At 32.4% G+C, this 114,994-nt stretch overlaps 2 protein-coding genes, 1 long non-coding RNA gene and 2 pseudogenes across 3 annotated transcripts; 3 read left to right on the plus strand and 2 right to left on the minus strand.

The window, feature by feature from the left end:
• Positions 1–22,065: 22,065 nt before the first annotated feature.
• LOC133180233 (uncharacterized) lies at positions 22,066–23,714 on the plus strand. Its single transcript, XR_009720290.1, has 4 exons — positions 22,066–22,310; positions 22,946–23,021; positions 23,348–23,417; positions 23,596–23,714. It is a non-coding gene; the product is annotated as an uncharacterized LOC133180233 (long non-coding RNA).
• Positions 23,715–28,282: 4,568 nt separating this feature from the next.
• Positions 28,283–31,609, minus strand: LOC133180138 (uncharacterized). The gene is made up of 4 exons (XM_061314712.1): positions 31,539–31,609; positions 29,769–30,178; positions 28,984–29,045; positions 28,283–28,372 (listed from the first exon to the last, which is right to left on the minus strand). Exons 1-4 carry the CDS (start codon positions 31,607–31,609, stop codon positions 28,283–28,285), a joined length of 633 nt encoding a protein of 210 aa, XP_061170696.1.
• Positions 31,610–53,363: 21,754 nt separating this feature from the next.
• LOC133180139 (uncharacterized) lies at positions 53,364–56,072 on the plus strand (annotated as a pseudogene).
• A 1,370-nt stretch (positions 56,073–57,442) lies between these two features.
• Positions 57,443–84,758, plus strand: LOC133180140 (receptor-type tyrosine-protein phosphatase alpha-like). The gene is made up of 25 exons (XM_061314713.1): positions 57,443–57,575; positions 61,051–61,185; positions 61,278–61,418; positions 61,572–61,712; positions 61,820–61,960; positions 62,076–62,207; positions 63,272–63,409; positions 63,664–63,784; positions 63,944–64,038; positions 64,668–64,837; positions 65,248–65,335; positions 65,438–65,509; positions 65,841–65,879; positions 66,008–66,105; positions 71,409–71,537; positions 73,895–74,040; positions 78,215–78,350; positions 81,649–81,807; positions 82,070–82,163; positions 82,497–82,567; positions 82,874–83,008; positions 83,552–83,671; positions 83,758–83,906; positions 84,164–84,299; positions 84,666–84,758. The coding sequence occupies exons 1-25, from the start codon at positions 57,443–57,445 to the stop codon at positions 84,735–84,737; spliced, it is 2,991 nt and encodes a 996-aa protein (XP_061170697.1). The 3' UTR covers positions 84,738–84,758.
• A 3,447-nt stretch (positions 84,759–88,205) lies between these two features.
• LOC133180141 (multiple epidermal growth factor-like domains protein 10) lies at positions 88,206–109,342 on the minus strand (annotated as a pseudogene).
• Between the last annotated feature and the right edge of the window lie 5,652 nt (positions 109,343–114,994).

Consider the following 114,994-nt stretch of genomic DNA (forward strand, 5'->3'; position numbering starts at 1 on the left):
GCCTTTAAATGAGTTTGTTGATATTCGTTTTTATCAACTTGTTTGTCCTTAGTTTGCCTCGTTTTAGAAATTGTTCATAGGAAAAGCATGTTCTTGCGTGTCTAATCAAATGGGAGACATAGACCCTATATACAGGAGATAAGGGTATATATCTACATAAAAAATATTTAAGGAAGTTGACGATAGAAAAATTAAAGTCAATCATAAAATTTGTAGCGAGGTTATCATTAACGTTACTTTCTAGTAAAATATCCAAATGGAAACAAATGTCAGATTCTGTGGTATCACTAGGATATATCGAGTCAACATACAGGCATGTAGCAACGGGGAGTAGGAATAGGGAGCAGGGGAGCTCGCACCCCACCTCCATTACTTTTTACGATTAGAAAAGTTTATTGAAAGGCCGGTTGGCCCCATACTTTTTTAGTGCAATATAGTCAAATGAGGGGTTCGGAGTAGTGTATGAATAAAATTACAGAAAGAAGATGGAACCCACCCCACCCCCAAATATGATTTTTGAGTTTCGGCCATTTTCTTTTCTTTACTTTTTTCCAGGCAAATTACCCCCCATCCCCTTTTTCAAAAACGATGCTACGTCCCTGATATATATGTATGCAAGTAACTATTGTTAATGGATAATGTGTCGTCGATATATATAATTGTCGAGTTGAAGGCCAAAGCAAGTGTTTTCTTCTTCTCTTCACATGTAGACGTTTTTGAATAAATTCTCCTTCTTATTAATAAAAAAAGGCCTGCTAATAACGGCTCCCAATTTGTTGCCATGGGAATTCCGACATATTGTTGAAAGACCTTATCTCCAGAAACTACATAGATATTGTCGATCAGAAAACCAAACATTTTATTAATTTTAAAGTACTTGAATGATTTTTAAACAAAGTAATTTTGAAAATGCCAAATGCCAAGTTAGTAATTTTACGAGTTCCATTCTTATTGAATAAAACGGGACTTTAATTTGTCGTTAGTAATGGTTGTCTGTGGTGTTAAAAGGTCTTACGTTTTGATGTTGTTAATTTTTGTTGGTAAAATTTCGTGATTTCAAATTTTCTAAGAGTTCTTTGGACTTTTAAGTATCAACATCAGTTTTACACCTCAATATATTGCTGTCCAGTAGTCCTAAAGTTTTTCCTTCGCTGTTGTTAATATTTTAGTAAATGTATCTTTGTTTGTAAGGATTTCTTATGAAGTTTAGGAATCCAATCACTACTGGCCTAAATAATTACTGATAGTGCCACTTTTTACTGATAATTTCTGATATTTACTGATATTATACTGTTGGTACTGAGAATTTCTGATATTTGCTGATATTTTTACTGTTGTTACTGATAATTGCTGATGGTTCTGATAATTACTGATATTTACTGTCGTTTTTACTGTGGGTTCTGATAATTACTGATATTTGCTGAGAGTTACTGTTGGTACTGAGAATTGCTGATAATTACTGAGATTATTTCTCTGAACCCAGAAGATGTTAAAACAAGCCTAACACTGACTGGAAAGGGAGAGGAATTGGTTGAAAGGAAGACTGAGGAAAGAAAATCTGTTTAAAATCGTTAAGAATCGTTCTTATTTTAAAAAATGATTTCAGAAAAAAAAAATAAATGGTAGATAAAGCTTTTTTTCAAAGACTTTAAACTCTAGCTCTTTCAATAATAGTACTGTAATTATTTAAAAATAATCCGTTAAAGCGTGTCCTCATTATTTTTCAATACAGTAGTTGTTGCACTTTTAAAAAAGTTTTGTTGAAAGCAGTTTCAGAATTTCTTGACTAGCCAAAAGAAATTTAAATAAATAAATGCATTACTAAGTAATAAAAAATAAAACCATTAAATACAAAAAAAGACAAAACACGAAAAAGAACAGGGCGTTTTAGAAGACATACGTATTACTGTAAATGATCGTTGATGGAAGAATTGCAGTAAAATTATTTGGACGTCGTTCCCTCTTTCTCGCTTCCCACGGGCGTGTTAAACAATTTTTTTTAATTCAAATTCAAACAAGGAAAGAGGATGTTATTTATATCTGAAAGAAATATGCTTTCAGAGGTAAATTGAGAGAAAAAGACAATATTCCGATTTATTTTTTTTATTCTTGAAGATATTCAAGACTACTTACATGTCTTGGAAAAGTAATAAATCAAATGATAGGTATTTATTTTCATTAATCACAACGGTGCCTGATGTAAATTGTTTTTAAAATAGAATTATAAATTTCCTTCCAATTAGTCCATTATATGCAACAGATGTGTGCTGGTCCCGGCACTATTCTTAAGCTACATGTTCGTCTATATTGAGTCTATACCTTGATATTAAGTAAATATCTTAATAATAAAATATTTCTTAGATGTAATGTTAAATTTTATTAATAAATATTTTAAAACAAAAAAAAATGTATTCCCGTCACCCCGTGATAATAAATATTCATTTTAAGAATCTGCTTATTATATTCCCCCTTTTCTGCCTTAAAATATGGAATGCACAATAACATGTACCCAACCTCGAGGAAAATAAAAGGATTAGAACCACAGAAATATGAAGCTTGACACTGCATTTTTTTAATACATCCCGGACCCTTGTCTAGATAAAAATAAATTATTTCACCTATACCCTGAAAAGACTTTTACAAGGATAAACATTTTTTTTTTTTCATTCATTTATCTATCTGTTTATATGTATTAAATTTATTTCTTCTGAAAAGAGGCATTCTTAATTATGAGTTTTACTCATCAAGCTTCGCCGGAAATATAAAAGTAGAAGTATTTTTTCCCTCTAGAATTTTAGTTTAAACGTTCCAGTTCACGGTTTATTCCCACTTGGCCAACATTTTCAAAAATCCTATTCCCACATAGCCAACATTTTGATTTTTTACACCTGAGTGATCAACAGGCTATAGTCTGTTTTCAGGTATATGTGCTTTACGTGAGAATTACTACCTTTGAAAAAAAATAGTGTAAAAATAAATTCAAATGAAAACTTCAGTCAAAACATAAAATTAAAATTAAAATTTTAAACAAAATGAAGTTCTAGAAAAAAAAAGAATTAATTTATATAGATGTAGTAAAAAATAAATATAAATCTGCATTTTTTTTTAAATTAAAAATTGAATAATGATAAAAGAAAATATTGAAAATTAATTAAGAAATAAAGTATTTTAAATGATACCAAAGAAATTGTTTATTACATTGCAGAAACAATTTTGAATATTCTAAAATATATTTATCAGTTGTGATTAAAAATATTTATCTGAGTATGTAATATTCGACTGTGATAATGATCACAGTAACAGAATCTTTTGATACAAACTGATTCATTATCTGATTTAAAAAATCAACTTAGAAAATTTCATGCTTGATATTCACAACCCTGTCTTTTTTTAACTATATATATTGTAATAGGGCCTATATATTATTTCATATCATAAAAATGAAAAAAATTTTAGGGGGGGGGGGGATTCCTGTCATTTTGTTTTATTTTTACTCTACCATGGAAAATGTTTAAAAAAAAAACTATATATTTACTGAAGAATTAATGTTTGTACATTTTTCTTTTAAAATTTCATATACAGTTTGAATATTTAATTCTGTGTTGCAGCATATTATGTGTTTTCCAGTTAAACTTTAAAATTTTAGACTTGATTCAAGTTGAGCTATAGTTTATTTAAAAAGAAGGAGGATATAATGATTAATATTTTAAATATATTCAATGATCAGTTTTTGAATATTTAATTTATAATAAATATATTTAAAAACGTTTCCCGCCAAAGATGTTACAATGTGACAAAGAAAATTAAAAAAAAAAATTGTGATACAACACAGCAATAAAGAAGAATAAAACAGTTACTGTTAATTATTAAAAATAATTAATTAAATCATACTGTAATTAATATATCAATTATTTTTTTATATTTTTAAGAAAAGATATTTTTGTACTTGCACTGAAACTCAATTCATAAAAAAAACTACATTCATCATGGTGTTCTTATATGTACATGCTACAAATTAAACAAATTATTTTATTCGGCTTATACATGTAGCTTAAAACAGACTATAGCCTACCTGTAATTTATTTCTTTTGTTCAGTCTGCACCCCATTCCCACTTAGCCAACACATATTTACCTGTGTTTTACCTGTATTTTTTTCAAAATGTTGGCTAAGTGGGAAGACACCCAGTTCACAAGCATCGTGTTGATAGCATCATATTTGGATACATTTAAATTCTTTATTTTTCATGGAATTGTTTTCCTTCTGCTCTTTTTACGCAAATGAACGAATTTTTGAATCCACCTGTCACTTCGTCGTTGCGTAACTGGCTGTTTGTGATATCCGGCGAGTCCCGGCCGCCGAGTGCCCCTCTCTCTCACTCGCCGTGTCTTACATGTATATATATATATATATATATATATATATATATATATATATATATATATATATATATATACAGCAGGGACACCTATTGTGTTTTTTTCTCGCTACCGTATAGTGTACATCGACAGCGCTATCATAACAAAAATTGCATTAAAATAAGAATGTAACATATTTTGATGTATTTGCACTATTCGGCTGAGAGAGATAACAGACACGAAGCTCTGAAGATAAAAAAAAAAATAAACATAGATGCTGGCCACTAGGGTTTGACCTTTTCACCTGGACGGTTCCAAGAAAATGATACATTATAGATTGGAATGCGCTTTGTTACTTGTTTATCAAAAGATGTATTTGGTAAGGAGAAAAGAGCAACCAATAGTATTGAGGTGACCAGAGGTCAGTTGTTAGTATAAATTAGCTACAACAAAGAATATTTAAAAATTATGCAAAAGATAGAAAATGATTTTTAAAGTGCATTAGGAAACTAAAGAGTGTTGGAGGACAGAATAATGGTAACTGAAATTCAAACTAAAATTTAAAGTAATTATGGCAAATTTCGAGGGAGTTACAAATATGGAGATGTAAAACTACAAGGGTACACCTGGTATAAAGTGAGTGGACGGCCAGACGCATTCAGTCAGAAACTGGATTGTGTCTGTCTCTGCTTGCATTTTATACAGGTGAGATCATTTTGTAGACTTGCGCGTTTTTATAAAACTTAAGTAAAATTTTCAGATGGCTAATTTTATTTACAGGTTTAAATATTTAGATTATAAGTGGTAATGTTTATTATAATGTTTAGTATCTTGTGTAAAAATATTTCTTGTAATCATTAATGGAAAAAATTGGATTGTTTAATTTAATAAAGTCAGAAACTGGATTGTGTCTGTCTCTGCTTGCATTTTATACAGGTTGGGTAACAGTGCCATACCTTAACACCTGTGAGCCGCTCTGGTGAGGGAAGGTCCTCAGATTTAGAGGGAAATTGGAAGCGTAATATACAAGGGTCATTTCGCAGAAATAAAAAGTTGACTTGGGTCACTTCGACCAAGCTCAAAGATTATAAGAGTTATTCCACTTGGTGCGTCCTCTCACTTGCATAGCCAAAGATCCCGGGTTATACAAACAAATGCATGATCGGCCCAATGTCATTCGGGACTCTGCCTCCTCAAACTTCAGTGGTTGAGGTACAGAAAATAAGAACCATTAGGCTTGAGTCCGGAATGAGGTTGACCCGGTTATGATAGCGCTTCCGTTTGTGTACAATACCCTTGAAAATCATAGGACCCCGTCACTGTGTTTAACAGTAATCAGACAAAATATACTTGTAACATTTGGGATGAATAAAATATTTTTTGTGGTAAATCGAACAGGATTTTGAACTTTTTCATGTAATTTTTAATATTCTGATGAATTTAATGAGCTAAGTGCAACAGGAAAATAAGTCACAGTAACTGTTAATGAGGGATAGTTTGTCAATTAAGTTAGAAATAGTCCATACTGATATCAAACATGCTGATTCTTTGTTAAATGACCTTGGCTTGTTTCAATTAACTCCAACAACACGCTAAACTTTGTATAAAAATATTTCAGATCTGTTGTTTTCCTGAAGTTTACAAATCAACTATACACAGTGTAACTTCCGTGTGCATTCTACTTGTACAGTATGTCCTCATTTACACATGTAAATGTCTACCCTTCTGCAAAAATCATAGAAATATTTTTCCACTGAAGAGACTCAGCCCTAGATAAGACACTTATTGATTATAGATCGCGCGTGCCCCCCCCCCTTTCAAAACTTATTTGCTACAAACTTCTGGTTAAGTTTCTTCGTGTAATTAGTCCGTTTTAAGATATCCAGCAGTTAAAACATATAAAATATTAGCATTAAAATTAATTTTATTTATTTTAAGGATAATATGTCACTGGACATGTTCAGTCAAAATTGTACATGAATTATGTTTATTTCTCTACGGATATGAAATAATTACGCGGAGTTTCTATGTGTATCGAACATTTATTTTTCCCACTGGTTGTTTTTACTAACTGTCCATGGAAAATCTCTAATTTCTAAAAATATTTTTGACGACACACATGGAATCATGATCAATGTATTCGAAAAAAAACATTATTATACTGTATGTGTCTTAACAAGTAAAGGTTTTGAACTACGTGTACGTTTCCGATGAAAATCTGTAATGCTGTAGAAAACGTTCAAACCATTACAATGTGTGTACGGACTGGTGGTTAATCGATCTTGACTTACTTTGATCCAATCTCTTATAATACTTGGGTACGGCGGATCAAGAATTTTCTGAAACAAATACAGACCCTGAAACGTGCTACTAGCCCACACGCACGCTGCACGAACGGTACACGCTCGCTACACGGTTTGCACGAAACGCTGCACGGTTTACACGAAACGCTACACGGTTTGCACGAAACGCTACACGGTTTACACAAAACGCTTTGCACGAAAGGCTGCACGGTTTACACGAAAGCCTGCACGAAACGCGCTGTACACGTTTCTCACACGCTTTGTACACGATTCTCACACGCTTTGTACACGATTCTCGCACGCTTTGGCCTCGATCTGGATTTTCTATTCGGAATCTCTCGGACTTTATCTAAATTATCACGGATTAATCAAAGATTAGTTAAGAACTGCAATCATTCAGATTAAGTTAAGAGTAAAACTCGATACACCAGTACTATATTCACAGATAAAATACTCAATGTTCAGTTGTAATTAATTAATAGTTGTCATTGAGTATGTGACCCGCCCGGTGAAATGCCTATCATCGTCTATGTACAAATCTTTTTCACTAGACTCTATATTACGCACTAAAAAAAAACAATTATATTTGTAATTCATAATCTTTTACAGCATTCAATGATTTTACAATTATAGTTTGATATTAAAAAGTCGTTTTATTACTGAATTAAATCAGTTATTGGTGGGGAAAAAAAATGATTAAATTGCGTATGATTTAAACGGAATGATTTTCTTTTCCTTTCTTTTTTTTAATTATTGATTGATTTAATCATTTTTTGTTGTTGATTTAGCTAAATAAATAATTTCATTTGATTAAATTAGGATCTGCTTATAATTTGCAAACTTTAAGGTTATATGTACACTGCATCAAACAAAAACATTATGCAGGAAAGGGGGGGGGTAGATTACCGAGATCTTACTTCTGTACATGGCTAAATATAGCGGGCACTTGTTTCATTAAGTATACCATTGGGGTAAAAAATATTATAGAAACAAATGTCCGTTCTTAGAAAAAAAAAAGAAATCCGTATCTCCAGCGGGACCAGATACATGTAATTCATTAAATGCACTTTATTCAGAATGGTAAATATATTGTTTCATTACAGAATTAAACTTAATATGGCAGAGAGGTCGGGGGAGGGGGGATAGGTATTGTAATTCCTTAGTTCTCCTCTGAGGCATTGTGTTTATCAAATAAAAACAATATACCCACGACCTCGTAAAATCCTTGATCTCAAACCCCGTCTATAGACAAAAAAAATGTAATCAATAGTCGCGGCTCTTACACATTTAACAATACATTCAATATATATGTATACATGAACAATGAAAGCTAAAAATTATGCTCAAGAACTGCGTGATTAATTAAAAAAACTACTATATAATTATTCAGGATTTATTTCTTTATAATTTTTTATTCACGAATAGACTGGAAAATTAATTCACTGTTTACAGATAATCGGATAAATTTAAGAAATAAAATCCACGGGTATTTATTTGTACCCATTAAATACTAATAAAACAATTTAATTTCACGATTTAAAAATCAATCGTTACAAATGTATTGTCGGTTGTCATCTTAGCCATGATTGACAGAGTTAACGCATGTAGCTGAACACGTTTTCAGTTCCCAGCACGCGGAGTCTGTGATCGCTGTTGTAAATGACCTTGATCACAGTAGTAAGAAGAGTGTTGGGAGTTTAAAGAAGATTCGAAAAATATTTTTTAAGGGTAAAGGGTGTATCGGGCGTACCCGGAAAAAAACAATAATTTTCTTTAAAAAGAAAATTATCTATAAAAAACTTGTTAACAACGAAAACTCAAAGTTTGTGTGTTTTCATTTAACCCCCCTACCCCCCGGAAATACTTAAACCTGTATATTTGCCGATGCATGTGAATTATAATTCATTTATGTGACAATTATTAATCAACCAACTTTATGCATAAAAAGACTATAAATGACTCATCGTTTCAAAATTATTTGTAAGAAAATTACACGTGTGTATCTTCGTTTATAACGAAAAAAAAATTAATTGTACTCCCCGGCCTAGAATTCCCATACTTCACATTTATAGCAACGCACTAAATTTTGTATTTTATTTTTCACGCCTGTCTTATCTATCTATTATTTTGTATTAATTATCCATATGTTCTTGTAATCTCTATATACAATAATTGTAAAATGGTGAAGAGATTCAAATTAATGAATGAAAAGAATTCCTGATGAATTTTCTTTAAAAAAAAATTCAGAATGCTCCCTATAAATATGTATTGAATCAAATACCTTAAAATTGATTTGCATATTATTAATTACTTTAAACGCATATTTTTTTCCATCTTTATTTAGATAAAAAAAGAAAGAAAATCAAACAAATATGTAATACATTAGCTGCAATAATGTAGCCCTCTCCGATTTTTTTTAATCTGATATTTTCTGGAGAGGGCTACAATTCCACAGCATCTCTGTAATGGTGCAAATATATTTTTTAAATACGGGCGACTGCAGGCAAAATAAATTGTTTTTACATTCAACTTACTTCTAAAAAGGTGAAATTTTTATTCACTGTCAACAACATAGCCCGTTAAACGCGAAAACCAGATAAAATAAATCTGCTTGTTTACCAGTCGCTCTCATCAAAAGCCATGACAGTTCTCGCGTGATGCACTGAGACTTGCGTTTGAAAATTATAAATTACTTTGTAAAGTAGATTTTCGGGGTTACTAAATGATTGTGCTGTATGGTATCACTAAATATTGATAAATAAAACTATTCCATGTGACATTTTTTCGTAAACAGCGATATTTATGCCTAAAATAAGGTAATTCCTACAGAGATCCGCTCCCTAGAGATCCCTAGTCTCATTGGCTGTCCCAAAATAAAATCGATCAAGGTCAGTAAACATGGCGGATAAATTCAAGTTGTGATGTTGACATACATGAAAAATAACCGATATAAGGATTGTTCTGTGTATGTTTGGATTGATTTATGTTTTGCATAACTACATTTTTGGAGTTCAGGTAAGAAATGTTAATTAAATAGCCATTTGCTGATAATTTAAGCCGAAATCCGTGCGGGAGTGAATCACTCCCGCACTTGCACCATTACGGAGATCCTAAGGAGTTGTAGCCCTCTCCCAAAAAAAAAAAAAAAAAAAAAAAAGGGGGAGAGGGCTACATTATTGCAGCTATAATACATTACCGTGTAATTTTATTTTGTTGTTTCCATATTTTTTTTTTAAATACCACCGGTATGATAGATCCGAATAATATTAGTTACAATTAACACAGAATGACATGTTGATCAATCAATAGCCACAATTAAAATAAAGTGACTTCCGAATGAATCCTACACGTTTCTCACACGATTCTTGCACGAAAGTCGCACGTTTCTCACACGGTTCTTACACGAAAGTCGCACGTTTCTCACACGCTTCTCGCACGCTCGCTACACAGTTTGCACGAAACGCTTTGGAGCTTACACGAAACGCTGCACGGTTTACACGAAACGCTACACGGTTTACACGAAACGCTTCACGGTTTACACGAAACGCTACACGGTTTGCACGAAACGAAAAGCGCACGAAAGTCACACGCTTTTTTGGGGTAGTAGTACGTTTCAGGCTCTGTAACTAAAGTACATTGTATCGCATTGAAAATGAACGTTTTTTTATTTATTTTTTTTTTTACATGTGTTCTTTAGATAACTTTTCACTCATATTGTGACGCCATTATTTGCATGTTAAAAGCTGCGAATTTCAACCTGTACGCTGCACTAACATGTACATTTATATGTCCATAAATCGGTGGCAGGATCTTCCGTGTTCAACTTTTGACATGTACTCGGCGGCATTTTTACCTACATAATGAGAAATCTGCACTTATAAGGGACAATGAGCAGAGAGAGATCTTTCTCGTGACTCTGCACTATTTGATCTCTGAGGAATCTTTTTTGTGTTAGCACCTACTGTGACAGAAAACCGCGGTTTATACATACCCATCCGAACCTTAGATGATCTCCATGTCCAACATCACCGCACTATATGTATATATTAAATATGAATCCAGTTTTTTTTTTTAATTGCTTTCATTGAAACTGATTTGTTACGTCCTTTTAAGGCCTACTTCATCAATTGAAATAATACAAGTAAGTCCTTAAGAACTAAGAAACAGGATGAAATGTGTGTGGGGGGGGGGGGGGAGAGAGAAATTAAATTCAAATATATGATTACTAAAAAATAATTTTCACGAGAAAAAAAATGAACACTTCCCCTGCTGTCACTCAAGTTACAAATTCTAAATACCCACAGCTTAAAATAAGTTATAAAAAATACATTATTAAATCAAATTAAATTGTTTGATTTATTTAATCCATCCACCCCAGTTTCTTTTTGCATCTCATGAACTTAGAAAATAATCTCAGTAATTATCAGCAATTCTCAGTACCAACAGTAACTCTCAGCAAATATCAGTAATTATCAGAACCCACAGTGAAAACGACAGTAAATATAAGTAATTATCAGAACCATCAGCAATTATCAGTAACAACAGTAAAAATATCAGCAAATATCAGAAATTCTCAGTACCAACAGTGTAATATCAGTAAATATCAGAAATTATCAGTAAAAAGTGGCACTATCAGTAATTATTTAGGCCAGTAGTGAATATACTTATGGTAATTTTGATTATTGGGATATATCAAAAATATTTTTAAATGACATGTGATTTTGAAGTATTTCCTCCTAAGAAAGTTAGCTATGGGTATAATTACCAATTGCAAAATTAAATCCAAATTCCTCTAAAATACAGTTAAAATAACGAAATAACGAGCTTTACAAAGACAATATAATTACCTTCCTTAAAAGTACTGATCGTTTAACATATATATATATATATATATATATATATATATATATATATATATATATATATATATATATATATATATATATATATATATATATATATATATATATATATATATAGGTATCCTTATAAAACTGAATTTCTTTGTGCTTTCTATATTAATAATTCTTCACTTAGGGCAGGTATATTAGTTGAAGCGTTGTTGTAAAATGTGCTTTATAATAAAAATTAATTTCATTACAACGTGTATTGGTAACGATCCTCTAATAAAACTAATGTCCAATCCAAATAACTATCTCACTTCCATTCTCAATGACCGTGTAGTATAGAGCAGCGCTGCAAGAATTCCATCGGCAAGTTTTTTGACTTTATTAGATATCCGGGCGGTCTAGCGCGCTATTCCTGTACTGCTAGGAGACAGATTCCGTAGGTCGAGAGTTCAACCCCGGGCTGGGGCGGAAGTGGGTATCCTTATAAAAGTGAATTTCTTTGTGCTTTCTATATATATATATATATATATATATATATATATATATATATATATATATATATATATATATATATATATATATATATATATATATATATATACCTCTGAATTATTGAAAACAGAAGGCTAGATGGTTTTCATATTTCCCCTAATTCGCTTAATGCGAAATTTTAACATCCATCTGATACTTTAAATCCATGCCGACAGGGTGTCAAAGTCTTCTTTTTCATACATGAACCATTGCCTGGCATGATCTTCCACAAAATTATATTTATGAAATTATGACGCCAGTTAAAAGATCGGGTTTGCTTAATATTTGCCCTTTGCAGCACTGCTAAGGCTACAAAAGGAGGCGGGACCTAATTTATACGGAAAATGCTTACTGTGAATCACACACACACAAATGAAATAATTTGCAATTTTAAACTGTGTGTGTCTAAAAATAATCAAAAACTTACCACTGTATTTATTTTTGTAGCTAGTTATATTTCACACAGCAAGGTATCTACAAGTTACTGATAGCAATGTACTTGAGAAAATTTGTGCAGTGAGAGGCGTATCAAGAATTTTTTTTACAATAAAAATATTATTAAATAGAACATTATTTTAAAATAATATATAGACTATGGCGTGTAAATGTTGTTCTATTCGATTAAATCTTGTAATGTATATTCAATATCTTGTGTTGTATATTCAATATATTGTGATGTATATTTAAAATCTTGTGATACATATTCAATATCTTGTGATGTATGTTCAATAATCTAGTGATGTATATTCTATAATCTTCTGATGTATATTCTATAATCTTCTGATGTATATTCTATAATCTATAATCTTGTATGTTCAATATCTTTCGATGTATATTCAAAATCTTGTGATTTATATTTAATATTCTTGTGATGCTTATTCAATATATTATGGTGTATGTTCTAAAATCTTGTGATTGAGTGTGCAATAATGGTATTTCGGGTAATATTCGACTTAATTTTTCTAAGCTGAATAAGGTCCTTTTTCATTGGTCTCCAAAGTGAAAGTTAGTTCCTTTTGTCAACAAAATTGAAGGTAACAGCGTAAAATGTTTATCTAGGAGAACTCTGTACATACCAGCATGAAAGTATTCTGTAGTGTGATTTTAAATTTATCCCCGCATCCTTTCATTGAATGCTACAACTAAATGTGGAGGTTGGATAAAGGAGAGTAGCCGGGGATCGTAACTTTGTTATACAGCCGGCAAGCCCAAACATGCGCAAATCTGTGTATGCAGGAATTTACTCTATTTATGACATTTTTATCTTCCTCAATATACCTGCATACATAACCCCATAAGCTCTTTTCTTTGTATCAAAACAAAAGAGTCCCCTGCGTGGCGCAGTGGTAACGTCTGTTTCTAGAGTGGCGGAGTAAAGACTTATCCTTGCGTCGCAGGTTCGAATCCCACTGTAAGATGTGGAGACCGGTCCTTCGGATGAAACCGTATAAAACTAGGTCCCGTGTCGCAGTAGGTGCTGGCGCGAAAAAGATCCCTCACTGCTCAATGTCCCCGAGTGCCGAGTATAGTAAAAAATTTGCAGCTTTCCACTGGCAAGTCGTGTCGTCTCCATATGAGTAAAAAATTCTCGAGAGGGGCGTTAAATAAAAAATAAAAAGAAAGAAATTGCAGTCTGAGGGTCCATACAAGTTTGCATCACCGGGTACTTTCGTTATATCCAGCCGATGAAGAATGTTCTTACTTTTGAGTCATATTATCCCTAATGCATGCAATTATTGCATATACATCACAAGATAACAGAATATACATCATAAGATATAGAATATGCATCACAAGATTATCAAATATACATCACATGATATTGAACATACATCACAAGATTATTAGATACTAAAAATACATCACAAGATTATCGGGGGAAAAGCAATGTTTTAATGTCATAATAGACCATTAAAACCAATGAAAAGCCTTTGTTTAAGGCGTGTCCCTAGTCAGCTTTTACGAAAAGTTCAGTCAGAACCTCTCACTGTAAACTTATTTATTACAATTCATTTTTTATTGCGTATTTGAATTAAACAATGCAAATTATACAACATTCAGTTTAAACACTTCTCACAAAATCATAAAGAAAGAAGATTCATGGGGGACTATTTCTTGTGATAGAAGGATATTTAGAAAAAAAAGTTCTTCAAATCTACACATGTGTTTAATCTAATATCCTGGAACTTAAGCTCTCATGTTTTTACTCAGAAGATTTTTCTCGTTATTATATGCTAGTAATATTAAATATAGATTTCAATTAATATTTTTAGAACAAATTTTGCATATTCACTCAATAGACTTAACTAGGAAATGCAGATATATTGAAGAAGTCAAGATAAAATTTACAAACTTTTTTGCCTAAAAATCGCATATTTTGACCAATATCTAAAAATTTACATCACTGACCCAATCTTTCTTTCACTCGTCTAAACAACAGGAGTCTTCCAACCGATCAGCGCTAAAGTCATAAAAAGCTTAATACAAGAAAATATTTTAGTGCCTATTTAGATTTTTAATACCTCAAATATAATAATTTTTTTAGTGCAAAAAGGTCAGACAATAGATTATGCGCATTACTTTGCATTATTTGTCCAAAGATAAATATTATTCAAACTATTTAATGTGAAATAAGACTATATTTATTACCACAATTACATTTGGTAAAATATAATTAAGATTAAAGTGATTAACCTAGGATATACAATTTTAAAGTGCAAAAAAGTCACGTTCCATGTACCGTTGCTTATTAAGATGCACACTAACCCCCAATTTTCTTTGCGATTTAGAGTATGCTATGAGTATTTACCTAAAATATACATGTCAAACAATCCTATAACTAATTTCACGAGTGAACATACCTTAAGAGTCATTCAATATATACAATGAGAATACATTAATGTTATGAATGAATTCTACTATGTTTTGTGAATAGTTTTTGCAGATTTAAATCGAGGTGCCTAAATTAATCGCCTGAAAGTTTTCGCAAGAGCATACAATTAATAGATCTTGACTATTTTTAGAATATATATAAAGGCAATATTCCTTAACTTGAGAAAAGAGCTGCTGCCCTCTTGAAATCAAGAGCATGAATAAATAAGTATATAAATTACGTGGTGAAGGTCAAAAATATTTCAAGTTGAGTCAAAGTACTTGAAATTTTACTAATGAAATGTGAATTCTAAAAAAAAGCAGCAGCACTTTCCAGAAACTAGAAGATATGCACTATTCAGAAAGAATTAATTACTTAAAGGATTACTCTCTTTAAGGTCATTTTTCGGCTACGTTTAAATCACTAAAATGGGATTTTATGAAACTTTAATCATTCTTTTTTACAATTTTAATGTTTGTTTTTCAACATCGATCACGTAAGTCACATGATTTAGAGATCACAAATGTCATTCAAATAAAGATAAAAGATGAGAGTATTTGACAGTACATATTGTCGTTTTGTATATATTGTCGTCGGCGACAATATGTACCTACCATCACTTCACATATTGTCGTCCATCGGTACATATTGTCGCCGGCTGAGAAGTTACACATGAACAAATTGTCGCTGGCGACATTATGTTACCTACCCTCACTGCTCATATTGTCGCCCGATAGATGTTGTTGGTTAAAGATTTTTTTTGTTGTTGGTAGTTCCGTGAATGCAATTGGTGTGTAAGTCACACTGAACCATCTCGTATGCTAATTCATGCAAAGTGCGATTGTGACGGCACATAGCGGACATATTGTCGTCCTATTCATGTTGTCGCCGGCGACGATGTGTATCTACCCTTACTGCACATACTGCCGTCCATCGGTACATGTCACATGACAATAGATGATAATGCTTCCATATAAATATTACTTATTATTGCTTTGCTTGAGAAGATTTTAAAGAATTTTCCTATACATTCCCATGTGAAACTTTGATCGCCCATTGTGGCCCCACCCTAGTTCCGGGGAACATGATTTGAAGAATCTTGAATCTACTCTACGCGATATGCGAGGATGCTTCCATATAGTCTTCACTAATCATTTGCTTGAGAAGACTTTTAAATAAATACTTTCTGAATACATTGCTATGTAAAACATTGATCGACCACTGTGGTCCCACCCTGCCCCTGGGGGTCATGATTTGAACCAACTTGAATTTACACTATGTAATGAAGCTTTCACTAAGTATCAACTCTTCTGGCCTAGTAGTTCTTGGGAAGATTTTTTCCCATATATTTCTATATAAAACTTTAATCGTCTATTGTAGCCCCACCCTTCCCCCGGGGTTCATGGTCTGAAAAATATTAAATCTACACTTTATAGTGAAACTTACACATAGGTTTTAACTTTTCTGCCACAGAAATGTGTTTAAAGATGCCACTAAGTTTTCAGTAATTCTTAATTATCTTTCCTTGAAGGAGAACGTGGCCCTTCATTTGAACAAACTTGAATATCCTTTATCCAATGATGCTTTGTAGCAAGTTTGGTTGAACTTGGCCAGTAGTTTGTGAGAGGAAGCTGAAAATGTGGGAGCAAAATAGCGAGCCCCCCCCCCATAAATTAAATAAACACAAAATGGAATAAAATAATTGAAAGAAGATAATTAGACACTGATGGCATTAAGTTTGAAAATTGTGAAGATTCCTTTATCACAAGTTTTATCTGTGGATGCAGATGTTTAAAAAAAAAATCACAAATTAGTATACATACGTAAATATTGTTTTGGTGTACAATAGATTGGGAATTATTTTTAAATTGCACTTCGGAGGCATTTATTTTAATTTATTTGAGAAATTTGGAGTAAAAAAAAAATCAATAAACCTTCACCACGTAGTGGAAGAAATGTAAAAATCATAGTTTGAATTTCCTCTAAATTCCTTACTCGTAAATGAACATCATGGGCACCAATGTCAGCCAGGGATATTAATGATTTCTAGATGGTTAATGTACTCAAGAGAATGGAACTTTTTTTCAATATTTACACGTACAATGTACCATGTTATTAATATTTTTAATGACAATTAAAATGTCATTGATACTGTATGATTGCTTTGTGGCTTACACTTACCATAATCATCACTCACCATAATGATCACCATAAAGACTTCCTGTATAATGCAATGTGTATATGAATTTTTTGGCATCTTGAGTATTAGGGCACTCCAGGTAAATAACATCTGTGCTAATAAGACCATTTCCTTTTCTCAGGTAGCCGTATGGAAAAAAAAAATTGGTCTTTAATCTAATATCATGATAACGTCAAAAATATGGATTTTGAATTTTTATCACATGTTCATGGACATGCGCTTTTTTTTCTTTTTTTGCCATACCACATTGCCAAGTATGTGCAACAATATTTATGTAGAGACCATAATTGATTTAATTTTTAAATTAAAAACAATACACGATAATTTAAGAGCGTAATCAATATAAACGTTTCGTATACACAAACTGCACAGCCAAGTCCGACGGTGCGCTAGATTTATAACAAGTCATGAATAGGGATATCATATTTTCATCAAATAATAGTTGTTTTCCACTTCTTGTAGTGTCTCCGAAATTGTACACACTATTGAAAACTCGTATAAACCAATTTCAAATCAATGAACATAATATATTCCAATAATTTCAAGTTGTTTGCAACAATACTTTCTCCCTTACGTGGTTTCAGATAAACCTCATTGTATATCATATAAAAATTTCAATTTACGATAGGACGCTGTTCCGTTCGAATGACGGACGTTGCTTTCTCGGTCAATTGGTTTTTGCTTAATATTTTCACTGTACAGTAACCGATACTAAAGATATCAGAAAATGTCAATAGCCGCTGTATTTGCGACACATTAAATCTATATTAAGCTTTGACTTGTTGTATAAAGAAAATAATCACTGAATTGTCGACGAATTTTTCCGTTATTACCCGATCATGACAAGGAACACACGGCAGGTGTGACCGGTCGGCAGGGGATGCTCATTCCTCCATGACGCCTGATCCCACCTCTGATGTTTTGGAGGTCTGTGTATGCTCTGCTCCTAATCTGTATTGTTTAATGGACTTTTGAGCTTGAATATTGTTCGTTATTTCCATATATTTCATTTAATCAGAACTCTTTATTTCAAAACTTATGGCATTCCAACCCTTGGCCTTGCGCACTATCTGCGACCCTTAAAGGCCGCGATTTTACAAATATATTTAGTTCAAAACAATAAAAACCAAACAAGTCTGACTTGAATTTTCATAGCAAATATATTGGTATACAATAAGTATATCTCGAACCATTCATTTTGATAAAAACGTCATTGTTCACGAACTTTATGGACAACCCTCGTGTATTATAATTGCGTATTGTTTTTATATATATACTACCTATTTTACTCATAAAATGCCCGTATAAGAAATGTGGGTTCGACGTTTGAACTATTAAACTATCCAAGTTGTGTATCAAATTTTGAAAACATTGAACGGATTATGTTTATGATTGAATGAATCTTAAATTGTTTTTTATTTAAGAAATTCTAAATTTACCAAAAAAAATAAAGGACCAACGTACTAGTTTATGAAGTAGAAATGTTGAAAAAAATCTATTAGAATGAGTGCAACAAAAGTTTAAGTGGTTACAGAGAATGACTAAATTGTCATTGCAATCGGTTTGGTACCAGCTTTCATATCCATATAAAATGTTCTTATATTAACAGTTACATTTTTTATATAATAGAATTAATCATTCGTTGATTCTATACATGTAACTCAACTTCGAATTTGAATCAATATTAGTTCCAGGATTTCTATAAGGTACGTCATTCAAATTCAGTATCAAGTTACATAAATTCTTCAGATAAGCTTACAATATTGATTTTGTTGCTCCATGTAAGATTCAGGCAGAGGGTGGCACATGTGCATGATGAAAAATATACTTGATGAATTATATGTAATGTATGTTCACAGACTTGAGCTTTAAACAAAACATTTTGTTTTCATTGGTCATTGTTGCTATGCTAACTAACTGAATATCATTGTTGCATGAAACAAGGAACAATTATGCATAAAAATTATACAATTTTTGTGTATTTTAATATAAAAATACATCACAAACAGCAATTTCTATCCAAAAAGTCTTGTTACTATCTGAAACTATAATATAAAGTCTACTAGTTCTAACAAATCAAGTTTTATTTTTTAAAAAATATTTTTCAGTAATACTGAATCTTGAAATCTATAAATAGCCCAGTTGAGAAATTCAATAAAAACCTAAATTTTGATTATTTCAAAGTTATATTTCATGAAAAAAACATAAATTTGCATAAATTCATTTATGAATTCAGAAACTGTATCCTCAAGAGATGTGAATTATAAAATAAAAATTCTGCTTTTTTTATATTTTAAATAAATCACACAATTTGAAAAAAGCAATTTTTACATATTTCAAAAATTCCTGAAATCAAACACTATGCATATGATGTACTATTCCATTAAAACAATTTTTTTATTGATGATTTCATTAAATGTAGAAAGAAATTATACAAGTTATTGAAAAATAAAATATTAAATCTTAAATAAGTGAAATTTCCGGTTACCATGATATCAATTGTTGAAGATTAAAACAAACATTAAGACAAACCAAAGTCCAGTGCATTTGTAACATTGTGATGTAAAATCCATATTAATTTTTAACATTTCAATTTTAGCCCCACCTAACTGCAGGATCTACAATTTGAATTAAAAAAAATGAATCAACAGGACTAAGGAATCTTTGCATATTTACATGATATAGAGATGACATGCCAAAAAAATATGATCAGAAAAGCATTGCTGAGCTTTCAAATCAGATGAGCTAATACAAGGGGATTTTTCTTAACTCAGGAGGAGTTAAGATTTCATATAACTAGATATGTGTTCATAGAGCATCCAGTAATCAATCAGTATATAAAATAAAAAGGAATCTACATTGCTCTTTGTTAAAGATTAGGAAAAAGGAAAAATGAGGACAGTGAGATCAAGGTCACAGGGAAGGTTAATATTAGAAAATTATGACACAGTTGATTTGTATTAGTGAATTAAATTGAATAAAATACCTTGGATGGTTTCTTTAAAACTGAGTTTTAAACAGTGTAAGTAAAGTAAAAGGTCATATGGAAGATCAACATAAAAAAAGATCGACACAGTTGATATAAGTTGTTACAAATATGCATCAATGCATGTGTTTAGATAAAAATACCTTCAACAGTTTTGTTAAAACTGATTTATATCCAAAATTTAAAAATATAAGATCGGGTTATATTTTTATAAAGTTTAATATTTCTCACCAATATGTATCTGTATATATGTCTTTTAAAAATACCTTGAATAGTTTCTCTGAAAATGAGATCAATGCAAAATAAAATGATGGCAATGTCAAGGTCATAGGAAGGTTAAGGTCAAACAATTTTAATGCAGTTAATAGGACTCACCAACATGTATCAGCAGATGAAGTTTGATAAAAATACTTTCAATAGTTTCCTAAAAAATGAGCTAAACAAAATGTGCATTTGATGGACAGAAAGACAGATAGGCAGAATACATGGAATATGGACAGGAGAAACACTTCATGCTTTAAAATTGGTAATAGTCATAGTAATGCATCAAAATATCACTGCAAAGCTCCAATAACAATAACACTGGAAACATAAAATTAAATACATTGAATTTCTAAGATTGCCAGAAGATCTTATCTACCTGTCTTAGTAAGTAGTATTCAAAATGCAGAAATACTGGAGTGGACAACCTGTAATCTGTTTATGTCAATCACTGATGCTTTGAGAAACTTCCTCATTTTGAAGTTCACCTAAAACAGCTAACTTGAAACTAACTCATATGTGTCCACACAAAGTACATTTGATTGGTTGGAATTTATTGCAAGTCGAGAAAAAAACGAAGAAATCTGACTTGGCTGTAACCATTCACAAGGAGAAAACTTCCTTCTTCCATCATAGTTTGCATTTCCAGAGCAACAGCTGTGGGATTCTCCTTTCTACCACTTTCTTCTCCTTTCTTGAATAACTCGGTCAAGAAATTCTTCACTTTTTGAGAGAATCTGCAGTATCTTTTTTCTTTCTTCAAAGCCCATCCTAGACCTGGCAAATGTACACTGTCTGAAGCCTCTGACTCATGTTCAACTCTAGGGCAGGTAGCTGCCAACACAGTGTCACATTTTTCTGCCCACAGTTTCTTTGCTTTGTCACCTGAAGATTCTGACGTTTTATACAATTGATTTCCAGTGAGAAGATGCTCATTCAGCTTCTCAAAAGTCTGATATGACTTTAAACATCCATATTCAGGACAAAAGACAGAAGGTTCATCATCAACATTATCATCATCATCATTTGATAAGGTAACAGATTGATCATCATGTGATCCTGGTTGATTCTCTTGTGTCTTAAGATGCATTTGGCCATGTTTTTCAGGGTGGTTGAAGTCACTTATGATCTTTAAACTGGTAGTAGATTGCGCTCGAGCTAATTTCTGAAGACTTTCCGTATCTTTGAAGCACCCCTCTCCGATTCGGTACGCTTTCCATGTTCTTAATCCTGCTGCTGTGATTTTATGTTTGATATGAAGCTTACTCCCTTCCAAGAATGCTTTGTGAGTGTTTGCTTAGTGACATCAACAACAGCAATGCATGTTCCCTTGACTCCTGCACCACTCTCAATTGCCCCCTTCATCTGGATAGCTGTACATATATTATGGCCCTCTGAAGAAAAGATCCTCATCTTTCATCTCATTTGAGTAATTTTTCCATCGCAGTACAGTTAAGGCTACACATGAAGATAATATGGTAATGAGGTCATAATGAGGTTTGACGTCATGACAGTTGCTCCGCCTTGATAGATCCATATAAGGAAATAGAGCTCAAAAAAGCTATTTAATGATGATTGCGAGAATTTGTAATGAATGTCTGTATTTTCAGGTTTAAATAAATAAACATTAGTGATTTTCTCTTATATAGTAACAACACGTCTTCGAAATAATTCTCTTTTTATTGTTTCGTTTGGCTGCATTCGGCTTCAGCCAAGCGCTTGCACTCGGTGACACGGAATGTTGTTTACATCTAAAAACGTGGCGACAGCAGCTGAGATATGCAGTGGATAAATGCAACAATCAGGCAATCTTTAAAGAGAATAGGGATAAAATAAGAGACCTGGGCCTTGTTTATCTTTTTGATGAGAAGATGATGACGTTATTTCGGGAAATCATGGAAAACTGAGACGATCCGCACTACCTCCCTAGGTCCCTTTCTGTTCATTAAGGTGTGTATGTGCATAGGTATTAACATGTAGACATAATATTCTTTATATCGATGTAAAATAACCTTGAACATGTACAATAAGATGTATTGTTACAGTCCGTCACAAACTGCAATGCAATGCCTTATGTGCCCCCCCCCCCCCCCCACACACACACATACACAAAAACACACACATTATGAAAGTTGCACACTTTTAAATATGCAATGATGTTGTCCTTTGGCATACATGTACAAACATGTAACATAATATAAGCACAGCATGTCATGATATCAAATAGTATAATTTTGATGCAGTCACACTTACAATGTATTTGTGAAGTCAAACTGCACAGTGTACAATGTATGTGCACTGTACATACAAGAGTATAAGACCCTATAAATTTTAATTTTTACCTCTGGCAATCAAAAATATGTGAATTTTAAGATTTCAGTTTTTACCAGTGCTTCATATTTTAAATTCATCATAGAACTTTTACTATCTATATCACTAGGCTGTAAATTTGTAGAATTTCTACATTAATGAAGATAAAATGTTTGAATTTTCATTTGTCTGACTACATGTACATTAAGTCAGTCTGATATGTATATACATGTATTTATGTACTGTTTATATGTATAATTCTTTTGTCATTGTAGCTATCACAGAACTGGTTAAAACTAGCATTTACATCAGCTAGAACTATCAAAATAGATGCATCAATTTCTCCACTGGGTATGGTCACACTAAAGCATTTCACATTAATTTTATAGTATGCCAGTGTTAAATATTTTTTTTCAAAATGTTGTATAGGTGAAAGAATTAAATGTTATCTCTAGTATATTGATTTTTTTTTACTTAAATTAAGTATAGCTACCAATTCTACTTTTGCAAGGTTTCAATTTCCCAGAAAAGTTTTGTATCAAAAGTTTGTTTCCATTTATTTTATGAATTTCAGAAAATATAGTATAGCATGGTTTGTTTTGTACAATGCAATGTCATTTCATTCTACAATAGTAATCATTATGTTTTTCACTCATTACATATATATTGTGTTGTAGCTACATGTACTCCCAAACAATTTGAACAATTCATTCAGGCAGCAAGTGTTTCCACCAATAAAATAAAAAGGTATGCTCCATATAAGTTCTAAACCATACATATTCCTAGCAAGATTATTGAAATGTTTTTATAATAAAAACAGTAGAGTCATGTATATGCTTTCCATGTTACTCAATGCATTGTTTTGAGTATCACTTTTTTAAAACACCAATGAACCTTCCATAATGGTATTTCATTTTGTTTTCAGAATTGCTTTCATCCAGAAGAACTGTTTGAACTGTGGACTGTTTGAAATATTTTGAACCTGCTCAGAAATCCCTTCACAGCTTGTCTTTGAATTTGAAAGGCTGTTTTTAATTAAATAAATTTTCTAGATAACTAATACTTTGAATTTTTAACAGTACAATGGTGTTAAAGTTTGAAGGCTGTTAAGATTTGAGTATCTTTACTTGCATGTATTCTGACAGGCGCGTAGCTGCTTATAGGCAAATACGCAGGTGCGTACACATCGTTTACAAATTTAAAAAAATGGGGGGTGGGGGGGGGGGAGAGATTTGTGGGAAGAGAAAAAATATCAATACCATCCAGCAAATATTTGTGTGTCAAATTATTTTATCTCATACTGTTTCGATTCAAATTCAAATTCTATATTACCATGTCTTTATAAAAAAAAAAAAAAAAAAAAAAAAAAAAAAAATATGGTATTGTTTTATTAAATCATTGCCAAAACCAAATAAAACATTCATTAATTTGTAATTCTTCTACAACACATTGATAATTTATTTTAAGATCTTTGAGAAAATATCAACGGTTGAATGCTGTGATCCACTAGAATATGATTTGAAATATTTTTTGTTTGTTAAAAATTGAAATTATTAATTATATTTGTTGCCAAAAGATGATTCCAATATATCTTTTAAAAAAATATTCAGCCTCTACATGTACAATAAATTTGCACGGAAGTATTTAACTTTTTTTAAAAACAATATTACTATGCCTTGTATTTTCTAAAGAAAATCGAAATGGCATGATTTTGAATGAAATATTTGGTAAAAACCATGAGCTTCCAGGGACTTCGCCCCTGGGCCCTCATCTGGACCCACTGGGGGTCTCAAAGCAGACCCCAGCCGTTCTCTGCGTACATTTCACTTCCATTCTGGTATGCGCCTGTCTGTGCTTTGGGGTACAAGAAGATCTAAATTGCAGCATGTATATTGTGTTCACCTGTTCTTTAACAGAGTATCTGTTTCTGTATTACAAAGATTTTACTATGATTATCTTGTTTGCGCATTGATTGATAATTACTCAAAAATATGAGACTAAAGCCCCTCCCCCCCCCCCCCCCCCCTACGCCGATATGATTTGTGCTACAATACCCAAATAAGTAAAACCTGATGTAAACACTGTTTAATAATTTATTTTTAACATGCCAGTAAGTATATGGTATCAAAGGAGCCAGAGGCAAACTGGTGAGGGGGGAGGGGGTTAGATCTGTAGAAAGGAAAACAGGTTATTAAATACAGGAGTAAGCACCCCAATCCCTTCCTTCTGTTCTTAAAACTTTTAACGTAGTCTAGAATCCATAAACTGTTGAAGGTTTGATAACTAAAATAATCACATATGAAAAAAAAAAAACTACCAAGTTCTGTTGGAGATATTTTTTCTGTGTGACTACTGAGGAAGAATAAATGTTTAATCATTGATAGGGGCTGTCTATGTTTTATTTTTATTACAAATGACTGAATCTTTCAATATTTTTAACCATGGGCATTTTTCAATTTATTTACATGATGGATGTTGCGGCAAATTTTAGGCGAACGGAGGAAATGCGGTAGGTGTCAAATACGTCTTGTGTAGCGTATAAAAGAACGAAGATATACAAAACAAAGTAATGTCAAAGATTTTTTATGCATACCGATTTGATTTAGTGAAATAAAGCCCAGCGCAGTCCGTAGGTATTTATTTAAAATTTGCGAGGTACACAAACTCTACTAAGTACCACAGAGTTATCTCCCATGCTGGGTCAATGATGCGTTTGAAAACTATATTTAGAATGAATGTGTTAAGATTTCAATTTTTAATCAAATAGTGCAAGGGCAAGGCGACAACCCAAGAGGTAGGTTTATATTTTAAATTCTTTATTTTACTGTATAGTTTTTAAAAAGTGATGCTCATTTCTTTGTAATTCATTAGGCAATTTAAAATTTCCGATTAAATGATGAAAAATACCCTATTTTTGAATACTGGTGTTTGTTTTCAATGACTAACTTAAATATCTCAGAAATCTGACTGAATGAGCATCAGTTTTTCGATAGGATAGTTACCAAGGGACACAATGAAACCTTGTGCAGTTCAAATATTGTTTGCCTTGCCCTTGCACTTTTTGGTTAAATTTGACATTTCATATTTTGACCTAAAATCGGAGCTCACGTGACTTTAGAGGGTCACATGATGACAAAAAATACCGATGTGAAAAGCGATGGACAAACTCTTCATAAAGCCATTAAGATATTTCAGATAGAGTTTCATGCTAAAAAATAAGACGGTTGAACTTTAAGTGTCTCGTTTTTGGTGCCTTTTTATAGAAAATGTTGCCTTAACTGTACTGCGATCACAGTAACTTTTTCCACTATGTGCTTCACTGTAGTCGAAACGCTTCACAGTAATTCCTGAAGAAGGATAATTTATGATAATGTGAAGAATCACAATGTTCTAGACAAAGAAAACCCATTTATTAAAGAGAAAACAAATTCCAAAGCATCAACAATTTCAGATGCTTACAAGGTATGCATTGTGCATAAATGACAAAGATTACCTGTTCTAGATCTTTCTGACAATGATGGTATGGCGAGCCATATCTGCCCACAATGGTAGCACCACGCGTTGTCTGATCTAAGGTAAGCTTCTGTAATGTGTGGCAACTGTTGTTTAATAGTTACTAGTGTATGTTCTAGTAATGAAAGAACAGCAAAGAAGTCCTGTTTTACATAACCCATTATGTGAGTAAAAGTCTTGTGCTACAAAGGAGTAAAATTGCTTGAGGCATATGTTCACACACTGTAAAGCAACTTCATTTTATTTCTAATTTTAAATACCAAAACTTTATCATACACATGGAGTATGCATAATACAATAGACAAACAAACTGACAAACAATTGAGAGATCTATACCCAATAATATTTTTTTATGTCTCTACAGTCAAATGTTCTTATCTTGAACTCCTTGGGACCTACCCCTGGGGGTCATCATTTGAACAAAATTGAATCTATACTACCTGAGGATGCTTCCATATAAATATGACCAATCATGGCTTTGTTGTTCTTGAGAAGAAGATTTTTAAAGATTTTTCCTGTATATTCCTATGTAAAAATTTGATCGTCCATTGTGGCCCCATCCTATCACCGGGGATCATGATTTGAACAAATTTAAATCTACATTACCTGAGGATGCTTCCAAATTAGTTTCATCTTTCCTGACCCAGTTGTCCTTGAGAAGATTTTTAAAACATGCCACCAAATTTGCACTATTTCTTAATTATCTCCCCTCGCAGCTCTGTTAAGGCTGCATAAAGGGGGCGGGTCCTAATTTATACGGGAAAAGTTTACTGTGACATCACACAAATATAGCAATTCCTCACAATAACAAAAAATGAAATAATTTGCGAATCTAAACTGCATAAGAGTTATGAACTACATCAACACTTACCACTGCATTCATTTTTGTCGCTAGTTAAATCCCACACAGCAAGATATAAACAAATCACTGATCGCAATGCACTTGTCGACATGACGTCATCATGGTAAAGTTTGACGAATTTTATGTGCAGTGAGGGGCGGATCAAGTAATTTTTTCACAGTGAAAAATGCATTTTATTATTAAACAGATATTATTTGAAAATCTTAGGTAGACCATTAATATTAATCTGAAACGTTTGTTTACTGCCATAATTTAAAAAATATCGAGAGAATGTATTGAATTAGTTCTACCGTGTTTTTGTTTACAGGGTGTGCATGTTTCTCCGAGGTGCCTCATTAAATCGCCTTTTCGCAAGGGCATACACGTAATAGATCTTGGCCATTTTTTGAATACACATAATGGACATATTCCTTAACTTGAAAAGTGCTGCTGCTTTCCTGAAATCGATAGCATAACTTAATAAATACATAAAATACTTGGTAAAGGTCACACATATTTCGACATTAGCAAGATAACTTGAAATTTAAACTTATAAAATGAGAATTCTATTTAAAGCAGCAGCACTTTCCATAAACTACAAGTTATGTAGAAACAATCTATTTCTTTAATTTTTAATTCTAACTAGGGTATGCCCTTGCGATATTGAAATTTGTTTGTGACCTACATACAGTACACATTACATGCATTTATCACGTGACTATCAAATAATGTGACCAAACCAAATTCAGTACAGATCGGGGTATACAATGTTATTTCAAAGAATGTTAAAGTCATAAGATAATACAGCACCTTTACAAAATTAAAATTTACTTTAAAAAGGTATGTATTTATGCACGTTTATATTCTGTTGATTTCTTCGCAGTCGCGCCTTAACAGTGCTGCGCTTGAAAGAGGGCATGGCCCTTGTTTTGAACAAACTTGAGTTCCCTTCACCCAAAGATGCTTTGTGGCGAGTTTTGTTGAAATTGGCCCAGTGGTTCTGGAAAAGAAGTTGAAAATGTGAAAAGTTTACAGACAGACAGAGGGACTACAGACAAATAGTGATCAGAAAAGCTAACTTGAGCTTTCAGCTCAGGTGAGCTAAAAAGTGTTCATGTAAATTTCTCACAATCTGTTGATATGCTTAGAAATCCATCTTTCATGTTTATTACAGGTTATTAATTATATAATACACAACAAACTTCAATGATTCAAAACCCTATTAATAACTCAACATGTGAATTTTATACATACACCATCAGTACATGCAGACTGCTGGTTTTGGATATATAGAGGTTGCAACATTTGCCTCTTCATTTCTGTGGTTATCTTCCATGGGAACTTCAACCTATTCATGATATAATTAATATTGATTGATTTCATTTACTTATTTATTGTATTTTATAACAACAAATAAAATCTGAACACTTTATCAAAAAAAAAAAAACAATAGAATTTATATCTAAAGTTTGGAATCTAAAACTTAAACTCAGCATAGATTACTCTGTGTACTTACTAATTATAAAAATTTCCACTGTACAGTTTATCAGTAAATAGACTTTAGATATGTAAAAACTGAATTAATGTAATTTTTACTTCACTCATGGAACTTAAGGCTTCACAAACATCTCATAAAAAGCATCTTTTACCCCAATGTTATGTTATGTTACTAACATGGGCTTCAATTACCAAGAATATTACTCATGATATAAGTAATTCTATAAAAAAAATCTTATTTTCAAGTAATTTTTACTGCTTCTATTTAGTTTTTTTTTTAAATATAATTTCAAGTAGTGTGGTTGCTATCACAACTATGCAACTATGGATGTAGCAACTTATTTCATACAACAAGGAGGAGGTTTGCTTAATCATTAATATGAATGAAAATACACAAGTAGGCACAGATAAATCATTCCTAGATGTGAAAGATCTCTTGAAAAATAAAACTACATTCATTACCTCTTCTATCATACCTGATGAAGGAAGATTCAAATAATCTCCGTGACATTTTCTGCATATTCCTAAAAATTAAAAAGAGAATTATTGGAATTTACAGATGTTTTTAAGTGCATGTATCTCTATATACTCAAGTTTTAAATAAATAATAAATAAATCTATGTCTATAAGTCATTTTTGTATAAAAGATTTATCATTGCTACTTTTTTTTAAATATGCAATCAACTTCAATGATTATTTTAATGTTTATATATACTGTTATATACATTTTAAACATGTAGCACATGGGACTACATGTATTAAGTTTGGTCTAAAATGCTTTCGACATGTAAATATTCTCATCATGAGCTGATCAAATCATTGACAACCAATTTGTCTACATTCATATCTACATATATATAGTCATTTACTTAAAAGAATGTATTTGTAACACTTGTAAACATTAATTCAATAAACTTTGTTGTGTATGTTTTAAACATGGAATTTGACAACCCTGATTTCTGATATATTAATCACATTTAATAAATACCTCAACAAACAATAAATAATTTTTCATTTAGCATCCTTAGGAAAAATCGATGACCACTGCATCATTGAATCAGAAACTAAAATATGGGAATTTATAATAAAAACACTGCGTGACACATAGCCCCCCCACCCCACCCCCCCCCCCCCCTTGTCTCATGGAAACAACCTTCATATGATATTAAACTGTTATAGCGTGTGCCATTTTTTAATTCAGATTAAATTCCAATTCAAATTCTCTTAGGGAATATAAATTAACTTACCAGAACCTATAGGCACAAAAGTACCAAACTCGGAAACCATCCGCTTAGACATAAGAGAGTTGAAACTCCGATATGGCTTGGCATTTCCCTGGTGGTCAGGATACTGACAAGATGTCTTGGGACGCCAGTGTACACCAAGAAAGTCTCTGTGATAGGGACATACCGTAAATGCTTCTTCAATAGTGAAGAGTCCCACGCGCTTGCATGTTAGGTCTGCTTCACTGAACACATCAGCCTCTCCTTTCACACCAGATCGAATCCCATTTTTCAACAGATGTGACACAATGCCTCTCTTGCAGTCTTTTAATCTTATCAAATTTATTTCTGATGGATGCAGAGGTGAAAAAGAACTTGAAGTATAAACACTGATGGAACATTTTCCAATGGAGGCTGCAATTACTGATGCCCTGCTGCATTATGGGAAATGGGAGATAACTCTAATAGTTAAAATGGGAGGAGGGGGCTTAACTTTGGAAGTTTTATATTTGTTAGCATGAAGAAAACACAGAAAATCAAGAATTTTATATAAAAGCATGTACCAAGGTGAAAATATTTTTATCATGGAAAACTATATCTAAGAACGTTTTTCTGTATTTCATTGATAAAAAAAGGAGGAATTTTAGTGATATTATATAGGAATTCAATCAAATCCATCAATGTACTTTGGATGTAAATAACACAAATATACAAAAGAAATTAACTTTTTTTTTAATCAAATATTTAAAGAGGTTTAATATGAATGACAACTGAGAAGAAATAAACAGATTCAAAAATTAATGTGTGTTATCCCTGCATGGGACCTGCCTGACTCTTATATGGAGCAGTACTTAACAATCATAACACAATAGTCTTTTGTTCTATGCTTGTTTACCTCTGCAATCAAAAAGTGCATTATTATTTAAAGAAATAAAAGACGGGGGGAACAATGTCCTTCAGTATAGAAAGCATTTAATTCAATAAATCAGAAAAATAAAGAAATCAAAAAAGCTCCATGCATAACATTTCTCAAATTGTTTGTTTGTTTTTTAACGTTCCTTCAAGAATTTTTTACTCATATTGAGACGTCGTCACTTGCCGGTAGAAGGCTGTGTACAGACCTGCACTCTGTGCTGAAGGCATTTCAGCAGTGATGGGTCTTTTTCTCCCAGCACCTACTGCGACACGGGATCCTGGTTTATACGGTCTCGTGCGAAGGACATATCTCTACGTCCCGCAGCGGTATTCAAACCAGCGACGTTAGGATCAACTCCTTACTTTGGTCGTTATAATGACCTTGTTAGCAAATATAACCTATCACTGGGTCGTATTTTGGCTGACTTGTTTCATATCAATTGTTATGCCTTTCTTTTATACTGAATTTGACAACGGAGAGTTCCGTCTACCTGATTAAGACATAAGGCTCATGGCGGGTGTGACCTGTCAACAAGGGATGCATACTCCTTCTAGGCACCTGTTCCTTATCTTCATCTTTTTCATTCGCGACTCTAGAGCAAAAACTCTAATCACTGCCCTACCTCGACGTCTTCTCAGATTTGTGTATTGCCTAAATTATTTCAAGAACAACCCACCGTAGTTTTTCTTACCTATACAACAAAATATAATTTAATTTTAACCGGCAGTTATTTTAAACAGATGACTTCGACTTACTGGTTGAGTTTATATTATACGATTCAGGTGATCACAATTATAATCTAGAATGATTCTTTGGATGTTGATAATTTTGACCAGTGCTACTTATTCCTCTGAATATGGTAAGTGTTCAACAAATACTTGACACAAATTCCAAAATGTGCTAGATCTATGAGGTTTTTAGGTTCAATTTCTGAAAGACGAGATTCCATTGTTTGCGCGATTTGGACTAACTATTATAACACTTAAGGACAGATGATACAAATAAACTTTTTTCTCAATAACCATGAAAATACCTAGTTAACCTTGTTTATATTAGAAAAAACGAATGATTCCAACCGAGTAGATTTTATTTTTTTTATTCAAATTTCCACAATAATGACCTATAAAGTGATAAAAAAAAATTATATAAGTTTAGAAGGGTGACAGTAAACAAGTAGTATTTTGAACGTTATAATTTCCTAATATTTGAGAATGGTTCCATCCAAAAAAAAAAAAAAAGAATGTTATATATGGACAAGTATCAGTACACGAAGATTCATAGATCCATTGTGCAATGGTTACAAGACTTTTAAAAAGTGAAATAATATGGGAAAGATTTCTTTCAAAATGCTTCTATTTAAAGATTTGGCTTTTTTTAATATAAATGTAAAATTTGTGCGTTAAGAATCTGTATGTTAAGAAACATTGGAAAACATCATTTTGTATATTGAAAAAGGTGTTTTTGTTCATGTGTCTCCCCCCCCCCCCAAACTCAAATGAAGCTCCCATTTAGAATTAATTATGTGTTTTCCCTGATCTTTTTGTCTTGATTAATTGCAACTGATGTTTGAAGTATCTATTAGGCACAAAAAATGCAAAGGTCATCTGCCTTATTGACGAGATAGGTGCCCCATCGCAGTTTAATAGCTCAAGGTTTTGTGTTGAAATAATACATGTATTCATAAATCAGCGGATAAAAGGGAAATATTCTTTTTAAGAACACTTGCATTAATAATTAAACAATCTTCTCTAAACTCAAACTTAAAATTTCGTTCAAACTTTAAAAGTCAATATATATAAAGAGGACATTTCCAGAAACTATTGAACCGACTTTCCTGAATGTTTGTTACTACTAACAAAAATGATGCGCAAGAGAAACAATGTTTTTCAAGCAAAAATTTTGTTTAAGAATCCAAATATTTCATTAGTGTCTGTGTTGCCTTTTTAGTCCCCTAGCGGTGAAACCGGAGGGGACTTTAGGTTTCCTCTGAGTCCGTCCGTCCGTCTCTCTGTCTGTCCCTCTGTCTATAGCTATCTGTCAGTCTGTCCCACTTGGTTTTCCGCAATTTTTTTCTAAACGCTTGCAGAGATTGAGCTAATTTTTGGTATGTGAGTGTATTTTGATGAGTTACAGATCAAGTTTGCATTTCGTTCTGCTTCAATGATTTTTATGGGAATTACGACCTTTTCAGTTTTTCAGGGTTTTCTGGACTTCTTTCTAAACGCTTACAAATATTGAGCTGATTTTTGGTATGTGACTTTTCCTTGATGAGTTATAGATCAAGATTGCATTTCTTTCCACTTCATTGATTTTTGACCGAAATATGGCATTTTCAATTTTTAACGGGAACCAGATTACACTTGCCGGTAGGGGACTAGTATTGCTACTGCAATACTCCCAGAATGCTTGTTAAAACAGAGTTTGCATCGTGTAATCTGTCTAAAATCTGCGTTCCCTCGGGGTCAGCTCTGGGTCCGCTTGAGCGAACCCGGCGTTCGCTTTCCGGGTTCGCTTTACGCACTCATGCGTGAAGCGGACCCCGCTTTAATCTTGCCGCCAGTAAGCCCCGCCCCTTGTATATTCCAAATACAGTAGTGAAATTAAACGGAAAACTTATTTTAAAAAAACAACAACAATCAATAAACCAAAACAAACAAACAAACAAAAAAAACTAATAACTGGCCCACTGATAACAATATATTATTTTTTTTAAGTTGTTTTCAAATACATGTAAATGATCACTTGTATAGTTTGTGTTCCTTACTGGTTCATGATCCCCCCCCTCCTGCCCCACTACATACATGTATATACTGGAGCGGCATGTTAACAAACAAAATTCTAAATGTTTAAAAATAAATAAAAACAAGAAAGAAAACAAACAAAACAAGAATTCAATAAAACTCGCAAGATTAAATAGATGAAGTAAAGATTTTTTTTTTTTTGTTTGTTTGTTTTGGGTTTTTTTTTTTAATTTCGATGAGCCCTCCACCCCTCTCCGTACTCGAATTGTTTTCTATGGGCCGGTTGTAGAGATTTTAATTTCAAATAATATTCAGTGTTCTCTCTCTCTCTCTCTCTCTCTCTCTCTCTCTCTCTCTCGTAAAGCTATTTTACTGATTTTCAGCATTCAGGTGGCAGCAAATTACATGAACATGTACTCTTCATGCAACGTACCAAAGAAATATGACGTTTCCAAATTCAAAAATCAAAAAAAAAAGAAGAAGAAAAATTGAATTTCTCATTGATAACGTGCCCAGACGAGGAACATGTAACTTAAGGCGCATCGAATGTAGGGGGAGTATATACTCAGGTATACCGTGACCATGGGAACAGTATACATCCAGCTAGCAAGTGTGAATTAAAAAACCCCCACTGGAATTGCTCTTAGCACCCGCAATATCTTTGAAACAGGTGGATGATTACCGACACGTGATGACCTTGGCTTCACTTTGAAGCTATAATTATTAAACTGTTAAAATTAAATAATTGTGACAATTACAAAGTCCAAATACAGGTACCTATATAATGAAAAAAATATATGTACGTTTTCGTATTAAGGTATCTTTGCAGGTTCAATTTACTAATGTTGGAATTACGTGTACTTTACATGCACAAGTACAAAACGTACCCGTCTGGTATTTTTTTATTTCCATATAAAGTATTTCGAAAATTACATGAAATACATGTAAGAGGTTCGTGAACATATAATGCACATTTATACTGTACAATGTAAATTTAATTCTTTTTCATGATCAATTATTAAGATCGATAATTTCAATGTTGATCTGGATAAATTAAAACGTGCATGTAGGTTGAATAAATGAATAAAAAATAATTAAATTAAAGCACGTTACTGTATCTTGAGATAAAAATTCTATAATTTATCGGAGACCAGTTTTTTTTTTTTTTTTTTTTTTTTTTTTTTTTTTTTTTTTAGTAACAATTGTTATAACCATTATTATCTTCTTTTTTTCTATTATGAATTAAAGTACTTATTGTCTGATAAATTTACGCAATGTATATTTATAATTATATTAATGGATTTTAAAAATATTAAGAAAAAAAATATGTAACTTTACATGTAACATGCTACCTGGATGATAAAAATATATAATGTATTCATAGATTTTAAAAATAAAAAATAATGAAAATAGATGTGTAAATATTGCATGTTGTCTGGAGAATTAAAATATATAAATGTAAAATCATGTTTAAAAATCATATTAATAATATTTTACACTGTACATTCACTCGCTGTGCTTGTACAATGTTTAGATTACAAACTGGCATGTTGACTGGTCGATGCGCTGATGGTCAACGCATTTTATCACTTATCCTGATGTACATAGCATACCGATTGTGCATAAAAAGGTGCAATGAACTTAAAGTCTTATTTATAGACATTAGGGCATATCTTATTTTGATGTATTTGCTATGTTTTCTCCAAAAAGGTATCAGAAATATTCAAGTTGTACAATATAGGTCTACCTCCTGTCGAATGGGCTAAAATATACACTGCATCTGAAATGTCTGGCACTCGACCTCGCGCTCGTCTCTTACATCTATTAAATCTTATGCTACATACTGTATGATTTCAATTCTTGCACGAAAATATCCTCATTTATCTTTATACACCCTCCAATATTTCTGCAGAAGTGTTTACATTTTTAATGCTATATGAACGGTAATTTTAAAACCGAAAACAAACGACTAAATCCGGCTCCCGTTTCACCACGAGTAGGTCCCTACTTTAAAATAAAATTAACTGACTCAAATGCAAACGAGTGATATAAAACCAGCAGTCGTTAACTGAATTGACGCTTGATTACATGCAAAAAATAAAAAACCTATAGTCCCCTTCAGTTTCACCGGTAGGGACTAATAAATGACAGTCCTAAGCTGAATTAACGCTAGATGGCGAGATAGTCTGTTTATCATAAACACATGTAAATGTAAAGATACAGATTGTAAATTAATGTACTCTCGCAACTTCTTTATTTTATGTATCTTGTGTAAAATATAAAAGAAAACTATATCAATGAACCGCATTTAATTCGAAGACTTGCAATTAATAAACTCGTAAAATGTATTAAAAATTCATTATATGTACATCTACGTTGCGTTATGATAATGCCCACAAGGTCGAATTATGATTTATAGGAATATATCATGCTCGCGGTATAATGCTTTATGAAGCTGTGGGAATGATATTTTAATAAAATGTTAATTCTAATTTTCTTTATAGTTTCTTCATATAGAACATACTGTTCATGTGCTAAAAAAACAAGCATTCTGAGAGTATTGCATTAGTAATACTAGTCCCCTACCGGCAAGTGTAGTCTGGTTCCCGTTAAAAATTGAAAATGCCATAATTTCGTCAAAAATCAATGAAGCGGAACGAAATGCAAACTTGATCTGTAACTCATCAAGATACACTCACATGCCAAAAATCAGCTCAATATCTGCAAGCATTTAGGAAAAAAGTGCGGAAAACCAAGTGGGACAGACTGACAGGCTGAGGGACAGAGACAAACAGAGGGACAGACAGACAGAGGGACAGATTCAGTGGAATCCTATAGTCCCCTCCGGTTTCACCGGTAGGGGACTAATAAATGATCCAGAAACATCCATTGGATAAGCTTGCTTATACATTAACTTAAGGAGGATGAGTTGGGTTTAAACTAAAAGCCCTCATGGCTTATCTTACAAGAAAAGAACCGTGGCTTATCCTTACAGTAACTTCCAAATCAACAAAATTCAACTGTTCCTTAAGCCGTTTGCAAAAAAAAAATGTTGACCGTGGAAAAGGGGGTCTAGGGGGGATTCGGAACGAAATTATCCGATTTATTATTTTAAACAAGCATTCTGGGAGTATTGCATTAGCAATACTAGTCCCCTACCGGTAAGAGTAATCTGGTTCCAGATAAAAGTTGAAAATGCCATAATTCCATCAAAAATCAATGAAGCAGAACGAAATGCAAACTTGATCTATAACTGATCAAGGTAAAAGTCACATGCCACAAAGGAGCTCAATGTCTGCAAGCATTTAGAAAAAAAATTGCGGAAAACCCTGAAAAATTGAAAATGTCGTAATTTCGTCAAAAATCATTGAAGTGGAAAGAAATGAAAGCTTGATTTGTTACTCATCAAGATACACTCACAAACCAAAAATCAGCTCTATATCTGCAAGCGTTTAAAAAAAAGTGCGGAAAACCAAGTGGGACAGACTGACAGACAGAGGGACGGACAGACAGACGGACGGACAGACTCAGAGGAAACGTATAGTCCCCTCCGGTTTCACCGGTAGGGGACTAAAAAAACTGCTAAATTGTATCTATAGACAGAATCTCAATAAATACATATCCAAAAGCGCGTGTTTTTAAAATAACCCTATGCTTTTGTTCCTTGCATCTATTGAACTGAGATCTCTCAATAAAGGGTGTCTTAACTCTTAACTTCATGTATGTGTTTGTCTTTTCTTTCACTGTACAATACATCATGTAAAGCCAGGCGCGGATCCAGGAATTGAAGTTAGGGGGGCACAGAAAGTAGGCAGGTGGTCTGGAAGTTCCCGGAAGCTCCTGGATTCTAGAGATTTTATAGGGTAAAAATGAGGTCTACCAACTAGACATTTTTACATTTTCTTGACGAAACTATAATTAACGCTAACTTTGGCAGTTTGAGGGGAGGGGGGGGGGCGACGGGTGCGCCCCCCTTAAATCCGCCACTGAAAGCCCTACTTTCTGGAAGAGAAAAAAATTGACAATCCCGTATCGTTTAAATATTAGTAGAGACTACTACTGGCTTACACTAAACTTTTGAAGGCCAGTATATTTAACCCCCCCCCCCCCCCAACTTCAAGAAAAAAAAATTATTTAAAATTATTTTCCCACCACGAACATACATTTTTGTTTTTTATTCATTGCTGACACCCCACCCATCCCAGCAAATAAAACTTTTATCGAACTTGTTTTCTTTATCTAGTGTCTAGAGGTGCATTGATGAAAATGCTGGTTGAAATCAATACTTAAGTGCTTGATAAACCTCCGAAACTCCTGTGCTTATGTTTGGTCATGAACTCAATTGAATAACAGAATGATATTAAATTTTGAGAGCTGCCAAGATGACATCGCCCTTTTTCATGTGTTTGTAAACTTTGTATCTTACGACCTTGCAACTGCTGAAATAACCTTTCTTTTGCAGAGTCTGTTGATTTTGCAATTGCGTCGGTTGATTTTATTAGCAGTTTGTTTTGTATTTCAGAAATTTGTTTTGTTGTTAAAATCAAAGCCCTTAAAATTAAAGCTTTTATACTCTTTCCGCTGCCCATACCAAACGAGACTTAATTTTGTTCTAAATATCAACACATGATGTGATTTTTTTTAAAAAAAATGCTCGATAGGTATATACCTTTCTTGATCCATAAGTAATATCGCAACTGTTATAAAATACTATTACCTCCATCTATTTAGCTTTTGCCTTAATTTTGAAGTAAACATACCGTTGGGTCTTGTCTATTGCCACTCAACAAAAGTGTATCGACGTCGTCTCTTGGATACTTGGACACTAGTTTTTGAATGAAATGTATGGAGTATATGGAGATAACGAACAGTATTCAAGCTCAAAAGTCTATTAAACTATTAAACAATACAAATTTTGGAGCAGAGTAAACACGGACCTCTAAAACATCAGAGGTGAGATCAGGTGCCATGGAGGAGTGAGCATCCCCTGCCTACCGGTCACACCTGCCGTGTGCTCCTTGTCATGATCGGGAAATAGCGGAAAAATCAGTCGACAATTCAGTGTGTAAATAGTATTAGTATTACAATTAGTACGAAAACGTTAGTCAGCATTTGACTTAATGATAAATTGTATTTGCGGATAAGGTCATTGTATCGACCATAGAACTTACGAACTGACGACTTTAAACGAGGCTGCTGATATTCTTGTTTCATCAACTTGTTTGTCAGTAACCTGGTGGTACATAAAATATATGCAAAAAGTAATTATTTATAAATAACATTTGGAAAAAACTTCAAATAACATTAACACAACTTAAACAAGGCGCTTTATAGCAAAATTGCAGAAAAGATTATTAAAGGGAGGGATTATAATAAAAATATGAAGTGAAAATAAGTGCCGAAAAGTAACTACGTCGATAAAATTCTTGCCATGTGGCGATAGACAAACCTAACGTTGTGTTTATCTCAAGTGTTCTATGTAAACGAATGATATTATAAGGCTAAATATCTTAATATTTCAAAAAGTGTTCTATATAAACGAATGATATTAGAAGGCTAAATATCTTAATATTTTAAAAAGTGTTCTATATAAACGAATGATATTATAAGGCTAAATAGATATGGATATTTGTATGTCAATATATATATATATATATATATATATATATATATATATATATATATATATATATATATATATATATATGTTGTCAATAATATATATATATATATATATATATATATATATATATATATATATATATATATATATATATATATATATATATATATATATATATATATATATATATATATATATATATATATATAATTTGATTATGATTATTTTTAATGCATATTTTCTACAATTTCACCGGAGGTGATTTGATTTACCTCTAATATTTTCTTATAGCTTTCATTATGGTCAAAAATGTATTTTTAATATGGTGCTCAATGAACATGGGACGAAAACTTCTTAATTAAAATATGCCAACTGAGTTTCAAATGTAATTGTTACTGAGGACCCTTTAAATTCATCAGATTTGTAGATTTATAGCATTTCAGTGTGTATTATGTTTTGAAGACGACCTGTCGTATGGTAAGGGATCGAAACAAAGTCCTTTTGTTCTGTGTTATCCTGAATCGAGATGTGCAGCAACAAATGCGGTAGACAGGGACAACACTACGTGTACGAAGACTGACATAATCGGTCCTTCATCAAAAGAAAAAACAACATGGTGGTATGTGGATCTTGGAGACGTTTACAGTGTGTATAGCATCAGGATTTTGTTTAAGTCATATAGTAAAGAATATGGTAAGTTTTTAATCATTTTTTTCCGATACTCTTTACTGAGATATTAGACTAAAATGAAAGTATTTTACTACGGGTTTTGTAGATTCTGTATTACAGTAATCCCACTGGGGAGGATAAAAAGAATATAACGTTAATGCATAAAGACAATTTCTTTTATACAATACAATAAGTAAGCATTGAGTTCTTTTTTAGTGTCGTCCGTCGTAAAACAGTATCTGGCCGTTCCGACAAAGTTTGATAACCTGACAAGGTTGACGTCCGAAATATTTATTACTAATAAGGATGAATAATTAACATTTTAAACATAAAGTTGTTGCATAAAATGCTTATGTGTATGGAAGTCATAACATGGATAGATGCAACGAAGACTTTTTTTTTGTTTTTGTTGTTTAACGTCCCTCTCGAGAATTTTTCACTCATATGGAGACGCCACCACTTGCCGGTGGAGAGCTGCAAATTTTGACCTATACTCGGCACTGAGGGCCATTGAGCAGTGAGGGGTATTTTTCGTACCAGCACCTACATGTACTGCGACACGGGACCTCAATTTATACTGTCTCATCCGAAGGACCGGTCGCCACGTCCCACAGTGGGACTCGAACCCGCGACGTAAGGATCAACTCCTTACTCCGCGACTCTAGAGCAAACGTGTGTCTGACCGTAACAAATTTTCAGTTTTCTAAGCAACTACTCATCACAGATGATTGAAATTTAAGCAAACTCCTTGATTAGGCATGCCATATGGTGGGATTCATTTTTGTGCGAATCCGATGTCAACTTCCTGTTTACCCGTGCGTCTGTCCGTATCATACATAACAAATTTCGGTTGCAGTTTCCTCAGCATCTACTTATCGCAGATACTTGAGAGTTTAGCACACTCTTTGTTTAGGCATGTGATATGGCGGAATTTATTTTTGTACGAATCTGATGTCAACTTCCTGTTTATCCCTGTGTCTGTCCATAAAAGAACTTGTGTATTTTCATCAGAGCGGGGGTATTATAAGTGAGCATTGGCTCACAGACTTCTTGTTTGACATAAAACATTTAACTTGGTGAATTGATGCATCTTTGGTCCTTGAAGTGTGTCAACAGAAAAGTAGGTGACCTATTTTAAGAATTCTATGACTATATTTAAGTATTTCACATACTAATATGATTTACATACATGTACTAATTGACTTAGAATCATCTAACTTTGTCACTTGATATATCTAGGGTTTTCGGAGTGTGTCAACTAAAAAGTAGGTCACCGTGACCTACTTTCAAAATTTTATGGCTATATTTAGATATATCTTAAACTAATTGGCTTAGAATCATCAAACTTTGTCACTTGATTTATATCTGGGGTTCTCGAATTGTGTCAATTGAAAAATAGGTCACTGCGACGTATTATTGGAATTTTATGGCTATATTTAAATGTTTTCAGATACTTATTGACTTAGAATCATCAAACTTTGTCACTTGATGTATTTTATGTCCCCAGAGTATTTCAATTAAAAAGAGGGTCAGTGTGACCTACTTTTGGAATGTCATGGCTTTATTTAAATATTTCAGATACTTATTGGCTAAATATTATTTAACTTTGTCAGTTGATGCATTCTGGATCCTTGGGGGTTTTCAATTAAAAATAGGTCACTGTGACCTACCTTTTGAATATTATGGCTATAATTTAACATTTAGTATACTAATTGACTTAAAATAAGCAAACTTTGTCAGTTGATGCATCTTGCGTTCTCAAAATGTGTAACTGAAAAGTAGGTCATCTTGATCTACTATTAAGATTGTATTTGAATTTTTCAGATACTTATTTGCTAAGAATCGTCAAACTGTCACCTGATTTATCTTATGTCCTCGGAGTGTGTCATCCGAAAAGGAGGTCACTTTGACCTACTTTTAGAATTTTATGGCTATATTCAAATATTTAAGATACTACAGACCCTGAAACGTGCTACTAGCCCACATGCACGCTGCACGAACGGTACACGCTCGCTACACGGTTTGCACGAAACGCTGCACGGTTTACACGAAACGCTACACGGTTTGCACGAAACGCTACACGGTTTACACAAAACGCTTTGCACGAAAGGCTGCACGGTTTACACGAAAGCCTGCACGAAACGCGCTGTACACGTTTCTCACACGCTTTGTACACGATTCTCGCACGCTTTGGCCTCGATCTGGATTTTCTATTCGGAATCTCTCGGACTTTATCTAAATTATCACGGATTAATCAAAGATTAGTTAAGAACTGCAATCATTCAGATTAAGTTAAGAGTAAAACTCGATACACCAGTACTATATTCACAGATAAAATACTCAATGTTCAGTTGTAATTAATTAATAGTTGTCATTGAGTATGTGACCCGCCCGGTGAAATGCCTATCATCGTCTATGTACAAATCTTTTTCACTAGACTCTATATTACGCACTAAAAAAAATAATTATATTTGTAATTCATAATCTTTTACAGCATTCAATGATTTTACAATTATAGTTTGATATAAAAAAGTCATTTTATTACTGAATTAAATCAGTTATTGGTGTGGGGAAAAAAAATGATGAAATTGCGTATGATTTAAACGGATTGATTTTCTTTTCCTTTCTTTTTTTTAATTATTGATTGATTTAATCATTTTTTGTTGTTGATTTAGCTAAGTAAATAATTTCATTTGATTAAATTAGGATCTGCTTATAATTTGCAAACTTTAAGGTTATATGTACACTGCATCAAACAAAAACATTATGCAGGAAAGGGGGGGGGGGTAGATTACCGAGATCTTACTTCTGTACATGGCTAAATATAGCGGGCACTTGTTTCATTAAGTATACCATTGGGGAAAAAATATTATAGAAACAAATGTCCGTTCTTAGAAAAAAAAAAAGAAATCCGTATCTCCAGCGGGACCAGATACATGTAATTCATTAAATGCACTTTATTCAGAATGGTAAATATATCGTTTCATTACAGAATTAAACTTAATATGGCAGAGAAGTCGGGGGAGGGGGGATAGGTATTGTAATTCCTTAGTTCTCCTCTGAGGCATTGTGTTTATCAAATAAAAACAATATACCCACGACCTCGTAAAATCCTTGATCTCAAACCCCGTCTATAGACAAAAAAAATGTAATCAATAGTCGCGGCTCTTACACATTTAACAATACATTCAATATATATGTATACATGAACATTGAAAGCTAAAAATTATGCTCAAGAACTGCGTGATTAATTAAAAAAAACTACTGTATAATTATTCAGGATTTATTTCTTTATAATTTTTTTATTCACGAATAGACTGGAAAATTAATTCACTGTTTACAGATAATCGGATAAATTTAAGAAATAAAATCCACGGGTATTTATTTGTACCCATTAAATACTAATAAAACAATTTAATTTCACGATTTAAAAATCAATCGTTACAAATGTATTGTCGGTTGTCATCTTAGCCATGATTGACAGAGTTAACGCATGTAGCTGAACACGTTTTCAGTTCCCAGCACGCGGAGTCTGTGATCGCTGTTGTAAATGACCTTGATCACAGTAGTAAGAAGAGTGTTGGGAGTTTAAAGAAGATTCGAAAAATATTTTTAAGGGTAAAGGGTGCATCGGGCGTACCCGGAAAAAAAACAATAATTTTCTTCAAAAAGAAAATTATCTATAAAAACTTGTTAACAACGAAAACTCAAAGTTTGTGTGTTCCCCCCCCCCCCCCGCGAAATATTTAAACCTGTATATTTGCCGATGCATGTGAATTATAATTCATTTATGTGACAATTATAAATCAACCAATTTTATGCATAAAAAGACTATAAATGACTCATCGTTTCAAAATAATTTGTAAGAAAATTACACGTGTGTATCTTCGTTTATAAAGAAAAAAAATTAATTGTACTCCCCGGCCTAGAATTCCCATACTTCACATTTATAGCAACGCACTAAATTTTGTATTTTATTTTTCACGCCTGTCTTATCTATCTATTATTTTGTATTAATTATCCATATGTTCTTGTAATCTCTATATACAATAATTGTAAAATGGTGAAGAGATTCAAATTAATGAATGAAAAGAATTCCTGATGAATTTTCTTTAAAAGAAAATTCAGAATGCTCTCTATAAATATGTATTGAATCAAATACCTTAAAATTGATTTGCATATTATTAATTACTTTAAACGCATATTTTTTTTCCATCTTTATTTAGATAAAAAAGAAAGAAAATCAAACAAATATGTAATACATTACCGAGTAATTTTATTTTGTTGTTTCCATATTTTTTTTTAAATACCACCGGTATGATAGATCCGAATAATATTAGTTACAATTAACACAGAATGACATGTTGATCAATCAATAGCCACAATTAAAATAAAGTGACTTCCGAATGAATCCTACACGTTTCTCACACGGTTCTTGCACGAAAGTCGCACGTTTCTCACACGGTTCTTACACGAAAGTCACACGTTTCTCACACGGTTCTCGCACGCTCGCTACACAGTTTGCACGAAACGCTTTGGAGCTTACACGAAACGCTGCACGGTTTACACGAAACGCTACACGGTTTGCACGAAACGCTTCACGGTTTACACGAAACGCTACACGGTTTGCACGAAACGAAAAGCGCACGAAAGTCACACGCTTTTTTGGGGTAGTAGCACGTTTCAGGGTCTGTAATTATCATAGAATCAGCAAACTTTGTCAGTTGATGCATCTTTGGTCTTCGGAGTGGGTAAACTAAAAAGTAGTTCTTTGTGACCTTTATTTAGAATTGTATGGCTATTATTTAGATATTTTAGTTATAAATTGGCTTAGACCAATTTTCATCAAACTTTGTCAGATGGTGCATCTTTGGTTCTCAGAGTGTGTTAAACAAAATGAAGGCCATGCTGACCTAATTTTAATATTTCTAGGCTTTATCTAAATATATGGAATACTAAGAGGCTTCAAATAGAAGTGATAGGTTGTACAATTCATCAGAAGAGCAATTCAAGGCCCTTGGGCCTCTTGTCATTTCCCATCATTATGACCATAAATCACATATCAATAACATTGAAATAATTTCTGTTACTTCAAGTACAAATAAATTTCGTATTAGAGATGGTACCCAAGTAGACTACAGTATATATATTTTTTTTTTCCTTTGTAGAAGACAGACAAAAAGGCCGTTTTGCAGGGTTTTCCCTTTATCTGTCGAACACTATCAGCAAAGATGATGGTCAACTGTGTTACAAAGACGGGCCAGGGTTACCTTCCTTAGACTTGACAAAAAAATGCATTGGACACGCCTCTCATATTATATTTTATAACGAAAGATTAATCGGAATTAAATATCCCGAAGGATACGGACAATCAGTTACAACAGAATTATGTGAAGTAACAGTTAAAGGTTGGGGTTTTTTTTAATATGCAGGTCCAATATTTGAACTTTAAGCAGATTTTCTTTTTTATATTTGTTGTATTTAAAAAATAATGAAATTTTCACAGAGTCAAGAAGACAATATCACTAAGTGATACATGAAGTATCACTAAGATTAAAATTGACCGTTTTCATTTAGGAGCAATGTCAGGTCAAGGTCATTATCTTTTTCTTGCCATTAGGAATAAAATATTGTTGTTACCAATCAGACAATGCCTACTTCTATTTCAAAAGATCAAATGTTTTAATTTTGCACAAAAAATTAGATTAAATTGGGCCTATCAGATAATATTACCAAATTAAGATAAATAATTGAACTGAAACAAATATTTAATTACCTTAATTCCTTCTATTTTTCTTAAATTTTTAGGGAATATTATTTTTGTATGTCTGGTATGTTGGAATTTTTCTTTTCGTTCACATGAATTTGTCATATAAACTTACAAAATAATACAAACATGAAAGTTTTAACCCTTTCGTAAGAAAGAAAAAAAAACTTTTTACTGAATTTTTCCTCAAATCCGTTCTTTAATTGGAAGCTTTCAAAAAGCTAGCCCGTCACGGTAGCTCGGCCGGTAGAGTGCTTGCTCTCTTATCGAAAGGTCGTGTGTTCGAATCACGACCGCGACTGACCTAAGTCGATAAAAAAATAGGCAGTCACTGTTCCTTCGCCAGACGCTCGACACTTTGAAGTGAAAGTTGCAGGTCCTTCGGATGAGACCTTAAAAACCGAGTCCCCGTGTCACGACAGGCGTTGGCACGATAAAGATCCCTCACTGCTCTATGGCCCTGAGTGCCGAGTAAAGGTCTTAATTTGAAGCCCTTCACCGGTATATGGTGACATCTCTATATGAGTGAAAAATTCACGAACGGGACCTAAAACAACATACAATCAATCAATGATTCTTTGATAGTCTAAAAAATTTAACTAAGTCCATTGCTGTTTATTTAAATAATAAAAAATATATAGTCCCTACTAGATTTTAAACGTAGTTTACCTTTTTTTACAGTTATGAGAAGAAAAGAAAAATATGATCTTTTAAATCCCTTTCATTGTATTTTGTTAGACATGTAGACAAATACATTTTGAATATTTCATTTAGTCAGAAAACAGACAGGAAACTCTTTTTAATTCGTGGCTGACTGAACAAGCTTATGCAATGGGAATGTGTCTGTCTTTTGCACGCTTTTTTTTTCTTTTAATTTCATTTGAGATTATTGCCATGGATCCTAAAATATAAAAAACTATATTTTTTCCAAAATGTTCCTAATGATTTATTCCGATTTCATACACATGCAAACGTTCATCAAATTATGCAATTCTTTTTATAGATATTTTTTTAAGTTTCAACCTTTGGGTTCTTATGGTAACCAAAAATAGAAATCGTTATGAATTCTTTAAATTCATTTTTTTTTTACATGCACACTGTTCTTGTTGCAATTAAGGTAGGACACAATCATAGGCCAAATTTTTCATCAAATTTAATTTTTTTTTAACTTTCAAGGATATAAAATCTATCTTTATATGTAATTTGAAAGAAATTCAACCGCACAATTTGATGTCCACATAGTTTGAAAAATAGTCTATCAGACCTTTGTAAGAAGATTGTGAAATCAGACATTGCACTTTAAAATATGCATTTTTTAAAAATTACCAATCAATCTAATGCAAATTTGTATGAAGAGTTTTATCAATCAACCTTTCTGTTACTAAATTAAGATAAAGTATATTGATACCAGTATATATGAATAAAATGTGATGAAAAATAGAACAGACGTAGCTCAGGAATTGAAAATTCACATGTAAGTTTGCTACACTTTAACTTTTCTAAAAAGAAAATGCATCATTCAATTTTTACATAAAATCAACAGAATGGTTGAAATAGAACCCAGATTAAAATGTGTTAAAATGAGGAACATTGAAATTTGGCGATATAGAAAATATTTAATGCAAAAAATGAAAAGAATCAGTAGACGTCACAATATTTGACCTTTAACCTCTAAATAAGACTTTAACCTTTATTGTGTATAAAGAATAGAGACTCCTAATACACATGTCCAAATATCAGGTTTCTACTATAAATTGATTAAAAGTAACTTTGGATTTAATAACAAACTGTCATATCGCATGTAGATGGCATAAACACATTCTAAAATGTAGGCTCTCGAAACGACCAATATATATCATTCTCTATTTTTTTTTTTTTTTTTTTTTTTTTTTTTTTTTACAAATGAAATGTCAGCATACTACTTACATGTAATGGATATGAGAATACATAAAAAAAATCTTGAGGCAGAATTAGACGAAATTTATTCTAACATGTAACCCAAACAAAAAAGTACTAAAGTTAACTATAGTTAACTATAGTATCAAAGTTTTTTCACTATAGTAAATCAATGTATTTTTACTGTGGATTTCAGATTGTTATATTTTTTGTTCTTCAATTCATACCTGCACAATTTTTATATTAAATTGAAATATTTTTTTTTATATTCACACATTATTTCCAAATTTTACATTAATGTTATCGAATTTTAGAGATTTTAAGGTTTGAAATCTCAAAAAAAGTTCCTGAGTAAAGTTTTATAGTAAATCAAGTATCAAAGTGTTCACTATAGTTGATTATAGTAAAGTATAGTTAACCATAATAAATTTTTGTTAAGGAAAGGTGCAATTATTAGATCTACAACAAATTGGATAAAAAATGGGGAAAGAAACACATCGTACTTTTTAAGATTAGAAAGAAAAAGAAAAAAATCAATATGCAAATACAATACATGAAATTTAAAAAAAATAAATTATTTAATGCAACTGAAGATTTAATGGAGTCACTTAGAATTTGTGTGAACACTATATTCAACAAAATATGTCCTAAAAGAAAAAATAAAAGAATATATTTAGAAGATTGCGAATGTCCTCAATTATATATGTAATTTATCAAGAGAGAGAGAATAAGAGAGAGAGAGAGATGTGTGAACTGCCTACTATTTCCAAATGTGCGCAGGTCATAAAACAGATGAAAATTAACAAATCCCCTGGTTTTGATGGGTTACCTGTCGAACTCCATAAAATATTTTGGAACGACATTAAAAAATATTTTTATGCATTACTTAAATTAAGACATTTGAAGAAGAGGAAATGACTTTTTTGCAAAAATTATCAAATATTTCTCTGGTAAATAAAATGGCGAAAACAATGTTCTTAGAAAATATAGACCTATTAATTTAATTGTGATTACAAAATTTTAAAATATATTTTCGCTATCAGACTACAGAAAGTTATAGATGAATTAATAAATAAAGATCAATCTGCATATATTAAGGGTAGATATATTGGTGAAAATGCAAGACTTTTACTTGTTATATTTGAAAACTGTGAAACTAAGGAAAAAGAAGATGCAATTTCACTTCTTGAGTTTTCATTTTTAGTTAAAAATTCGAGGGGTTCTCATTTTTTGTTAAAGTATAACAGTATATTTGGTTTATTTTGAAGTTTCAAATTTTATTTTGAGATTCTTAATGATCAGAACATTTTGTTCCATTTTAAAAGGATAATTATTTTAAAAAAAGATATAACATTAAACGTTGCTGTGTGCAGCATACTTTTTAATTCCTTTTGTTCAGTATTAGGCTAATTTTAAGGGTACATGTATCAGTACTGAGAAAGTCTGATAGTACATGTATACTTAATGTCAGGCTGATCAATAACACAGATAATTTTTAGACTGCGAGAACAAAGGAATGGCATCACATTAATGATTTAATAATAATAAAAAATGTATGGAATTCCTTTATAAATGCCTCTTCTCTTTAAATATTTGTGTAACTGCAATAAAATTCTATGCTTCAGAATACAAAATTCTCATCATTGGTTACCGTTATAACTACTATCATAATATCATAATAAGTCGCCCCGCTTGGCGCAGTGGCTAGAGCGTCTGTCCTAGAGTCGCAGAGTAAGGAGCTGATCCTTAAGTCGCTTCTTCGACACCCACTGCAGGACGTGGAGACAGGTCTTTTGGATAAGACCGTATAAAACGAGGTCCTGTATCGCAGTAGGTGATCCCTCATTGCTCAATGGCCCTAGATGCAGAATATAGGTATAAATTTGCAGCCCTTCACCAGCAAGGCGTTTCCATATGAGTGAAAAATTCTCGAGAGGGACGTTAAACAACAAACAAACAAAAACTATCATGATAAAATTTTCTCTAACGTAAAGCGGTCACTTAACCAATGGCTGGTTGGCTATATAGCCTAAAATAGAGGGAGACTATTAAAAACTATCCAGCACGGGACCTTGGTTTATAAATTGACTCATCAGAGTAACGGTCTTAAATCCTGCATATTGCACTCCAATCGGCGACTTAAGTGAAAGCTTCTTCCTCAGCAGCTCTTAAACAAAGTACGTGGACATAATTCCTAAATGTCAAACAAATAAAATATTAAAATTATAGAAGAAAAAAAAGGTGTAATTTGCCTATGGTGATATGGGAAGATAGGATTGAAATGATAAAGGCGAAAATATCTCGTATAAAGTTTTAAAAGTGCTTCTCGTGAATTTATAGCCCAAATAAGAGCATAAGTTTCAAAGGAAATCGTTTGAATGATATAATATACTCCAATAAGCAGTTATGCAAAATTATTTCTCCGGACTTATACTTTTCGCTAAGTGAATCTTTTAAAAGTAATAGGTGCTTTCCATTTAAACCTGGAAGTAGGCGAAATACTTGGAAAAGGCGCTATTCCTATTTTGGCATAGAAAAGGAACAAAAATTATGAATTCTATGATACCCCCCACCCCCCACCCCCAGGGCCTTATTCCTGGGGATAAAAGCATCAAAATTTTCTTAACAATTCCTCTTGCAAGATTGTAAAATAAACATGAACCCTCTACAAAAATTGCGAAATTCTTGCCCGAGGGTCAGAAGTATTGCAGTTAGGGCATCATGAAGTGAAAATGCATACATTCTCTTAAAGTCTTCTATCATGCTGTATTTATAAATCATATACATGTAAACTTGGTTGATGATTATAATAAATCAAGAGTCTCTTTCAAAAGTATGACATTTGTAACCCCAGGGCCAGGGGTTTGTGAGTAGATCGAAGTTGGGGGGCTCTAGTGATCATATAGTGAAAATGCATTATTATGTTCCCCAAACGAAGTTTGGGAACATATTGTTTTTACTCTGTTTCTTATTATGTTCCCCAAACGAAGTTGGGGAACATATTGTTTTTACTCTGTTTCTTATTATTATTATTATTTTTCTTCTTCTTCTTCTTCCTGGGTACTTTTTTGTCCGCGAGTGATCTCGTCAACTACTCATCCGATTGAGGTGAAACCTTTTTAGGGTTAATAGGCATGTTTTGTAGATATGCGGAATCAAGGTCATTTTGCGCGCACGTGCATGCACGTGCGTGCGCGTGCAATGCGTAAAATGACCAATATACTTGATATAGCTGTAACTTTTATATTTTTTGATGAAATGCTTTGATACTCAGAATATAAGGATATATTAGAAGTGAAAACAAGATGACATGGTCAACATGCACATGCATGCACGTGTGCGCAGGCGCAAAGCGTAAAATGACAAATATACTTGATATAGTCGTAACTTTGATACTTTTTGATGAAATGCTTTGATACTCAAAATATTTATATATATTAAAAGTGTAGACAAGATGACATGGTCATCATGCACATGCATGCATGCATGCATATGCATGCACGTGCGCGCGCGTGCAATGTGTTAAATGACCAATATACTTAATATAGCCGTAATTTTTATATTTTTTTATGAAAAGCTTTGATATTAAGAATATACAGATATATTAAAAGTGTAGACAAGATGATGTGGACATCATGCTCATGAATGCACATGCGCGCGCGTGCAATGTGTTAAATGACCAATATACTTAATATAGCCATAACTTTTATATTTTTTTTATGAAAAGCTTTGATACTAAGAATAAACAGACATATTATAAGTGTAGACAAAATGGCATGGTCATTATGAACATGCATGCAGGTGCGCATGCGTGCAATGCTAAGATGACCAATATACTTGATATAGCCGGAACTTATATATTTTTTGATGGAATGTTTTGATACTGAGAATATAAAGATGCTTTTATAGTATAGATGAGATGACATGGTCATCCTGCACATGCATGCACGTGCGCACGCGTGAAATGCAAAAACGATCAATATACTTCATTGCCTTATTTAATGAAGCTTACAGGAAATAAGACACCAAAAGGGTGTTGGGGAGCGTTTGGGGAACATCTGTAACGGTCCCCGTTACAATTATAACTAGTTATTATTATTATTATTATTATTTTTCTTCCTGGGTACTTTTTTGTCCGTGAGTGATCTCCGAAACTACACATCCGATTGAGGTGAAACCTTTTTAGGGTTAATAGGAATGTTATGTAGATTTGCGGAACGAAGGTCATTTTGCGCGCACGCGCATGCACGTGCGTGCGCGTGCAATGCGTAAAATGACTAATATACTTGATATAGCTGTAACTTTTATATTTTTTTATGAAATGCTTTGATACTTAGAATATATGGATATTTTAATAGTGTAGACAAGATGACATGGTCAGAATGCGCATGCATGCACGTGCGCGCATGCGCATTGATTTAAATAACCAATACAATTGATATAGACTTAACTTGTACATTTTTTGATGAATTGCTTTGAAGCTCAGAATATAAATATATATTAGAAGTGTACACAAGAAGACTTGATCAGCGCACACATGCATGTACGTGCGTGCGCGTGCAATGAGTAAAATGACAGATATACTTGATATAGCTATAACTTTCAGGTCTTTTGATGAAATGCTTTGATACTCAGGATATAAAGATATATTAAAAGTGTACACAAGATGACATGGTCAGAATGCACATGCATGCACGTGTGCGCATGCGCAATGATTGAAATTACCAATACAAATATATAGACTTAACTTGCGTGCGCGTGCAATGAGTAGAATGACCAATATACTTGATATAGTCAAAACTTTCATATCGTTTGATAAAATGCTTTAATACTCAGATTATAAGGATATATTAATAGTGTAGACAAGATGACATGGTCAGCGCACAGATGCATGCACGTGCGTACGCGTGCAATGAGTAAAATCACCAATATACTTGATATAACCATAACTTTTACATTTTTTTGATGTAATGCTTTGATACTCAGAATATATAGACATATTATAAATGTAGACAACAAGACATTGTCAACATGCACATGCGCGCGCATGCAATGCTAAAATGACCAATATACTTGATATAGCTGTAACTTTTATACTTTTTGATGAAATGCTTTAATACTCAAAATATGTAGATATATTAATAGTGTTGACAAGATGACATGGTCATCATGGACATGCATGCACGTGCGCGCGCTTGCAATGCGTAAAATGACAGATATACTTAATATAGCCGAATTTTTTTTTTATCTTTTGATGAAATTTGAATATAAAGATGTATTAAAAGTGTAGACATGTTGACATGGTCATTTTGTACATGCTTGTCCGTGCGCGCGTGTGTAATGCGTAAAAAACCCAATATTCTTAATTGCCATATTTAATGAAGCTTACAGGGAATAAGACACCGAAACGAAGTTGGGGAGCGTTTGGGGAACATCTGTAACGGTCCCCGTTACAATTAATACTAGTTCATTTTGAGTTTATTTTAAATTCTTCTTCTCTGCTCCTTTTAAAAAATAAAGTATATAGTAATGATGAGCAAGGACGTCTCTTCATAAATTGTGAATCTGATGGCCCCTGTTAGGGATAGGGGTGGTTATCTTCTGAATATATTTCACTTGTATATATAGTTTTTAATGGTCAACTAGACGTTTAAATAATAAATGAAAATGGGATAAAGATACCTTATCTCTTAACGCAATCATTTTATAGGGTCCAAAGTTCAGGGAGCCCCGATAATTTCTTCTCCCCAATTGGGGCCTCTGTATCAAATGAGATGATAAGGTTACCGCGTGGTTCATAGACAAGTTAGCGTGGTTCAGAAGCAGACGTAATTTTCAATTCGCAATAATTTTTGGATATATGTGTTTATAAGTGATTAAGTGAGATTCGTGCATATAACTGATACTTGTGAAATTGGCTCTAAACCATTGCCATCAAATAAGCGTATAGACGCTGTTTTTGCGTATAGACGCAGTATTTTAGAACTGTCTAAATAGTGTTTGCAGTATGAGTACTGACAATGCAGATAACGTTTCTCCTGGAAATGACGAAAGGGAGAGGGGCGACAGTAGTGACAATACGAGCATAGTCGCCATGAGGAAAGAAATGCAGAAGAATATTGCATCTCTGACATCGACAGTTTGCGAACTCCAACAAAAAAGGGGTAAAAAACGAAAGGCTGAGGATGACAAACCAGGACCATCAGGTCGAGATCTCAGTGATGTGTCAGAAGACGAAGATAAATGTAGTGAGGCGATAAATGAAAAAACTAGCAAAAGGAGCCAATGATGGTCTTCGCTCAATTCTGGACGCAGACAAAATCAAAGAGTTGAGTGAAAAATACAACCGACCAAAAAACGTCCCAAATATCGTTACACCAAAATTAAACGAAGAAATCCGGGCGCAGTTAAGCCGGAAAATGCGTAGTCAGGACATTCGACTACAGAGAACTCAAACCCTGCTCGGGAAGGCAATTGTACCTGTGTTACAACAAATTAACTTGCTAGTTAAATCCAAACAAAAGGGCGAGATGCCATCAAGGAAGGAACTCTCAAACCTGGCTATGGACGGGCTTAAACTCATGGCTGTCGCGTATTGCGACTTGTCAAATAGAAGACGGGAATTGATTATCCAACCGGAGAGAAACGAAGAATTTCGCACATTATGCTCAAATGAACATCCAGTTACAGACAAACTGTTCGGCGACGATCTGGGAAAGAGAGTAAAAGATATAGTCAAAGAAAATAAAGTGGGAGCTAAGATCTCCGGACACCAAAAGTTTGATAAACGCGGATATCAGAACCGCAAGTTTCAGCAAGGACAGAGGTCTTCCTCAAGTTACAACCAACACTACAGAACCTAGAATTTTTTAGGCCAACGCTGGGGTCCCCAATACAGAAAGAAAACGACGACGACGAACAAGCAAAAGAAGTAAGCCAGAGAAATCTTCAAAACGTGAGTTACACAATACATGTCAAAATTTTACGGCTGGAAAAATTGCACTTTATTTTCAAAATTGGAAATTAATCACTAGCGATTCCAGGATTTTGGATTATGTCAAGGGATATTCAATTGAATTTGAAAACTTACCATCCCAAAATTTTATACCTAAAACAATTCAGTTTAATGAGTCAGAAATGGCTATAATTGACAGAGAGATAAATGATTTATTAGAGAAGAATATCATTGAACCAGTAACAAATTACGAAGAAAGGGAATTTATATCTAACATTTTCATGAGACCTAAGAAAAACGGAAAATTTAGAGTCATTCTTAATTTGAAACAATTAAATGATTGTGTTGAATATCACCATTTTAAGATGAAAACACTGTCTGCAGCTGTTGGTCTGGTGTTAAAAAACTGTTTTTTCGCTTCCATTGACTTACAAGATGCTTATTATTCTTGTCCTGTGTGCACAGAGGACAGAAAATATTTACGATTTTTATGGAACGATAGAAAATACCAGTATACTTGCTTAGCAATGGGGTTAGCATCGGCTCCCCGTATATTCACGAAACTGTTAAAACCGGTGTTTTCCACATTGAGGAAACGGGGGCATGCTAATATAGCTTATATTGACGAATCTTTGTTAGTGAGCAAAACAGAATTTGAATGCCGTAAAAATGTCAGGGAGACAGCTGGGCTTTTAGACAGCCTTGGATTAACTATAAACGTAGAGAAGTCGGTATTCACTCCAAGTAGAGCTATTCAATTTTTGGGATTTATAATAAATTCTGAATTGATGACAGTATCATTAACGCCAGATCGGGCTACATCGATAAGACAAAAGTGTGAGGAAATTCTGAAATTGCATCGAATTACGATAAGAGAATTTGCACAGTTAATTGGCAAATTAGTGTCAAGTGAGCCAGGTGTCCGCTATGCGCCTTTGTTTTATAAATCTCTTGAGATTGTTAAAGACAAAGAATTAAAAACAAATGCTGGTAATTTTGATGCAAAATTTGTGATTTCCGGTGAAATCAGGAAAACAATTACTTGGTGGATAAATAATGTTGAACGATTTCCTCGATTTATAAATATTGATAAACCAGTGTTAGTAATTAAAACAGACAGCTCGTTGGCAGGCTGGGGCATATTTAATGAAAACAACGGAGATTTTTATCAAGGAGAATGGTTAGATGAAGATAAAGAAAAGCATATCAATTTCTTGGAATTGAAAGTAGGATTAATTGCGTAATCAAAATTTTGTAATGATTTATAAAAGGGACATGTAAAACTTTACATGGATAACACGGTGGCCGTAACGTACATTTCAAAAATGGGAGGAAAAATTGAATCACTAAACGACTTGACAATTTCAATTTGGGAATTTTGTATGGCTAGAAATTTTTGGTTATCTGCAAGTCATATTGCAGGTGTTGAAAATATAGAGGCTGACTATTTATCGCGCCACAAAAATGATGACCTAGAATGGATGTTAGATAGGAAAATATTCTCACAAATAGAAAACTCGTCCGGGAAATGTGATATTGACTTGTTCGCTTCCAAGCATAATTTTCAATTCATGCCATACGTTTCTTACAGCCCAGACCAACATGCAAAAGCTATAGACGCTTTCAGCATGGACTGGAGTGACTTAATGTGTTACATATTTTGTCCTTTCAGTTTGATGGGATCAGTGCTGCAGAAAATTACTACCGACAGAGCAGAGGCGATAGTAATTGCTCCAATATGGCCGACACAGCATTGGTTTCCACGGCTGCTTCAAAGTCTGCAAGGACAGTTATCTGTTGCCGGACACTCAAAATCTTCTGACGATGCCGAACAAACCCGAGAAGTACTGAGAAAAATGAGACTGGGCGCATTCCGTGTATCGGGGAATCCTTCAAAAATCGAGGCTTATCAGATGACACTCAAAAAATTCTCTTATCTTCCTGGCGAGAGTCCACTAAAAACAATATAGGGCATATATCGAAAAATGGTTGTCATTTTGTAATAGCAGACAAATTAATGTATTTGAGGCAAATGTGAACAATGTTTTGTCATTTTTAACAGAATTATTTCAGTCAGGGTTAGGATACAGTTGTCTAAATACGGCTAGGAGCGCATTATCATCTTTTCTACAGTTAGAAAATTTTGTAAATATAGGTTCTCATCCGTTAATACGTAGGTTTATGAGAGGGGTATTTGTACTTAGACCTGCTCTTCCAAGATACAATGTTACCTAGCTGGGATGTAAATATTGTGTTAAAATATTTGAAATCATTGTGTCCTTTATCATCATTATCACTGTTACAATTATCTCGGAAACTGGTTATGTTACTTGCCTTACTTTCAGGGCAAAGGGGACAAACACTTCATTTGATTGATATTAGAAATGTTCATTTTCAAGAGAGTGGTGTAAAAATTGTTATAGGTGATCTTTTGAAAACTTCAAATACAAAAAGACACTTGGGTGAAATTGAGCTAACTAGCTACGAAGTCGATAAAGATTTGTGTGTGGTGAACACTTTGACTAATTATTTACAAAACACAGAGACTCTGCGAGGTGCCGTTACACGCTTGTTTATTACGTCACAACGACCGCACAAGTCAGTGTCCAGAGACACAATTGGCAGGTGGCTGAAGTCTGTTCTAAAGATGGCAGGAATTGATATTTCTATATTCAAATCTCATAGCACCAGGGTGGCTTCTGCGAGCGCTGCACACGCACTAAGAATCCCTGTTGATACAATTATGCGAACAGTGGGTTGGTCAAGAGAGTCAACATTAAGTTTTATAACAAAGAAGTTACTTTAAATGCTGACATTTGTGAAACGTTGTTAAAAAATTACAAGTGACTGTATATCATAAGTACGTAATTGTATATACATGTATAATTAAATTTTTCAGGATTTCTAGATAAAATTGTAAATGATCATTTCTGTTTTCATTATTAGAACTTAATTCCAAAAATCTGGATTTTATCTCTAAAGTCTCATTTGATACAGAGGCCCCAATTGGGGAGAAGAAATTTAAAAGTTAAACGAGACTTACCTGGAAGGTGAAGTTTGACTGTAATTTCTTCGACCCAGTTGGGTGCCGAGGGATCAAATGCCCAACCCGAAGGCAGATCCCACCCGTTATGACCTACTTTGTTAATATTAATCCAAACTTTTGTGCTCTGAAGTATGAACCACGCGGTAACCTTATCATCTCATTTGATCCCTCGGCACCCAATTGGGTCGAAGAAATTACAGTCAAACTTCACCTTCCAGGTAAGTCTCGTTTAACTTTTAAATTCAATTGGCGACGGAACTTTATTCCATTATGAATTCTGTCGACGATTATGCAAAACCTTGGAATAAATATAAAAAGGAAGACCTGAACACTTTGTCAAAATGGAGTGTTTTAGAAATATTTTAGGAATGACTCTAATTCTTGGCCAAATTATTCGAGTATAACCTGGTTTGGCTCAGTTTACGCTTTATAATCCTCGAAGCGGATTATAAAACAGCGTAAACTGACCCAAACCAGGTTATACTCGAATAATTTGGCCAAGAATTAGAGTCATTCCTTATAATTTAATTTTAAAATCATTAAATAACTATGGGTGTAAAATTTCGTTACTTTTTATTAGTTCAAATTTGCCGCTGAATAATACAACCATAGTAACGGAAGTGATGAGAATCGAGGGGAGGTAAAAACTGATACATAGGCCTAGCAGCCATGTTGTTTGGTTACATGTGGTAAGATCGAATTATTGTTTGAAATTAAAGGTACATTTATTAAATCTGGAATTTTCCATGAATCCCGAGGAGTGGAAATGAGAGGATAGTATGGATACAGACGATTCAGCTGGTTGTCGGGGGGGGGGGGGGGTGTTCCCGTACCAAACCAGGTTATACAGAAATAATTTGTGTTCCTTTTTGGATATTAACCAATCAGAGGCTAGAATACAAACAAAATTAAATTATTTTAAAGGTTTTTATTAGAAAATTAAAAGCAAAATGGGGACGCTTGCTCCTCCTAGGCATCTGATCCCACTTGTGGAATTTCTAGGGGTCTGTGTTTTATGCCCTCTTCATATATATGTATTGTTTGTGAATTTTTTTTAGATTGATCATTGTTCGTTTTCTTAACCTTTTACTCTGTATATCAAATATTCTTTAAAAACTAAGATGGATCAGTGAGTGAGGGAGAATGGTTTAATAATAGTGCTCAAGAATTATTGTTTTGTTTACTCCGCATGGAAATAGGAACAAATGGGAGCAAGTAGAAGCACGTAAGTGAATGAACTTTAAGATTTGTTGATGGGGTTAATGAGAATTGATTTAATCATCTTGCTGATTCCTGATCATCCAATTTCTCTTCCTTTTGGACAACAATGCTTCATTTATCAGCTTATTTGTTTTATTTTGTATTCATTTAATCAATGACTCCTTTACAATGTAACGTTACACCTAGGTGATCGTTAAGGCCCATGGGCCTTTTATTGTTATCAAAATGTTGCTTCTCATAACATCTTAACCATTTCATTAAAGTTTGCTTGCAGACTACATCAAAATAAGCAGCTCTTTTAATGGATGTTTAAATTTATCATTTGCAGTTCCAGTGGTCATTAAAAATATAAATAATTACTTTGAAACCCATTCAAAAAGCCACTTCTTATGTTCGGTTATTTTTTTTACACTCCCATATCACAACAAGTTGCACAATCCAATATATATTTGTTTTCATGTTGGTGAATGTTGCCATTTACAGTCAGGTATTTCCAACTTCTGAGTTTTAATGGTTCAAAGAAAAAAGATCGCATTTAATTTCTCACAGTTAAAGGTAGTGCACAATATATAGATAGGCCATTTTTCTCAAATAAATTCTATTTCACTCTTTGATATTTTGTTTTAGGATACATAATCTCTTTATTTGTAATATGAAAGAAAATTCAACCACACATTTTTGCTTAAATACTTTGAATTATGGCCTATCAGACCCCAATGAGAAGAATGTGAAAACATTCGACTTGAGAATTTGCATGACTTAAAAAATAACTATTTGACCTATTAAAAATTTGTGTTATGCTGTTTATAAGGGTAAATTTTTTGTTACTAAAATTTAATAAAATATATTAATAGCGATATATTTGAGTACAATTCGATGTAGAAATAGAACATATATGGCCAGGGAATAGCAAATCTACAAATAAATATGCTGGACTTTATTTACTCTTTAGAGAAAATGTATAATTCATTTTTTATAAAGAATCAGCTATGATTAAAATGAACTCGGATAAAAATCTGTAAATGTTTCAAAATGAGGAAACTTGAACCAGTGGCTTCAGAAATTTTGGCGATTAAAAAAAGTAATGCAGAAAAGGTAAAAGAAATAGAAGATGACGTCTCAATATTTGATCTTTTACATATCGATATGACTCTGAACTTTATTGTACGTGAAGAACGTAAACTCCTTATATCAGGTTTCTGTGATGAATGGATCAAAAGTTATTCTGCGTTTAATAACAGACTGTCATATTGCATGTAGATGGCATAACTCATACAAAAATGTAGACTACAGAATGACATATATAGAGTGTTTATTATTTCTTACAAAATAAAGTAAAGACATGTCATACTTATTATTTTTCTAAGAAAGATCATTGACATTTTATTGATTTTATTCTTTTTTCTTGGATGTTTTATAGGTAATGATTTAAACAGATTTTATGGGTGTTTTGCACTACATTTAAACTAACTAAAAATTGCAAAAAATTGTATAAGATGCCATACTTTGTAAGATGTGAGACATTAATATACAGCAATGTATGTCAGCGTAAACAGTACTATAAAAATTGTTTAAAATGGTTTAAATACAGTATTCTTGTTTTGAAAGTTAGAAATGCAATAAAGAGAATGCCTGAATGAAGATACATGAAAAGGATTTTATAATTGTCCTTAGCGACATTTTTTAAGAATTGAATAACTTATGAAGTAGTTAAAATATTTTCCTTTAAATTCCTTTACTTAACAATATTTTCCATTACAGCTATTGGAATGCATTCTTCCAAAAATATTTTTGCTCGGTATATATTTAAACAAATAACATTTTTTGCCAAAAAACTAATTACATCACAGAAGAATGGAAATTCTTTAATAAAGTAATAATGTATGGAATTCCTTCAACTGCCTATATCTGCTTGAATTTGGTTTAACTTCAATAAATTTTCTCCCAGAGTAACCACTTAACATTTCATATATAGTGACATTGCATGTGCACAATGCTGCTTAAAATAATCTTTTGAAATCTTTCAAAATGCTTTTTTCTTGGCTTATTAAAGTTCAAAAGTTAAAAGCATCAACATTTTGTAAATTTCTTGTCTAATGAAACATACCATTTTGTTTACATGCACAAATACATGTATATTGTCCCATCCGAGGTACCGGTCTCAATTTCTGAATTTGGCCCGGGATTCAAAAGCTGCGACAATTGTCTCAGTTCTTCCTCCCGCAATGGGACTCATCATTAAATGATACAAGCGACAATTTAAAGAAAATCACATGTTTGAATGGTTATGAGATCGTTGTAAGGTTAAACATTTAATTATAGTTGGGTCTCTTAATACTGTAATATCAAGGATTTGTCTACCTGTACCTTTTAATTTTGTATGACATTTTGTGTTTAAGATAATATTATTTTTTCTCAAAGGTAAATAAATATGTACATGTAAATATGTTTCAGAACCGATATTTCTTTTAGGTTGTACAAAAGGAACATACGGTAATTTGTGCAACATACATTGCTCTAAACATTGTCAAGAGAACAAATGTAATATCATCAACGGAACATGTCTAGGATGTATACCTGGATGGTCTGGAAAGTTCTGTCAAACACGTAAGGTCTTTTTACACTAATTCAGTAGTTGACTTCATTTTCGTCTGTATGCTTGCAAATCCTTAAACGTATCTTTATACATGCATTAACAGCATGCGCTAGTGGATCGTACGGTCAAGACTGCAAATTTCGCTGTTCGGAACACTGTCAGGATGGTAAAACCTGTAACCCAGTGACTGGAACCTGTGATGAAGGTTGCGCTTCCGGATGGACACGACCAAAGTGTAATGAATGTAAGTTTTCTGAATTTATTCATACTTACTCGGCTTAGAATTGAGATAGAATTAATCAAAAATGTTATTTAATCAGAGAATATTTTAATGGATTCACTTTTACTTGTTTTCATATTTACATGTAATTCTATTTTTGTTGAATCTCAAATACAGCATGCAGTTATGGGCATTATGGACCAAACTGTGCTTTAAACTGCAGTGGACATTGCTTAAATGGAAACACTTGTAACAAGGAAACAGGGCATTGCGACTCAGGATGTACACCTGGGTACGTCGGATATTTGTGTGATAGAGGTATATATAATTTTTAAATTTGATCACCTCATACATTTCAAATATACCAGTTTCCATTTTGATGATTTCCCCAAAACGAAATATCTCTTTATTTGTGTTTCCAATAGTATGTAACCAAGGCTGGTTTGGTGACAGATGTACTCAGCGTTGTAGTGGACATTGCATCAATAAGAAAACGTGTAACAATGTAGATGGTTATTGTCCAAATGGCTGTCAAAATGGCTATTTTGGGAATATGTGCGACAAATGTAATGTAAAATTTTAATGTGTATTTATAAACATTTTATGTGTACATTACTTTAAGGTTCTTATTTATCTTCTGTTCTATAATGACTAACATTTTCAATGAATGTTTCATTATAGCTTGTACGGCAGGTTTTTACGGTACAAACTGCTCTAAAACGTGCTCTCAGAATTGTAATGAAAAATGTAAACATACCGATGGATCCTGTTTGTGTAAAATTGGTTGGACGGGTTCCCCAAATTGCAGTTCAGGTAAATAAATGTTCATGTTTTCAAATGGATTTCTTTGCCGTTGATTTAGTTGAAATAACTGCGAACGATAGTATTGTTCTCCCGCCTACCTCAAAGTCAATTTTTAAAAGTTAACATATTTGAATGATTTTTCATATCTATATAGATATTTATATGAATTTTCATAAAACATTACTTCTTTGGAAAAACAAAGAGAGATAACTCTATAATTTTGGTAAAACTTGTGTTTTTCACTATAGAAATCAACGGAAAAAGGAAAATATTTTTCAAACATCTTCCCCCCTTCCCCCCCCCCCCCCCCCCCCCCGTGAAACAAAAATTCCTTTTTACAGGTAATATGGACTATCATTTCACAAATTCAAATACCAAATCTTTTTTGTGTTTCACGGGGGGGGGGGGGGGGGGTCATATGTTTACAGACAAAAAACTACAATTTTTTTCACCAATTTCAGAGGGGTTTATAACTAAAACATTGTATTTTATTAATAATATATATTTAATTTTATATGAGTAAAACATAAGAAAAGATTCAAGGAACATTTATTCATATCCAAGAATATTTTAAAATGTGGTGATGCTTTAAAGCCCGATTTCAATGAAAAAATATCGTCTACCCCCCTTATTTAAAGAGCTGGAATTAGGGGTAATTATTTAACACTGGTATTAAAATTATCAGTCAATTACAATTGAACTGTTCTTTGCATTTAAACAAAGATTTTACGGCCAAATTACCATTAGTATTGAATTAAATGGATGTAAAATGTAGGCGGGAATCGAGAGTTAGCGTGCGTAGTTCTTAAGTAAAAATATCGGCATCTATATATTCGAAAAAGCACTTATTTCATTCAATGCAAAGAGAACATAATATTGGAAGATTTATTTTTCTCACATTTTATATGAACTTAGCCAGATGTTCGTCTTTAGTTATCTTTCAAAAGAATTTCAAAACATTGAAATCAATAATGAATGAATGTTGTTTCTAAACTCGATATGCAGGTACTATATTTATTTCATGTTTCAATATGTTCCATAGAAATAAATTTAGCATAATTTTACCATTTTAGAATGCCCTCAGAATAGGTATGGTGTGGGCTGTATTCATTTCTGCAGCCCGAATTGTGTTAATGATACTTGTGATAGATTTAATGGAAGTTGTACAGAAGGTTGTAAAGAATCATATTTTGGAGAAAAATGTAGTGAAAGTAAGTGTAGAAATATAATGTTTTCCTGTTTGACTTGTCAAAAGCTTGAATAACGGTCATAATTTTATTTAGCAGCCTTCATAATCATGAAAATCTAAGACAAAAAAATTTTTACACGCACATGAAGTTTCTGATAGTGTTATTCCATGACTAAGCCAATAAAGACATATTAAGCAAAGTGTTCTTTATGATGAACGATGTTTTTGCAAAAGTTTTTATAGCATTGTTTCATGTCTTTTTACTTTATTTTGAAGAAGAGGGAACTTTTCGCCTTCACTCTGATAGTACGTCTGTGCAACCACTTACCATTGGTGCGGTTTTAGGAGCATTTGCCATAGTTATCATCCTAATTGCACTGCTTGCTTTATTTATGCGGTAATTTTTTTCTGAAATTTTTGTGAAATGCAGATATATAACAGTTCAATTTTACTTGTCATTTGCAAGGAAAAGCATAACGTTGCAATTATTCGGATTTTTTTATGCTAATTAAAATGGGTCATAAATCTTAAGAGTATTTGTGTCTTTATTTCATAGATTCCGACAAAGAATACACAAAGGAACCAGCAATGCTTCTGTACCGATACAAATGTCCACAGTAACATTCCAAAATCAAAAAGCTGCAGGTGCAAGTAAAATTCTTTTATTCATTTGAAGTTTATTTGATAGTTTATTCTTTACAAAAATGTAATAAAAATTGTTCTTAAAAACTTATGAATTGGACTTTCTGCCCTCTGAAATTTTGCTTGAAAATAATATACATGTATTTCGAAACCTTGAAAAATGAGTTCTTTATGTAAACAAATAACAATGTACCTTGCAAATGAAATATAAGATTAACGATTTTCGATAAAATAAGCGACTCACTATGTATTTAAATACTGTAAGTCGTTTTAATTCCATGATGTTAAAATTTCACGATTTCTCAAAAAGAACCAATAGCGATGGTTTAATTTCACGCTGCAAGAAATTAATTTAAATTTCGTATAAGCATTTAAACGTTTTGAAAACTAATGTTAGCATTCACTATGGGCTTAATTTCGCGGGAAAATGATGAATTGCGAAATTAAAACAATCGTGATTATTTGCCAATCTACAGTGCTGGGCCTTTCTTTAGTCTGATAAATATAAAAATAAACAAAATTTTTATGCACACATCAATAGCTAAAAAAGCAATATTTACAGTATGGATCAAAGATTTGATTTTTTTCCCTTCAGAGGCAGGTAAAATTTATATATTAAATTACAATTTCTTTTTCAGCATTTACAAAAAAGAAAAGTAAAGAAAGAAATGATCATCAATTACATAATGTCGAAGAAATGGCTAAGAGAGGCCCACCTACAAATAAAACCATTCTTACAAGGAATTTACAGACCATCATAGCCAAAATGTCTGCTGCTGAAAATGCTGGATTCAAACACGAATACCATGTATGATACATATGTTATATCAAATAATATAAATATAATTTTCCTTGAGTATTTACAATTTGAAATATGTTATGTACATGTTAGAATCAAACATTCGAATTTAAAAGTTATATGTTCCCATCTTTTAGCTTATGACGATTTTGTGCATTCATGTTGTGACATGAATGCAATATTTGACAAACTTTGAACAAAACAGTAATGTATGCAAACACACTTATAACGAATTGAAGCTTTTAGCGAAGTGATTTTCATTCCCCCATGACTTTAAAATATATTGTAAACTTATTATATTTAACGATTTACGCTTATAATAAAGCAAAATCGGCCTCCCAGGAACTTCGTTGTAGGTGCGTTTTATTGTATGTATACTTCGATATTTTCCGTGTTAAATATTTCCTTGAACTTTATAGGAAATTCCAAGAGGAGAATTGCTTTCCTGTGAAGAAGCTAAGAAGCCTGAAAATAAACCTAAAAACAGATACACGACTACATTTCCATGTAAAAATTACAACTACGGTATTCAGTGTACATATGAAATCATGTTCCCCTTTTTGTCATGAAAAGAATAAATTATATTGTGTTTTTGATGTTGTTTTATAGATGATCACTCCAGAGTTGTATTGAAAACCGCGTCTCCAAATGAAAGTGACTACATTAATGCTAATTATATTGAGGGAAGTATAATTATAACATTTTAAGGACCCAAACCGAATATGTACATAAATCTTTGTTGAAAAATAGGAAAAAAAGAATCTTCGTTGGCTTATGCTAGGGTAATGTGAGTTGTCTTGTGTTAAGAACAGAAGCGATACAATTTTTTTCACCATGAAAAATTTATTCCCAATAAACAGATTTTAATCCCTCGAATCATAATGCTTATAAAGTATTTGCTTTTTAAATTCATAAAAGTGTCCTCTGGTATGCTTTAGATGATATGTTTTGAAATGAATTTTAACTTCCTAGCTAATTTTGCATGCGTTTTATATTTACATTTTACGTCAATAGGATACACAGAGTAATCTCAAGTATATTGCAACTCAAGGTAACTTTATTTATGGATGTAAATATGATCACTAATAAATTACAAATATATATCTCCCTAATTGTCTTAAATTTTGAGAAATTTGCGTGATGGTGCTATTCAAAAAAATATAAATAATCATGTTTCAGGCCCAAAACCCAAAACAGTTGTTGACTTTTGGAGGATGGTGTGGCAGGAATGTGTAACCGTAATTGTTTGTCTGACAAATCTAAAAGAGGGGGCAAAGGTTTGTTGATTAATCATGAATAGCAACTAGATCACCGTAACGTTTTATCGTATGTATTTCATCGACGTAATCTGAATTACTTCCTGTTTGTGCGTTCATGTATATAGAAAAAAAAAGCTTTTTCATTTCACTTCAAGTTGTGTTATAACAGGAAGTTTATGTCTGTAATGTATAAGTAAAATTCAAAACATATTTATAAAATATTATTTATATAAAAAGGAGCCCCTTTGAATAAAAGGTAGTAGCTCAATGTTTCTTCTCAAAAGCTGTTCGCGGCTAGGATAAGGCTGTCCGTAAAATATCAAACTGTTCCAACTGTAGGAACTTCTCCGATCTACTTAGATATGACGTCATAATAGCATATGACGTCACGTCACCGCATACTTGAGCTAACATTTACATTCCTTTCACATGACATGTAAAGATTTTTTAGTATTGTTGTTTGAGTCAAGTGTCTTGATTGTTCTTTAAGCTTAAGTGAGCTTGTCATGGTGTTGTACATTTGCAATTTAATATCGTTATTCCTTTAACTTGTCCGATATACATATATTCAAACGATAACAAAAAATGACTGTGAAACGCTCCCACTTACACAGCCGTGTACAGAGTTAGAATTTATAAATCGTTTATATATGTGACTGGCACAGGTGATTAATATAAGGATAAATTTAAGATATTATTTGTGAATATACTAGAGAAGTATGTCCTTTTACTGGATTTTGCTGGGGGATTGTATGTTATTTATCCTATTTTCTATAAATTGCGATAAAGAGTGGAAAATGCCCCCTTGTACGTGGGTAAGTTGAATTTCTCGTGGAATATTTTCTCAAGAATTAAAATTCAGACTTGCCCCCAGCACTTTATATGTACCAAAGATCACAATTGACTTATGTGACAAATTTTTCTCAATAATGTTGTTTTGCACTTGTGCCCATGTGATTTTTATGCAACATTTAGGAATTTATAAGTGTCTGTCGCGAGATCAACAAAGTCATGTGACATCACATAAATGCATTATTATAATACCTGATTACACTCTTATCACAAGTTGACTGCAAATTCAAACAAAGATTACAAATTGAAATTAAAATCTAGCTCAAAATAAAATGTATATTTTAATGCATATTAAGCCTTCGGACAGCCTTAACATAGCTGCGTTTTTTAAAAAAAAATGTATGCAATTAATCCGCCACTTGAGTCAGTCAAATGAACTTCATCTGTTTTTGTCTGTCATCATGCGTTGTCGTTACTCCCTGAAACCTACATGTAAGGGATCCAGAAACATAAAACAACACTACAATCTGCAGAAATTGTCTTCTGTCTACGTGGCATTTAAAAACAAACTGTTTACATGATATTAATTATCAGAAAGCACTTAACTAAAATTGTAAAAGTTATTAGCCTTGGATTCAAGACTCAGGCTTAAGAGTGTGGTTAAAATTTGTCAGTCATTAAAAATGCATTACAAGTTAATCTTGCAGGCAAACTGCAGGCAACATGATTGCATAATTATAATATGTGCTTAACCTCTCATCAAAATTTCTTACATCCTTAGCATCTGAGTCGATGGGATTAATTAAACCCCACGCAAAAAGTTGCGTGAGGTATAATGTTTTTGACCCGTCCGTCAGTCAGTCAGTGTGTCAGTCAGTCAGTCAGTCAGTCCGTCAGTCCTGGTTTTATTGTCAGCGCAGATATTTAGGACACAATGTGTAGATGTGCATATTACCAGGAAATTCCGATTCCTTTATTTTTTTTTCTGGGAATTTCGGCACTTTTCAACTTAGATTTTTGGCCATATCTTGAATATAGAGATGAACAGTTTGTCAGCGCTACTCCTCTTAAACCGCTGCACAGAATTTGGTCAAACTTTGCAGATATTTAGTACACAGTGTGTAGATGTGCATATTACCAGGAAATTCCGATTCCATTATTTTTGCCTTAAGAGTTTTGACTATTATTGAAGAAACTTTCCAGCTAGGTGATAAGTCCAACCATTTTTTTTTATTAAATGATTTACTGGATTTTTTTTTTGAAAAATTGGGTCAGGGGGATAAATAAAAATAAAATTCCATATTTTACGCAGTCGATTAAAAAAAATAAAATTGGAATAAGTGTCTGATTTTTTTATTTTCAATTATCCAATAAAAAACTGCCAAATATATGGTTTGGAGCTTAAAATATGATAACCGCAAAACAAAAATTAAAGTAGACTATAAAACCCTCATGAGAAATGGGGGAAATCTAAGGAATTTCTTATCAAAATATTCATCATGACCAAAACAAGATGAACAAAGAAAAAAAAGTTTATACTGAGAACCTCACTATGCTTAAAGTACTGAAAAAATCATGAACCAACAAGTCAAAAATGGGGAAAAAATGTTATAAAGAGAATGCCAATATAATATAAAACCCAGAATCATGTTGAAAATGTGTATGTTACAATACAGCATATGGTTATGCATATTATTAAACTTCTGAAAGCTTGAAAGTATTCACACATTAAATAGCGTTTCGTTTGCAGTGTCTGTTTATATCTATTCTAAAACAACCGTATTTAACACACAACAAAATACTTCTGAATTTACAGTCTGCACAGTGCTACATTTGATCTTTTTAAAATGTTACAAGTTTGAAACGTTTCTTGGATATACATGCAAGTTAGATACGTCACATTTTATTCTTCACAAAATTCGAACGTCTATTTTCGATTTCCATTCTTTTATCACGTTCATCACAGGTATCAAAATTGTAAAGGAGAACTACTGTATACGGTACCCAAAGCGAAAGTGACAGTCCTGTCAACATATCCTCTAGTAAAATTATGCTGATCATTTCTTTTTTAACTCCTACTTAAATTCGTCATTGGACATACTATAATTGATTTTTCCTATTAGCTATGGTTGACTTGGAAAAACTATCGTGTATAAGGACAAAGTATTCTCAACTTTTGTAAAATTTGACATTTCTGCATCAATGTTGGCACGTTTTATACACTTCCAAAACGGTTGATAACAAACGTAAATTGATTGGATGATAATAATGGCTTTTAATAAAGCAGCCAATCAGAATTGCCGACTTATTTGCATATCATTTTATTTTCTTAGTGCACTTGCATTGACTATCGGCGGGAAATTTAAAAATAAAATCAACAACATGGACTTTTATTTTTATTTGGTTTTAGCTGAAATTACAGTCGGCGCTCCCGTAAATCATTTTATTAAAAAATGTTGGCTTAAGGAAATCCACTGAAATCAGCTTTTGTAATGAAATTTTATGTGAAATATTTTATGACCTTAAAAGACCTCTATTGATTTTGAGATCAAAATATTAATGATTTAACACACACACACACACACACACACACACACACAAAATCTTGGATAGTTCTCATCCTCCCCCACCCCCACCCCCACCCCCTTAAATTGGCGCTTTGCCTTAAATAATTTCATTAATACAGTATATAAACAAATTCATATGAGTAAATCATAATTTTGTTTCCATCAATTATTTAAATGTGTAAATTGTCTTGTGTTGGACATGGACTTCACATGGAAATCACTGAGGAATTTAAATAACAGTTTGTCAGCATAACTTCTGCACTGAATTTCCTGAAACTTTGTAGGTATTTCAGACGTAATGTATAGATTTGTATATGCTTGATTTTATAAAAGAATAAAACATTTTTATTAAATGTCATCAAATAGATAACCTGTTAAATATAATTAACTTCAGATATCTGGAAAAAAAAGTGAAATTCATGGTCCTCTGACGCATAGTTCAGTCCGAGATGTCAAAGTTGGTGGAATTAAAAAATTATAATATTCTAGGAATTCGAAGTCTTCAAAGCAAATTCTTTAAGTATTTGTAAGAAACAGATAGTTTTCTACAGTCATAGGTATACAAGTCACCCCACTCCTTTCGGACCTGTCAACAATTTTTTTAAACATTTAAACATTTTTTTTTATATATTTTGAGGTCTCAAACATCTATAAATTTATGTTAATACTTTTTCTTCTTATTTTTTATCCATGTAGGTAATGAAGTTTATTATACAGTGTACGAAATCCTTACCCCTAAATCTTTTAGTGCACTCTGATTGTATATAATATTGATCATATGATATATGATAATGATTAAAGAGCCCTAATCAAACTGTAATTTTATTTTATCATTGAGACTTGAGACACATCCTAATCAGGTGAACATCGATGCCTATGGGCCTCTTATTATTTTGTATAACTTTGAGACCAAATATATACACTACGAGATAACGCTTCCAGCAACTGATTTTACTTGTTCTTTCCAAAATGTCAATCCATTGAAATTTCTGAGTGAAGAGTTTCCAATAAATTAATTATATTTAAAAGTAAATGTACTGGAAAGTAGACAGGATGATTAACATAATAAAGGTGCTCACTACATTAAATTTTTATTCTTTAAAAAAATATATTCTAATATAAAAAGGATTTAAAATTTTTTTCAGCTCCTTAAAAATTTCTAGCTTTTTTTAAAGATGAAAAAATTTCTACATAGCAGCATCTCAATTCAGTAACTTTTCTGAATATTGTTATGTAGTGTTTCTTGTTCTCCATACCTACCAACAAAATATTTTCATTTGACTTCAAAATTTCCAAATTTTTTTTCTTTGGTTTTTTGATTAAGTTTCTATAGTGTATAATGATTAAGTACACTAAATACGTCAATATTTTAATATCTTTATTTACTAATGAAATTACACTCTAGAACTTATTATGAATATTGAAGTCTTATTGTCTCTTAATTATAATATCAAAACATTACATGCAAAACTTGGAGTGAGATGCGAAGACGACGAAAAATCATTAATTGAAAAGTCCAACTGAACAATACAATTGTGAGCAGAGTAAAACGGTGATCTCCGAAAAGAGGTGTGATCAGTATCAGGAGAAAATGAAAGAATTAGTTTGAAAGTAATATTGAAATTACCTTCATTAACTATGGTCAATTAAATATAGTAGAAACTTTGAACGTTAGTTTTCTTTAGTATAGTTTTGTTAAAGATCGCTCTAGGTGAGATAATGTTAAGATAGAAGATCATGGTTTATGCGTCTTTACATTGAAAAAAAAATCATTATTTTTTTAAATGTATATAGGAATACGCGTTTATATACTTGTACGAGAAATATTTAAAATGTTCTAAAGTACAATTTACTTCATTATTTCTTAGGCCTTATTAGCACCATTTTGCAGTTTTGATTAGTGTTTATATCAGATTTCATGGGAGAAGGCTGTGGTTAATTGACATCTTATTTTTCTTGTAGATTAAATGTACTCAATATTGGCCGAATATTAACGACAAAATGCAGCATGGTATTTTTATAATAAGAAACCTGGAAGAGAAAATATGTGCTAATTACACGTCCAGACGCTTCAAAGTGTGCAACAATCTCGTAAGAAGTTATAATTATATTAATTACAACGCCTAATTGTGAATTCATTTTTTGTTTGCAGATACCATTCCTATACAAGTAGAAAAACATTCTTATTAATATTTAATGTTTGATGCTTATGCTTATAATTCTAGAGATTTTTTTAGAATGAAATATTTTCATGTTTGATATATTTACCGAATAGAAAGATTCTATGTATATGTATATATGTAGATGTTTTTTCTTTATTGATTGATTTTTTTCATTGATTTTATTTATTGCTATGTATTGAACATATATTTGAATTAATTTTAATGTACTACATACAAATGCTAACAATCAAATATACTTTGTACATATTGAGAGCAAAACTCGCAGTTTACTTTCCTCTAAATCAACAGAAATGTTTTTCCCGACAAATTAGAAAACGCAAATTATAAACAGGTTATCTGGTACAAGGCCTTTCTTGGACAGGCCTACAGTTGAAATTATTATAGCTGTATCACATGATGAACATCTAAAAAAAAAACACAGAAAAAAGAAAGAACTGAAATTATTTTTTATATCAAGCAAAAAAAGACAGCATCCGAAATGTGATCTTATTTAAGCAAACGTAAAATCAACATACCTATCTGGACGGTTGTCATACGTTTTGCATTGTCACTTTCCCTTGAAGTTCTTATATAATTTCCCTCGATTAACAAATTAATTCAATGACCTCATATGCATTTATTCCTCGTATTATGGCGGGTCTAGATGCAAATAGACAAATATCCACTGTCTGTTCCATATTGCGTTATGTTTATTCAACTTGTAGGCGTTAATATAACACAATTGGAGTAAAAGATTGCAATAATTTGAATGATCGACATCGCATCAAAAATGCACGGTCAAAAAATGTGCACGATAGCACGGGTCTTATATACTCCATGCTGAAGGGAAAATGCCATCTTACGATAGATGCGCATGCTCATGATTATTTTTATTTGGTTTAATGTAAATAGACTCAAAATTTCCATAAAAGCATATATATCTGCAATTCCAATTAGGTTATACTTAAAATTTGTCTTTTTCTGCATTTTTTGGCATTATATATACATGTCATCAGCTCAAAAATATGAATTTAACGTTTTCTTTCAAACAACTGTATATGTATGCAGGATTTTAAGCATTGAAAAATGTTAAATTCTTGTCTTTAGTTCATGAAATCTTGTCTGCACTCAAGATCAGAGTAGCTAGGATTATCTAAGTCTATGAAACGCACAGCATGGACCAGTCTTATTATTCTAATCAGTAGGCGCTAGCATATTGTTCAATATCACAGCTCCCTGTAGCGCTACCAAGCTATTACAATCTTGAAATCACCAATGGATATTAGAATTAAACATGAAAATTGAATTATATTATCAAAAGAGTAATACATATATGAAAGAGAAAAATCGAAAGAACATTATTATATGAGTAATACGTGTATGAAAAAGATGGGTGTTCAGGAGGTATTTATGATCCAAGGAATGTATAATTAATCAAAATTATTCATTTGAAAAATCATGTCTACTTTGTTAAATTTATTTATTTATTTGTTTTTTTTTCTTCTGTTTCAAAAATATCATGAAGATCCGTGTTTTTAATAGAATAGTCTTTCATAAAATACATTGTTACGTCATACATATTATGACATCACTCTTTCATATGTTTTTTAATAAACAACAAAAACAATTTCACAACAGTAAAAAAAAGACATATCTCATCTTTTTCTGTTCTGTGTGTATTCTTGAACAACAAATCCCCAGTTTTCCCTTCCAACTATACTGGAAATTGAAGATGTTCTTACCCTCATATTATTTGTCCATCTAGCTGTCTAAGTGTCTGTCCACAGAGAAAAGGGGGGTGGGAATGAGAATTTTGAGATTGATTTTGGAGTTTTCAATACTTGAAAAAAGTAAATGAATAATCTTTATTGGAATTATTGAGGAAATTTGACCATCTGTGGCACACATCTATCAAGGATTCCGTTTTTGTTTTTATCAATAGTATATTTTATAACTGAATCTCACACAGTTACATTGCAAAAGAAGACAAAAAGTTCTCCAATACTTAGCGGAAACATCCTTTCTCTTATTGGCATTAATCGTTTTATTAATGTTAATTGGCATTTATTGCCTTTGTAACTACAATTATTTGCATTAAAAAGAAGAGCATGTTTTTTGAAAACGACTTAAAAAGAAGAATAAAACAGCTTATCAGTGTATTTACAGCTAGAAAGCTGGAATATAGGGTATCATTTGTATATGATGACAAATAGAAAGCAATTTATAAACCACGTAAAGAGCCAACAGAAAAGAAATCCACATAACTTTCTTATTTCTTAATTGAAGGAAAGAAAAGACCGTGAGATGCTGATGTTTCACTACACAAGATGGCCAGACCATGGGGTTCCTGATCCACTAAGTCTTGTTGTGTTCCATCGTCATGTGATGAAAACGTCACCACAAACTGGGAAATATATATTGGTGCACTGCAGGTTATATTGTAATATCTAATTATTGAATTTCATTACATTTATAAACTCTCTCTCTCTCTCTCTCTCTCTCTCTCTCTCTCTCTCTCTCTCTCTCATCGTTTAAAAATTCGTTCTGTGAACGTACTCTTGCGAACCTAATCCATTGTAAGACAGGAACACGATAATGGAATATAACTATTAGCAGGGTTCTTCATCATTTCAAATATAACTGTGACGCAAGACGTACGCGAAATTCAAAAGTTCGTGGTAATTTTTGGGACCGAATTTGAGAAGTAACCACTGACTAAATTGAAAAACACAGAGCTTTTCTGAATCACTAGATAATTTTTGTAAAATATTTTACAAATTGAAAAAAATTAATGATAACTAAAAACAATTGAGGGATATCGAATTTAACTTACAATAAAAGAAAAATTGAAACGTTACCGTTATATAAGTACTTTATGATACCCCCGCCCTTTCCAACACACCAACCTACAACATACTTATAAATTAACAAATATAAGCTAACAGAATCTGAAATAACAAGTTTAAAGTGTGAACCTGCTTTTTTTTTTTTTTTAGAAATAACTTTTGTTTACAAAATGTAAATTATACACATTCAGTTTTAGGACAGAGGAATTTCTGGTTGGTCTCACAATCAGGTTTTCATCTATAAGTTTGCATTTTTGGTCTCTGTTGACTAAGGTGTCTTAAAACTGGTGAATTATAAATACATTAGCTGTTTTGGGTCATAAAATAATATTTTGATGGATTTATTATTATTTTTTCAACTTTACAGAGATACATGATTACGATACACGTAGAATGTTTGACTCCTATTGTGAAAGCAATTTTAGGGACGTGGTAATTTTAAGAAAACCTAAGTAGTTTTAAGACTTAGAATTAAAAAAAATCATTTGCAATTACCGAGAAGTGCGAAATGAATGGTTTGTCTTTTTTCATTCATGCGTAAATTCCAACGAGACAATCGATTGTGCAAGCCAAACTATGAACCCTAATTAGAGTAAAATAGCGGTTAAGCTTAAGAAAAGCAGTTTATAATTTGAAGATTCATTTTTAAGTTTATGAATTTATACATTATTTTCATGAATAACTGTGACAATCTTACTGTGGTGCTAATATTTAACTGTGGCGGAAGTATGCACTGATTTTTTTTTTTACTTTGGCTCTATAAAATTTAACGCTGGCGGGGCCGCCATTTTAAATTGCCCATGGATATTCCTGTTTTTTTAGACAGGAAAAGTTAATGATGATCGGATGCCACCCAATTTGTTGTATAGTTGTTGGTCATTAACGTCTAGAGTCAGGAAAGCATCCAACTGAGTATGAAACAGGTGTAACAGACCCCAAAGCGTTTTTTTATTTGAGGTTCACTGGGCTATATCGGGTTGACATATTTAAAAAAATCAAGCAAGCAGAAACCAGATTTGCCAAATATATCAAAAGACTCAAAGCGTCAAATTCCTACTTGTACTTAGTGCAGGGGAAGATGATTTTCGAACTATGTTTCAAAATCTTGGATAAAAGTCAAACTAAATAAAACTGGAAGTTAAAATACATGTATGTTATTAAAATCGAAAAGTATTACTTTAAATAAATGTTGAGAAGTTAACTCATATTCATATTTACTCATGAGCTAATCTGCTCCAGAGTGCAAAAGTATTACGCATTTTCGAATGATTTTCTTTGCACCATGAGTAAATCCATATATCATCTACTGTTCTATTATTTTTGTATTATGATCCCAAAAGAATGGTTTCATACTTCATGAAGAAAGAGAATTCCTTCAAATGTATAAAGCAATGTGATTACAGTTCATGTATAATGTTTTATTGGGCTTAAAATTATAACAAAGGCCACAACTGGTTCTAAGTGATGTGCTTGAAAAAAAAATGATTAAAAATGGTTGGAGAAGTTAAGAATTGAAGAAGAGATTGATTTTTTTTCATCAGAGGAAGACTTTGTAAAATGCTTTATCTAGAAAAGCATAGATTGACCTCGTAGCACGCTTTGTTTGCTTTCACACAGCATTTCCCCTCCCATATGAATATTCAATGTTGCACCTGGCCCTGACTTGGTGTAAATATGCTTACAGGTGTATTTTTTGCATATATGCAGGTGCGTTTATACAGCAAGATAGCCAAATAAGTATATTAAAATATATATGCAAATTATTACACATGAGTAAAGACCGACATAATAACAAGGCTTAAGTATCTCATAATGAGTTGACGAGTCTTGTTCCTATCCAAAGGTCAAGTGTTCGAAAGGTCAGTGTGATCGAGATTGGACCTAAAATAGAATGTTTTGTTTTAAGATCAGTAGAACGAATTACAATAGGACGCCGATGTGGCAACTTTGTATTATACAAGCGTACCTTGCTAATATATATCATCGTATTAGTTATGTACTCAAATATTTCTGAAAAAAAACATGGAATGCAGTACACTTTTTTGTGTATGTCACAAAACCTTAATGTATCTAATTCGTGCATGAGAGCGCTAATTCGACAAAAAAAAATGCATATTTTATACAGTAGAAAACTGGAGCTACATGCACGTATTCCTTTGTAATTATATTCATATCTTCTTCGCCATCTTTTAATTTTGTACAACACATAGTTAAGATACAATCAATTAATTGGGTGTGTTTAATTTGGAAGGGAAAGACATCACACTAAATCATTTTAATAAATATTATTACAGAAAACTATTTAAAACATAGAGTAAAGCTATTTTTTAAAAGCTATTCTTAAATTTAAACATATTTAGAACTATATTCAGTCCTTCTTATTACTACAGTTAAACAGCTCATTAAAAACTCACGATATTCATCAAATAGTAGAAGCAACGCAATATTACTTAAAACTTGATATTACGAATTATTTTTATATGTTGGAATGCAATCTTAAAAATCCCTGACAATTTTTTTACTGTATTTTATTCCATGTCTCACGGTATTTTCTATACAACTATTTTTGCAAAAGTTATGCTTTGAGCAAAAGATATTCTATTGAAATTCTCAACAAATCAGCGTTCGCCTTATTTATACATGTAAGTATTCAGGCACATGCGCGTTATATATCAGATTATTCTATTTTAAATGTGACACAAAAAGGCGAGCCAACCAGTAGTCTTTATCAAATCAGACCAGTACCGGACTAGTTCTGTGTGAAAAACTGCAAATTCTCTAAGGAGAGAAAAAAAATGACTTTTACTTGAAAATTGCATTAACATTGCTAAGCATATCTATCTTTGAATATTTATCTAAAGAAAACATGACTTTTTTATTGCATATTTAAGGCTCACTTTTTAATCATGTATTTCCTTCCTAATGAATCTACTGAAAATTTTACGTCATACACACTGTTTGTCACCAAGTAAAATTTGTTAATTTTAGAATAGTACAATTAAGTGATCTATCTGTACAAATATCGGAAATGCTATTTTAGTTCTAATCATATATTTCGAATTATACTCATGTTCATTCCAAAGCTTGGATCACTAAGCAAATTTTATAATAAAATAGATGGAATTGAATTCAATTGCTGGTGTATTTAACATTCCATAGATTAATTAGATTCATATTGACATTTTCTGGTTTTCATTTGATGAAAAAAAATTAAACTTTTTAGGGCTGATGAACTGTTGAAGATCTGTATTCCCTCTTTCGTTTTGCTTTTAAAATTAGTGAATACAATATTTTTCTAAGTAAACAATAGGCTGGTTTCATATTGCACATTGCCGTTCATTGCTTATTTCAAGTCCAAGAGCCCTTTATGCAAAAAAAAAGAGTTTAATATAATGACTTTTTAAACATAGCCTATCGCAGGGTTGTATGTTTTTTTTTCTGGAAGGATTTACAACAATTGTTATGTCATTGTTTTTATGCTAAATGAAAATATGGAATACGTTGTCGTTATAATAAATACAAAAGGCTCACGGCGAATATGACCGGTCTACGGGGAATAATTACTTCTCCTAGGCACCTCATCCCAGCTGTGATGTTTTCTTGGTGTCAGTACCCTGATCACTATTTGTAGTCTTTACTGTATTATCTATATTGATTCTGTTCTTAATCTTCACCTTTAATGTTAAACAAAAAAAAGAACCATTGGAAAGTGATTGTGATGTAGCCTTAATGAAATATTCGCATGATGTACTTCTTATAGCGCTGGAATTGGAAGAACCGGAACATACATAGCTTTAGACGCCCTCTATCGAGAAGGGAAGAGAAATGGTCAAGTTAATGTACCAATGTATGTCAGGACCATGAGAAAAGACAGAATGAACATGATACAAGGCGATGTAAGTTTATATTTCTATTTTATCCCCCCCCCCTGAATTTCATTTGGAAACGAGACGACTTTAAATTTTTATTTTACATTTTCTTTTTACAAATTTAAAAGTCCAAGTCTCATATTAAATTTGATGTAAAAAAAAAAATGGTCATTTCTGAAAATCATTTTTAAGTTGTTGTTACCACCACTAGATTTTCCGTAAACACTTGTATTGATAAATCAGCGTAAACAATAAAAGAATTAAGAGGTGCTTCTATGGTTGTTTTAACTTCCTGTACATGCAATGATATGTACAATACTTTCCGCATTCTATATCTAATCGCAACAGGAAGGCAATATTTCTTCTTCTTATATAACATTATTAAGCCTCTAGTAAACAAAAAAAACTTTAAGTATTATGTAAAGTTTTCTTTCACATAGTTTAAAACAAATTGAAGTAATATTTCCCTTTAATTCACTCGTCATAATGAATTTTAAACGTAACTAGCTAGAAAGATTTCCTCATAGTAGCCAGTTAAAATTCTTATGTTGAATTTCCTCCAAAACCCTTCCTCGAATGAAGAGAAAAAGAGTTAAAGGTTAATAATCTTTTCCAATCGTGTCCTTGTAAACATGCAAAGAACCTTCCCTGTGTTACCTGTTCAAACATTTCCTTGTTGGTAAAGCTGTCTAGAAAGACGAATTACACCATTCTTTTTTTAGTAACTTGGCAGCAATAATTTTTTTTTAAAAGATAATCCCATTTTAAAACTCAATTAAAGACGAATGGATCGTTTATATACAAAACGTTATTTTATATTAAAGAAGAAAGGATCGTTTATATATAAAACGTTATTTTTTGAGAAGTTAATTTTTTTTCCAAAGGAAAGACAATCTGTACGCTCTTTTGCCTTAGTTAACAACTCTGTGTAAATGGTATATGACCTACATTAAAATTATAAAAAAAACATATATATTTTTTCATATAAGAATCAGTATGCTGCATCACGCAGCATATCTGAAGTAAATGTAGTTATTCTAACGAATTACAAGCAGTCAAATCCTTTGTCAACAGTTTTCTTGTAAGATAAGTATTTAGTAAACATTTAAAGGATTTAGAAAATGTCTAGAAAAGACAAAGAACTATATTAGTATTGCACGTAAACGAATAAATATGGTGTTAATAAGATTTCCAATGCTGAAATGCAATATACAATCTTTTTTTTTTTTTTTTTTTTTTTTTTTTTTTTTCTTTTGCCATTTCCAGTCTTTATGCTACTTTAATTACCATTTGCTCTCAATTGGTAAAAAAGTATAGGATTCAGTTTGATTAGTAAACTAAATATGATATATGGAAAAATTGATACAGAACTTCGATATCTCGAACACTGATATCTCGAATACCATGGATACATCGAAGTGATTTGGAAGTCCAAACACCTTATTCTTTAAGTATTTTACCCCTGATATCTCGAATCCTCGGATATCTCGAATTTTTTCCTCTGTCCCATCGAGTTCGAGCTCACGAAGTTTGACTGAATTTGCAAATGAATCATTCAAGATAGTAAGAAACAAGATGTGTTTGTGAAACACTGATGCCCCCGTATGGCAACTCATAGCAAAGGTTAAACTTTCCCAAATGCAAATCATGTTGGTACCCAAAGTAAGGACTTGTCCCGAGGAATATACCTGTGAAATATGAAAGCCCTAGCAGCAACCATTGAATAGATATTGAAAAGGTTAAAGTTTTTCAAAAGTAAGTCAAACATCAAGGTCAAGGTCAAATGGTCAAAAGTAATGGTGCCTAAGGAAAGGCCTTCTCACAAGAAATATACAGGTGAAATATGAAAGCTGAAGAACCAATCATTCAAAAGTTATGACCAAGGTTAAAGTTTTTCAAAAGTAGGTCAAACTCCAAGGTCAAGGTCAATGGATTACAATTGTTGGTATCCAAAGAAAGGTCTTGCCACAAGGAAAAAACATGTTAAATATGACAGCCCTAGCAACAACTTTTCAAAAGTCAAGGTAAAAGTTTTCCAAAAGTAGGTCAAACTGCAAGGTCAAGGTCAAAGGGTCAAAGTTGTTGGTATCCAAATGAAGGTCTTGTCACAAGGAATGATATGTGAAGTATGAAAGCCTTAGCACCAGACGTTCAAAAGTTATGGCCAATGTTAAAGTTTTTCAAAAGTAGGTCAAACTCCAGGGTCAAAGGGTCATAGTTGTTGGTGTATAAAGGAAGGTCTTGTCACAAGGATTACATATGTGAAGTAAGAAAGCCCTAGCTCCAGACGTTCAAAAGTTATGGCCAATGTTAAAGTTTTTCTAAAGTAGGTCAAACTCCAAGGTCAAAAGGGAAATGAAAGCCCTAGCACCAATTGTTCAAAAGTGATGGCCAAGGTTAAAGTTGGGAAAATTTTTGCAAAACTGGGTCAAACTCCAAGGTCAAGGACAAAAGGTCAAATATGGCGGTACCCAAAGAAAGGTCTTGTCACAAGGAATACACATGTGAAATATGAAAGCCATAGCTCCAACCTATCAAAAGTTATGAGCAATGTTAAAGTTTTTGCGGACAAACAGACAAACAAATAAACAGACAAACGGACAGACAGGGCAAAAACTATATATCCCCAAATCTTCGATACGGGGACATAAAAAAGGAAAGAATTTCAATCAATTGGAACATTCAATTTAATTCTTCCTTTCTTCTATTTATCGATAAAAATGCTGCTTTCGTCCGCCTTATTTCACAGAAGGGCAAGTAAACCGTATTATAATTTCATGAACGGTTATCTTATTTCATTGGCCGGGTGATAATTCAAAATACAGAATGGTACCTTCTGAAAAAAGATACAACACCCTGATGGTGATATCGTATGGCAAGGGGCTCAATTACTTACAAGGGCTGATATTATTTTTAAAAAAGTATGCTCGCGCAGATCACCATAGATTTTTAAACTGCATCAAGCCTTAGGGACTTTCAGAACACTCCGAGAAAAACATTGTCAATGAGGCAAAGCCGACAGGGTTTCGTGCCTCTTTGATATCTTGTCAAGGAAATTGTTTTTTTTTTATTCACTCCTAGAAATCTTTGTTCACAATGATTTCTCGGGATTCAATTTTTTTATACTAAAAACCTACTAGCAATATTTATATTAAAAAATTGATTTATTTCAGATTCTAGTTCCGATTTTTGCCTACAATATTGTGAAATCAAAACAACATATTTCTTTAATTGAGTATATCATGATTTTAAGCATATTTGACATTTGTACATGTTTATGTTTAGTATCATTCTTCAATATATATTACAACTTCTTTTCCATCAGGACCAGTACAGAGTCGTTTATCTCGCACTTTGTGAATCGTTCAGTGGTAGATCCAGATGTTTGACAGCTGAAAAACTCTCACAACAATCGCAAGATAGATCTTGCTACACAAACTGTGGGGAAGTTGCTCATGCAACTTCCTTGTCGTCAGAGTTCCCGGTAAATTCATCGTACTTAGCAGAACACAATGCACTTTTTTTTTTATTTGTAATCAAATCAAAAATAATTAATATGATTCATATACGGGTAAAACCTATCGAAATGATTCCCATTGAAATTTAATAATAGTTGTACTTTTTGCACATACAACTTTAGATGATACCAGTAATCATTTAAAAAATCAATGTAGAAATCTATCACAAATAAAATTTGCTTTAATTTAGTTGTACAGTGAGTACATGAGTTTATTCCTAATTTGTAGGAGTTACTGTCTCTTCGGATAAAATATGCAGAGAAAGATTACGAATCTGGACATACAAACATATCAGCCAACTATACAGAGAGTGTTTTGCCGGGTAATCTTTAATATTCTCTACATCAATTTCTAATTCCATGTATTTTCGTTATATTGGAATTCTGTAGCAATATCTAGATGGAAGAAAAATAATAAAATTTATAATCTTTGTAAATTTCTTGAGGTTTTTGTACAATCGACTAAAAATGCAGAGGTCGGTATGCAGGACATAAAATTTTTCTTCTTTTTTTTTTTTACATCAATTCTTTGTTGTCTAGTACGTGTTGGAATTGATGGTAGAAATATTTGGAAAAAAAAATATCCTGCAAATAACATTGTAAATTTCTTCAAACTTTTCCTAAATATTTTAACCATTTTAAAACACGGATTTCAGTGGAAAAGTTCATGTGCTATCTGTCCTATACAAAGGGAAGGAACAACTACTACAACGCTGTTCTTCTACAGGTCTGATATTTATAAGTACACCATTATAATGTCCTAAAGTGTAATTCTTTCCTAGTAACATGAATTAAAATTATGTCTTCCATATGCATTAAATGGCTGATCTAAAAGATGAGACGAAAGATTTCTCACTTAAAGAGGGTAATGATTTTCTCAATGTCTGCTTATTAAACCATATATTTAACGGGTTTTTTGTACATATATGAAATAATTTTTAATATTTAAATATTAAATCCAGCTTAATTTGTTCTCTGTGATTACTCATAAACTTGAATATACTCGTTCTTAAAAAAAGGAATTTTTTTCTAGTCTTTCACTGAAAATGACTGTCTAATCAGCGCTCAGTACCCACTTCCTGACTACACTGAAGACCTTTTGAGACTCATCAGAGATTTTGATGCTCGTGTTGTGGTTTTCCTAGGTCTTTTGAAAGAAATAAAATCTGTATGATAAACATATCTGTAATTGAAAGAAGTAGTAAGAAAATAATATATAAGTACTTTTGATTTAAGAGATGAATTTAGTTTTTGAGAATTCATGAGGACATGAACTACAACGCTTCACGCGGGCATATTTCAAGAAGCGCGTTAACGCTTCATGTTAAATATGCAGGCGTGAAGAATTGTAGTTCATGTACTTCATGAATTCTCAAAACTTAAATTCATATCTTATGTTTTTATTATATTTCTGATGACTTGACACACATTTTTGTGATTCAAAGATCTTTTTTTTTACTCCAATCACATCACAATCGAAATATTCTTACTCATCCCATGGTAACTTATGAGAACATGAACTTTTTCTAATTTGCAAAGAATCTTAAGGCAAAATGCATGGAAATGTAAATATTTTGATATTGAAGTGCAATAGATACAAAAGCTTAAGGAAACCTGTAAGTGATATCATTTCACCAAAAAACGGATTGCATGTAATCTCCTGACATTCTTGCTTAAAACAATCAAATAAATTTGTTTCATTTTTTTCCAGTCATCTCTTTGGGTTCCATCAAAATCAGAAAATAAAACAGTGGGCAGTTTTGTACTTAATCTAGCAACATCAACAAATTCAATAAACTTTACAACCCGGAATATAGTTTTGCAGCCAAAGGTTTGTTTTGTTTACATATCATAGTTCTTTTTAACTTTGTATCCGAAAGGCCATATGTTACATGAAACTCAATTTCAATGTTGTAGGGAGGCAGCGACATGACACTAACTGTAATGGAATGCAAGACCTGGAAAGAAGGAAGGTTTCTTACCGACAAAAGAGTCTTACTTGATGTGGTCAAAGAGGCAAAATCAGAGAAAGATAAGCAAGAGGGGAAAATACTTGTTTTGTCCAGGTACGTCTCAGCTCTGTATATCTTCAGGCAATTGTTTCACTATATTCTGATGAAAATCTACTCGTGAAACATATGTCAGTAACACCTTGACGTTTTAGCAATGAGTTCCAGCTTTGTTTTATGGACGTCAATATGCTAATCAGCTTGCACAGAAAATGTCTTCACAACTAAGTAATTTTCAAAGCAATTATTTTCAAACGCACATGAATTTCTTGTTATTATTTTTTTTCATGTGCTTCATTACCTTTATCTGCTAGTGATGGAGCTACACGTTGTGGAGCATTTGCTGTTGTCTATAACGCTCTGGAACAACTCTCGATGGATAAGGAAGTGGACATCTTCACCATCACACGACAACTTCAGATCCGTAGACCGGAGTTTGTGTCTACTTTGGTGGGTGCTTTTACACTCTAAGTACGCGTTAGATTGAACTGTAGATTATTGTGATCTTTTCAAACCTTTTCGATATTTCCACCTGCATTTTACTTTCGTTATTTGCAATGGAGCAAATTGTAAAATCTGATTCTCTTGTAAGTAAGGTTTTAAAAAGAGTTCTTAAATTTGAGATAAATCTATTTTTGTCTTAAGCTTTCCCTGTTACAATATACATTCTTAATCCCTCGAATGCATAGTCCAATTATTTAATGCTTAATAACATGTTTTGATTTTGAATATGCATATCATTTATGGTAATCCCATACTGCCATACTGAATAAAGAAAATTTTTACTAGATGTAACATTTTATTTTCTGTTTTTAGGAGGAGTACCAGCTTTGTTATGATGTCCTTGCAGAATACATGCAGAATGACAGTGTTTACGCGAATTGTTAGACAAAGGGAAGAAACTTTTATTTTATAACTTATCACATAATATCTTTAACATTCGTGGTTTATTTAAATCATACGATGAACCTTTGTAATTAATGTAAAAACTTTTGATCTACGAAATCAAAAGAAACTATACGTATTCATTAATCTTTCGAGACTTTTTCATTAGTGATAAGCTTATTTGAACTGCTTTTTAATTTTTTTTTTAAATTATTTATTGTATCACTTTGCATTGTGGGGTTTTGTTAAAACAACATTTATTTTGTGAAATATTTTTTAATGTTTTTGTCTTATTTCAATTTTCATTGTAATCTATTGTAAAAGTGTAATTTTTCAGTTTATAATGTCATTGTATGGATATATGTAACACATCATCTACGTTATATTTGTCGTGTAATGTAATCACTTAGAATAGGTTTCTAACACTCATCAAAAAATACCTAGGTGGCAATTAACAGAATGTGTTTATCCAATCAAGCTTATTTTTTATACTAATTATCTGTTTTATGTTTATTGTTCAACTTGAAATTTTGCATCTGCCGTAGGTACATAAAACATGTTTTCTTAAATTTTGTTGCAATATTTTGTTATTTTTTTTATTTTTGCTTTATAGTTTACTTCAGAAATTTTCAAGTGAACTACCGGTATTCAGTTAAAAATTTATGCGTCTTCCATCTGTCTGTACGAGGGCTGTTCGGAAATTATTGAGACATTTTGTATATTCTTCTTTCTCATGAACGTTTTTCGGTGAAAATTTGCATATACGTTTGACAAACTCTAAGAAGTAATAAAAACAAGAAATATTTTAAAAATAGTTTATTTCATCTTTTCAATGGAATATTAATGTGTCAGTGGTAGGGGTACCCGGCGCAGTATCGAAATCGGATATTGACAATATGTAACACCAACGTTAAAACTCCCAGTGGATACATAGTAAGAGAGAAAATAATTCAAATTATGCATATAATATTTCAATTTAACTTTGACTTCATTTTGTGCAAGTTTGTTAGAATTTCGATCAGAAATACGGAGATCATTAAAATATTTACGCGCGGTATAGCTATCTGATAACGACGACAAAACGGATTTTGACGTCAAGGCGGAGCAGCGATCATGCCTAAAATTTTGTGTAGCGGTATTGAGAACTCTTGTCCAGACTAAACGACCTGCTAAAACAATAACAATGCAATAAAACAAGTCTAAGAGTTTTTTGTTTCATTGGTATATATCATTTTCTTACAAATAATTCAACCAGAGTAAAAATAAAAGCCCCGGACGACCATCAATTATTACGGACCAAATAACGTTGACCCGCGTTGCATAACTCGGTACTGCATGATGCTAAGTCAACCTGTATTTGACACTTTTTGTATATTTTACACTGGGGTAGCAACAGCATTGTTTTTTGTTTTGTTTTTTTTTTAAGAATCGATTGAGAATTATAAGACACAGTTTGATTTTTGAAATGTTATATGTAATGATAGAGGAAGTAGATTGAATGCTTTCTGGTCATTTCACAATGAGAATATATCGGCTGACCTGACGTTAAAATGACGTAGCGATGCTGCTCCAGGTCAATAGACATATGCTTGTTTATAATTTCACCGGAACTTATTTAATTATCCTATAAATTAGAAATTTTGTACATTTGTTTTGTTTGTTCTTTAAAAAACGTTGACGAATTTTTATGAATTTATCTCTCTCCTTTGTGGAGTAAAAGTATCTGTCTCAATAATTTTCGAACAGCCCTCGTATGTTGTAACTTTTCAGATTTTTGACTTCTCTAGAGACAATGAACAAATTTTTAGCAGATTTGCAGCAAAATATTCTTTGATGAAGGAAATTTTAATTTTTTGATGAAAAATGAAAAGCCATTGCCTCTTCAGAGGAGAGATAAAACGAGTCTTGATGTATTACAAAACTTCCTCAAGATCCACTAGATCAGAAAAGGTAAAGTATATGTGGAACCCCCCTTACTGAGAGAAAAATTTAAATCTGATCAAACCAATTTCCCAGAGCTAGAGTGAGGCAAGCTAGGGGAATGCAACTTTACATAAGAATATTTATGAAAAAAAAAATCAAGATCAACAGGGTCGTAATTAGTCATATCAAAAGTTATGAAATACTATTTCTCCTTCGCGTCTTCAAGAATACCTGGTATTACAATTCTTCTGAAAGTATTTTGCCGAGCTTTACTCTTCATAGCTTCACACGCACTTTTGGCCATAGGTTTATGAATGTGGGAAACCAACTGTGACGTCACTTTTACCGACCGTGAAATTACATATTTTTCTTCGGATCAAATTTTTATGTATGTTTTTTTTGGTATGAGAACATAATAATGGTTCATGGCAATTTGATTTCGTGGTCAAGGCGTTGTCCAAGGGGTTGTCGCCCCGAGTTCGTCCACGGCCACAAAATTGGAAAGTCTTCTATTACAAGCAACAGGTATGTTATTCAAAACTGACCCCGATGCTGTAAACTTAGATTTGAAGCAGGGTATCCAAGTACGCATAACCTTAGATTTCACAAGATAACTCAGCCAAACCATACCCATACACAATGGTCATGTATCAGCAAGTTTTCTGAAATTGTTTATTTTTCAATATGTCTTCAACTACCAAGTTCCTTTTTTACAGAAGCCACTTAGAGACGATGCAAGGCAAACTCCTTTTAAGTTTCAGAAAGATTGGCTGAATAGTTACTGAGATAAATGACTTGAAAGAATTTTGACTTTTATTCTGTTTTAATGCAACGAAATCAATTTTGAAAATTTAAAATGTCGATTGCATAATTAAAAATTGTACTTATATTTCTGTAAATTTTATTAAGGTAGTTCAAGCCATTTGCAAGAGCAATTGCGCACAAAATTATAGGTGCTATAGTAACAATATATTCATAGTCCCGTCTTGGTTCAGGGTGACCTAATAATGCAAATTCATGTACATGAATACAGTAGCAAAGCACACATTCTATCGTCACCTTATATTTAATGTATATACTATAACATTGACAGCTTTGCAAAAATTTACAATGAATATTTTAACATAATTTGAACATAATGAAAATAGATTCTGATGTATATCTAATAAATAAAGCGTAACTATGCTTAGTAAGAAAAAGGAAAGGAATTTGTAATGAAGGTATTTTGCATTATTACTGTTATAATGTAACATTTTCATAACTTATGTTATTTTTTAATTCTTGATAACTTTGCTTTCCAGGCGGAGTTATTCCTCTTTCGTATCGGGTGTGCGCAGGACTTGAGGCATCTTTTAAAGCAACAGAAGTTGACTTTTTGTTTGGGCATCTCCTTCTCAAAAAAGAAAATTAGAAATTATTTTACTTTCCATAATTTCCTTATGTTGACGGTGATTGTAAAACAAATCACTATATTCATTTACCAAAAGAAAGAAATATCAAATCTTTGCAAACAACGAAATTCTAAATCCTAAACAATTAAATGCAGAATTACCTGAAGTGTTTAAAACCTGCTATGAGTACAAAACACAGATTCAAAACCACTGACAGGAGGAGTCCTAGAAACCAGATCAAAGGAATCGGAAGAACAGGATCTGTAGAATCTGTAGAATAAAATAAAATCCACTTAAGGAAATCAAGAATGAGTTTGTTATACCGATAAATATTACATGTATACAGTAGATTATAAAAAAGGACAAAAATCCTTCAAAAAGCGCAATCCTTCAATAAGCGTAATAATTTACCAATAAGAATATGGATGAATTTTGTTTCAGTAAAAACATTGTTTTGACATTATTTTTTTTTAAGGAAAGAGAGAGAAATGGAATAATAAAATAGCATTTCACTTTTGAGATCAACAAAGAATAATTAATTTTCTTGAACTGATATTTTCAAAGTTAATCATAAACATTTTTTTTTTCAGAATTACCTGTCCTTTGTCGACAGTTTCCTGTCATTTTTAAGCAGTTTGGCCCTGTGTAGGGTTCTTGACATCCCCTTGGACAAGATCCGTTGTATCTTTCGCATGTGTCATTAAATCCACAGTGTAAACTGCACTCGTCGTTACAGTTTTTTCCGTAATATCCAGGTGGACATTCTTGATTTTCAGAAAAAATGGAGGGGATTGCATTTGTTAGTGTATTTTGCTATTGTTATGTAATATAAGTAATAATAGATTATACAGTATAAATTATTAAGAAAACCATATTTATATATTCTAAATACCTTGGTTACAGTTAATGCCCATCCAACCATAGGAACAAGTACAAGAGCCGTCAGTGTGTTGACAGGTGTCGATGCATTTTGGAGAGCATTTCTGAGAACAATTTCTACCATAATATCCTCCTTTACACACTACATAATGAATGATTTAGACATATCTGTTTTAATAGTAATAGTTTTTCAAAAAGCTTGCGTCGCCTGCGTGGCCGAGTGGTTAGAGCGTCTGCTCTACATCGTGGGTTCGAATCCTACTACAGGACGTAAACACAGGTCCTTCGGATGAGACCGTATAAACCGAGGTCCGGTGTCGCAGTAGGTGCTGGCACGAAAAAGATCCCTAACTGCTCAACGGCCCTAAGTGCCAAGTATAGGTCAAAATATGTAGCCCTCCACCGGCAAGTTGTGGCATCTCCATATGAGTGAAAAATCCTCGAAAGGGACGTTAAACAACAAACAAACAGTCAATCAAAAAGCTTGCCTGATTATAACCATTACTATCTGTAGTGTGTATAAGGTGACCAACGTTTTACTTCATTGCAGCGTTTGTGTCATATTGAATGAATAGAAAAAGGATTTTTTTCTAGAAAAACTGTTTAATGAAGTTCTTAGTTATTTTTTTTATAGATGCAAGTTACGGAACATAAATGATATCAGAATCCTTAACCCCGTAGTGTCAAACGTGTTTCGGTGCGAAACGCTCCAGGAAAAACTTCTCTGGGTGCGAAATGTTTCATTACCGTATATTTTGAAGACTTTCAATGAGTGGATTTTAACAGAACATCAGAACTCTTTTGAAATGTTACCTGTATCCGATCAATCACAAGTATTGAAAGTGAATTAAGATCATAAGAACATGATTTTTTTTTTCTGTGTCTCAAAATATATATTAATGCAAGAACAATAAGACTGGGATGTAACGCATGTGGGTAATATTTGACAGAATTTAATAATGATGCTATATTGAAGATTGTTTAATGACTTTAAATTAAGAATAGATTAAGTAAGTAAAACAAATGAATAAAATGAATCGTACTGTAAAGCTTTGGCTGAGAAAAATTATATGGATGGGTTTTAACTGCATACAAGGCCAGAATTTCCAAAATACTGCTGAAAATTTGATAACCACATAATAATAAAAAAAAACTACTAGTGTTTAAGGAAATGAATTTGTTTATGAAAACAATTGCAGTGTGTATATTTTATGCGATAATGCATGGCAATTGAGCAAGTGCTGATTGTATTTGTTAATGATATAATAGCTTATCAAACTTGTCCAAATTTAGGTGAAAACACAAAAAATAAAATTATTAGTTAAACTTAGCAAATTCATTATTATAGTTGCCCATATACTTGCCCATATAGGGTATCTTTTATGTCAAATGTGATTAGGAAACACTCTTAGTCTCAGGAATCGGGTTATAAGAAACAAATTTTTATATTCCAGGGAAGCCATCACATCCATGAAATAGAACATTCCAAGGAGAAGGTTCGAAGAATTACCCGTTTTATTTGGCTTGAATTAATAGTTTGTATCCCCCTTTCATAGAAGACAAATTGACTGACCAAGTACATTGTAATATAGAAACACATAAAAAATATATGGAAAATATATATATAGGAAAATGCATGGAATAAAAAGTTGCATACCAAAAATAAATAAATAAAACCAAAGGAAGTAAAAAAAAATCAATGTTTTGCATAAGTAATATGATTATTATTATTATTATTATTTTTTTTTTTTTTTTTTTTGCTATCTATTGTTATTGAAATATAAGTAACAAGATCAGATGTAAATCTGCTTGCGCAACTTTTAGCTTGCTAGCTTTCATCCCATGATTTCCCTCCATGGAAAAATAAATCTTTCACCTGTCTGACGTTCGTGACGTCAGTTAATGAAACTACCAAAAAAAAAAATTCAAATGATTCTTAAAAGTTCTTAATCTTCAGTGATTTGTAAAAACATACATATTATCGTATCTTTTCCCTACATTTGTCACATCTGTCTCCTATGTACCCATCGTCACATCCGTCTGCGCAGACTCCGTCTACGTCGTTACATACCATGTCATACAAACAATATGCACTACAGCGTTCCATACATCGGTTCCCGAAATACCCGGAAGGACACACTAACTCATGGAGAAGAAAAAATTTACAAGAAAAAAAAATTACATGCACATATTTTTATCTATATACATTTCTAATAAATCAGTTTTCCAGACCTCTTTTTTGCTATTCTTGTTGAAAAAGGGTGAATCTTTGGTATGCCTCTAGATACTGATAAATTGGAAATAAATTTCGAGTAAGTTGATCTTAACAAACTGTCTTACAGAATACTCTCAAAAACGCATTCCAAAATCAAAACAGAAAATCTTTTTTTCTGTTTTAGGCATTTTGCCCTCAGGTATTGACAAAATCTAACAAAAAACACAGTTTTATAAGATATTTATTCATAAGATTGTGAAAAATCAGCATTTTTCTAATGAATACACGATCTAGTGTCACAAATAAACTGAAATTTAAATATTTGGAGGGACTTTTGACAATTTGGCAAGACTTTACGGGGTAAATTTCCCCCGAAAGAAAATCACTGATTCTCATCTTAAAGATAGCAAAAACATACAGGGTAAATTTCCTCTCAAAAATGACATTGAAACAGTACCTAAAGTAATACAAAACAAAAGCAACCATCTTTTAGATAGCAAGACTTTATGGGGTAAATTTCCCCCCAAAGAATATCAATGATACAGTATTCACTACTCTTATAAAAAGCGAATATTACACTTTGAAAATAGCAGAACTCTACAGGGTAAATTTCCTCTCAAAAATATGACATTGATTCAGTTAATGTACAGTGTTTGAAAGCATAGACAACCATCTTGATGATAGCAAGACTTTACGGGGTAAATTTCCCCCCAAAGAAAATCACTGAAACAGTATTTTTGATTCGCAAACATCTATAAGATGGCAACAATCTATAAGGTAAGTTTCCTCTTAAAAATGACATTGATAAGTTTATATACAGTATTTTAAAGCAAAAACACTCATCCTTAAGATAGCAAGACTTTACGGAGTAAATTCCCCCCAAAGAAAATCACTGATACAGAATTTATGCTTTGCAATATCTTGGAGGTAGTAAAAATTTACGGGGTAAATTTCCTCTAAAAATATTACTGATACAGTTTACATCATACTTAGAAAAAACAAACATTAAACTTTGAAAATAGCAAGTATGTACGGGGTAAATCCCTCCCTCCCAAAGAGTATCAATAATACAGTTTATATTATTCAAAGCATGACCAAACACTGCAACTCGATGATAGGAAGACTTTACGGGGTAACCCCCCCCCCCCAAAGAATGTCAATTATACAGTTTATATAATTCACAGAATAAATCAAATATTACTTTTTGAAAAAAGCAGAACTTTTCAAGGTAAATTTCCTCTCCTAAAATAAACTAATTCTGTATATATTGTTTACAGAAAAGCATACATTACATCTTGATGACAAAATTTCATATCAAAGAATATTAAAAATCTATTATTTTTATATCACAAACGATACTTTTATCTTAATATCATGCAAGCTGGAAAAGCTAAATATTAAGGTTAACATAATATTAAACCTTCTAAACATAGAAAAACATACAAAAACATTTAAAAAAAACCTCTGACATCTTTCTTTCTCTGTTAAAAGTATAAGATTTCTTTGTGTCCCGTTACACTTTCTTTATTTAAACAGCGTCCTCCTTTAATATCTTTGACCGAAGTTCCAATACTATGCTTTTCTCTTGGCTGATACAATAGACAGATTGTAGAGTGCTTTTTCCAACGGAAATCTGGCAACCATATTCTGAACCAATCCATAGTCGACCTATGGATGAAAATTTTAAGTCTCATAAATTTCAATTTTCCAAGGCCTTAAGCATTTATATATGATTTCATGACAGATATGCCTGGTTTAATATTGCGCACTAGAATAGATCAGCAGGTGCCTGCTCCGAATTTTTGTAAAACAGTCTTTCTGTTTATATTGCGTGGAAATTGCATTCTTCTAAAGATCCCCCCCAAAACATACTCATATACACACATACATTTATACATGTTTCTGAGAATAATGCTCATTCGTGATATGGATCTACATAAGATAATCAAAAAAGTTACTTACTATAGTATTGTATTTGTATTGTACATGTATTACTGATGCCCTCTAAGTCCATCATGGACGTTTTTTAAGGGAAAGTGAGAGAGGTAACTGATAGCATATGCAGATAGTAACCTAAATGTTGGTTAAAGTTTAACATTTCAGCTTCAGTTATTAAACCTAAAAAAATATATATATCGTGACGTATATAAAATTGTATATTTACCTTGTTTGTTCAAGATTTGGACTTGAATTTGTAGTTCAGTTCCAGCACTAAGCAGTCTCTTTTGTATCGAATCGTCCATAAAAGTACACTTTTGAAACATTCTTAAAGTACTTGCGTCCACAAAACTGAGAGGTCATCTAGCTTGGTTTCCTTTCCCTAATTTGCTTAGTGTTCTGTGTGACCTTTGGCGTGGATGAGCCAGGGAACAAGGCAAATGAACACCGGCCATATCAATACGGCCAATAATATTTAAATTCCCAACTCACTATTCATCATGTAGTCTATATTATAGGGAAACGGACACATTGCTTTCAAGGAAAATGAGTGAATTTGTCAATGGGTGCTTGCGAGAAAAAAAATTTAGGTGATCAGTTTCTCATCACTTTACTGTTTACTCTTCCGCTGCGTGAATTCCAGATGTAAATCAACCCTTTTATTGGATAGCATTGCGGTCATGTCATAAATCTGACCTAAACTAAAATAATTTCTACATTTTCTCAGCATCTATGTCTTGATCTATAAAAAGCACAGGTTGTCCTTCTTAAAACTTGATGACATTTTACATACACTCCCCTGCAGTTGCATATGCATCATCTATTCATGTGGCAGTTATTATTACTTTACTAAATATGTGTTTTCAAAGATGTGAAAAAATTATGAACAGTTATTCTTTTTCAGTTGATCTTTCTTCACTGACATAACCTTAGGTTGAAAAAGAGAGAAAAAAAATATATAGTTATGAAAAGCAATATTGATAGAACGTATTATTGACTTTAAAACTCGAATATATTGTACATCATTTTAAAAATTAAAGGAAAATATATCCACCTTCGAATTGCTTTCTATATGCTGGTGTCTACCTAGCTGTATTCTTTGCAGAGTATCGGATGTCAAGTGCAAAAATTAATGAAAGAATAATAGACAAAAAAATTAAACATAAGATTTTTTCATGTACCATAATTACAGTAACGAAATCTATCTACTTCTGTTGTTTATATTTTTATCTTTTACATGTCTTTTTTCCGAAATTATAACACGTTATATTTTGTATACATGTACATGTGTATATGTACAGATTAAGAGAAATGTACATGTATAAAAAAAAAAATAAAACTACAGGTATACATGGTAGAGGCCGTGTACCATTATTTTAAGCAGGCTCATATCGGCAATCGTACATTTGATAAGTAGAAAGAAGAAAAAAGGAATTCCCCGAGTGTTTTTCGAGTATTAATCTCATCTAACTTCTTATGATTCGATTTTTTGTGATTAATTTTAATAATTGAATATTTAAACACTGCACATATAGGCAGAATTATTTATGAAAATTTTCAAAGAACAGAATTGTTACTTAGCAGACATTTTCGACAATCGATTATGCCGGAAATGTCCGAGATGAGTGCGATTGTCATAGTCAAGGTCATTCTATTTTAGTACAAAAACGTATCCTTTACAATGACTTTCTCTTTTCCACGTTACACAAAACAACCCCGCGCAGCCAAGTATAGATGGCTATCAGATTTTCAACCCATTAGTTCACGATTAGTAGTAATGTGTGCTCAGCATGTATGCTTTAGGTACTCAAAGGCAATGATATCGTATTGCCCATCCTGCAGAAGTCGCCATGCAATTCAGTCAGTTAATTAGAAGAAAACAATTCTTTTACACTCTTTTGCTTACATGTACCATGGTATTACAAGATATAAAGAAATACACAAAGAATGCATAGTTTTTTTAAATGTCAAAAATGATGTACTCATAAATTCAATTTTTTTTAAAAGTCGGAATAAAGTTCTATTAATATTGCTTTTTTAATAGCTATTTTTTTTATTTTATTAATTTTTTTTTATAACTTAAAGGAGTAGCCGTATAGATAGATGAACTTTCTTAGGAAAGAATAACTATTCATGACTTTTGTTACATCTTGAAAAAAAAAAAAAATTCAACAGTGCATTAATTACTGCCACATTAAGGAATTATGCATATGCGATTGCAGTAGAGTACATGTAAAACACGTAACTTAGTATAATGGAATGAAATTCAATGACCTTAAAAAAATCAACAAATTCAAAGAGGGCAGCTTGTGCATTGCAAGAAATCCCGTCCGATTTAGCCGTGAACTGAACTCATTACAAATGCTATTAACGCTAATCACTGATATTCCCCTAAGAGTGATTCGAGACAATTGATGGCAGAATCTTGGAGAGGTGGATCTAAGGGGAAAAGTACTTTTACAATTTTTTTCTTCGGATGTCATTGATAAATTTAGCATTTATTTCTTTTGATATGATTAATTATTTTGCTACCACGCATTCTTCTACATTTTTATATGTGGAATTTATTTCAATTTTATTTAGAATTAATTAAATTTTTCTTGGAATTTAGCGGGGTTTCTTTTATTATAGCCTTTAAATATTTCTGAATCTAAGGAGAATCCATAGTGTGCAAGTCGCTCTAGGACACAGCGAGTTATATATACCCCATACGATGCATATTTCACTTACCCCTTGAGAAGAAGGTAAATATGACCTATTTACACCCTTCCTACTAAGCATTCAAAGGCAACATTTCTCAATATTTTAAATTTCAATATTAATTCTTTTCCCAACACACTCTCCTTTCAATGCCCTAAATTAAATCAGCTCAATCCACCCCGTATACATCATTAGACATATTTAAGGGGAAAAACTGTGTTTTTAATTGGCACTACTTGCGAGGTCAATGAAATGGGGTAAAATTAGTAACCTATGACATGCCTTCTACCATCAAATTAAGGGTTGCTGATTCGAACATTTATTTTAATTTCATTTTTGTTTTACTTTGTTTATTGTGAACTCGTTTATTTCCTATAATTATATGTTTCATTTTAAATTCATTATTATTATTGAGCGCGTAGGATATTGAAATCATGCCCCCCCCCCCTAAAAAAAAAAAAAAAATAAAAAAAAAATAGGGCCTCAAATTGTTCTCTGAAAATGTTTCAAAGCTTTAAATTTTAAAATCTGTAAAAGTTTTGGATCCTTCTCTCAACACTGCTGACATCATTTGTCTCGCAACACTCTCATAGGTAATATAAAGATTAGCGTTAATTGCACTTTGATTAAATTCAGTCTAAAACTACCCTGGAGAAAATCCACAGAATTTCTTCCAAAATCTCTTAGGTTTGATAGATAACAGATTTAGTTGCTGAGAAAATTTAGAAATAACAGCCTAAGGTCAGATTTATGACACGGCCGCAATGCTATCCAATACAAGCCCGGGTTGAATAAACAGGACTTTACGCAGCGGGAAGGTAAAAGGTAAAATGATGAGGGACAGATCACCTCAATTCAATATGTTCAATAATTTTCTTTAAAGAAATATGTTTATTTTAATTTCTGTGTTAAAACAGTTGATTTTGTTCGTTTCCCTGTAATATACCCTACATTCATACTTGATGGACTGTGCGTTGGGAATTTCAATATTATTGGCCGTATTGATATGCGCGGCGTCCGTTTTCCTTTATCCTTGGCTCATCCACGCCAAGGTCACGGACAACACAAAGCAAATTATGGAAAGGAAACCAGGCTAGATGACCTCTCAGTTTTCTGAACATACGTATTTAAGGAGTGTTTCAAAAGTGTATTTTTATGACGGGTCGATACAAAAGTGACTGTTTTGTGCTGAATGGAACAATTACAAATTCAAGACCAAATCTTGAACAATACTAAAGTTCTTGAAGCTTTCTTTGTGTATTTCTTTATATCTTGTAATACCATGCTAAGCAATAGAGTAAAAGAATTGTTTTCTTCTAATTAATTGACTTAATTGCATAGCGACTTCTGCAGGATGGGCAATACGATATCATTGCCTTTGAGTACCTAAAGCATACATGCTGAGCACACATTGCTACTAATCGTGAACTAATGGGTTGAAATTCTGATAGCCATCTATACTTGGCTGCGCGGGGTTATTTTGTGTAACGTGGAAAAGAGAAAGTCATTGTAAAGGATACGTTTTTGAACTAAAATAGAATGACCTTGACTATGACAATCGCACTCATCTCGGACATTTCCGGCATAATCGATTGTCGAAAATGTCTGCTAAGTAACAATTCTGTTCTTTGAAAATTTTCATAAATAATTCTGCCTATATGTGCAGTGTTTAAATATTCAATTATTAAAATTAATCACAAAAAATCGAATCATAAGAAGTTAGATGAGATTAATACTCGAAAAACACTCGGGGAATTCCTTTTTTCTTCTTTCTACTTATCAAATGTACGATTGCCGATATGAGCCTGCTTAAAATAATGGTACACGGCCTCTACCATGTATACCTGTAGTTTTATTTTTTTTTTTATACATGTACATTTCTCTTAATCTGTACATATACACATGTACATGTATACAAAATATAACGTGTTATAATTTCGGAAAAAAGACATGTAAAAGATAAAAATATAAACAACAGAAGTAGATAGATTTCGTCACTGTAATTATGGTACATGAAAATTAATTTTTGCACTTGACATCTGATCCTCCGCAAAGAATACAGTTAGGAAAGGTAGACACCAGTATATAGAAAGCAATTCGAAGGTGGATATTTTTTCTTTAATTTTTAAATTGATGTACAATATATTCGAGTTTTAAAGCCAATAATACGTTCTATCTATATTGCTTTTCATTAGCTATATATTTTTCTCTCTTTTTCAACCTAAGGTTGTGTCAGTGTAGAAAGATCAACTAAAAAAGAATAACTGTTCATAATTTTTTTCACATCTCACATAATTAGTAAAGTAATAATAACTGCCACATGAATAGATGATGCATATGCAACTGCAGGAGAGTATATGTAAAATGTCACCAAGTTTTAAGAAAGGCAACCTGTGCTTTTTATAGATCAAGACATGGATGCTGAGAAAATGTAGAAATTATTTTAGCTTAGGTCAGATTTATGACATGACCGCAATGCTATCCAATAAAAGGGTTGATTAACATCTGGAATTCACGCAGCGGAAGAGTAAACAGTAAAGTGATGAGAAACTGATCACCTAAATTTTTTTTCTCGCAAGCACCCATTGATAAATTCACTCATTTTCCTTGAAAGCAATGTGTCCGTTTCCCTATAATATAGACTACATGATGAATAGTGAGTTGGGAATTTAAATATTATTGGCCGTATTGATATGGCCGGCGTTCATTTGCCTTGTTCCCTGGCTCATCCACGCCAAAGGTCACACAGAACACTAAGCAAATTAGGGAAAGGAAACCAAGCTAGATGACCTCTCAGTTTTGTGGACGCAAGTACTTTAAGAATGTTTCAAAAGTGTACTTTTATGGACGATTCGATAAAAAAGAGACTGCTTTGTACTGGAATTGAACTACAAATTCAAGTCCAAATCTTGAACAAACAAGGTAAATATACAATTTTATATACGTCACGATATATGTATTTTATAGGCAGTATCTGCAGTTGAATTCGTTCCTGATCTACAATTCCTTTGCGCAGCATAAGGATTTCGGAACTTGGTTGCTTTCTTTATTACGTGAAATAATTAAAGCTGAAATGTTAAACTTTAACCAACATTTAGGTTGCAGTAAAACTATCTGCATATGATATCAGTTACCTCTCTCACTTCCCCTTAAAAAAAACATCCATGATGGACCTAGAGGACATCAGTAATACATGTACAATACAAATACAATACTATAGTAAGTGCATTTAACTTTTTTTGATTATCTTATGTAGACCCATATCACGAATGAGTATTATTCTCAGAAACATGTATAAATGTATGTGTCTATATGAGTGTGTGTTGGGGGGATCTTTAGAAGAATGCAATTTCCATGCAATATAAACAGAAAGACTGTTTTACAAAAATTCGGGAGCAGGCACCTGCTGATCTACTCTAGTGCGCAATATTAAACCAGTCATATCTGTTATGAAATCATATATAAATGCCTAAGGCTTTGGAAAATTGAAGTTTATGAGACTTAAAATTTTCATCCATAGGTCGACTATGGATTGGTTCAGAATATGGTTGCCAGATTTCCTTTGGAAAATGCACTCTACAATCTGTCTATTGTGTCAGCCAAGAGAAAAGCATAGTATTGGAACTTCGGTCAAAGATATTAAAGGAGGACGCCATTTAAATAAAGAAGGTGTAACGGGACACAAAGAAATCTTATACCTTTAACAGAGAAAGAAAGATGTCAGAGGGTTTTTTATGTTTTTGTATGTTTTTCTATGTTCAGAAGGTTTAATATTATGTTAACTTTAATATTTAGCTTTTCCAGCTTGCATGATATTAAGATAAAGGTATCGTTTGTAATATAAAAATAATATATTATTGATATTCTTTGATATGAAATTTACCCCGAGTCTTTTTGTCATCAAGATGTAATGTATGCTTTTTGTGTAAACAATATATACAGAATTAGTTTATTTTGTGAGAGGAAATTTACCTTGAAAGTTCTGCTTTTTTCAAAAAGTAATATTTGTTTTATTCTGTGAATTATATAAACTGCAGAAGTGATATTCTTTGTGGGAGAGGGGGGGGGGGGGTTATCCCGTAAAGTCTTGCTATCATCAAGTTGCAGTGTTTGTTCATGCTTTGAATAATATAAATGTATTATTGATACTCTTTGGGAGGGAGGGATTTACCCCGTACATACTTGCTATTTTCAAAGTTTAATGTTCGTTTTTTTAAGTATGATGTAAACTGTATCAGTAATATTTTTTAGAGGAAATTTACCCCGTAAAGTCTTGTTTACTACCTCCAAGATATTATAAATTCTGTATCAGTGATATTCTTGCGGGGGGGGGGGGGGGGGGGGGATTTACCCCGTAAAGTCTTGCTATCTTAAAGATGAGTGTTTTTGCTTTGAAATACTGTATATAAACTATCAATGTCATTTTTAATAGGAAAATTACCTTAAAGATTGTAACCATCTTATAGATGTTTGCGAATCAAAAATACTGTTTCAGTGATTTTCTTTGGGGGGAAATTTACCCCGTAAAGTCTTGCTATCATCAAGATGGTTGCCTTTGCTTTCAACACTGTATATAAACTGAATCAATGTCATTTTTGAGAGGAAATTTACCCTGTAGAGTTCTGCGATTTTCAAAGTGTACTGTTCGCTTTTTATAAGAGTAATGAATACTGTATCAGTGATACCTTCTTTGGGGGGGGGGGGGAAATTTACCCCGTAAAGTCTTACTTTCTAAAACATTGGTGCTTTTGCTTTGAATTAATATATGGAAACTGTGTCGATGTTATTTTTGAGAGGCAGTTTACCCCGAAAATTTTTGCTATCTTTAAGATGTTGTGAATCATAAAAACTATATATATCAGTTATTTTCTTTGGGGGAAAATTTACCCCGTAAAGTCTTGCTATCTAAACGATGGGTGTTTTTGCTTTTAATACTGTATATAAACTGTATCAATATCATCTCTGAGAGGAAATTTACCCTGTAGAGTTCTGCGATTTTTCAAAGTGTAATGTTGTTTTTTCTAAGATAAACTGTATCAATAATCATTTTAAGAGGAAATTTACCCTGTAGATTTTTGTTACTGCCAAGATATTGTGAAGCATAAATTCTGTATGAGTGATATTCTTTGGGGGGAAATTTACCCCGTAAAGTTTTGCTATCTAAAATATGGTTGTTTTTGCTTTGAAATACCGTGTATAAACTGCATCAATGTCATTGTTGAGAGAAAAATTACCCCGTAGATTGTTGCCATCTTCACGATGTTTGCGAATCATAAATACTGTATTAGAGATTTTCTTTGGGGGAAAATTTACCCCGTAAAGTCTTGTTATCATCAAGATGGTTGTTTTTGCTTTCAAACAATGTATATAAACTAAATCAATGTCATTTTTGAGAGGAAATTTACCCTGTAGAGTTCTGCAATTTTCAAAGTGTAATTTTCGCTTTTATAAGAGTAGTCAATACTGTATCAGGTAGAGATATTCTTTGGGGGGAAATTTACCCCGTAAAATCTTGTTTTCTACAAGATTGGTGTTTTGCTTAGAAATACTGCACTAGTGTATAAAATGTATCAATATCATTTTTGAGAGAAAAATTACTATGTAGATTGTTGCCATCTTCACGATGTTTGAGAATCATAAATACTGTATTAGTGATTTTCTTTGGGGGGAAATTTACCCCGTTAATCTTGCTATCATCAAGATGGCTGTTTTTGCTTTCAAACACTGTACATAAACTGAATCAATGTTATTTTTGAGAGGAAATTTACCCTGTAGAGTTCTGCGATTTTCAAAGTGTAATGTTTGCTTTTTATAAGAGTAGGGAATACTGTATCAATGATATTCTTTGGGGGAAATTTACCCCGTAAAGTCTTGCTATCTAAAAGATGGTTGCTTTTGTTTTGAATTACGGTAGGTACACTGTTTCAATGTCATTTTTGAGAAGAAATTTACCCTGTAGTTTTTTGCTATCTTTAAGATGTGAATCAGTGATTTTCTTTCGGGGGAAATTTACCCCGTAAAGTCTTGCTAAATTGTCAAAAGTTCCTCCAAATATTTACATTTTAGTTTATTTGTGACACTAGATCGTGTTTCTATTAGAAAAACGCTGATTTTTCACAATCTTATGAATAAATATCTTATAAAACTGTGTTTTTTTTGTTAGATTTTGTCAATACCTGAGGGCAAAATGCCTAAAACAGAAAAAAAGATTTTCTGTTTTGATTTTGGAATGCGTTCAAAGTTCCTTCCATCGTGAAAATATCAAAAACTCCTGCCTCACTCATTACAGTAAAACTCGGTTATAACGAAGTCATTGGGACCTGTGAAATTACTTCGTTATATCCGTAATTCGTTATATCAGTATAAGGAATACATAAAATTTATATAGCTTGGGTTCCAAGAACACTTTGCTATATCCGTGAATTCGCTATATCCGTGTTCGTACTAAACGAGTAAATAAATTCCTTATCCAACTACAAAACATTGATAATCTTCTACTTATTGTACGCTACCTTTAATATTGATGACTTGCTGATCAAGGTCAAGTTTCATGATGATTGATTTTTTACAGAAATTTGGCCCTTAGACTTTCAAAATTATTCATTTTTCATATTTTTATGCTATGCTTGTAGATAATGCAGTTTGAATTAATTCCTTATGGAATGACCTAGAGATCGAATAGGAGTTTCGTGTTAATTTTTTTTTACAAAAGTTATGGCCAATTAAACTTTCTTATTATTCTAATCATTTCCACCTATTGTTATTTTCACATGCCTGAACTTTCAGAAAGTTTGAACCTGCATATCAGCGGGGTATGCGGTCACCCTGACACATCTAATTTTCAATATTTCTTTGTGAACTTAATATATCTAAGAAAAAAAGTTATGCTGTGACGGGAGGGATCATTGTATCCCTCTTAGCATCCTTTAGAATTAAAAAAAAGATTCCTTACCGCTGTTACATAAGAGATTAGTGTATCCTACTTCACAACCTTTATCACAATGTCCAGTTTGTTTGTTACAGGGACCGTTATTCTGACAATGACCACTGCACTTGAATTTACAATCCAAGCCATAGTATCCATCTTTACACTCTGCTAACAAATGAAAACCAATCAAAATACAAAAGTAATCTAAAGTATCACTACATGCTCTTGAGGGATTACAGTTAAAATTTAAATCAACACAAAAACTTACCCTAAGTTCAAGTGTGAGTACCCTGATATCAGGAATTAAGAACTGATTTCAGGAAATGTACTGTATATATTTTGGATACTTGCATGTTAACGAACATCGCGTTATACTAGTATGGCGGAGTTGAAACATACATATTAGATGAACTTCAGTCTGTGGAAATAATATCACCTTTGTTGAAATACATATACATTGATTGCTACATGTACGTACGTTTATTACAATATAATCCTTTCCATCCATCAGCACATCCATTGTCACATTGACCAGTCACGTGGTTGCAAAAAGCGTTGTTTCTGCAGTGCCCAAAGCACCTTAATTTACATTCAAAACCATACCATCCACCTTGGCAAACTATGCAATCAAAATTTCCAATCAATTAAACATATGTAAAGTCAAAAAAAAATCTAAATAGTCTTCAATCAGTTTTACTTAAACGGATGAAACAGATTACTTTCATTTAAATATACAGTCGAGCCTCATTAATCCGAATGCTTGGGGTTCCCAAGCACATTCTCGGGATTAATGAAGCATTCAGATCACCGAATCGGAACTTTAATTGTTTATATATATACGAAAAATTCTTATGTCCTTAAATATTTCCCAAGGGAAAACATCCGGATTAGAGGCGTCCGGATTCTTGAGGCTCGACTGTAATTATGATCTAGTACTGTTTTCACAAAATCGCCCGCTCCATCCAGGTAAACAACCAAGACAAGTTCCATTGACGATGTCACACCTCTGTTCCTGACAGTTCTTCGGACATGCTACATTACAGTTTTCTCCATATACACCAGCTTCACTACAACCTTTTTAATTTGTATAGTTTTAAGACATTGAGATGTATAAGAAACAAATAGTGTGGTTTTTGCTTCTAAATAGAATTCACTCATTTATCAATAACGCAGGGTTCATACATCTATGATATGTGAACTAAATAACTATGGACTTCTAATAATTTTGTCACCTTGACTCAACATCCCTGATGAAACTTTTCTTTCTATAAATAAATGAAATTAAAAGAAAATGATAAACCATTCACCCTTCACTATAACTTCGCACAATTCAGTGATTGTTCTACGTTCGTATCCGTCAGGATATTTGATTTCATCCAATCGTTGATTATAAAATGTTACGTATCGTCCGTATCCGATACATGGCGTCGTAAAGTTTAATGGTGGCAATTCTTTCCCATCCTCGTAACACAGGAAGTCAATTATTCGGAGACTAGAATTCGATAAATAAAGAGAAAACCCTGCAAAACGGCCTCTTTGTCGCAATTCTGTATGAAATAAGAAAAAAATCATTATTATTTGTTATGTGCATTATGTAATAACTCTCATATTTAATTCAATATTTAATGACTATTGTACTTAAGATTTGCGAAATAAAGCTTATTTCAGGGGGCGTTAGCATGATAAGTATTATCTACACATTGATTTGATGGTATTTAACAGAGCAAATCTAAATTTTGTTTTTTTCAAAGAAGTTGGACACTCCATGTTGGCTAAGCAATCAACCAATCATTCTGGTTTAGATTAACAAAAAAAATCTTTTATTCATTTTCAAGAAACGCCGTCATCAATTTTAGAAAACAACATTACATGAAAATTCTTACCATAACCATCATAATTCTTGAACACAACATTGATGTTGTGAATGCTGAAAATTTTTCCGAGATCTACTCTCCACCATACAGTGTTTGTGATTGAATTTTCTCCAATGTATATGCTTCTTGTACATGTGGACAAGTCTCGATCAACTGCATTTCATGCTATATAAAATTTGCTACAGGCGTCATCTAGACAAGGGTAAATTGAGCTCTGAGTGGCGACTTTAGCCCTTGATAAATCCACTTAAAAATCAAAATTATAATTGTATTTTTCGGACATGTATAGAGGGCATTCATTAAACATATTCAAAACAAAGTAGAATATCTGCAATATGCAGAATACAAATTATACATCATAAGTTTTGCATGCCCAATACGTTGATTCTCAAAACCATTTGATGTTGAAAAAATAATGGACATTCTTTTGTCACAAGGGCTCCTAGCATTTATGCAGTTTCTTTAAGGTGCATAAAGTAAGTAAATGCAATTCTTTTAACGTAGTATTTTCGAAGTGGTCATATTCGTAGAATTGCAATTTCAGTTTATTCCGCGGGTTCAAAAAGACACAGACTTCTCCAATTGCTATTTCACGTTTTATGTGCTCTTAATGTAAGCAATAACAAATTTCTGCGGAGAATACGTGACCGAGTAAGTAGCATGAATTAATCCCAAGCCGAAAAAAGCACGTGTGTATTATACCAATATAATATAAAACACGATTTCTTAGAAGAAAAAAGTGGAAAAGAAACAAAAGTTTTTTGTTCTTTTTATCTGTTTTTTTTTTTAATTGGAAAAAAAAATGTCTGTGGTAACCAAACTTTGTATGTCAGAAAAAACCTGGGTAATAATGAATATAAAATTAAGCAGAAATGAAACAAAAAAGAAAATGGACCTCTTTTTATAAAATCAGCTGGCAATTGGATCGATAAAATGCAAACTGACACATGAAAAAAGTCAAAGAACTGCGAACGATAGTATTGTTCTCCCTCCTACCTCCAAGTCAATTCTCAAAAGTTAACATATTTGAATGATTTTTTTTTTATATTTATATGGATGCTTATATGAATTTTCTTAAAACATTACTTATTTGGGAAAACAAAGAGAGATAACTCTATAATTTTGGTAAAACTTGTTTTTTTTTTCACTATAGAAATCAATGGAAAACGGAAAATATTTTTAAAACATCCCACCCCCGTGAAACAAAAATTCCTTTTCACAGGTAATATGGATTATCAATTCACAGATTCATACCAAAGTTTTTTGTGTTTCACGGGGGGGGGGGGGGGGGATTGCATATGTTTACGCTACTCCTGCTACAGTTTTAGTCTGCTTTTAATATTCCTTTAAAACGTTATTCCTCCTACAATCTAATTTGGCACACAATTAGAATACACTATAATGATACATATTCTGTATTTCGGTTTTTTGATTTCAGTGAATGGTGTTGTCATAGTTACTAAAAATTTAACTTCTGTTAAATACTTTCAAAGCGTTACTCCTCCTACAGTTTTCGTGTGATTTCAATAAAACTTGGCACAGAAGTAGACTACATTAAGATACATAATTCTATTTATTATTGCATGTTGCAAATTTTCAAATCCAAGTGCTACTTTTCCTTTGTTTTACGTACAGACCAGTAGAGCTACAGTCTCATCAGAGACTTTGGTTTCATTTAAGATTCATCTATTTTATCATCATTAAAGTCTATACAGCAAGTCAATGACCACACAAACAAAAATAATAACCAAAGCATCTTGTTAGAAATACAGTTTAGGGGACTAATTTGTTACATAAATCTGCATTAGCATCATCATAAGCAAATTAAGCATCAGCATCCAGCTAGCATCAGGATCAGCATTTAAAAAAAAGTGTTGCCAGGATCAGCATCAGCAAGCAAAGGATAAAAGTAGCATTGACCTACTTAAAATCACCATTGACCTACTAGCATTAGAATATCAATGAGGTTTTAGTCATTAAAAATTGAAAAAACGAGAAAGATAATTGGTTAAATTATTCAAATTAATGATACATAATGAAATATTATGATCAAATGATAACATAAGGCACTTTATTAGCTTTAAACGGCAATGATGAAATACAATTTATATCTACTTCCGGTAGCATGATGGTACTTCCGTTACCATTGATCTAATTATAAAACAGCATCAGGATAAAGATTACAAGCATTAAATCAGCAAGCAAAGGAAGCATTCAAATAAGCAAGCAAAGAAATCATTCGAATTAGCCTCGATGCTTTAACAAAATTAGTTCCCTGCACTGTATACTGTGTTTGTTCTTATTTCATCATGGAATATGTTCTTACAATATAAATCCATTATTGAATCATTCACATTAATCAAAAGGTTCTACCACACACTTTTTTGGAAACTTGGTACGAACTGACGCAAGCATAAACAGGAAGTTGACATCGGATTCGTACAAAATTAGATCCCACCATATAGATTGCCTAAAGAAAAAGTGCTAAAATTCCAAGAATCCGCGCGAAGAGTAGTTGCTGAGAACCCTGCGACGGAAATTTGGTACGGACATACACACTGATAAACTGGAAGTTAACATCGGATTTGTACAAAAATGAATTCCACCGTATGCCATCTAAAACAAAGTGGGTGCTAAAAGTTTCAAGCATCTGCGAAGAGTAGTTGCTGAGAAATCTTCGTTTAAAAATTTGTTACCGACATACGAACAGACTCTCAGTGGTAAAACAGTATACCCCCTTTCCTTCGGAGCGGGAATATAATTATGTTTTATATTGTTCCATTTCTCCAGAATAATGGACTTTATTGGTTATCACTGTTTCAACAGCGATAACACGAGATTTAGTCTATCATTCTTAACTTTTTATGGGGTATATGTACCTCTTCAGAAGGTTGGGACATTACAAAATTTCATAAAATCAAAATTAGCATTATTATATTCTATAGGATGGTGTCGATTCACATTGTGTTTAAATGAAATGTGAAGATAACGATAAGCATTCATGCTCAAATTCAAATCAAACAATACAAATTGTGAGTAGAGCAAACACGGGCTTCTGAAAATGAAGGGATCAGGTGCCATGGAGGAGTGAGCATCTCCTGTCGATCGGTCAAACCCACCTTGTGCTTCGTCATGATCGCGTAAACGAAAAAACCTGTAGATACTTCATGGTGAGAGTTATGACTTTACAATTCGCATGAAAGACTTTAGTTGCAAATGAGATCATTGTTTCGATTTGAGAAAAGTTGACTTTAAACGAGATTCTCGATATCTTTGTATCATCAACTTACCAGTCAATAGCCCGTCTCTTAATAGATTTATCGTACGTAGAACATGCCCTTATCGAATCAACTGGGAGAAATAAACGCCATATGCAGTTGATAATGGTATATTGCTACATAAATAAATGAAGTAAACGATAGAAAAGTTGGAGGCATTACGTTACACCTAAAGTTTAGTTGCAAGTTTGCCATCAACGTCTTTTTTGGTAAAACATCCAAATATGAAACAGATGTGTCAGACTCTGTGGTGGCTTTCATATTTCCTCGTTAACTTGTTATATTTCGTCTGTAATTCATGGCTTAAATCTAAACAAATATATCTAATTCAAATTTTTAATTCTAGATTTTAAAATTTACCGGGTAGCAGTTAATACAAATAAAGCTATTTAATAATCATATTATAAATTTTGCACTTACTGCCATCCGGCAAGTTTCGGTAGACAATAACATATGTATTCCATATAAATTTATATATGTTAAAAGTTTCCTGATCTTTCTTATACGATGAAAAGTTATATAACAAAAGGTTGACAGATAATGCTCAATTATAATCAAAAGCTTCGGTTAACACCTTATTTCCTTTTATTTTATTAGGAATGATTTTCAGATTGCTAAGTTCATGAAAGACATTTTTGAAAACGATTATAAATGTTGTACCAAATTATATAAGATTTAATTCCAGAGCAAATACTTTTGATAGTTAAGAATTAAAAAAATAGTCAGAGCATGAGATCAGTTGAAAGACAGTCCCAAGTATGTTTTTTCTCAAATCCTTTCTTTAATTCTTATCAGCAATATTATGCATTTATTCTAAATCTGTTCAATATGATTGAAAGAAATAAGAAAAAGATGCATTCCCTAAGGTCGCATGTGATTGATACATTACATGTTGCATAACGCCATTTTAGAATTTTCACCCAGATAAAGAGATTATCCGCTTTAGGTGAAGTGTCACAATTTTGATTGATGCATGGTTTCATTATTGACGGAATCTCTTTTTTTAAGGTAATATGCAAAAGACCCATTGCTTTTACTTTTAACTCCGAGGACTTAGCGGCAATTGAACCCTTTCGTCTGAAGATTTCGAAGCGAGCGTCAAACACTTAGGGCCCATTTTGTATCTGGGATGTTAGTCCAAGGATATACTAAAACTTTTGATATGCATATTGGAAGGAGGTGTTGAAAATCTTCCTCGTTTTTATAGAGTGTCCTTAGAAAAGGGGGCAAGGACTTGACTTTTTTATATATACTTGTGTATTACATTTTCGAAAGCATTTTTAATCAAATATATTGTTAAAGTGTATACATGCGAAATGAAATGAAATCAAAACAACTCTAACGATTTTATTTCAATTTACTTACCAGTATATATTTTTAATACAAACGTTCTGCGTCTGCATTACTTGCATTAATATTTTCATCCTGTACGTTAATGGATTCTTTTTCTTTCTTTCTTTCTTTTTTAAATTTAGAATCCATCTTATTAGAAATAACTCAATTTTTATTAAAACACAAACACAAGTCCTTTAATATTTTCAACATTTGATACACAACTGTGATAGTTCAATAGATACTTCGGAACCACATTTCTTAAATGAGCATTTCAAGCGTAAAATAGGTAGCACATCTATAGAAACAATACACAATTCAAAATTAAAATCATATGAAATAAGACATCGAATTAATGATAATGAAACATCTTTTCAACATCATAGGGTGTGCATTTTGTATACATTAACATTTGAAATATGCAAAATGCGAATGCGTCAAAAATCACGTCATAAATAAATTATCTTAGTTCTAAAATAAAACAATCTTTGTATTCATTACTATAATTTGATATGTGTCCGACATAAATAAACAATTTTTGATCATTTACATTTAGAAACATGCATAGAAACCTGATGTTAATAGACCAACTCTCATATTTTCTTTATTTGACCACCATTTGTTCTCTCTAAATCACGTGACTCAGGTGATCGATGTTGAAAAACAAACATCAGATTCATGAAAAAAAAGAATGATAAAAGTTACATAAAATCTCATTTTTAATGATTTTATTGAGGCCGGAAAATGACCTTATTGAGAATTATCATTTGTATCAGGTGGAATTTGATTTTCTTCTTTTATTGACCAGTGTTTAATCGAAATTACAGCGCTCGGTATTGTAAAATATTTTTTAAATAGCTTTTTTTTTCTCATATAGAGCACTGACTTTGTTCAAGAGACTTAGATATGATTTCTGTTGACTATATAAATGGTTGTTTCAGCCCTCGATTAAGACATTTTGTAGGATGGCATATTTTTGTTATGGTTTAATTTTCTTTTCCTATTTTCGTGGCATGAAGAGACCCATGAATTCATGTCCTCTAAGAAGTAAAAGTTTTTGAATGTATAACAACCCCGCACTTCTTCGAACCACGGAATCGAATCCTCTTGAACCACCCCCCCCCCAAAAAAAAATCCTTAAAAGAATTCAATCCATCGTAAATATGTTGATTTCTTTAAAATTGTGCAAGTAATTTTGGAAATTAAAAATAAATATAAGGAATGAGTATATTTTTGACAAGTAAGATATTTGATTTTGACGCATTTGATAACTGTTTGCTCCCATTTCGAAATCAAACAGTAATGCACTATTTAGAATTATTACTCACCGTATCCATAGGAGTTTGCAACTGAGTACAGGACGAATATTATTTTGAAGAAGAAAAACCTATCTCCGTTACAAACCATGCTATTCTAACACTATAATGCATTACAAATATTGCAGTGTATTATATACAGTGAAATGAAATTACTTTATTGAAAAGCAGGAAATTCTTGATATTTTATTCAACGGTAAAGAATGTATCTACTCCTCTTAGGCTTTTACTATCTACATGAAATATATAGAAATAGAAATAACGAAGAGTGTTCAAGCTCAAAAATCCATTAAACAATACAAATCAGGAGCAGAGCAAACACGGACTTCTAAAACATCAGAGGTGGGATCAGGTGCGATGGAGGAGTGAGCATCCTCTGCCGACCTGTCACACCCGCCGCGTGCTCCTTGTTATAATCGGGAAAAAACGGAAAAAACCGTCGACAAATTCAGTATGTAAATAATGGCCTAACAATTGGTATGAAAAACGTCTGTCAGCATTTGACTTATTGATAGATTGTATTTGTCATTAAATCGACCACAGAACTTACGAAATTATGCCTCTAAAAGAGACTACTGATATTTCTGTTTCATCAACTTATTTTCTGAATATCTCGTTTTAGAAATTGGTCATACGTAGAACATGCCCTTGCGTATCGAGAAAAAAAAAATAAATAAATAAAAAATTGCCATGAACTCAAAGTGAACTCTTTGAAATTGAAATTAAGATAATTGACGCTGAAAGAAGAAATTTATAACTAGGGACTGAAGAAAAGTCTTTGTTCTATTCATGCCTTAGGGACCATATGAAAACAAAGTTTGGTAATGTTAAAATTAATGAAAAGAACTTTTCGTTTTTACATTTAAGGAAGATGGTCCAACGACTCTTTATTAAGTATAATTTAATCATTCGGACAAATTTAGATCTACAATTTGCCACTTTTACCATGGAAACAGACGGAAATGTTAAATATTCTGTGGCGTGGAAAAAACTTAATACACTTGTACGGGAATAATTACTATTAACGCCCTTTTAATTTCAAAATGGCTTCGACAAACTGAAAATGGAATCAGCTAGACAAAGTCTGTCGTTCAGTCACCAGAACGAAAACGAGGCGATTCAAAGATTGAAATAAAAGACACAACAGAATCTGACACATCTCTTTCATATTTGGATGTTTTACTTGAAAATGGTAATCTAACAAATAGCGTTTTGATAAACGTAATGACTTCAACTTTTCAATCGTCATCTACCCTTACTTATGTAACAACATAACCTTATCACCTGCATATGGAGTTTATGTCTCTCAGTTGATTCGATGCGCAAGAGCATGCAAGCTATTGACAAACAAGTTGATGAAAAAAGGATATCAACACTCTCGTTTAAAGTCATTATTTTTCAAGTTTTATGGCCGATACAATGACCTTGTCAGCAAATAAAATCTATCATTGATTCAAATGCTGACAGACGTTTTTTTTTTTTTTTTTTCATACTAATTGATAGGCCATTAATCACAATGTACACACTTAATTGTCTACGGTTTTTCCCCTTTTTCCCGACCATGACCATGACATGGAGCACACGGCGGGTGTGACCAGTCGGCAGGGGACGCTCACTCTTCCATGACACTTGATCCCACCTCTGGTGTTTTCAGAGGTTTGTTTGCTCTGCTCCAAATTTGTATTGTTTCAACATACGTATGTGATTTATTACTGTCTTCAATAAAAATGAAGAAAAAAGACGTCATCATACTCACCATGAAATTATGTTATTTGTTTGCCATAAATGTCTTTCTGTAGTAAAACATCCATATATGAAACAAGGAAATGTTTTGATGTAATTCTTTCACCTGGGAAATAGGAATAATTTGAGAATATTGTTCGTTGACACAATGCATCGCCACATCTAGAGATAAAAACTCAGAACAGACTTGAGTCAAAATTATATTTCGGATATTCTACAGTATACTTGGATATTTTGACGTAAGCATTTGGCGAATTTATTACGAAAATAAATGTTTTATATTTTGCTTAATTTTTATATTTAAGAAAAAAATTAAAAAATAGAAAATTGATTTTTTTTTTACAAGTCCTGTTCTTTTAGAATTTCAATCTTCATTAATGAAAGTATACAGGTAATGAAGACATCCAACTATCATCCACGCATGTGAGACCTCATAAGGGATATGTTAATTACTACCCTGCAGTTAAATCCTAAATTGGTTGATTGGATGTTTATATAATTTAGGAGTATGCTGTAGAAATTAAGAGGGAAAGTGAAGTGAATCATTTATACATTAATTACTCAGATGGATTCAATAATTTCGAATAATGAAGTAAAGAAAATAGAAGGTTCTAGACTCGATTAGGTGAAATTGAAAAGTTCTAAACACTACTCAAATGTCGATAAGTAAACTTAAATCATCTTTTACTTAACTTGAAAATGAGGTAAACAACAAAAGAAATTATTTCAGTAAGCTCGAATTCAACGAGAGCGCACCGAGTAACATTTTTGATTCAGTGAAAGAAAAAACAGATACAAATAGAAATACTGTTCATTATGTCAAGAAAAACCTGGATGAGCTCATTTTCCCGGAAAGCATTGGTATATATAGAAACTGACATCAAATGTCCTAGTTTTAAGAAAAAGAACAGAAGAATCTGTGACTAATTTTACATACATGTCCAATAACGAATTCGATGTCGATATCGACGATATCGACAATATTGTGTCGATATCGTATCGATATCGATCCTGATCAGCACTATTAATTGGAAATACTTGGTACCATATATGAGACTTTGTGCTATGTTGATGTCGTCGATATCGACAATACCATGACGATATCGTATCGATATCGATCCTATTTGTACAATTCATTTTCACAATGAGGTATAGCATAATTTTACAAGGCCACAAGTGATGTCGAAATTGATTCACCATTGGCATAAAAATGCAAATAAATTACGATGATAAACAAAGGGTTAGGGGTTGTTATTTTCGTGGATTAGGTTAAGAGTAAGATGTTGGTTTAGGGAGAAAGTTGTTGAATATGTTTAAACAATCATGATTCGATATCGATACGATATCGACGATATCGATTGCAAGTACAATCTTCGTAAAGGTAAAGTATTTAAAAATAAACACACATACAAAGTAACTGGGACGGTACTTACCAAGGATTGAGCAAACATGATTCGATATCGAAGCGATATCGTCGATATCGACGATATCGACACTACAGGGAAAGTTTTATAAAAGTTTTCAAGTAACTTGCATGTAAAAAAAAAACACAATATTAAGGATGGAAACCATAATCCTTTGAACAATCATGATTCGATATCGTGGATATTGACAGTAAGGAAAACTTCTTAAAACAGAAAGTACTGTAATAAACACACAAGAATAGAGAAGTATTAAAGGAAACTATAAAAAAGTAATATGTCGATATCGTAACTACATCGTGTCTTGGACATAACTCTAATTTTAAGGCAAGGTCAATGCAGGATAATTCTGTATTCCAGGGATTCCAGAGGAGATAGATGAGGATACAGGGGCAGTGATTCAGAATCTGATACATCGGAAGTTTTGACTTGATTATGATATTCTTTGCGAGCAAGTGCACAAAATGGGCAAGGCAAATGAATTTAGCAAGTTGCCGAGAAACATATTGGCCAAGTTCACATACTCTAGAAATAGAAAATATATCTGTCTAAATGCAACCTGAAGGTTTAATGGAACACATGCTTCGGTGAACGAACAATTTTTTAAGAGATAGAAAATATAAGGAAGAAGTTTTATCCGGGCCACAGTCAACTGAATGGTCACTTAGAGGTCTAGAAAGGTGACAATTACTGAAAGGTGTCTTTCAGTCACCTTTCATTAATTGATTGGTAGAGTTACATCCAGTGGTCAGGCTTAAAAAAGAATATAAACGTATGAAATTTGTGTGAGACCCCCTTTTCATAAATTGCATTAAATACCCCGCGCCTGCTGAATTCACCGCAATGCCTCCACGTTACACGAGCTGAACAGCACAACAAGAGCGAGAAGATCCAATCCAAACGACAAGATGGATCAATTACCAAAATAGCCGCATTACGTACCAACTCTTGATCAAAATAGATACTTGGAATGCTCGGAGGAACAGAATAAGCGTCGAAGGGCGCTGTGTGTAATTATAAATAGTTTAAAACTTCTGTCATTAAATATGTGGGGATTAAAACAGATTGAATAATGGTGAATTTATATGCCTTTTTTTCAAAATATGATATAATTGGTCTAACAGAAACTGAAACATGTAATTCCGATAGCATACAAATACCTAGTTTCAAAACTAAACATAGACGCGAACTTTCGTATGTTCGATCTAAGGGTATTAGTTTAACTGTTAAGGATAAAGTCGTTAAATTTACTTATACGAAACATAGACGTGAACTTTCGTATGTTCGATCTGAGGGTATTATTTTAACTGTTAAAGATAACG

The sequence above is a fragment of the Saccostrea echinata genome, unplaced genomic scaffold (assembly GCF_033153115.1).
Source record: "Saccostrea echinata isolate AGI-Se365-2 ecotype Australia unplaced genomic scaffold, CSIRO_AGI_Sech_v1 ptg000006l, whole genome shotgun sequence".
NCBI lineage: Eukaryota > Metazoa > Mollusca > Bivalvia > Ostreida > Ostreidae > Saccostrea > Saccostrea echinata.

Bases quoted from the DNA above. Each gene is read 5' to 3' on its own strand.
- LOC133180138 (XM_061314712.1), bottom strand. From the start codon at position 31,609: ATGGAATCTCGTCTTTCAGAAATTGAACCTAAAAACCTCATAGATCTA. The intron at 29,046-29,768 runs GTAAGTTAATTT...TTTAATTTTTAG, and splicing joins TTTTGTGCCTATAGGTTCTG to GAATATGCAGAAAATGTCAC. The intron at 28,373-28,983 runs GTAATGAATGTA...TATCATGAATAG, and splicing joins CATCAGGTATGATAGAAGAG to GTTGAAGTTCCCATGGAAGA.
- LOC133180140 (XM_061314713.1), top strand. From the start codon at position 57,443: ATGACCTACTTTGTTAATATTAATCCAAACTTTTGTGCTCTGAAGTAT. The intron at 65,880-66,007 runs GTAACTTTATTT...ATCATGTTTCAG, and splicing joins CAAGTATATTGCAACTCAAG to GCCCAAAACCCAAAACAGTT. The intron at 82,164-82,496 runs GTAATCTTTAAT...CACGGATTTCAG, and splicing joins TACAGAGAGTGTTTTGCCGG to TGGAAAAGTTCATGTGCTAT.